Source organism: Notamacropus eugenii, chromosome 7 (assembly GCF_028372415.1).
Source record: "Notamacropus eugenii isolate mMacEug1 chromosome 7, mMacEug1.pri_v2, whole genome shotgun sequence".
Lineage (NCBI taxonomy): Eukaryota > Metazoa > Chordata > Mammalia > Diprotodontia > Macropodidae > Notamacropus > Notamacropus eugenii.
Window position 1 is genome coordinate 16,533,836 of NC_092878.1, and position 144,179 is coordinate 16,678,014.

Below are 144,179 nucleotides of genomic sequence, written 5' to 3' on the forward strand. Positions count from 1 at the left end.
ATTCCTGATTTACTGTACACTGTTGGCACTCTATCAAAGAAATGAATATCCAATTAAGTTACCCTTTTATCCGGGAGTCAAAGGAGCGATCATCCTTAGTGAGATTGGTATTACTGATATATTCTCAATCTCTATGATAGCAAAGATACCCAGTTAACAATAAGGGTGGTTTATATCAAAATAATACTTTGCCCATTCACAAAGTACTTTCCTCACAATCCATTAAGGTAAATTATAATATTATCAATATTTTACTGATGTGAAAATTGAATCCCCATTGGTAAATAGTTCACCTAAGGTCATAGAGCCTGAACTACAGTAGGCTATCTCACAAACTGAAGAAGATTCCAAATATCTTCTCCTCCTAAAAGATTTCTTGATTTCTCATATTGTCTACTTTTACTCATTCTTTATCTCCCCTTCTCTTACCCTGTCTCCCAAATCTTAGTCTAGGAGGCTTGTGTTTCACAATTTGCAAGCATCCCATCTTGACTACCTCACTGTCATTAAAAGAAAAAATCTCCATCACTCTCTTTATGGTTCTGAAGATATTCTCTTATCCAGATATTAATTTCCACCATCAAAAATTCAGAAGAACAATTTTAAAACAAAAAAAGTAAAAGTTATTGTTCCCAAGATTTGGTTGGAATTCTTTTTTGCTCTCCCTTTACAAAAAAAAACAGAAAGAATCAGTCCTCATTACATAGTCTGTTTATGGTCTAAAGTATGGTAGAAATAACCGAGAGTCAGACTTTGTAATTTGACCTCCAGAAGAAAATTATATAAATATAGATAGACAATATACATATGTATATTTCACATGTAAATATTCATCATAAAGGAGGCTGACTACCCATAAGATCTATGTTAACTTTAATCAAATCATATCTAAGTTAAGTGTTAATTCTTAAAGCCACATTTTAGAAGGAACAGTGAAAAGCCAGAACATCTCCAGTTGAAAGAAATCAGTGTAGCGAGGTAATTAGAAATTATTCCTAATGGAGATGGTTTGAAGAAATTTAATGCTTATGTTGGGAAGGAGAAGGCATAACAGTCATCAATTATGCAAAGGGATATCTTGAGGAAAAGGAATTAGGATTGGTTCTACTTGACTACAGAAAGATATATTGGAATTAACAGACAAATGCTAGATACGAAGATTTCAGTTCAACATGAGGAAAATATTCCTAATTATTAGAATGGCCCCACAATTGGATAAGTTACTTTTCGGGGGAGAGAGGGAGTTGCCCTTATCACTAGAGATCATTAATTAAGATTGAATGACCATTTTGTGGTGATACCACAGAGCAGGGAAATAAAATATTGTTGGAGTTGGGGAGGTGGGAAACAGAAAAGGAAATTGTCAACTGAGTGCAAAAAGAGAGATAGGATGGGGAGATGAGAGGGGAGAAAAATTGTGTGAAAGGGATGTAATAGAATTTAAATTCTCTTACCTATCACTTCTATCACAGGATAGAAGGAAGACTCACTGGGGTTGAAAAAAGCTCAAGGATATTAATTGTCCCCCACCCCACCTCCTTTGTAATTGTTTCTAAAGAAAAAATAACTGTAAGTTTGTTCTGTACTAAAAATGAAAACACTTAGCTGACCCAAAATCTAGTGACCATTTGTTGTTGGTGATACCTCTAATACACAACACATAATTGTGTTCCACTGGTAATTTTGTCTTGAAATCACACTGGTTTTCCCTATGGAAAAATCAATGGAAGGGTTGCTTGGCAATGAAACAGAAGGGAAGTGAGATTGCACAGAGAAGTTATTCTTATGCTTTAGGGAAAATAATATCCTTCTTGATGTGAAATAATGACCTTCAGAGAGGAGTCCAGAGTTTTTGCAATAAGGAAGAATGTTTCTACAGATTGGTTTGATATTTACTCCTTTGAGAGAGAAAGAAAAATGTGAAAATAAAGTTATATCAGAATTATGGTGTGACCTTAATTAAGAAAGTTAGGCAGTTGATCTGTAAAAGGAGGAAGACGACAGTGGCTTTCATAGCACAGTCTCTTCTCTCACTCTGATGCAGCTTTAAAAGAATGGAGTGCCAGGACCAGTGAACTAAGGTGATCCAATATACTCCTGACTTCAGAATGATGATCAATAGTAACTGTTACTCTTTCCCTCCCAGATCCATTCACTTATTTTTGTTTTCTTTCTCTTGCTCCTTGAAGGAGTCATTCCCTGTTTACTTGTTAAAGAGGTCTATTCACCAAATGGGCATTACTCTAAGTGAGTACCTGAATAGGTCAAGGTCTTCCAGTGCATCCTGGACCATCTCCAGTCATCCTGATGAGTATCTGATCATTGGATCCAGATGACTCAGGAGGAGAAAGGGAGGCTGGTGACCTTGCACAGCCCTCCCTCACTCAAAACAAAGTCAAGTGCAAGTCATGTCATCATTTCTCTGATGTCATGGACCTCTTCGAAAATGAAGGATGAACACAGATTGTGAAAAAGATAGAGAGATGAGGACTTAGTGTGGCAAAGACTCAGGGCTTTGTTTATACTTTGATAGGCTTACCCATTTATCTGGTTGTTTCTCTGTGATATGTGTTCCCCAAAAATGTTATGTGTACCAGGCTGTGCTGGAAGTTGCACTTGGCCTTTGACACAGAACCAACCAAAGGACTGAGGTGTGATTTTTCTGTTTCATTAAATCAACAATAAATGAATCTTTAGAATCTTTACATGTTGGTTACAGACTAGTATAGCCAGTACTAACTCAGGACAGTCAGATAGTTAAAGTTCAAGATTGGAAGGAGACTTCATTAGACCATCTAAAAGTAAACATAAGTGAGTTTACTTGGCCATAGCATGGAATGGATATTCAAAAAGGATGGTGATATAGTTGAATGCAGAGGGGAAGATTTGGTGAAGAGGAGGAGGTAATGGGAGTCTGGTGGGGGTTGGGGAGGGGAGCTGAATAACTCCAGTTTTGAAAATATTTTGCTTAAGATATCTCTGTTATGTCCAATTTAAGATTTCCAATAGGCAGTTAGAGGTGCAAGACTGGATTACACACAAAAAATAGAGCTGGATAAATTTATAGCTCCTTGAGGGCAGGATTCCCATTACTTGTTTCCCTTCTAATCTTAACTGCATTGAGTGTTTGTGCAAAAGCTATTTAAATTTTATATCCATTTTCTCCATTGTCTATTATGTCCATTTTGTCTTCTGTGATTCTAATGCTTGTTTGGTCATGAGTCAGACTATGGGATTTTTTTATTTAGTTATCTTAAAAACAAGATCTCTTTCTCCTTTTCAGACTTTCTCCTTCAGGACACAGCAAGATTTTCATCATACTGCAAGGATTCCTGGCTGCTGATTTGGACATCCAGGAGGAAAACCTTAAAGTTGAACAGAATTTAGAACAGATAGTCTGAAAATTTTTAATATTACTTCAAGAAATTCACCAAAGTACTGGATTTCAGGATATTCCAAAGAAATATCTGAAAGCTTGAAAATATTTTCAACCAGTAAAAAAGGGAAACAATATTGACCAGTGGAGCAGTTACAGAAATACTTGGTATTGAAATAGATAAAAAGATTTCATTTGCATGTTAAAGATTATTTCTCAGGAGTGCTAACTCTTGCTAGTGAATTGGTGAGTTAACAGTGTGACTGCAAGGCCCATCTGCTTCACAGCTCTAAATATCTTTGAATTCTAACTAAATTGGTTTTTCTTGGACAAAAGGTTATCAATTTTATGATATCAAAATTGTCTATATTATTTTCTACGATTTCCTGATCTCTTGTTAGTTAGGAATTCTCCCACTCATAATAATTATGTGACCTAAATGCTAAAAGTAGAAGTGATCCAGGTAAGATACATTTCACGGCTACAGCTAAAAGAGTGTCTTAACTAAACAAGGAATTCAAGTAATCACAAAAGATAAAATGAATCTCTTCAATTATTAAGTTGAAAAGATTTTGAATGAACAGAAATTAAATCAAGTTAATAGATATACAGTTTTCAAAATTCTGTAAAAGTGAGACATTGGCTCTTCTTCAGTATTTTCATACATTTCTCATTTTCTATGATCTTTCAAACATCACTGACAAGGACTCAGGATCATGTTTAACAGTTTTCTTTTTCAAAATAAATTTTTATAAACATTTAGTTTTTTCATTGCCTAATTTTCTCCCTCTATCCCTCTCTCCATCTTCCCTCCCTGAGAGCCATCCAACATATGAAGGAAACTTTTTTAAGAAAAATCAGGAAAATCTATCAAATTTTCAAAAATCTGAAAATGTATGCAATATTCCATACCTCTTTAAAGGAAAACAATGGAAATTTTCATCTCTCTTCTTTAAACTTTATTCTTTTTAATTTTCCAAAATTCATTTAAATTTTTTTATGTTCTTTCCATTTACTTTTCTATAATGATTAAACATATTACTTTCTTCTGTTTGCTTAATTAATTTTCATCAGTTCATGCAAACCTTTCCAAAATTCATCATGGATATATTTTTTATTTCTCAAAGCACAATAATATTCCTTTGGATTTGTCAAGAGAATTTATTTAGTCATTCCATCTTTCATGATTAGTTGCAAGGTTTTTCAATAACCAACAATGTGGTGACTTAATATTCATTCCCAGTTCTATCATTCTTATTCTGTCATTTCTAGTACAAAGATCATTCCCCTTAACAGCAACCATGAAAGCAAAATATCTACCATTTGTGTCATGTCACTTATCATCCCATCCAAACCAAGTAGTGATCCTGTCACTTCTTTGATCCTGTATTTAAAAAATAAATTTTATTCTCTTTAGCTTTCTGTCAGACTCTGCTGATAACTTTTAACATTTCCTGACACTTTTTTATACATTTAACCCATGCCTTTAGATTCATCATCTGTTCCTTTCCCCTACCTCCACTTTCTATATAAATATATATATATATTTTATACTTAATTTTATTGTTGAATTCTCTATGCATCAGCATTAATCTCTTCAGGTAATTCTGGTTTGTGTTTGTTAGTGGAATCACTTCTCTTTCTGTCTTCAGAATTTTAACCTTGAGAGTTTGCCATCCTTCCTGAGCACATTTGCCTATAGAATTTTAGTCTTTGGGATCCTAGCTGGGAGTGTATAGGGTGTTCAAGGAGAACTGGGACCTCTTGTGTGGGGGCTTCCCATGAGCTTTTCAAATCTGCTCATTCTTCTTTGGTGTTTACCCATCACTCAGTTCTCACCTATGGCTCAAAGAAATTGAAGAATGTACAGTGGCTACATCCCAATAATAAACTTGGCAGATGGCCTTAAATCAGGTTGAGCGTAACTGACAGGCCTCAAATACATAGGTGAGTTAGGGAAGTGTCTACCCCAACATAGGAGGACTGTGTCCACTGGAATGGGCTAATGAGAATAATTTGTTCCAATGACCATTAAGGAAGCTTAAGTAGAAGCTGTGTAGTGCTTAGAGCATGGACAAATATAGAAGACACCAAAGTCATTCCCTGCATCTTGAGGCATCACCAGTCATCCTGACTTTTGTCTCTCTGCACTGGACTTTGATGACTCTGGAAGACAGAGTAAGGTTGATAGTGTTGTGCAATTCTGCCTCACTTAAATCCAATTCACACACAGGTCAAGGGATCACCCATGATGTCAGTGGTCCTCTTTGAAAATGAAGAATCACAATCCTTCCTCTGAACTCCTGGAAATCTATTTTCCCAACATCTAGGGTTTATGTAAAACATTACCTATTCCTTTGTATCACAAACTCTGAGAGAATGGTCACTCACTCTGAAGAGTTCCAACATTTTAACCCCAACAATGAGAGCTATATAAGTGAGAATCAGATATAGTATAAAACTCCCCTTTTTTGGTTCTTCTACCTTTTGAAGAAAAGATTTTGGAATTTTTATTTTGAGAAAACACAGACCTAGACAGCAAACAGAGTGGCAGAGAAAAATCCAGAGATTTCTGGAGAGATACAGTTGAAGTCTGCAGTAATTATAGTTACTTTGCCTTACTTGTGATGCTTCCCAAAGTTTTCATCAATTTCTCCTTTCCTTCCAGATGGAATATCCTCCAATGACAAAATCTCATCTATTTCTTCATCCATTAATCATCACTGAAATGCTCTTCAACATACTTCTTTCTCTACCTCCCCATATCCTGTTTTTTTCATTTAAATGTTTTTTTTTTTTATTGTAAAATGCTCCCACTTACCTATCCTGATTCTTGTTGGTAAGTATAATTTGATCATCCAAAGCCATATTACAGTAAAGTTATCCCACCATGATTCAGTGATAGCTTTGAAATCAGTTTTGTCTTCTTGCACTATAGCATGTGCTGCTGGTAAAGTACTCCTGCTTGCACAATATTTATTGTTTCCACTATGTGTGATACCTTATGTTACAAATTAAGGATAATTGAAGAGATGATGAAGCATGTTCTTTGCCCTTTAGAATCTTTCAAATGGCTGTGCCTGAGGATTGTCTTTTCTATCACTCTTCTTCATTTTCACCCTATATCAGAAAGCGCTCCAGTTTCTGATAAGAGACCATTTATTTCATCTTCATTAATATATGCTCCTCAAAGGAAATACATGGCCTAGGAACTTGCACATGACCATTTGAAGTAAATATGGATTTTCCATGAAAAATATTTATTCCATGGAAAATATTTCTTAAAGTATCTATTACCAAGTTCTGTGCTGTCCAAACATAATCCTATGCAAATAAGGGGCCAATTTATGGCACTGGATACACTAAAAAAAACATGGATGTCATCAATGCCAGAGCAGCTCAGGGTTAGAATTCTCATCTCTGCAGAATTAAGGAGGAGGTGATTTTCTGATTAAATTTCTACTGATCTAGCATATCATCTAATGGTTAAAGGGCTGGTCAAGAAGATCCTGAAGCATCTTTTGATTTTGATCAATAACATCCATCATGAAAATTCCACAGAAGCAACAATCGTCTTGGTTAGTCTTTTAACTGCCATCTTCATGTCCTTATTCCTAAACGTATATATGATAGGATTCAAGAAGGGGGTTATGAGAAAGATAAAAATAAGCAAAAATTTATCCAAAGACAATGTGGGAACTTGCCACACGTAGACAAAGAAACAAGGAGCAAAAAACAAGAACACCACAGAGAGGTGAGCTGAGAGTGTGGAGAAAGCCTTAGACAAACCAGCTGAAGAGTGGTGTCTGACAGTGACCAGAATAATGATATAAGACATGAGTAGGAGGAAGAAGGTGCCCATGGTGACTATCCCACTATTTACATTGACTACATATACTACCCTGGAAGTATCTCTGCAGGCAAGTTTTGCAACCTGGGGAAAGTCACAATAAAAGCTTTCAAGTTTGTTAGGACCACAGAAAGGCAAATTTATAACAAAAACAAACTGAGACACAGAGTGGAGTAACCCAATCATCCAGGCAACAGTGGCAAAACAAATACATGCTTTGCGGTTCATAATAATCAGGTAATGGAGAGGCTTACAGATGGCTACATATCTGTCATAGGCCATGGCTATCAACAGCACCAGCTCAGTTCCTCCTATGAAATGGATAAAAAACATCTGCATCATGCATCCTGAGAAAGAAATGACCTTACGTTCACTGAAAATGTCAAGGATCATCCTTGGGACTGTCGTAGAGGATAGACCAAAGTCAGTAAGAGAAAGGTTGGCCAGCAAGAAGTACATAGGGGAATGAAGGTGAGAGTCAAAAATCACAGTTATCACAATGAAGAGGTTTCCCAGCACGATTCCTACGTAGAATGAAAAGAAAAATAAGAAGAGGAAAATTTTCATTTCCCAAGAATTTGACAACTCCAGCATCACAAATTCAGTTACCACAGAGTTGTTTATACCATCCATTTTGAGAAGTGGTACCACAGATGCTGAAATGACCTAAGGGTAGAGAAAAAACAAGAATTAGAAGTGTAGGGAATGAAAATGTTTATCCTATTTGTTCCACCAATGATTTTGGAAGGCCCTAGATAGGAAACAGGAGTTGCAAGAAATTTTAAAGGCCACACAATTAAGAAAGAAAGGTAGAGGAAATAGAATAAATTAAGTACTCAGGATCAGTAAGGAATTGAGGACGAGAGGCTGCATCAGTAAGCCCCCTGACATAGTGTCGGGAGGGTGCAGGAGTGAGGGGCGTGCTATCACAGGTTCTTCGATCTACATTTATAAAAGAAAATTCAACAATCACTTTAATTAGTTCAATTAAATGCTTCCAGACATGTCTTTTTATATTTTAAATTTCCAATGCTACCTTCTATCTATCCAACAGAGAAAATACAGAGAAATAAAAATGAAAAGGCAGGTTCCCATGCCTGACCATTACATACATACATACTTACCAGAGAAGGAAGCACCAATATCTAGGCTTTCAAAGGGGGATGAAGGGAGATGGGAGGGAGCAAGGGAGGAGAGATGGAAGGGGGAAGGGGGCTGCTTAGTGTCTTCCCAGGGTCTCATTTGGCAAACAAACCATCTTCCAAAAGTAAGCCCCAAAGATATATATAGAGAGAGAGACATAGACATAGACATAGATATAGATATATATATACACACAAGTGTATATATGTACATGTGTATATATATGTGTATGCATATGTATGTGTGTATGTGTGTATGTGTGTATACGTACATACATAGTATTCAATAGCACAACAATATTCCATCACAATCATATGCCATGTGCATAGACATTCATCAACTGATGGGCATCCCTTCAATTTCGAATTCTTTGCCACCACAAAAAGAGCTGCTATAAATGTTTGCGTGGATATAGGTCGTTTTCCCTTTTTTTAATCTCTTTGGGATATGGATTTAGTACTGGTATTGCTGGGTCAAAGGGTATGCACAATTTAATAACCTTTTGGGCATAGTTTCAAATTATTCTTCAGAATGGTTGGACAACCCCAGAAGTGCATTAATGTATCTATTTTTTCACGTGCCCTCTAGCATTTATCAAATTTTCCTTCTCTAGCATGTAAGCCAATCTGATAGGCATGAAATGATGTCTCAGAGTTGTTTCACTTGCATTTCTTTAATCAATGATGATTTAGAGTATTTTTAATGTTATTACTCACAGTTTTGATTTCTTCTGAAAACTGAACAGGCAATTTTCAAAAGAAATACAACCTATCAATAGAAATTGATATAATACAGATATATATGCTACAGATAGCTAGTAATTAGAAAAATTGAAATTAAGGCAATTCTAAAGTTTCACTTCACACCTATCAGACTGGAAAAGTTGACAAAAAAGGTAGAGTGAAAAATATTGGAAGGGAATTACTATCCCATTGGTAAAGCTGTGAATTAATGTAGCCATTCTGGAAAGGAATTTGGGACTATGATCATAAAGTTACTAAACTGTCATATGCTTTGACCTAAAGCTACCACTACTAAACTTATTTTTTTCAAAACTTAAATCCCCAGAGAGAGCAGAGAAAGAGAAGGAACTCATATATACAAAAACATTTATGAATTTCTTTTTATAGTAGCAAAGAACTGTAAGGGATTGTCAGTCAACTGGTCTATAACCATTTATTTAGCATCTCCTACATGCCAGACACTGTGCTAATTAAGGAATTAAGTAAGGAATGGCTGAATAAATATGATATGTAAATGGGATACTATTGTGCCATAAGAAAGGATAAAAAGGATGGCTTAAGAGAAACCTGGGCGGACTTGTGTGAACTGAGAGTGAAATAAACAAAAACTAAACTATTTATATGACAATTCTGGAAAGACAAACTTTTTTGAATAAATCAAGAACTCTGTTCAATGCAACGATCAATCATTAATCCAGGGGATTGATAATGAACAATATTAACCATCTTCTAATGCAGAAGTGATGACCTCAAAGTGCAAAGGAAAGAAATATTTTTTTGGCAATCAACAATAAAGTAATTTCTTTTGCTTGACCAAGAATATGTGTTATAAGGTTTTTTTCTTGTTTTTCTTGGGTGTTTTTTTAAGAGGGAGAGATAAAAGGGAATGATGTCTTTTTGTATATATAAAAGTACACGTCTATACTTTTAAAGTATAAAAAGTAATAATTCTAAGGTCTAACTTCCACCCCTTAGTTGTATATATACATATTATGTATATATACATATATAGTACATATATGTACATATATGTACATATACATATATAGTGTATGTGTATATAGAGAGTGTGTGTATGTGTATATATAGTGTGTGTGTATATACACTGTGTATGTATATGTGTGTGTATATGCATATATATTATATATCTATATATAATATACATATATATGATATATACATTATATATGTATATATACATACATATATATTATAATATTATAATATAATATACACACACACACATATGTACTTCTTTCCTCCTAGTCTCATGGTACTGAAGGTACCATCCAGGACAACCACCTCATTCTAGAAATGTGGAAACTGAGGCCAGAAGAAATTAAGTGACTTGATCTAATTAAGTGACTTGATCTTGAGCTAATAGGTAGTAATAAAATCACAATTTAAATCTAAGACAAGACTCCAGATTTATTGCTCTTTCTACTACAGCATAATACTTCACGTGGTATGATTTTTCATCTTAAATAAAATGGAAACTCTATGTTCATACAGAGAATCTAGAGGGTTCTGGGAAGATGGGTTTTCCTGCCCTTAGTAAAGATGGCGCGCCAGGTCTTCGCGCAGTGGCTGACGGGAGCACGCTGATTGGCCGGCTGCAGGGGAAGGGGCGGGACGGGCAGAGGGAGGGCGCAGCGGCTTCCGGGCGATGGCGGCGGCCGGGGACGGACGGACCGCGGCGGCCTCCGGGCCCGAGGCCCTGCTGTCCTTGAGCAGGCAGGTCGATGCGAGCCTCGTGCAGCTGTTTCTGGAGCTGGAGCAGCTGGAAGGGAAGCGGGTGGCCCTGAACGCCCGAGTGGAGGAGGGCTGGTTCTCCCTTTCCAAGACTCGCTACGCTATGGGCGCCAAGTCTGTGGGCCCCCTGCAGTACAGCTCCTCCATGGCTCCCTGCTTCCGGGTCCGCACGAGTGAGCCCGAGCCTGGGCGGCCGGAGTTCGAGGTGGTTTTCAGCGAACCTGGGTCCCCGCAGGAGGCGCCAGCCGCCGATGCCCACGGTGTGAGTGACTCCGGGGAGCCCGAGCCCGCGTCCCCGGTGCTCCGGAGGCGGCCGCAGCCCGGGGCCTCTCCGCCGCAGCCCGGGGCCTCTCCGCCGCAGCCCGCCCCGCCCCCCGCTGCCGTCGCGCCCGCCCCGGAGCGGGACCCCCTGACGTGGTTCGGGATCCTGGTGCCCCAGAGCCTGCGCCAGGCCCAGGGCAGCTTCCGGGCGGCCCTGCTGTTGGCCGGGGAGATAGCCGCGCTGCAGAGCCGCATCGAGTGGGGCAGAGCCCGGGTGCAGGGCCTGCTCCGGGAGAAGCGGAAGCTGCTGGAGCAGCTCCAGGCGGCCTGAGCGCCTTCTCCGGAATAACCAACGGGCTCGGATCTTACTGGATAACTGAAAAAAAATGTAAAAAAAAAATAAACTTTTTTTTCCTTTTCTGGAGAAAATGATCCATTTCCTCTGCCTTCCAAGGTTCTTGCTGTCACGTGAAAGCATCAGATATGAAAACGTGAAATAGATGTTTTCCATTGTCACAGAAGACTGAAGCGTCAGGAAGGAAGCTAATCAGGGGAACCCGGCAGAGAAATAGCGTCGTTTTTTGCCAAAGACTGTCTTCACCTAGAATGTTATTGGAAAACTCTAGTAACGCTTGATTTTTAAATATTATATATGTGTGTATAATGTATTTAAATACTCTATAAATGTTGTATAAATTTATAAGTATAAATGTTTATAAATATGAATGGTGGGGACTGGGAAGAACTGGGATCAGATGGAAATTAAAGACTGAAAAGGGAAATCCCGTAGGATACACGTACTATTACCAAAAACAAATGGAAGAGAAAGAAAAGACAAAATTGAGCTCTGTTAGGATTGTAATGACCAAGTTTGGATTGGAGAAAATGATGAAAAATGTACCTCTTTGCCTAATTGGGAGGGTGGGGAGGGGTTATATGAGCTTGGATCATCACGTACCCTGTCAGATTCAGTGGCTGTGTTTAGTTTTCCTGATCTACCTTTTTTCTTTCATTTTTGCTCTGTTATAAGGGAGGAGAGAGGATCTATTCAGAAACAAAGATGATATAAAAATAAAAGATTTTTTTTAAAAGCAAAAGTATCATGAAAAAAAACCATGAAGCCTTCATGAGGTTTTTTCCATCCTGTACTTAAAAGAATTCATTACCACTGCCCTCTAGAGCCCCAAATTTTTAGTTGCTTTGAAAAATCAAAATACGTATAAGAAAAATGGTGTTTTCTTAAAGATGAAATAATTTCTTTTGCTCAGTTAAAACTCACAAGCATGAAAAATGAAGATGAATGTGGAATAGTGGCAAAGGCCCTACATCACATTGTTAGAGGTTATCTTACACTAAAATTCATTATTAGTAAAAAATTCTAGTAGTGCTTAGTATACCAATATTGTGTGTTTGCGTGTAAATGGTGGCAGGGAGAAATGGAGATCAGAGGGAAGTTTACCAAACAGTTCTAGAATAGAAAATCAAATATTATGTTTCACTACCAGTCCCAGAGCCTGAAAATTGTTACCACCAATAATGTGAATGTAATCCATTCATGATCACTGATGGTAATTTAATTTTTAAACCATCCCAGACCAAAATACAGTCTTTGAGGAGAGTTTAACAGGCTTAAACCACTGAAATGTCTAAGGACTAAGCAGAGCTCAAAGGACAAAAGTCAAGGGGAAGGTAAAGAAGAGGGAGCAAAAAAAGATGTTTTTAAAAACCGTCAGAAACAGAAAAAGATGAGCTTTTTTTTTTTTTTTTTGGTGGGAATGTTTATAAGTTGAAAGTGCCAAACATGCTCCAGGGCTTAGCTGATGGCACAAGGGTCATAGAGTCACCCACCCAGTCTGAACCAAGCTTTTTTTCAAACAATTCACACTAACTCTTTTGTGTATCACAAGTATGTCCTCTGTGCCTGATGATACCCTTCATCTTTTATGAAGTTTAAGTCTTGAAGAGGAAGAATGAAAAGTTCCTATGAAATAGTGCTCACTCTCTGGTGTAAGGAAGGGTGGGTGTTGGATGGCTGAATGGGAATTAATGTAAGTCCTTGTGTATTCCAGAAATTTGACAAGTTAAGGAATAACTGAAAATATTAATAAATAATTAATTTAAATGAAAAGGTATGATTCAGCTTTCATGAAAGATTTGTCTTCACCCATCACACTATATATTGCATTTCTCAAGATGAATTCCAACCAATTGTATCTTAGGAAAAACACAGAAAAGGCATTATGAGCAGGAAAATTATGCCATCTATTAATATGTGTTAAACACAACCTTCTGTTGGGACAATCAGGTTTAAAAAAATAAAACTAGAGAAATTGTTCTGTTGTTACGGAGAATAATCTGAGAGCATGACCCTGAGTGAATTAAAAAAAAAAAATTTCGGGACCTCATCTAAAGGAAGTAAAAAGGGCATATTAGACTCCTTGGTTTACTCAGAAAATGTCATCTTTTGTAGCTTGTCTCTGATATAAATATTCGCCTGTATCAAGATGGGGAACCTGCAGCCTAACTGCGGACTGAATCCAAACTTCACAGAACAAATCCCCTTAATAAAAGGATTTGTTCTGTAAAACTTGCACTCAGTCAAAAGACTGCACCCAAGGACCTAGAAGGCCACATGTGACCTCTAGGCCCAGCTGCAGGTTCCCCACCCCTGAATATTGGGTTGGGAAAGCAACTTCTACAAACAAGAAATAAGAGATATACACTTTAATAGAATAAAAGGGAAGAAATCTGAAACACAGATTTTGGTTGATATGAAGGAATCTGATAATATTATTTAGGCTAATCTCTTTAATAAATGAAAAAACTGAAGTAATTTTCTGAGATCACCCTTCAAGCCATTCACAACACACAATTAGAACCTGGGTCTATCTTCCACCACAACTAAAATCCTAGTCTCTTAATTTTCAGTCTAGTCTTTCACAACAATATACTGTCATTTTCTATGAAAAGGGGAATATCTAATGAAGTTGCCATTTCCACAAGGGCCAAGAAAAATCAGACATGCTAAAGTTGTCTCTAGTCTAGTCTTACCAAATTAGTTAACCTCTTTGCACCACATTTCCCACACTTGTAAAAAGAGAGCTGTACTATATATTGTCCAGGATCTATTTCAACTCTATATCTATGACCCTATTAATATAAATCTGGTGTGCACCCTGGATCCTAGGATGACAGCAATCTAAAAAAAATAATAGTAGGGTTTTTGTACTTACCTATCATATTGCAATTTATGAAACACTTTTCCAAAATCCCTTGAGGTATGCAGTATTATTATCAGTTTTATTTCTAAGTAACTTGCTCAAGATCAGACATTCAAAACACAAAATCAGATTTTCCAAATGGAAGGCAAGTGAACTTTATAAACTGGCCATCCTCCCTTCAGGAAAGATCTAATATCTATAGAACTGGATTCTTTTGTCTGTCCTTTCCTTTCACTCACCCCTTCTTTCCTCTTTCTGCCAAGTTCACTTTAAGAAATTGCCCCTTCAGAATTGATCAATATTCCTTCCTGATTATCATCATTGATCCTTAAAAGCTATGGATTACTTTTCTTCTAGCACCGGAGACATACCAACAAGCAGACAGTGGATGCCACCATCAGTCATGCAGATAACCAAGGTTATAGCTGAGGAGATAAACATTATAGGTCCTCAGGATAAAAGAAATAAGAACCAGGAGGGAAGAAGACAATACAGAAATAATAAGAAAAACGAAGCTTAGCCTTATATAATTACACTGACCCAGCTGGAGATTCTCTTAATCCCTGCCCAAGCAGAGCAAACCTGCTTCTCATAAGATTTTCCAAGAACTAATTAAGGTAGAAATGGCCAAAACACTCTTAACCATTCAGTTCCCAATATGAGAAACTTCGAGTACAAAAATAACTGAAAGATATAAAGAATAAAATACCAGTCCACCAAAGGTCTGAATATTCAAAATAAGCAAAGAGACCTAGGCCATACCTGGGTTTGCCATAGTTAAATCTCACCTCAAGTAATGTGTGCTGTTCTCATTGACTCATTTCAGAAGAGACATTAATGAGATGGACCACCTCCTATGGATGGCAACCAGGATGATAAGTGGATTGATTGAGGGACCCAGAGATTTTTAGCTCAGCAAAGAGAAGACAATGGTCTTCAGATATTTTGAGGGTTGTCATGTGAGACAGGGATTATACCAGCTTAACTGAAGAAGGTAGGACTAGGATTTTTGGATATGAAACAGGTGACTTCTAAATCAGTTAATATTGATTACTTTGATTTATCTTAGTTTGAAGGATTAAGAAGAGCTCAGCCAGTATAAATATTCTATTAAGCCTAAATTGTAGATTTAGCATATGAATATTTTAACAAGTTTTAGTATACTTTTAAAAATATCGTTGGCAGAACTGTAAACTGCTTCAGCCATTTAGGAGAGCAATCTGAAATTGTTCCCAAAGAGTTATTAAACTGCCTACTAGGGGTGAGGAACCGACAGCCTTGAGGCCAGATGTGACTCTCTAGATCCTCAAGTGCAGCCCTTTGACTGAATCTGAACTTCACAGAACAAATCCCCTTAATAAAAGGATTTGTTCTGTAAAACTTGGATTCAGACCAAAGGTCTGAAGGTATGGGGAGGAAAGGACAGAGGAAGAATAAAAAATGGTGCTGACCCAAGGACTTAAAAGGCCACATGTAGCCTGGAAGTTGCAGGATCCCCATCCCTAGTACTACCCTTTGACTCATCAATATCACTACTAGGTCTATTTCCAAAGATGATTAGGGGAAAAGGAAAAGAACCTATATGTTCTAAACTATAGTGGCTCTCTTTGTGGTAGCAAAGAACTGGAAACTGCAGAAATACCCAACAATTGGGGAGTGGCTGAATAGGTTGTGGTACTGATGGAATGCTACTGTGCTATAAGAAATGATTAACTCAGTGATTTTAGAAAAACATGAGTGGACTTGCATGAAATAATGAAGGATGAAATGAGCAGGACCAAGAGATTGTTGTAACAGCCATATTGTTTGAAGAACAACTTTGAGTGGCTAAATCATTTTGACCATGATAAATACCCAAATTAACTACAAAGGATCTATGAAGGGAGATGCAATTCACCTCCAGAGAATGAACTGATAAATAGAAGTGTGTATTGAATGAGTTTACATATATATATATACATATTGGTCTCTCATGATAGCCATCTCTAGGGGAAGGGGGAGGGAGGGGAGGAGGAGAAAAATAATAGGAAAAAAAAAGAAAGTTACCTGCTAATTGTATTATATATTTAAAAGGAATAGCAAGCTGTACCTAATAGATTTGAAATTTTATGTGCAATCATCTTTTCTTCTACTATATTATGGCAATGCTTGTTTTATTTCATAAATTAAAAATAAACTGTTTTTAAAAAATCAATAGTAGATAAGTCAGAATAGGAAATATATCTTTATAGAAATAATATAATCATAGAATTAAGCTGAGATATCACAGGACTCTTTACTAGAGGTCAGACTACCCTTTTCAAGCTCTTGGAGAGTGGGAAGTTGACTCAGCTCACCAGAAGTTCCTCTTTTAGTAAGTTAATTCTTTTTCACTGAGCATCTTAGACCCATAGCAGAAATCCTTAAAGAACTACTGAAGGAGACTTCTCAGAATAATTCACAGAATGATAAACATGAGTTCTCAACCAATGAAATATTGAGTCTAATGGTTATCCCATCCTAAAAACATGTTGTTTTACCCCCTGACAGGTCCAGCAGTCAAATACTGGAATATCTACTTCTCTGTAAATCCTATGAATCAGTCTCATGAATATATTTCCTTTTTTTATTGTTATAAAGATGAACTTTGTAAACCTGTGAAACTGTCACTAATCACTGAGGGATTAGTTGATCTGATTCAATGATTACTTTCTGGCCTTTCTTTTAAATCATTTTTTCCAGAAGTAACAAGTCTCAGAAATTTTCTCTTTTAGGTATAAATTCAACAAATATAGCAGAGAGGCATGAATTTGTTCAACATAAAGAAAATCTTCATTGGGATTAATACTGATGATCCTTGAACCAATCCTTCTATCCCTAATTCCTCTTCTGAATTCCATTCTTATATTCCAAACTGCTTGATAGATATCATGTCCTAGATTTCCTGTAGGCATGTCAAATTAAACATACCCAAAATAGAATTTAACTATATTGTCCAAAAAATCTACCTCCTTCAAACTTCCTAATGTCTGTGGAGAGCACCACCAGGCTAGCAGACACCCAGGTTCACAACCTCAGCACCATTTTTTATTCTTCCTCTGTCCTTTCCTCCCCATACCCAGTCAGTGGCCAATTTGCTTGCTCCTACCTGCATATAACATCGCATCCATCTATTCCTTTTTCTCTATTCCCATAGCCTCTGCTCTGATTCAGTTCCTAATTATTTCTCACTCTTGCAATAAGTTCCTAGTTGGGCTCTCTGCATCCAGTCTCTTTCCCCTTCAATCTATCTTCTACATTGTTACCAAATTAATATTCCTAAAACACAGAATTGATTGTATTACACCGCTGTTCAGATATCTTCAGTGCCTACCTATTGCTCCATAATAGTCTTTGCGTCCCGAGTGCTAGCACAATACCCTTACCCATAGTTGGTATTTAATAAATGTTAGTGAAATGAATTGAGTTGCCTGCAGGGGACCTGAGTTCCCTGGCACTGAAAGTGGAAAAACTGAGACTATATGAATATTTGTGGGTGATGCTTTGGAGATGTGGACATGTAATCTAAGATTTGACTAGGTTTATGGTCTAAAGAGTGTATACATTCATTACTAGGAGTCAGATGTAGTTTAATGGTAGTAGACCTCTAATGAAATAAATACAGAAACATACCAAAAAAAGATGAAGAAGGAGAGGCATAAATCAAAATGCATCTGTAAGAACATCTATGAAATGATATGATAGAATTTAAAATAATCTCACATACCAGTTCTGACTCAGGATATGAGGCAGAGTCAGGCATCAGATAAAGTCAAGGTATATAATTGTCCCTCCTATAATCACTTTTCAAGATGATGAATTATATAAAGTTCTTCCCAACCAAGGAAAATAATTAATTTCCTGAATGTTTGTGCTGTATTGATGCCCCTGAGATCCAGCTCATCATTGGCTTTCCCCTGCTAGTTGTATTTTAGAGGTACACTGGATTTCCCTAAGGACAAAGCCTTGAAACATTTATCCGGCAATGAAACAGAGAAGGTAGGAGTGATGCAGAGAACTGCTTCTTATTCACTAGAGAAAATAATTTCCTAGTAAATGTGAAATAATGCCACAGAAATATAAACTTTTTTGGAATGAGAGAGATGGTAAAGAAAAAAAGGAGTATCCACACAAACGACAGATATCTGTACTGCCTTGGGGTAAAAAGGAAGACTTGAAATAAAAGCCAGTGCCATAAGGTAACCAACATCTAAGTAAGGAAGTAACCACCATGTAAGTAAATATCAAGTTAGGGAGGCAAAGTGATTGACTTGTGTGCAGCAGCAATATCCTTTTTAAGAGAGTCAATTCTGATGCAGCATAGAAGAATAGGAAGAATAAGTCACTGAGTTGGTATTTTGCTATAGGTCAGACTGATTGTCAATGGTTTCAAAACTATTTGGAATTTAAAAAGAGACGAAAATGTATGTGAAACCACTGACTTCAGGAATCTTGTTCCTACCTACATTTCCCAATGTGCCTCTATTCCCCTTTTACATGTCATGTGTATCCTTGGTGATATTCTGTGTTCCAGACTCTGCTAAAAGCTGCCCAGGTCTTTTGTACATACCAAAAGTTTGTGGGGTGATGCCTCTGTGTCACAAAATCAGCAAGAATTACTTAATAAAACTTTCTGAGAAAACCTGGGAAGAGCTTGATGAACAGATGCAAAGTTAAGTTAGAGCAGAATGAGGAGAACAATCTACGTAATAACAGAAATATGGTAAAGGTAATTTTGAAAGACTTAGTTGAATACAATGGCCCACCACAATTCCAAAGGACTTGTGATGAAACATGCTCTCTACCTCTAGATACAGAACTGATGGACTCAGATTGCAAATTGAAGCATATTTTTTCTCTTTCTTTTTTCTTGCTTTTTTTCCCAAACACAGGTGATGCAGAAATGAGTTTTGCATAATTATCTATATTTGTAATAGGTTCTTTTCCTTACTTTCTCATTCAGAGATGGAGGGAAGAGGATAAAGAATTTAGAACTTAAAAAAGGAATAAAAGAAGTCTCTCTGCTTTATATAAAAAACCTAAGTATGTATGGATGTGTATATTATATATGTATAGGTATACTTATTTTATAAAAAAAAAGACTCATATCAAACATGACACTCTAAAGGTGGCTTGCCCCAACCTCTCAGCTGTTATTGTCTCCTCCTCTGAGCTTAGAACTGCCATCTACTTTGTATGTATCCTGTCTGTACCTATTCTCATACATGTTGTCTGCCCATTCAGCTGTAAGCTCCTTGGAAGTAGGAACTGTTTTTACTTTTTCTTTTCTTCCCAGCCCTTATCATAGTGTTCAATGCATAGTAAGCATGTATAGTAAATACTTATTATTCTCATCCCCCTCAAATAAGAACATTGGACTCTGCCACTTGAATGACCCTGAGCTCCTTTAGGTAGGTTTTTGCCTTGTCTTGCTTAGAACCAGCCTTCCATATCACTTCCCAGCTACTATTTCCAAACCATGCTGCTAGGTGTCACTCCCCTTTATGTACTGTCATTGTCCATTAGAATGTGAACTACTTGAGGTCAAGGACCATCTTTCTTCTATTTATAGCACTAGTGCTTAACACAGTATCTGACAAATAATAAATCCTTAATAAATGTTTTATCATTCATCACTCATCCCTTGTTGATTGACTGATTCGTTGATTGATTGAGAGTTGGGTTGCTGGATCCATGATTAAACAGGCTGTATAGTAATGTCTCTCCTTTTGTTACTGGCATATAATGTCCTCCTGGAAGTTATTCTTGAATTAGAGTTGAATTAACAAGTCATACAAGCAATGATATAAGAATAAGAAGTGAGAGGAGTCAGGGGGATGGAGAATATGAACTATTTATCTGAATGGATTATCTACCCCAAACCTTGGACTACTGAGAGGAAAGCATCACCACCAAGGAAGGGACAAAGCCAAAATATATACATCAGGTACCTTTCCTATAGTCAGAGCAAAGCATAGGGATATTGCTGGTTATGTCAGAGTACCTTCAGGTATTGGGTGGTGCACATAACAAATGCAGGTGAGTTCCATATCAAAAGTACATGCTCTGGTGCAGAACAGGAAAAAAAAAAAAAGCAAGAATTTGTCATGATGACCAATGGTGTCACACTCGTTTAAAAAAGAATTCCAACCAGTCCTTGTTTTGTATATGTCATTCCACAGTCTTGCTGACCTTTCCATGCCTTGCCATTGCCTTATTGAATAAGGCAATATTCAAATGACTCTTACAGATGTCATTCCTGAGCCCACCTGTTTCAACAATGGAATAATGATCTGGTTAAAAAAAATAACCAGAAATCTGAATATAAATGAACTTCCAAGTTCCTGATGATCTTCCATTAGTTCTTCCATTACCTGGCCAAAATGACCATAAAACATCTTTTGATCTTCAACAAAGTCCATCATCTGATTTTCCTAGTTCTCACAATCTTTTTTGCCAGCCTTTTCATGGCCAACTTCATATCCTTGTTCCTCAATGTATATATGGCAGGATTCAAGAGTGGAGTGACAAGAAAGACTAGGATGAGCAAAAATTTATCCAGTGACAGCATGGGAACTTGCCACACATAGACAAAGAAGCAGGGAACAAAGAACAAGAACACCACAGTAACATGAGCTGAGAGTGTGGAAAAAGCCTTGGACAAACCAGCTGAAGAGTGATGTCTGACAGTGACCAAAATGAAAATGTAGGATATGATTAAGAGAAAGAAAGTGCCCATGGAGATAAGCCCACTGTTGGCAATGACCACATAGACCAACCAGGAGGTATCTGTGCAGGCAAGTATTGCAACCTTAGGGATGTCACAATAAAAGCCATCAACCTTATTAGGGCCACAGAAGGGCAAATTTACAACAAAAACAAATTGAGACACAGCATGGATCACCCCAATCACCCAGGCAATTGCTACAAAACAAATGCATGTTTTGTGGTTCATAACAGTCAGGTAGTGAAGAGGCTTACAGATAGCCGTGTATCTGTCATAGGCCATGGCTATGAGCAGAACCATCTCAGTTCCTCCCATGACATGGATAAAGAATATCTGTATCATGCAACCTGGGAAGGAGATAACTTTGTGTTCACTAAAAATGTCAGTGATCATCCTTGGGACGGTAGTAGAAGAGAGACCAAGGTCAATGAGGGAGAGATTAGCTAACAGAAAGTACATAGGGGAGTGCAGATAAGAATCAAAAATCACAGTAAACACAATGAAGAAGTTTCCCAGCATAATTCCCACATAAAATGAAAAGAAAAAGAAAAAGAGGAGAATCTTCATCTCCCAAGAAGTAGACAGTTCCAGCAACACAAACTCAGATACCACAGAGTTGTTTGCTCCATCCATTGACTCAGCTGGCATCACAGACATTGAAAAGACCTGAGGACGAAGAATAAGGAAAAAATCAGAAGCATGGAGACAAAAAATATATGTATGCACTACTGGCCTCAGGAATGACTTAAAAAGGGCCCTGTTTTGAAGTCTTGGTGATGCAAAAGGCTAGAAGGGGGGAAATTAACATATAAGAAGCAATGGTCACATGTTCAAAGTATAGATTTAGAATCAGAAGAATCCTTAAAAACCCTCTAGAGCAGGAGTCAGCAAGCAAAAACCATCAAAATAAATCTCTCTCCCTATTTTTGTACTGCCCAGGAGCTAAGAATGGGATTTACAGAAAAAATAAAATTTTATTTAAAAACTTAAAATAGAGTTTTATTGTATTTTAAAATGTAAAAAGAAATTTTTCTTAGTTCATGGGGTAGGCAATGGGAAGGATTTGGCCCACTGACCACAGTTTGCCAACCTCTGATCTAGACTAACCCTCTAATTTTATAAATGAAGAAATTTAATTTCCTTAAGGTTGAGTGATTTGCTCAAGGTCATGTAGCTAGTAAGTCCCAGAGACAGAATTTAAATCCAGACCATCTTGACTCCAACTCCAGCATTCTAAACAAACTGCCTCTGCTGTCAAGGAGGTTGAAGAGATGAAGAACACAGAAGTAGTTAGAGAGAAAAAAATAGCTAGCATGAAAGATAAATGAGAATACGGCAGACGCAGAAACAAAGAACAGGACATGATCAGTAGTATAAGAGGCTTCTTTATATGGAATAAAATGAAATGTACTAAAAAAAAAAAATCCAGAGATATGAGTTCTTCAGGTGAAACTATGCACCAGAGTTATCAATTATCTCTTATTTGCCAAATCTAATGGCTTTTTCTCAATCCTTATCATCTTTGAGCCCTCAATAGCCTTTGACACTGTTCTCCTAGATCCCCTCTCCTCTCTAGGTTTTTGCAGCACTGCTCTCTCCTCATTCTTCTCTTATCTGCACTGTTCTCCTTTACTGGATCTTTATCTAGGTCATCCCCACTAATCATTAGTCCTCTTTTCTCCTCTCTCGTTATACAGTTTTGGTGATCACTTCATGATCTTATCAACCTAATGAGCTCAGATCTATTTATCCAGTCCACACCACTCTGCTGAGCTCTAGATTTTCATCACCAAATGTCTCTTGGAGATCTGTGGGTCCTATAAAATCTCAAACTAAATATATGTAAAACAGAATTCATTATCTTTCCCCAAAAACCCTTCACTCTTCCCAACTTCCTTAAGCTTATTGAGAACGCCACCATTCTCCCAATCATTCAGACTTTCATCAGTGTCACCCCTGACTTCTCACTCTCATTTACTCTGCAAATCTAATCTGTTGCCAAGTCTTATTTTTCCTACTTTGATAACATTGCTAAGTATACATTCTCTTCTTTCCATTTACACAGCCACGGTTCTGTCACAAGCTCTCATGCTTTTTTTTCCTAAAATGCAGATCTAACCATGTCACCTCCCTACTGTCTGAACTCTAGTGGCTTCTTAATACTTTTAAGATCAAAGATAAAATGATCTTTTGGGCTTTGAAATCTTTTTCAAAATCTGTCCTCTTTTTATTTTTTTAGGTCCATTTGCTCTTCACCAATCTCCCCACCCGAGTATTATATGATGTAGCAACACTCACCTATTTTCTGTTCCTAGCCTATTATACTCTTACACCATGCCTTCTCACTGGCTGTTTCCCATGCCTGAAATTCTTTCCCTCCTTCCTTCCACCTATGTGCTTCCTTGACTTCTTTCATGTCTTAGTTCAAGTATCACCTTCTCCCCGAAACCTTGCTAAGTCTCTTTCTCCTTTCCTCCTCAGCTATATAGATAGATGGATACATAGATAAGTATATATTGTTAATTCATTGTTCCCCTTCATACTCAAAGAGGACCAAAATGGAATCACAATGTTGGAGTAAAGAACAGTGTGTCCAAATGTGGCTAATCAGACCAATATGACCTTTTAAGGCTCTACCACAGGTTGGTGTAATGAGAGTTAAAGATCTTCCCTGCCCATTAATAGGCCTCACATGGAGCCCATTAAGGGAAGCTTGATTAGGGAAGGTTTGTTTTGTAAGAAGGCCCATACCTTTTGTTAATTTCTAATGAGGCACTGTGTCATGAGGGTCGTGATGCCCTCTGGCTCTGAAGAGTGTATATATAATCTGAAGTGAGGTATTACTTTGGGGCTTACTCTTTGGAAGAAGGTTTGTATGTGAAATGAGACTCTGGGTGGCCATTAAGGAGCCCCTCCTCTCCCCCCAGCTTTGAAAACTCAAATGTTGGAGCTTCTCTCTCTAGTAACTATGTCTGTATGTATGGAATGGTCAGACAGTTGGATCTGACTTTTGATCTGTGGAGTATGTATTGCTTATGGTCAGACAGTTAGAAGCCCTGTCTGGTGGTCTTTATTTCCCTGCTTGTATTTTCTCTGTTGGTATATGTAATTAAAGTAGAGAGTTGATCCCTTTTAAGTTGATTTCCTTTTAGAAAAGCAGATCCAAAAACCTGTGCTACTAGGTCATCCTGGGTATGTCAAGGTGCCTGCTGTTACAGTTGGGCACAAATAGTCCATGTGAATACTTAGGGTGGAGAAGTCCCTGAATTTGCACATATTCATCCACGCTGACATTTTTATCCTTTCCAAGTAGAGTTGGAAAGGACCTAATTAGAAGAATCATCTAATCCAGCCCACTCAAATTTTATAAATGAACACACTGAATGAAAGAGAGATTAAGAGACATGTCTGAGTTCATACATGTAGTTAATTTCTCTCCAGGGTGCACTTCTGACTCTTCCAAATTTATCTATCATGCTGCTAAAAAAAATAAATAAAACTCCTCTTCACTCTGGAAGCTCACTCTACCCCTGGACTTCACACACTGGAAGTACCCTCAACCCTTAAGCTGTTCCCTCTGATTTGGTAGTTCCTCCCAGAACCTATATTTTAAGAAGGACACCAGAGTCAAACATTCCTTTCTAGGGTATACTCTCTGTGTTCTGGACTTTACTTTCCTTCTCCACCCTTTCAACCAATATGGAGTAGGCACAGGACACAGTTTCCCCTGAGACAATATTGGTCTCAGTTTCCTTGATACAGCTTTCCGTTTATCTAGGGGCACAAAAAGTCCCAGATACATCACATCTGGTCTTCTCAAACTTTGTAGGTTATCTAAAACCACATGAGTTGCCTTACCCAATTAACATGTTGACCAGACCTATTTCCAAATGGAGTTTGAATCTAAAGAACCTAAGAGCCACAGCAATATCCTTATTACATGTTCTTGTGGTATTAAGAAAGGAGAAAAAGGGGAAGCATTTTAGGGCCAGGCATTGCGCTAAGAATGTTATAAATATTATTTCATTTGATAGGCAAAGTGAACCTACTTATGTTCAATTTCTTGTGAATAATTGAGTAAATAGAGGCAGCTCATGATGTAATGGTTAGACCATTGACTGGAGCTAAAAGATTTTAGTTCCAGTTTAGCCTCAAACACTAGTTTAGTCACTTAATCTCTTTGCCTCAGTTTCCTCAGCTACAAAATGAGGATAATAATAGCACCTACCTCTCATAGTTACTTAGCACAGTGTTTTGATGATGGTGGGCACTATTATAAATGTTCTTTCCCTTCACTTGTAAGTATAGTTATCCTAAAATTGAACCTGAATACCAGAATTAAAGGTAGAATATCTCTGACACTGTTGTTATGTTGGAGGAAGAGCCCTCCAAATATGAAGACTCTGAGGTGAATGGATCATGATGCAATACAGGACTCCCTGGCTCATGAACTCCCCTGATCATGTATGGTGAGCCCCCTCTCTGGGACAGGGAGTGAGATCCAGCTCAGAAAAAGGAATTAACTCTGAGTGTTCGGAAGACTGCCAGTAAGTGTAAAGAAAACACCAAGGCCAGCATTCCCTGAATGTTGCTTACTGTTCTGCATAAGTTGGACCACTAGCATAATAACACTAAAAGTAAACGGGCATATTCAGCAGCTAGAGACTGAGCTCTCAGCTTTTTTTTTTCTTTTTTTTTTTTTACATCGCAGTATTTTTTATTCAGGAATCTAAATCATCTTGTTTTCAATCAAAGTCTACTATTAGTTACTGAAATGTATTAGTATCTATGATCTCATCAATCACTCAATTAAACAGTCAACAAGCATTTATTAAGTGCTAACCCTATCCAAACACTGCATACCAATGGTACAAATCACACATCCACATCTTCCCATTCTGTGTGATTGTTTTGCCCTGGTCCTTCTTAAATCCTCCATAGAGGAGAATCTGTACAATACACTGGAGATCTTCTTCCAGGTCTTTCTACATTTCATTGCCAGTGCGGCAACATCCAGGCTGGTTATCATCCTGCTAAGTGACATGACTGCATTGCATCAGTCCTTTATCTCATTCTCCCTTTTATATCCAAGATGATGTTACCCTTTGCAGCATAATAGAGCAGAATAATTGCCTCACTTTCCTCTAACCATTTGTGTTTTAGTTGCACCAGAAAATGATTTCACAACCATCAACAGATCTGTCAAACTGTATTTTATTCTTAAAATGTTTACATTATGAGTTACGAAACTTCCAAAAATGTTATAGCAAAGGGGAAGCAAAAGCAGATTCTGGAGTGGTTGGATTAGAGAGAATCATTTGTCTAAAGTTGTAATTAATGGCAACTTATTTTACCAGAAAGTCTATAACAGGAAGAGGAAAAAGTTACCGAAGGAGAAAACTTTGTAACCCATGAAAATGAAAAGGGATAAAATGCCAGCATTTTTGTTCTCATCTCAGCAATTTCACAAAGATTTGTTATTGCTGTTTAGTCTTCACATAGCACTCTGTTTACATTATGCTTTGTGAACCATATCCTCAGGAGTGCATTGGCAAATAGATCAATATTCCTTGATCCATTTTTTTAACCTCATTTATTTTTTCCTCTTCATTTTCTCTCACCCCACATATCAAATCAGTTGCCAAATTTTGCTCTGTGTGTGTGTGTGTTTACTTCTGAAGTATGTCTTCCATCTGACTCTTTCTGCTCACACGGTCATCAATTTTATTAAGGCTCTCATTGTCTATCACTCTATGACAATTTTCTATTTAGTCTCCCTGACTCAAGTCTCTTCCCACTCAAATCTATCTTCTCTGCACAACTGCCAAAGTTACTTTTATAAATTGTAACTTTTACCATGTTACTCCCCCACTCAGTCAACTAGTGGATGTAGCCTCTACAATAAAACAAAAATCCTTCTGTTTGGTTATTAATGTCCTTCACAGTCTGGCTGTAACCTACCTTTCCAGTCACATTATATGTTACTCACCTTCCCACATCCTACATTCTAGGCAAACTGACCTTTTCATTGTCTCTCACACTGGCATGCCATCTCCCACCTCAATGTCTTTGCCCTGGCCATTATATCTACCTTATAGAAACCCTATGTTGCTTCAAGATGTAGTTCAAGTACCATACTCTATATGAAGTCTTTCATGTTCTCCCAGCTACTAATGTCCTCCTTTCCTTCTCTCCTCTGACACTGGTACCACTCTAGTAAAGAACCTAATCACTTTGTGCCTTGATTATTGAAATAATCTATTTCTGGGACTACCCCATTCTGATCTATCCTTTATTCAGTCACTGAAGTGATTTTTCTAAAGCGCAAGTTTAGCTATGTCACTCCCTACTCAGTAAACTCCACTAACTCCCTCTTGCCTCTAACATCAAGTACAAAATCTTTTATTTGGCTTTCAAAGCCCTTTATAACCTAACCCCCCTCCTACCTTACACTCTTTGTAAAACTTTACTTCCTGACACATACTCTTTGGTCCAGTAACATTAACCTTCTGGCTGTTCCACAAACAAGACGTGCCATCCCATCCACTCTGTGAATTTTCTCTGATTATGTCCCATGCTTGAAATGATCTTCTTCTGCTTGACCTCCTTGGCTTCCTTTAAGTCTCAATTAAAATCCCACCTTTTTTTTTTTTTTTTCAGTTTTCAACCGTCACTTTTAGAGATTTTGAGTTCTATATTTTCCTCCTTCCTTTTTCCTTCCCCCTCCCCAAGACATCATGCAATCTGACACAGGCTACACTAGCACAATCACTTTAAACATATTTCTACATTAGTCAAGTTGTTAAATAAGGATGAGAACAAAAGGGAAAAATCATAAGAAACCAAAAACAAAAAAAAAAAAGAGAGAGAGAATAGTATGCTTAGATCTGCATTCAGACTCCATAGTTCTTTCTCTGGATGTGGATAGTATTTTCCATCATTGTCATTTGGAATTGTTTTAGCTCACTGAATTGCTGAGAAGAGCTAGGTCGAACAAAATCAGTCATCACACGATGTTGCTGTTACTGTGTACAGTGTTCTCCAGGTTCTGCTCACTTCACTCAGTATTAGTTCATGCAAGTCTTCCCAGGTTTTTCTGAAATCCTCCTGCTTATCATTTTTTATGGAACAATATTCCATTACATTCATATACCACAACATGTTCAGCCATTCCCAATTGATAGGCATCCTCTCAATTTCCAATTTTTTGCCACCACAAAAAAAGTGAGCTCTCAACTTTCAGGGATTGTGCAATGAATGCTGAGGTGGTTAATGCGACTGGTGACTGGCCCAACTAAAAGAATCTCTCATCCCCAGTCTTTGATCAAGAGATTCTGGGTCCTGCTGAAATAGAGTCATGAGACCAAAGAAAGAGAACAGACTTTGGGAAGATATTGGGGAACTCGCATTGCAGACAGTAAATCTTCAGGCTATATAGTGCTCCCAGGAGGAGGGTGTCTCTCGACCTTGACGGGGCAGGGCTAAGGTGGAGCCTCACCACCAAGTAGCTGGAGCATTTAGAGGAGGTGTTCATATAGGAATCTGAGTAGTCACAGGAGCAAAGGGTAATGGGACCAACAGCTCAATGGTCTCACGAAGCCAATGATAGAAAGCTCTCTGCTATGAACTTGCACACCTGGGAGAACTTTCTAAGGACCTACTTTTATATAGTCAGCTGCATCTACGAGGGAGGGAAAGAACTTCTTAAAGGAAATGGATTTGATCATTTGGATTCATACACACACACACACACACACACACACACACACACACGTTACTCAGGCTACATCCAAGACAATGAGATCCCACTGTCTGAGTGAAGCCCCCTCAAATGACTTCAGATTTTAGCTATTGATTGCCCACACATACACATTACATAACCACACAGATGTGAGCCAATCAATTGATAAAATTCTAGCAGAAAAATGGGACAGTTTTGGCTTGGACAAACACTGCTGTCAGTTCACATTGGCACTCTGGGAATGGAGGGAGGAGTTGCAGAGCCCTCCATCCTTCTAGGTGGGCAGAGAATGATGATACCATTCCAGGGAGCTTTGGCTTTTGAAACATGGGATTTGTAGGAAAGCACTAGATGGTCTGCCTATGGGGGTGGGGGGGGGAGATCTAGTAAAACTGTACAGAGAAACTCAGCAGCTAAGCATTAGAGGGCTTTCAACCCCACCCAAGCCTGGGATATCATCTAAATCCCCTTCCTTATTTGTATTATTCAGAACAAACTGCATAGAACAGTCTATGGAGGAAGGAGTATTATGGGCTCAGTATTTGTATGGGTTTTTTTTAGCAACTTCTACTCATGTTACTGTGGGTAGGATCAAATGGAAAACCTTAGTTATCCAAAACATCTGGTGTAATTAACACCTACAATTTCAGATCACAAAGAGGGTGAAAGATATTTCTTCTCTAGTGATGCAGTGATGAAGATGAAGGAAGCTGCAACAAGGAAATGCTGTTCCTATCATATAATTTTTCCCTAACACATCAAAGGCATACAAGAAGGGTAGAATGGAAATTAGCTTCTTTGGATGCAGGCCCCCTCATCTCCATATGGAGATACCTCTGGGCAGCATGGCAATGGAACATGGCAACTTCCATGGTATTAGGCACCACTAAGTTGGAAAGTCCCAGATTCCATGTTGCTGAGGCTTTTTATAGCCCAGATGACCAGAAAGGGAAGCTGGACCAATCAGGTCCTGGTGAAGCTTTGTCCTACACCTATTCCATGTTGGTTAAAGAGGCAGGGAAGAAAGTTGTCAGTGAAATAGTGCTTCTATAATGGAGTGCTTACCCATTCTGAACCATAGGTTTTCAAACATGGTACAGAATCTAGATCACAGAGCAAATTATTAACAAACCACGACTAAAATCTAAGTCTCCTAAATTCCAGTCCAGGTCTCTTTCACTCTAAAAAAATATCATTTTTCTATTTAAGAAAAGGGCATCTAATGAAGTTGCCCCTCCCATGGGAGCCAGGAGCAATATAGCCTTGATAAAGCTAGCTCCAGTTCTCTTTACTTACCCTCTGCCCAGATAAGTCATTTACTCTCTCTAGGTCTCATTTTCCACATCTATGAAATGAGGGAATTGGACTGAAGTTGTCTAAGATCTATTTCAATGCTAGATCCCATGAATTTTCATCTGCTGTGTGCCCTGGCTCCTATGATGTCAGCAAGCGAAGATAGCATTAAGAGTGTCTTGCATTTATCTATCTTGCAGTTTACAAAGCATTTTTCCAAAAATCTTTTGAGATTTTACTGAAGAAGAGATTCAGTCTCATTTAAGTAAATTCAGAAAGGTCATACAACCAGGACACAAAATTGAATCTTCTGAATGGAAGACAAATAAACTTTCTACAAAGCCAGTTCCTCCCTCAGAAAGTATCTGATGTCTGAAGGACTGAATTCTTGTATCTGTCCCTTCCTTTCACTCACTCCTCCTATTCCCTTTCTCCCAAACCCACCTTGAGAAGTTTCCTATTCAGAACGAAACTATTGTTATTACCTATTGTCATTAATCCAAAACAAAAGGTATCGATCACTTTTCTTCTGGCTCTAGAGATATACCAGCAACCATAAGTTGAAAGCTACCATCAACCTTGCAGACAAGCAAGATTGTAGCTGAAGAAGTGAAAAATATAAGATTAAAGATATAAGATTAAAATATAAGATTAAAGAAAGAAGAGTCAGAAAAATAATACAATGGCTGCAATAATGTAAATGGGAAGAAGAAGGAAAAGAAAACTCAGCCTTTTATAATTACAGTGACCAAACTGGACATTCTCTTAGCCCTACCCAAAGCAGAGCAACTCTATTTCTCCTCAGACAGTGTAAGGACTGCTGGAAGTAGGAATGGCCAAGACATTCTTAGTTGTTTGCTCCCATACGTGAGAAACACAAATTTATAGAATACAAAAAAGGGCAGAGAAACATAAAGAATAAGTTTAAAATATCAATCCACCAAATATTCAAAGTGAGTGAAGTGATTCAGGCTGTATCTGGATTTGCCGTAGTTAAATCTTACCTCGAATATTGTGTGTGGTTTTCATTGACTCTTTTCACAAGAGACATTAATGAGATTAACTACCTCTAAAGGATAGTAATCAGGGTGACAAAGGGATCAGTTGAAGAATTGGGGATATTTAGCCTGAAAAAAAGAAGAGTTAGTGGACTTAAAATATTTATAGGGTTATGTGAAGTGAGAATTATGCTCAGTTCAGCTTAACTACAGAAGGTAGGACTATGACTTTCGAACAGATGTTACTGAGAGATGACTATTGGCTCAACACAAGAAAAATCTTCTATAATATTAAGACTATCCAAAACTGAATAGATGACCCTCAGAAAAATATATCTACCCTCTGCCCTGAACTTCAGTCCCATATTACCAACTTCTAAGCATCTCAAACTCAACATGCCCAAAACAATGTCATGTTACCCCCCAAATCTCTCTCCTCCTTCCCTACCTCTGTTGAGGACACTACTATGCCACCAGGCACTCAGATTTACAACCTCAGAATAATCTTTTACTCTTACCCTTTTCCTCACTCCCCACACCCAAGCAGTTGCCGAGTTTTCTTGCTCCTTCATTAGTAACATTTCTTGCATCTGTTCCCTTTTCTTCACTTTTATAGACTCTATCCTTTTTCAGGTCCTCATCACTTCCCACTCTAGAAAATAAATTCTTAGTTGGTCTCTCTGCTTCCAGTACCTTTCCTCTTCAATCCATCCTCCACACTATGGCCAAATAGACACTCCTAAAACATTGATATGACTGTGTTACACACCTCTGTTCAAACATCTTCAGTGCTACCTATAATAGTCTATCTCCAGAATGCTAGCACAGGACCTTACTCATACTTGTAATTTAATAAATGTTGATGGAATTAATGGAGTTGCCTCCAAGAGTGTTGAGTTGACCTAGCACTGGAAGTTGTCAAGCAGAGGCTAGACGAACATTTTTTAATGACGTAATAGGAAGAATTAATTATTAAATAAGGTATAAAAATGAAATCTGAGCTTCAATTAAGTTTGTTATGTAAAGATTCTATACATTCATTTGGAAGAGTTTGATTTTCCAAGTAATGAGGCAACTTAATTATAATATATCACATAAAGAAAAAAGAAATATTGAAACATACCAAGGAAAGATGGGGGAGAATAAGAGGTATAAATAGAAATGAAGCTGTAAAGATAAAAAGAGCAACTGTGAAATGGCATGACAGAATTTAAAATAATCTCTCTTACTTACTAGCTTTGATACAGAATATGAGGCAGTATCGGGAATCAGAGAAAACCAGAGTGTTTAACTACTTCCTTATAATCACTAGTCAAGAAAATGAACTATATAGTTCTTCCCTGCAAAGGAAGATAATTCATTTCCCTGAATGTTATTGATCCATTGATGCTACTGAGATCCAGCTCACAAATGGCTTCCCCTGATAGTTGTGTCTTAGAGGACCATTTTTTGCCCTAAGGGAAAAGCCATGAAACGTTTAGCTGGAAACAAAACAGAGAATGTAGAGGAATTGCAGAAAAGTATTTCTAATGCATGAGGGAAAATAATGTTCTGGTTGATGTGAAATAATGTCCTATGAGAATGAACCTGTCTGGAATGATAGATGATAGAATAAGTATCCACAGATTTGACAGGTAGACATTCTCTTCGGGATAAGAAAGTTGAAATAAAAGCTATACCCCAGCAGTATGGTGTAACCACAGTCAGAGAGTCAAGGCAGTTGACTTAGTCTTTGCAAGGCCATAAGCCTCTTGTTCTGCTCCAAGACAGCACATAAAAAGCAGAGCAAGTGAACTACTTGGGATGCATTTTGCCATAGGCAAGTCTAACATTCTGTTATTGCAAATTTATCTGAGGTGAAAAGTTAAAAAATGAAAAAAAAAAAAAGGAGGGAAATCATTGGCTTTGAGAATCTTATTCCTGCTTACACTTGCCAATGTGCCTCATGTTCCCATGTTACATGTCATGTGTGTCCTTGATGATATTCTGTGTGCCAGACTGTGCTGAAAGCTGTCCAGGTCTTCAGTACATCAGAGACCAGAAGCTTGAGTGATAGTACCTCTGTGTCAAAAGGTCAGCAAGAATTGCTTAATTGAACCTTCTGATTCATTTCCTAGTGTCTTATCCACATCTTTGTCAAAGGCAATGGAATCCTAACAGATCACTTAACTACCCTGGTATTATCAAAAAATTAAGGCAACACAACTTCTACAAGTGAAGGACTAAAAATTCCCCGTTTAGAGAAGAGCAAAGCATGACCTCTCCCTAACAGCTTAAGAGTTGTGTTTTTCTTATAGTAATTGGTAAATATGATTTGACATTTTGGGTTCTTTTTTAAAAGCCACTTAGAAAAAAGTCAGATGAATGTGAAAAGAAAGTAATAGGTCTTAGGATGGAAAGAATGATCTAACTAGTAGACTAAACTCCTTGAGGATAGAGATAATATCTTACGTAAACTTTTTATTCGCTTCAATATCTAATATAGTATTATGTCTAGAGTAGGGGCTAAATAGTTTGTTTTGTTTTGTTTGTTAATTTGAAGATTCGCAATTATACTTAGCTGGGGCTGTCCTCTGATTGGAGAGCCTGTGACTGACTGGCAGAAAGAGGGCCATTGTATATATTTTTTACACTTGAAGCAGCCCCCAAAAATGTTCCATTTCTATTTGGGATCCAAAGAAAGAGGGAATGTCATTTTTTAGTATGGGAAAAGGTATATGGTATTCATGTTCCAGGGAACTAGAGTTTGTGCTTCTTGAGCATGGATCCAACTGCCCATCTGCATGTCTTCTTCATGCCTTTTCCTTGACTTCTCTTTTATTTCTTATCTAATAACAGGTTCCCTTCTCATTTCCCTACAGCTCCTAGATAGTTGGGATCCTGCTTACGTATCAAAAAAGAAATACTATTATTTAACCTCTTTTAATTAGCTACCAGGATACAGTTAAAACAGAAAGACTTGTAAACAAGTCTGTGGCAATCCCAGAAGAGGAAAAAAGATACCTATACCTAGGTAAAAAGGAAATTTATGTTTAGGATAAGTGAAGTTTATAATAATGTATCACCTTCAATATTCTAAATTGCTACCACATAGTCTCACTTTTTCCTCACAACAACTTCCAAGTGGACAAAACAGATACTATTTTCTTGATGCACTGGATATGACCAAGGATAAAAGACCATAGGACTTGATTTCCCATTATTTTTAGGGATGGGAAACCATTGTTCATTGGGTGAAATTATCTTTACTACGTTTTCAAAAAGGTGTATATCTAGCCATGAAGCCCTAACATCACCAAGCTAAGAATCTCTCTGGCAGTGTTCCAAAGATCAAATTTTTAAAAAGGAGCAAATGATGCTAGTCCACTAGAGATGACAAGGGAAGTTTCCACAGACGTGTGGAAACAAATGAAAGGACAATATTGACGTCTACCTAAGATCCTAAAATCGTTTTGGTTTGGGGGAGAAGGTGACTATGTTCAAAATGAACTTTGACCAACTTCTCAAGGATGACAGATTTTCTTTTTTAAACAATGAGAAGAGTACACTGGAGACTGGTCATATTTGGCTTGATGCAATTCTCCACAGAAACTTCAGAGAAAATACAGAATTTCTATAATCGTGTGGTCTACTTCATCAATTGGCTATTGAGCCAAAACTGAGCATACCAACCCCCCTTTATTTGTTGTCTTTCCCCATTAGAATGTGATCTCCTTGAAAGTGGAAACCATCTTTATTTACTTAGCACAGTGCCTGATACATAATAAATGCTTAATAAATGTTTTATCATTGATCATTCATTCTATATTAATTGATTGATTGATTGGGATTACCTGGGTCTAGGGACTGAATAGATTATACAGTAATGCTTCTGCTTCTGTTAGTGTTGTATAATACCTTTGTATAATTTGTCCTTGAATTAGAGATGATAAGTATGGCACACAATCAATGATGCAAAAGGTGAGAGGAGCCAAGAGAATGGGGAGTATGAACTATTGATCTGAATGGATTATCTATATCAAACACCCTGGACTATTGAAAGAAAAGCACCACCACCAAGAAGGGAACAGAGCCAAGATTATGCATAAGGTACCTTTCTTAGAGTCAGAACAAGGCTTCGGGACCTAGGAGTTATGTTGGAGTGACCTTAGGAGTTGGGTGGTTCACATAACATATGAAACTGGGCTCTTCTTCAAAATTACATGCTCTGGTGCTGAACAGTCATAGTGACCCACAGTGTCACACTTATTCAAAAAAGAATTTCAATCAATGCTTGTTTCATATGTGCCGTTATACAACTTTGTAGACCTTTCTAATGCTTCCTACTCTGCCTTTCCTCTATCAGGCAATATTCAAATGACTTGTAAATGTCATTCCTGGGTCTTCCTACTTCTGGAATAAAGATCTGGCTAAATGTATTTGTTGTTTTACCGAGGGGGCGGGGTCCGGTGGGCCGGAATGCTCTGCATTTAGAGTCCTTTACATTTGTTAAATATATAAATGGGGGGAAGGGTAGGTATGTGTGTGTGTATTCATAAATGAAAAAATGTTACACATTTTCACATATATTAAATATACTGGAAAATACATATTTCCATGTTTAAAATATTTTAAGTATATTCCATATTTTCATATATTAAAATATACTTGGAAATATACTTATATTAAACGTGTTGTACACTCAATTACATAATATACATTAATTCACCTGATTCTGACAGACGCTGAGATAGAAATTTCCATCCTTTTTTTCACAAATGAGGAAACCAAGTCTCAGGGTCACAAAATAATAGGGACAATGAGTCCAAGTCCAACATCTGGGCCTCTCAGAAGCCAGCTTGCCTCTCAGTACTCTAGGCAATAGCAACTTCAGGGATTCAGAGAACCTAAGAGAGTTGAGCCTTCTCCCATTTGCATAATTAATCAACACCACAAAAAGTTATACAAAATTCTGGCACAGAAGCAAAGTCAGCTAATTAGCAGCACTAGAGGACAGTGACCAAGTGGCGCTGCAATAACTTGGGAGTTGCCAGTGGGAGAGTTGTCTGTGGTGGGAATTGTCTCACAAAGTCTTGTTGGTTTTCCCTGGGTAACCAAGAGGAGACAAAGTTAATAGGTCACCAGGGAGGGAAGGGTGGCATCTTCTCTTGTAAAATACTCTTTGCCATTTTCTTAGCCTGTTTAGAAAACTTTACTTGATCTTTGAGGCTGAAAAGAAAGCCTGAATATTAAGGGAAAGGGAAGGTAGAGTAAAAACCCATTTTAAAGGTCTTAATAGGAAATCATCTTGTCACTGTCTAAAGATGTCATTCCAATTCTAGGTGAATAAGGGTCAGTGGATAAAGAAATTGCATAGAAATTAAAGATCCAAATATTGCACATTGTTGAACCTACAACATGTCTCTAAAGGCCACCACAAATATCTTAATACATGGAATTCACAACAATTAATTGCTTTGTCTGACACTAGTCTTATCAATGTAGCTTTGATAGGAAAAAGAAAAGAAAGAAAAGAGGGAGATGGCACTCAAATCCTCATGGGAGAACCAAAGAGAAGGTTTTTTTGGTACATTTACTCATGAAAAAATAATTTTAGAGAGAAAAGGTCATTTTTAAGATTAATACTAGGCTTATATTCCTAGCAATGTGAGCTTGAGTTAGAACAGCATTATTCAAAGGAAAATGTTCCGAAATTACAATGTTATCAATGAAAGTTGTGGTTTTAGAGACCCCAAATGATCTATGGCATCAGGCAGGATGACACAATGGAAAGATCACTGACTTTGAAATCAGTGAAACCTGGGTCCAGATCCTGCCTCTGATGAGTACTACCTATGAGACCTTGGGCAAGTCACTTAAAATCACTGGGCCATAATTTGCATATCCACAGAATTCAGACCAGCTGGCATTCAAGGCCTTCTACCTCTAGATTTCTGAACCTGTGATTTGTAAATGACTTATTCTCTCTCAGCCTCAGTTTCTTTCTCTATAAAATAAGAAAGTTGAAAAAGATGGCCTCAGAGGTCCTTACTCTATAATCCTATAATCATAAGAAGAAGAAAAAAATTAAAAATAATTAACCAAATCATACTCAAAGTAGGCAACTGACAATCAATTGTGCTTAGGCCTAAGATTACAGATTTGTGTTATAGTTATAAGGTTATAGTTTTTGTAACTTCTTGTATATTAACTCTTCTGGGAAATAATTGTTGAAATGATTCACCAAAAATCTTAAATCAAGTTCTAGAAACACTGATAGAAAAATAGTGCCCAGGCATTCACCTTCAGAGTATTGGCACTGCCAGTCTATAATGCATATGTTGTTATAATATAGCTTTCCTGGACATACTTAAAGACTGCTTTTATGAAGCCTGTTGAGACTTCTTTAGATCAGGGAATCTTAACCTACAATCCATGGATTTTCAATGGGTCTGTGAATAGATTTTAGGAGGTGTGTGAATTTGGTACTTGTAATATTTTAGCAACTGTATTTAAATGTAATAAATGTCCTTCATATTTTATTTTATGCATTGAAAAATCATTATTCTGAGAAAGAGTTAACAGCTTTCTCCAGACTGCCATTGGGATCCATGGTGCAAAAAAGATTAAAAAGCCCTACTTCATATCAATAAGAAAAGAGACTGAAATTTTCCAGCTCCACATGAATCTTAGCATTTCAGTATTTCAGTATTACATTATGCTAGATTCTGCAGTTCAATAATAGTCACATGGTTCTCTCTGTTCATATTTATTTTAAATCTGGCTCCAGTGAGATAACAGTGAACTCAATACTTCAAGAATCAATGGATCTGTGATCTCTTTGGCTTATATTTTGTCTCCAATAGGGCAGATCATTTCCCCTCTACACCATCTTAGACTGTGAAGTTTTTGTCCTTATTTTCCCATAAACTCTCCAGAAAGTATCTACTCAACAATCTAGAGGTCTTTTTTCTAAGCTAAGTTTTGTTTTCACATGTAAGGGCTACCAGGGCAGAACTCCAACTGCTCACTTAGATGGTTCCATCTCTAGACTGTGATCTTACAATCTTATGATTTCCAATTCTTGCTCCATGACTCGACCATACGTTTCATGCTTGGTATCCTTTAGGCCAGTATTCTTTCTTGACATCATAGGTCTATAAATCCTAGAATGCCACATTCTTCAAAGAATCAAAATGGAAGATATTTGGGTAAAAGAATGCAGAAGCATATCTTCACAGATCACTTGCCTACAAGCAGAAGAAAATATCACCCAAAATTCTTCAGATTAAAGAAATTATGAATCATGTAGTTCAACCATTCTTGGGGCCAAGAGGTTGCTATTTCCTAAAGGTCACACAAGGAATCGAGGATTCAAACTCAGGTCTTCTACTGCCAAATATATACGTATTTATTCTCACTGTGGCATGATGCCTCTCAGAGCACCATGCCGATGATTTGAGATGCTAATCTCACACCAATTCCAGTATTAAACAGAAGCCAAAGGAAACTCTCATCTCCAATCTAATTGCCCAACAAAAGACAACCATTTCCTGTTCTCTTATTCTACCAAGTTAGTCACACACACACACACACACACACACACACACACACACACACACACACACACACACACAAACTATATTTTTATAAAATTCAGTGGAAGAGATATCTCTCCTTTTTATGGTTTCATAAGTCCAAACCCATTCCTCGACACAACCACAGAAGCAAAACTGTGGTCTTTTTAAGGCTAAGGCCTATCTATAGCCTTTTGGCTTTTTTTTTTTAAAAAAAATCCTGGAAAATGAGATGTTTTCTCACTTTATAATACTATATGTATTTCCTTTCATAAGGAAATATCCCCATCTAGTGGACATTACAAATATTGCCACAAGTGATTTTTATTAACATTTTCACAGTTAAAGGCTTGAGTCCGGGGTTATTGAACGGAATTTGTGAAAAAATGATTATTAGTAAGCAATATCTTAGCGATTCAGAGCTTCTCCCTACCCTCACTCCTGCTCTTCCAAAGTCCTGACTTTAAGTTTGGCTTTTCTTCAGAAGGACATTACTGATAAAGAGATTGCATTGACTTTCCCCATCCAAGCTTGCAAGGAATTTAATCTAAAGTAGGGAAGGCTATTGTGTCCTACTCAAATTTAGGTGGAGGCGGATTCTTTCATCTTAGATAGCTGAAGACTGGGAGTGGTGTGGTAGTGAAAGTCTAGTGTTGAAATGATGATAGGATAACATGAGCCCCTGTTGAAAGGGTATATAAATTGTGCACCCTAACCCCAAAGTGAGCTCAGGTCCAAACTGGCTCCCTTGCATGGATGCATGCATACTTTGAGAGAAATAACGCAGATACAAGCTAACATTGAAGGTTTGTCTTTCTTAGACCGAACTCTGACAGTTGACAAATTGAATTGAAATATGCTCCTAGATGCTCTGATTGTCAGGGTAAAGTCATGTAACTATCCATTAAAGCTAAAGCATTAATAAAAATGGGTATGCTGTTTCTGAACCTCATTTAGAAGGAACTCCAAACATTTGTCAAAACTGATTAAAAAATATGTAGATAAAAAATGTCATGTACTATAATTACTAAAGATACCATACAGTACTATTTTAATGAAGGAAAAGCAAGATTGTTTCAGACTCTCATAACAAGAATAATAGCTAGCTTTTACATAAAGTCTTAGAGGTTTGCAAAGTACTTTACAAATATCCTCTCATTTTAGCTTTGCAATAATTCTAGGACATAGGTTTTGTTATTTTCCTTACTTTACAGATGTGGAAACTGAAGCAAACAGAAGTTAAGTGAGTTGCCCAGAGTCACAGACTAGTATTTCGTCCTATTATTAAATATTTCAGAATACATAGAATGTAAACGTGAAAATTTCTTCTGTGAAAATCTTTCTAGACTTGTTAAATTGTTTCTTATGTTCATAGGAATCCTTAAGGTTTTCACATTCATTACTTTACAGAGTTTAAAAAAAACAAAGACATGGTTGAATGGACCAACTTTAAAAAAGAAATCTGGAGCCAGATTTGATTCTAGGTCTAGTGCTCTATCCACTATGCCACCTAGCTGCAAGGCATGTTGACCTCTTCCTTAGAAGCATGCTGCTCTCCAAATTAATGAAGTACTTTCTCCTCATTCTTGAATTCGATTAACTTTACTCAGTCTTCATCCTTCATGATTTCTCTGTATCTTTTGACATTATTTATATTCTCTTTTTCTACGTAGTCTCTGGATTTTTATAACTCTAGTTTCATTCTCCCCCTGCGTGACTAACCAATCTTCATATAGTTCATTATTCACATCACATCCCCTAAGTACGAGTGTACCCCTAGACTCTGCCTTAAGCCCTCTTCTACACTTCACCAGCTCCCATAGATTATACTGCTTTATGTTGATGATATATAGATATATATACATATATACACACACAAGCCTGAATATGTATGCACCTATGTACATATGAACACATATATACATATGGATTATATACATATGTATGTGAATATTCACATGCATAGATTATATGTATTTATAAATGAGTATTTGAATGTTAATTGTAATATATATAAAATATTTACATATGCACAATAATATACATATACGGGGCAGAGCCAAGATGGTAGACTAGAAAAGCACACTTATGCAGGGTCTCCCCCCATAGCCCATAAAATACCTGTAGAGAGGGGCTCTCAACAAATTTTGGAGCATCAGAAGTAGAGAACAACAGAGTGGAGGAGACTTCCAGCCCATGGCAGCCTGAAAGGCCCACAGAAACATTGGGTGCTCCAGACACAGAACTGAGCGTAGAACCCAGCTCAGCCTTGGCCAAGCAGTGTGGCGCAACAAGACTCTGGGAGGAGGACACCTCAGGGGCAGAATCTCCAGTCCCAACAGTGGGTCCTCAGATCCCTCAACCCACAGGTGCCAAAGTCCATGATGGGGTTTTATCAGCTGGCCAGGAAGGGAGAAAGGCCTGAAGAGCTGAGTCTTACCTCAGTCCTGGGTGGAGGCCCTGACCAAGCTGGTCTTTGTCTCACACTGAAAGGTGGCCCTGCCCATGCAGCTTATCTGAAAATCAGCCCCCAGTGCTGACTTGGCAGAACTGAAGGACAGGAGGCTGAAAGGAGTCAACAGCAGTATGTTAATGGTCCATAAGTATAACAAGGTCTAATTCCAGTCAAGGTAGAGTATAAACTCATGGTTCCTGGTGGTTTCAGGGGGAGAAGATAAAGAAGATGGAGAGAGTGTAGGTGGCATGGACTGGAAATGGGCAGGAAGCAACTGCTCTAAATGCTGGAGAGCATATTAAGTTTGGATAAGAATCAATCTTTACCCTTTTTCAGATCTTAAGATCTATTCCATAGAGGAATATACACAACTATAACAAAAATTTTATGTAGTAAGTGGATTCGAGAGTCACTAGATAATGTAACATGCAAGCCCCAAGGAATAATTTTGATATTTAGGGAACTTTTCTTTAACCTCTCTCCCCTGTGTCCCTTTCCTCCTCACTCCTCCTCCTGTGGATTGTCCAGTGAGACAGGGAAAATCTGGCCTTGGACACTGACTAGCTTGATGACCCTGGACAAGTAGCTTAAATCTGTCTCATTTTTCTCACCTACAAAATAGGGATAATAATAGAATCTTCCTCCCAGGACTGTTATGAGAATAAAATAAGATAATATTTTTATGGCTTTTTGCACACCTTAAAGCACCATATAAATATTAAGAGTCATTATTAGTGATTCATCAGATGGGCTAACCCAGGTTATGGGTAACTGACAGGCCACAAATCCATAGGTAAGTTAGGGAATTGTCTATGCTATGTAAGTGAAGACTTCCCCCATGGAATGGGTGGATGAGAACAATTTGTTCCAATGGCCATGAAGGCAGATGAAGCAGGCACTGTGGATGGCTTAGAGCTTGGTCAAACACTGAAGATGCCAAGGTCATCTACTATATTCTGAGCCGTTAACAATCCTCTTGACTTCTATCTTGTGGGTAGACCTCCATTACTCCAGAAGTGAGAGTGAGGCCAAAGACTTTGTGTAACACTGCCTCATTTAAATCTGATTCATTCCTGAATTAATATATTATTACCTAGTCGTATCATTGGTCCTCTTTGAAAACAAAAGACAAACAGCACCATTAGTAATAGCAATGATAACTTTCCTCAGTATCTCAACCTTCTTACCTCAACTTTGACCCAAACATGAGAATTCCTAGTTAGTTACTTATTGCCTGTAGACTAAACTGCAAATTCTTCTGCTTGATATATAAAGCCTTTCACAATCTATCCTCAGCCAAACTTTATAGCTTATTTCATAATACCTTCCTTTATACATTCTTCATTTCAGCCAAACTGGTCTCTTTGCTTTTCCCTGAACTGTGTGTTCTACCACCATGCTTTTGTTGGTCGCCAATGCCTTCGATGGATTCATGCTTCACCTCTGAAGCCTATAACCCCTATCTTCCTTCAAAAACTCAGGCTATGTGCCATCTCCTACAAGAAATCTGTCCTGATATCCCTATTTGTTAATACTCCTATCCCCCTCAAATTATCTTGTAATATATTTATCTGTTTATATGATATATTCCCTCTTTCCTAGTAGAAAGTGAGCTCCCTGAGAGTAGAAACTATATTTTATTTTGTCTTTGTGAGACTATACCTATTATAGGATCTTGTACATAGTAGATGCTTAATAAAGTATTGCTGGGTTGGATTCTATCCTGAAGAGTTTTGATAAGAGAGTGGCAGGGTCAGACCTGTCTAAGAATGATTAACTTGACAACAGCCAGAGTGAGAAGAAAGTGGCTACAGGAAGACAAATTGAGAGGCTATAGCAACAGTTTGGGAAAATGATGGGACCACTCGTGGAATTCTCACATAGGATCAGAGATTTAGTGTTGGAAAGGACCTCACAGACCATCAGGACCATCTCTCTCATTTTACAGATGAAGAAACTGAGACCCTGAAAGGTAAAACAGCTTACCCAATGTCACACAAGTAGTTAGTATCAAAGATGGGATTTGAACGTAGATCCTCTGATTCCCAGAGCCAGGGCAGGTCTATCCATTGTACTCCCTTTTCACTTCTACTTGATAGAATCCCTAACCTTGTTCAGCCTTATATATGAAGCCAAGTCTAATCCTTCCAGTTCCAGTGACGTCTCGCACTCCAATCCCAGAAATTACCTTATATTAACCGAGTATATGTTTTATATTTGGTTATCAGTGTTTATACTATTTCCCTCTTGATAGAATTAAAGCTCCTCAAGGGAAAAGATTGCTTCATTTTTGTCTTTGGATTCCAGCTGTGATCACAGTGAGTAGTTCACAAGAGGTGCTTAATTAATGCTTGCTAAATAGGTGGGGGAGGGGAGACAAAGATAATAACAGGAGCTTGTATTAAGGAGGTGAGAATGGAAAGGTAGACAAGGGAACAGATTAAGATATGGTGGAGAGATAAAATCCACAAGAATTTCTATTTGAGTTTGTCTTAACCACCAGAGGGAGGGAAGTTCCCACATAATAAAAATAATAACAACACTAATAAAATAGCTAGCATAATAGCATTTATATAGCACTTTAAGGTTTGGAAAGCACTTTACAAATATCTCATCTGACCCTCACTACAGCTCTAGGAGGGTTATTATACCCATTTTATAGATTAGGAAACTGAGGTAGACAGTATTTAAATAGTTTGCCCAGTGTTATAGTGCTCTCCAACATGAGGAATTTCCTTCCACCTAAGTAGGTCAGCACCTTTTCTGGAACCTAAAAGCAGCATATATCATGAACGAACACTGGATTTGGAGACAGGGGAGCTGGTTATGAATCCCAGCTTTGCCACTTACTACCAGTGTGCTCCTCAACAAGTCCTTTATCTCTTCGTAACTCAGTTTCTTCATAGGTAAAATGAGGGGGTTGGACTAGATGTCTTTCAAGGTCCCATTTTTCTTTAAATCTATGACCAGTGAGCCTATGAATCCTACGAGTAAGATTTTTTCCAAAGCTCTACACCAAGACCATCTAAAACACATTGGCAGCTGGGTGGCACAGTAGATAGAGCTCTGGACCTGGACTTAGGAAGAGAAGAAAAGAGTAAGGCAGTAAGCATTTATATGGTGCCTATTATGTGGAAGGCACTGTGCTAAGTGTTTAACAGATGTTGTCCCATTTATCCTTAAAACAACACTGAAATTGCCTGTTCAGTCCTTGTCCTTCTGCTATTAAATTGTTTATCCACTTGGTAAATGACCTTATCTTTTATGCCGTCTTCAGAGAAGCCATCTGAACTTAATCACTCAGAAAACCTTGAGATCAGATCATTTTAATTCCTGGATATTATTCTCTCTCAATTCCCTTCAAATACCCTAATTTTGAGGTTAATGACTTGCAGCTTTCTATACAAGTCTATCAACTCTTGGCTTTGTTTTGTTTAAGACCCTCTTTCCCAGCCCCTTCCCCTCAAATCTTTTCCTTGCCTAAGCAAGGCAAGTGTATCCTGTTGTGGATAATCTAGACTCTAACCTTTTCCTGTCTCATTCCTCTCAATAATCCCTGCCTCCACTCTCCAAATATAAAAAAAATATAGATTTTTTTTTTTTACTAGTGTTATTTCATCAAATAGCTATGAAGGGCCATAACGCTCCCTATAAATTAATTTCTGTTGCTTTAACCTAGTTTTCAATGTATGAAGTTAAAACCTGCAATCTCAGTTTCCTTCGTCCTTCTTTTTGCCCCCTTTCTATGCAACCAAGAAATATTTTTTTCCACCTTAAAAGAAAATACTTTCAAATCTGTTTCTTTCAAGTAGCTTTTTATATTAAAAGATTGTTCTGTTTTATGTACTCTACCCTACAATTACCCACCAGACATGAATAATTCATTCTAGGGATAAGGTAGAGAGTAATTATGATAATAAAGTCAACGAATGGGATTGAGACAACGTTCTAAAGTATTTTCCATGGCATTTTCTCACTTGAGCCTCATAATAATCCTATGAGTTAGGTATTGCTGGTATTATTGTCCCTATTTTATAGATGAAAAAAATGAGGGTCAGGAATCATAGGACCATAGATTGAAAACTAGGAGGAGCCTGATTTTACATAGGATGAAACTAAGACTTAAAAACTTTTATTGTTGTACCCAAGGTCAAGGTAATAAGTAGCAGCATAATTTAATCCAGGGGGTTCTCTGACTACAAATTCAACATTTGTCCACAGTAGTATATTGCCTCAAGTCCTAGTGATATAATAAGTGACTCGTCTAGAGCCACAGAGATGGTGTCATCCTGAAGCACGGTCAAACAAGCCCACAAGAACTGATTGTTAAATGTTCAGTGTGAGCATTTACACCTTGGAAATTGTTTGATTAATTGTTTTGTTAATTATATATACTTAGTATGTGATAGAGAAAATGTTAATAATGTATATTAAATTTAAAAGTATGTTGTGGATAAATTGTTTTCTCAAAGGGCTGGTTGTTAAACACTACTGCACACAGGTAATATCAGAGGTAATATTTGAACACAAGTCCTCCTGCCTCCAAGTTCATCACTCTACACAGCTATACTGTATGTATGTGTGTGTACATGTATATGTATATGTATAAAATAATAAATATATGTAATATTACAAAATATAAAATATAATATTTGTAAATATAAACTAAATATAAAAATAAAATATATATGTATATAAATACAAAAATACACTGAGAAGTTTTATAAGTGAAAAAAATAAAATCTGTTACAAAGAGGATTGGTTGATATGAAGGAAGCAATTCAGACTAAAGGATATGAGGCATCTGTGTACTTAGAATAGCACTAAATTGAGGAAAATGCGTTCAAATCTTCCTTCAGACACTTACTATCTATGTGACCCTGAGCAAATCTCTTATCTTCTCTAAGCATCAGTCTCCTTATCTGTAAAATGGACTCAATGACTTCTAAGTACCTTCTAGTTCTAAATCCATGATACTACGAATATGAATTAAATCCATCAGACTAGAAGCATCCTCTTCGTGTGCATAGGATGGCATATTATACGCATCAGAATTCATTCATGGAGTGAACAACACAGACACATACAATGTCAAATAGAAATCTATTATGGCACTATACACAAGAGGTAAAAGGCTGGTAAGAGCACATCAGCTCTGTGAGCCCCTTTACAGAAAGTGAATCCATCTACTTTTCAAACATTAGCAAAAACAGACATAACACAAGAAGGTTAGGGAAAGACATAGGGAGGACACATCAGAGGTCTTTTGTATATTGCACATTTATATATTGCTTCGAGGTTTACAAAACATTTTGCAAATATTATCTTATTTTATCCTTAAAACAATCCTGAGAAGTAGGTGCTCTTAGTGTTCTTATTTTACAGATGAGGAAAATGAGACAAGTAGAAGTTAAGTGACTTGCCCAGGGTCACACAGCTAGTGAGCGTCTGAAGTCAGATTTGAACTCCATTCTTCCTGATTCCAGGTCCAACACTCTCTCAACTGAGCCACTTAGCTGCCCAAGTCTTATGGTGTTTGCTGCACAAATTACTGACTATATATTTATATATCTTTATCTTCTAATACTGCTGTGAATCAGCTCACATGTCAAATATAGTCTCTGTAAGCCTGCAAGCTTCATTTACTTTAGATGCTTTGAGTTCAACCATCCAAATCTTTTAAGAGAAAGTCTGGAACTTCATGAGCTGACTCCACAATCTTTTCATTGCCACTTTCATCTCCTTGTTTCTGAATGTGTAGATGGTTGGATTCAGAAAAGGAGTGATCACTGAGTCAAATATGGCAAGAAATTTGTCCAATGACAATGTGGGGAATGGCCACACATAGACAAAGATGCATGGACCAAAGAACAAGATCACTACAGTAATATGAGCTGACAGTGTTGAGAGAGCCTTAGATGACCCACCAGAAGAATGCCGTTGGACAGTGGCTAAAATGATGATATAGGAGATGATCAAAATGAAGAAAGCACCTAGAGAGATGAACCCACTGTTGGCAGTGACTAAGAACTGTAGCTTATAGGTATCTGTGCAGGCAAGTTTTATGAACCGAGGAAGGTCACAATAAAAACTATCTACTTTATTGGGACCACAGAAGGGCAACTTTATAACAAAGGCTAATTGAATCAATGAATGGATGAGGCCAATGATCCAACCAGATATCAGAATACCAATGCAAATTCTCAGGTTCATAATGGTCAAGTAATGAAGAGGCTTACATATTGCAATATAGCGGTCAAAGGCCATAGCTATGAGGAGCACCATCTCTACACCACCTATGCAATGAATAAAGAAGATCTGAGAAACACAGCCTCCAAAGGAGATGAATTTGTGCTTCTTAAAAAGGTCACAAATCATTTTGGGGGTCACAATGCAGGAATCAATCATGTCAATGAAAGAGAGATTGGCCAACAGGAAGTACATGGGAGAGTGTAGATGAGGCTCAGAGATCACTGTGAGCACAATAAGGAAGTTACCCAGCATGCTTGCCATATAGAATACAGAAGAGAACAGAAAGAGAAAAAGTTGAAGTCCCCAAGAATTGGTGAGTCCCATTAACACAAACTCATAAACCACAGAGTGATTGGTTCCATCCATTGACTCACTCAGCAGAGCCAATTCTGAAGTCACCTAAAGGAAAGAGAATGAAAGAGAATCAGAAATGTGGACACTAAGTGGGGATTCTAAATGGAGGAGATATTGCAAAACAAGCATTGTTTAATAACGTTGGACTAGTCACTATTTGTCAATGCTATAGTCAGAGCAGATTTATTTTGCAATTAATGGTTTACAAAACATTTTTACATGACTGTCTCATTTGATCCTTGTAACAACTCTAACATACTACAATCCCCATTTTACAGATGAGAAAAATGAGGCTCAGAGAGGTTACTTGATTTTCTCAAAGTCACACAGTTCTTCAGTGTTGCAGGGAGGATTTGAAATGAGATAATATCCTGATATTAGTACCCTTCACACCAAACTGCCTCTCAATAAATAAAACTCAACTCACTGGTCCCAAGTATCTCTCCTTACTATACCCACTACCACCTTATCATATTCCTCAACTGCTCCATGCCACTTAACAATAGAAACTTACCTCTCTGTTTGTGATCAAGTTACTGCATGACAATTACAATGAATGCCATCATTAAAATTCATGGATGACATCCACAGAGCAAAGCATAAAAGCTACGTGGATTCATCCATTTATGAACTATTAGAACTAGAAACGACCTTCCAATTCATTTAATCCAACCTATTCAGTTTACAGATAAGGAGACTGATATTCAGAGAGTTTATCAGCAAAAACTTGTTATAATGTACTTATATCTTTATGTATCTTTTAATATGATACAAAGGGATCCCATTATGTTTATTAATTAAATTTGCTTTTTTTGCAAGTAATTGTCCAGATGTTCTTTCTGTCTGTCCATCTCAGTATTTTTGTGCCATATTTATTTGACTTAAGTTGAATAAATAGTATCTGAAACTATATTAGGGAGAGTACTCCTTTTAAATTTGAAATCCTCTCTGTTTAATCCATTGGCATTAAAACTGAGTATTCATATTTATAGACAAGCATGTTCCCATGACTTCAACACTTGGTTTTCACCAAGTAAAACCTCTCAGTGGAAGCTGTCTGTACATGCAGGGTACTGACTCTCTGTAACGCATTGAGTGATTGCCAGAGGTCCCCAGGTCTATCTTCTCAGAGCTTTCTGAAGCATGGATGAAGTAGGAATAGTCAGTATCTAGTCAAGAGGAAACAAAGTGGCTATAATACTAAATCTGTAGTCAGGAAGACATAGTTTTGAATCTTACCTATGAATCTTAATATCTATGTGACCACGAATAAGCAAGATATGATCCCTGAGTCTCAGATTCCTTATCTGAAAAATGGGCATAATAGCATTTACATCACAGAGTTCTTCAGAGACTGAAATAAGACAGCATAGAAACCACCGGAAACAGAAGAGACTAGACCTATAATTGGTATTGGAGTTCTTCACAAAGAAACTCCCTCTACCAATGAAGTAAGCACTAACTCCATAACTGAAAGTTTTAGAAAGTCGCCTAGAACACTAGGAATTTAAATGATTTGCTGAAGCTCACACCAGCAGTATGTGTCAGAGGAGAGACAAGAACCCACATCTTCTTGGCTCTGAACCATTATATCTCTAACCATTAAATCATGCTGCATCAACTACATCCTTTCTACTTCTACCCCAGTACTGCTCAAGTGTCATATAAATATCAGCTATTTTTATGGTATGTTGTGTTATATCATTGTAGAGCGTGTCCTCCAGATTGGAGACCTGTTTGGCAGCTATCATACCTTTATTACATGCTAACTTTTTACCCCACCACCATTCAAGCGCTGGACAAATGTCAGCTACTCTCAGAGTAACTAGGGGTGTGCTCTCTAGGCTGGAGACCTGAAGGAATCCTGAGTAATCATGAAAAATAGTGCATCAAACCAGAGGTGTCAAACTTGTATCTCACAGGCCCCCCAAATTCCACCATTCAAAACCAAATTAAAATGTAATTAGGAAATATTTAACAATAAGTAAAATACAATATAGATTAATTTGTGATTTTCTGAGTCAATATGCAGTTGACCGAGAGTGTTTCTATTTGATGCCCCTGGACCCCAAAATTTGAGATACAAAGAAAGGAAAAATGTTAAGTCTCATCTGGGAATTTAAAACAGATAAAAAGAAGAGATACTAATGGACCAAGGAAATTGGAAGTAGAGACTGAAAGATGGCTTGTGTGAGTGGCAAAGAAAGAGAGCCAAAGTAAGTAAAAGGGAAGAGAGAAAATGTGAGTGAAAGTAGTAGGAGAAAGAGAAGAAAGGATTAAGTGAAGTCAGAAGGGAAATATGGCAGAAATTAATACTACACTTTCCATGTTTTGATACACAGCAGGAACTTAAGAAAATCTTTTTCATTCACTCAGGAGTATGAAGATCTGAATTTCAACTTCACAAATAAAGCCTGAAACAATTTTGTTGTGGTTGTTCAATCATGGCTGACTCTTTATGACCCTACTTGGGGTTTTTTTCAGCAAAGATATTGGAATAATTTGCCATTTCCTTCTCCAGTTCATTTTGCGGTGAAAAAATTGAAGCAAACAGTGTTGAGAGTTGCCCAGGATCACAAAGCTTGTAAATGTCTGAGGCCAGATTTGAACTCAGGAAAATGAATCTTCCTGACTCCAGTCCTGACACACTATCCACTGCACCACCTAGCTGCCCTATAAAAGCCTAAAAGCAAGCAGGTTTTAAAACAGAAAGAAAAATTCTCTGAAATCTGAAATTCTCTAGCACAGTCTCTTCTTTGGCCAATCACTAACAATTACTTTACACCACAGCAATAACCTTTTATGCCATGTTGTGTTCTTATGTCTTATCACCCCAGTCAGATTGCTCACAGATCCTTGAGGGTTGGGACTGTATTCTTGTGCCCCCTCCAACACTAGCATGGAATTGTCCAATTTAGTACAAAGTGAATATCATATGAATGATCAGATGAATGAAAATAAAAAAGAGTCAAAGATGAGGAAGGAAGAAGAAGCACAGTCAGAATCAGAGAGAGGAGGGAAATGTATAGATGGAAAAGGATGATATATATTCAAATGTCATCTCTCTCACCTGTTCTGTCACAACACAAAAGGTAGCAGCATATTAAAGTGTGGAGAAGTTCAGAAAATTTAATCTCTTTCCTTATAGTATTTTTACCACCACCGTAAGTTGCAGATTTTCAGAGGGCAGATCCAATTTCAAATATTCTGCCCTATTCACAAATTTAAAACCAAATATTTATCACATATGTGTTCTAATTTGGGGATTAGAAAAATATTGTCCTCATAACTATAATACTCTACTCTCAAGGAGAAAACATCATTTGTAGCTTTTCTACCGTAGAAAAAGTTACCAATTAATAGCATTAGTTTAGTGAAAGCTATAGAGATATAATAATAGCCATCTTATGATCAGTATAGCCTAGAATTCGTGTCATAACATTATATTAGTTTTCCCAAAGGTCAAAATGTTATAGAAGTTGCTAGGCAATGAACAGAAAAGGAGAAAGGATGAAGAGAAATGGCCCCTGTAGGCTGAGTGATTTCATGTCCTGGTTGAAGGGAAAAGCTCATTTGAAGTTAAATTAACCCTCCAAAATGGATGACCTGGGGGATTTGCTGAACTAATTGAGACACAGATTGAAGAAAGCGGCCAGAGACTTTTAATGGAAACGAGGCAGCTAAGAAATGGTACAAGGGGAGATTTTCCAGGGCCCTACTGGCTACCAGTTCTTAGTGACTAATAAAGATTAAGTAAAGCCTTCAGACCTCCACATGCAAGGGACCAAAGCTCTCACTGAATGCATGAAACTCAAGGATATTACCCCCTTCGAAGTAAACCAACCCTCAGGTACACAGGTAGCACTTTTAGAACAGTGAAGCATCCTTCACTGAAAATAAGCATTCAAACCTCCAACCACACAACTTATCCAACATAATCTCTGTTTCAAACGTTGGGAAGGGAGATAATGCATCCATGGGGAATCAAAGTTCCTGACCCTGTAAAGAAAATGAGGAATGAATGCTTTGAATTGATAATTGAAGTTTGTAAACTTTCTCATATTCAAAAGAAAGAAAGAGAGAGAGACAGAGACAGAGAAAGAGAGAGAGAAAGAAAGAGAAAAAAGAAGAAAGAGAGAAAGAGAGAGAAGGGAGGGAGAAGGAAGGAAGGAAAGAAGGAGGGAGGGAGGAGGGAAGGAAGGAAGGAAGGAAGGAAGGAAGGAAGGAAGGAAGGAAGGAAGGAAGGAAGGAAGGAAGGAAGGAAGGAAGGAAGAGAGAGAGAGTAGGAGGAAAGAAGGGAAGAAAGGAGAAAGGAAAAAATGAAGGGAGAGAGGGAGGGAAGAAGACAGGGAGAAAGGGAAGTAAAGGCAGGTGAAAAGGAGGAGGAAGGGAAGGAAAGGAGAGAGGGAAGAGAAGAGGGAGGGAGGATGTAAGGAAGGAAGAGGGAGGAGAATGGGAGGGATTGAAAGAAGGGGAGAGAATTATAAAGTAATAGAGAAGAGTGAAAATTTCTGTAGGGAACTAGATGAAGGGAGAGTGAATAATTAAAATTGTCCTTTTCTCTCAAAGCCTCCAAATTTAAAGTCCTTTTCTGGTGGGTTTTCCCCCATTCATTCCCATGAACATGATACAGTGTGAAGAGTACCAAATTTGAAGTCAGAGGACCTGAGTTCAAATCTCAGCCCTACCACTACATATCTGTGTAACTTTAGAAGTCACTTACATTCCCCTAGTTTCAGATTGTAAAAGGAATTGGAGTAGGTGGTTCCCAAGGTCCTTGAAGCTTCAAATCATGACCCAGTCAAACTCTACCTCTATCCCATAAATCACTGTAAAAAGAAAAAAAAAACTCATGTAGACATTGCCTGTGGGCACATTGATCAGATTATAATCTCTCTTTAATCTGGCACATATATCCAGTTAGGTTGTCAGCAGTTCTCAGGTGTCTGGAAGACTTGTCCTAGCATCAAGCCAGATGGCAAGGTGTCAAGTCCTCCATGTTATTGGAAGGATTATAGCTAGTGACCCTCTACTCATCCAAATCATGTGAATAGTCATATCAACTCAACAGGGAAGGGAACCTCCAAAGTCACTGGGAAGAAAAAAGTAGGCCCTTTTTACAGTGGGGGGGAGGGTTTAGTGCTCATCTAGAAAAGGAGAAGGGAAGAAGACATTGGCAGGAAAATTAAGAAGAGTGTCTCTTATGGTACACAATCCTTCCATCCATCTGGTACCAAGATGAATTCTGAGAATGTAGAATGGGGGAAGGGGCAAAAGGGATCCTCCACTGGTGGGCCCCATGTGACCAGCACTTCTATGAAGTGTGAGAGCCTTGGAGAACAGGGGGAACAGTGCTAGATTTGGAGTCAAGAAAACCTGAGTTCATATTCATCCTCTGATCAGTGTGATGGTAAATGTTTAACAACCAGCTTCCCAGAAAAAATTAATAAATAAAAATTTCATATATACACGTGTGTAGATAGCACTTTTAAGTTTAATTTGCCTTATATAAGGATTAAGTGATTGGCCGAAGGTCACACAACTAGTGTCAAGTGTCTAAGGTCAAACATGAACTGAGTTCCTCTTTACTCCAGTCATTGTTCTATGTTCTTCATCATCTTGCTGACCCTCCCTATCACTTTCTTAAGTTTAGAGAATCAACAAACAATAAATCAAGCCCTAATTGGTAGTTTTTGTTGATTTCTGAGGTATAAATGTCCACAATGAAAATTTGACAACTGGCTCTCACAAGCCAAGCTGGTCCCAGCATACCCCTGCCTGTGACCCTTATTAGCAATGTAAACCATGAGCAAATCGCTGAACTTCTCTGAACCTCAAGAATTCCTCTAGATTTATCTAGTTATTAACAAATGGATTTTGATCAGCTATGAGGGAGTTCCTGCAAGGAGAAAATCATGATCCTTGGCATATGAATGTATTTATTACATGGGCTGTAGAAATAGACACTAAGTCAACTAAGTCATCCTTAAGACCCAGTCAAGAATCCAATCAACAAATTCAGTAGGGACAGGATTTATTTGGGGCATATTTTTTTAAGTGAAGTAATTTCAACAAAGCTATTTCTCAGATGGAGAAGCTATCAATAGCTTAAGAGTGTGGTCTTGGCAGTTTCAGGGAATCTCTATCACAAAGAATAGTTTTTACTACAATATCACAACTGTGATGGAGGCAGTGGGGGGACGTCATTCATAATTAATCTATGTCAATGAGTTTTCCAACTGAGAGCCATATTAGACTTGTAATAAATTGATGCATTTCATAAAGTCCTAAATGAATATTTAAAGGACTGCTTATGACTGGAAACATACAGAGCCAAAACTAAGATGAAGTGTTTAGGGCTTCTCAGGGAATCAAAATTCAGGAGGCATTGATAGAACTTAAAGAAAAAACTAAGCTTAGCACCAGTTAGCAATAAGTTAAATCAAGAGTTCACCAGATGGCATATTTGCTGCCCGTTCCCATAGCAAAACCCCAGGCAATCTCTTTCCTGGTTCAACTCTGCTCTGCTTCCTTTATACCCAAAACATCAACTTCCCAAACAGTTGTATGGCATCCTGAATGCTCTATTTCCCCTCCTATAAGGTAGTTTCCTAGAATCTCTTCTCTGATGAGATCTTGTCTTTCCTCCAAATTTAATATACCTTCAAGTGAATTTGTCTTGCTTCTTGCCTTGGGTGGATTTTATGATGCTCTTTCCAGGTGTCAGAATTACTAGTTACAGCCCTAAAGATTTGGAATCTTGAATTAATGTGACAATGCCATTTCTGTCTGCATAAGATTTAGCAGGAATGTGTTATTTGATAGTCAAAGAAACCAGAAAAGACAGTGTCTAAAAATCATGAGAAAGGAGTCAACATGACTTCATTAGGAACAAATCATACCAGATTAAATTCATTGCCTTTTTAAGTAGAAAGACTAGAGTAATGGATTGGAGAAATGATATGGATATCATTTAACTAAACTCTAATTTGATGTGATAAAGCATTTTAAGAAGTGTGTCTTGCTATGATTATGGACAAAAATGAATAAATGTTGGCTAAACAATCGTAACAAATCATTGATTCAGAACTGGTTAAATAGTTGGACAAAAAAGAATAGCAATTGGTAGTTTTAAGGTGCCCCATTATGATTGGCCCTGTATTTTTTAAGAATGCTTACCATATTTCCACATCCAGGAAGAATTATTAACGTGATAATTGATTGGGGATCCAAAAAGCTCACATCAGGATAGACTATTGGATTGAATCTAACAAGATGAAATTTAATAGGGAAGTCTTGTACTTAAGTTTGGAAAATCAACCCTACAAATAGGATAGGAGACAGAAGTGCATCTGAGAAATACCAGGAATTATTTTTTTGTGGATTTTAAGCCCAGAATGATTCAATGGTGTGATAGGACAGCCAAAGAAACTAATGTCATTTTAGTCTAGAAGTTCTTAACTTTCTTAGATGTCTTTGACTATCTGATAAAGCCTTTGGACTTCTTCTCCAAATAATATTTTAAAATGCATAAAATAAAGTACATAAGCTAACACAAGAAATGCAATTAAAATGCAGTTACCAAAAAAAAATTTTTTTTTGTAATTATATTCATGGGCCCTAAATTAAAAACCCTTGCTTTAAGAAGTCAGGTTCCATGGATAGCTACATTTTCTCGTGGGACTTTCAAATACAGTCAGGAACAAGAAAGGGACAGTTTCCATATTTAATCTCTCTCTCCTGTCCAGGCAGGGACCTTCTTCATATCAAGGAAACTCTAGAAGACCCTTTGTCAGGTGTCATCCTCAAAATAAGCTGGAGAAGGAAATGGCAAAGCCCTCTGGAATTATGCCTCTCCAATCACTAAACTTTGCAAGGTCTTTCACCCATTGAAACCTCTTCTAGGTTTTTATCTCAATAAAATCAAACAAAGAGGAAAGGGGTCTATATTACAAAAACACCTTTAGTATTTCTTTTTTGTGGTGGAAAAGAACTGGAAGCTTTAAAAGTGCCTATCAACAGGAGAATAGACAAATAAATTATGGTATTAAATGCAATGAAATATTATTGTGCCATAAGAAGTGCTGAAAGAGACAAACTTGGGAAAATTTAAATGAACTGATACAGAATGAAGTGATCCGAACCAGAATTTTATATATATATATATATATACATTTACAACAATGTCAAGAAAACTAACTTTGAAACACTTAAGAACTCTACTTAATGAAATGACAATCCACAATTCAGTGATGAAGAATGACAGAAATGCAATGGACTCATGATCCTGAATGAGACATAACTTTTTAGTATTATCAATATGGGAATTTGTTTGCTTGACTAAGCCCCTTTGTTACAGCAAGGAAAGAAAACTTGGTGTCAGACAAGATGACAATAAAAATAATATATGGTTACAACAGACACAGTTGGAAAGTGCATCATGCCTAAAGGCACCATAAATAATAAAATAAATTCAGTATTAAATATGTATTGACTGAATAGCATAACATCTAAGTACATACAAATAGCTGAGCACATTCTAAGACCCAAGTAGTAAATCAAGGGAGGTTTCAATATGCCTCTCTCAGACTCCAATACATTCAACAGAAAAATAAACAAAAAATTAAAATCTGGGTAGAATATTAAGAGAAATTTAATATGCTAGATTTGATTATTACTAAATGAGCACACGAAGTGGTATTACAATTTTATGAAATTGCATAGAACCTTTACAAAAATTAACTACATCATAAGGAAAAAAGAACTCAAGTATAAATTCAGAAAGGCAGTAACAATAGGGAAACTTCTACCATAGCAGATCACCACTAGCTCTGCAAAATTAAAGTCTTTGTGAGTTTCCTGGGACACTGATGGGTTAGGCAACTTGTCAAGAGTTACATAACCAGTAGATATCAGAGGTAAGTTTCAAACATAGGTCCTCCTGACTCCAAGACCAGCTCTCTATTCGTCAATAGACACTCTGCCATATCTCAACACACCTTAACACAATAAAAATTAAGATAAATAAGGAAAGCATAAATAAAGGAATCAGATTTAAATATAGACTAAATAATGCCATTTTAAAAATTGAACGAGTCAAAGAACAAAGCATAGAAACGAATATACTAAATAATGTCACAAAAGTAAGAAAACATTCCAAAATGGATGGGATGCCATCTTGACAGAAATGAAGGAAGAGGTATTTAATTATATCTGTGTGTGTGTGTGTGTGTGTGTGTGTGTGTGTGTGTGTGCAATTAGAAGGGTATTCATTGTCCGTGTCAAGGCAGTGACAATATATAATAAAATTATAATAAAATTACAAAAATTACAATACAATCTAAATGAATATATAGTCAGATATATTCTGATAAAAGCTTGGTCTCCAAAAAATATAGAAAATAGATACAAGCATGTGACATAATTTCATTTCCCAATAAATTTGTGGACAAAGAATATTAATAATTAGTACACCCTAAAATGATCAAAGACAGTAGAAAAGTTTCCATATATGCCAAAATATTCATAACACTACTTTTGTTGAGACAAATCACTATTGGCAAAGTTGTAGCACATTAGATCATAGGGCTATAAATTTAGACCTGAAAGGGATCTTAATCATCAATTCCAGCTATTCATCATATACACTAGGAAACTGAGACCCAATGAGATGAAATGACTTAAGTGCACAGGGTCATCATACATGAAGTATAAAATGTCTGAAGTAAATACCTGACTCAAATTCAGGTATTCCTTACTCTGAGTTTCAAATGATCCACTTTCACATTTGATTAAGGAGCATATGAATAAATTATTGTATGTGAATATGTTGGAATATAACTGTTCTGTCAGAAACAATGACTATGAAAAACTGAAAGAAACATAGGAAAATATATGAATTATTGCAGAGTGAAAAAAGCAGAAGCAAAAATACAATATTCATAATAAGTATTAGAATATAGATGAAAAAACAATAGAAAGGCAGTAAATCTCAAATAAAATTTAACTGCCAATATTGATTCTAGAGGTCAAGTCAATAAGCCAATAAGCAAGCATGTATTAAGTATGTATTAAGCAAACAGATAGATGGCTCAGTGGAGAGTGCTGGGCCTGGAATCAGGAAAGATCTGAGTTTATCTGGCCTCAGACACCCACAAGCTGTGTGAGCACAGGCAAGTCGCTTAACTAACCTTTGTTCACTTTAATTTCCTGGGGAAAGAAATGGCAAACCACTCCTGTATCTTTCCCAAGAAAACCGCATTTCATAAAGAGTAAGACACAGCTGAACAGTAACAATAGCACTGTTTAAATACTGGAAATAAAAGATAAAACAGTCCCTGTCCTCAAGGAACTTAATTCTACTGGGGTAAAGAATTTATAGATAAGTTTATAAATATAATACACAGGTAAGTTTATAAATATAATACACAGATAAGTTTATAAAAATAGATACGAAGTAGATGAAAGGGAGGAGACATTATCAGCTAGGGGATAAGAAAAGGATTAATAGAGAAAACAGTACCTGAGTCGTCTTGAAAAAAATCAGGATTACAAGGAGTCAGAGGGGAGAAGAAGGAGCATACACTAAGAACTGACTAGTCTGTGAAAAGGTACAGAGGTGGGAAATGGAGTGTTGTGTGTAAGGAATGGTAAGAAGGCAAGACTGGATGGACCACAGGGCACATGAGTGAGAAGATTAGAAAGGTAGACTTGAGGCAGGTTATGAAGGGCCTTACATGACAACAAAGGATCCCCATCCCCATGACAGGACTACCCCTCTCTTTTTACTATGAGACAGTCTGTTTTCCAGAGCTAAGGCCCACCAAGCAAGCTGTGCCCTGAACTTGGCATAACAACAATCCCTTGCCCTCACTCCCTGCATGAATTCAGCCACAGAAAAATCCAAGAATTGTTTCACACCAGCACAAGGTCATCCTTGAGCTCAGATAAGTACCTGCAGAAACCATGTTCTGATCATGAAGCCTTGCTACAAATCAAACTTGTCTTAAAGTTGCCATTACCCTACATCGTCAGGGCCATACTTCACTGCATTGGTATATGTACTGAAATTTGCTCACGCTAAAGTAGGTCTCCTCTGCATCAGAGGAGGTCCAACACGTGTCTAGTTTCCCTCCTGCAAAGGAATAAAGTTTTTTGCTTATGACTAATAAGTTCTGTAGGTGCAGCTGGCTACTGTATCAGAAAGGGAGATAACGGTTGTTGCTGAGTCAGGCTGTGAGCTTAGGGTAGGGAGAAACTGCCTGAGATAGTATTTTGAGGCTAGAGAGAAATGTGATTTTTAAAGAAAAATGTGATTTTAAAATTAGAGCTCAAGCACATGCACCAAAGCACCCCATCAGGAGCAGTTGCATAACCTCTATCACTCTTTGGTCATTTACTTTCAGAGCTGACTATCTTAGACGTAATAGCAAGATATTAAAATTTATTAAGGGGAGGTGTGACATGTTCAAATCTGAACTTTTGGAAAATTGTGTTGGCAGTTGTGTGAAGAATGGATTACAAAGGGTATACACTCAAATGAAGCAAGAAGACCAATTAGAAGACTATTTCAGTAATCTAGGTAAGAGTTGATAAGACTGAAATAGAGTTGTAGCTCTGTAAGTGGTGAGAAAGGGATGGATATGATCAATATCTTGAAGGTAGAAAATACAAGATTTACAACTAATTCTATACATAAGGTAAAATATGACAAGAAATTAAGGATGATAACAATAATGAAAATCTGAATGCCTAGAAAGATGATAGCCTCTAGAGAAATGTGGAACTTAAGAAGACACATGGTTTTTGGAGTGAAACTAATGAGTTCGATTTTAGACATATTGATTTTAGCAAGTCTATGGGCATCGTTTGAGAAGTCCAATAAGTAGTTAGCAATGTGGGACTGGAGCTTAGGAGAGAGACTAGGAATGGATTTATAGAACTGGAATAATCTATTAGAGATGAAAATTAAACCCATGGGAAGTGATCAGTTCATTGAAAGAATGTATAGAGAAAAGAGAAGACTCAAAACAAAGTATTTGGGTATACCAATAGTTGATCACAATTTGGTGGTGGTGGTAGTAGTAGTGATGGGTTGCTTGGGTGCATGTGTTTGGACTCCAATTCTAAAATCACATTTCTTTCTAGAAATCACATTTCTCCCTAGCCTTAAAACACTGTGCCAGGCAGTTTCTCCCCAGCCCAAGAATGCCTGCCCTGGCAAAAACCATTATCTCCCTTCCTGCTACAGTAGTCAGATGCACCTATACAATTTATTAGTTTGAACCAGCTGTGTACTGGCTGAACGGGCTGTGTACTGGGTCATAACGACATTTGCTAGTCACTGACCAATCATATGTATCCTAGACTCAAACATACCTATATTCCCTTACATTTATCTTGTCTAACAAGACATTGATGAGACCAACTTAGTATTACTTAGTCAGTTCTGACCATTAGTTGACTCAGTGACATTTCAGGTCTAAAACCACACGTACATGTATCCCCACCTTGGGCTATTTCCTGATGAACTCTGGGTAAAATACCTGCACAGTAGATACTAAAAGTGCATGTTTCTTGAAGTACTAACTATTCCTTAACCACTCCCTAATCCTGCCCTGAATCATATAGTCAGCAAACTTAGCACGTTATACTATAAAATATACTATATAAACTTTACCTGTACCCTTCCAAAGTTGCAGGTTTCCCAAGAATTCTTGTCTGCTTGAAAGTGAAATAGATCTTTACCACCTTGACCTCAAGAATGCTTGAGTCCATGAATTCTTTTCCAGTTGGCCCATGAAGGGAACTCCAGTCTTGAGGTTCCTCTATCTCTCCAGCCCTTCATCAGTAGCACCATCAGCAATAGTAGTAATAGAAGTAGCAGCAGTAGTAGAAGTAGTAGTAAAAACATTTAGCTAATCCTTTAAGATTTGCAAATTACTTTTAAATTATTTTATTTCATCCTCTCTCATGAGATAAAAATCTCATTTGATCCTCACAACTCTGCCTAGTTACCTTAATCTGTCAGATGTGCTTGGTGATCCAGCACAGGAAACTAAAAAGGAGCGGTCAGACAAGTAGGAGGAGAAGCAAGAAAGACTATCATCTCAAAAGCCCAGAAAGGAGAGAGTAACCAGAAGGGGAAGGTGATGACAATGTTTCTTAGAAGCAATTTACCCCTCAGGACATGAAGTAGTAGCATCTTGAGGGAGTCAGAGAACTTCAGAGAGCTCAGTCTTCTCCCAAGCAACACAATTACCTAGAAGTTTAAAAAATAACTTACAGGAAAAGCTTCCATAGTAGCAAAAGCAGCTAATGAGCAGCACTGGAGAGTGGTGACCAAAGTGATGCTACCAAGGACAGCATTTGCCAATGGGATATTGGTATTTGGTGGGAATTGTCTTGGAGAGTCATGTTGAATCTCACAGGGTAACCAAGGGATAAAATGTTAACAGGTCACTTGGGGAATGACATGTTTGGTAAATTACCCTTTTCGCATTCTCTTTACCTTCTTGGAATTAGCTATTCAGGCCTTAAAGCAATGTGGGGGGCAGCAAGGGGCAGAGAGAATACCACCATGCTCACAACAAATTAAAGGAAAATCATAGACACTGCCTTGAAATTCTTTTGTAATGCTAATTAACAATGGCCAATCCAAGTAGAAAAAATAAGGAAGTTTCAGATTTTTAAAAAGTGTTTATTGCAGAACTGCAAAGTGATTTCAAAGGCTACCAAAGACATCCAAGTAAGTAGAGTCCACCAAGACAGTTGATGGCTTTGTCTGTCACTACCATCATCAATACAGAAGAGGAAAAGAAAAAGATAGAAACAGGCACCTGAGAGAGATGGCCCCAAAATTCCCAGGAGAGAAGCAAAGAAAAATTTTCTTAGCCCATTTGCCCTTTAAAGAAGCATTTGAAGATGAGGCAAATGTACACCACTTACAAAATAAGAGTAGGCTTATATTAATAGAAATATGAACCTAAATCAAAACAACATTGCTGAAAGATTAATTTGCAATTGAAACAATGTTATCAATAGGAATTCTTATTTTAGAGATCTCCAAATGGCCTCTTCAACCCTAAATGGAAGGATAATTTTGAAATAGTGTATAATAGCTCACTTTGATTGAGACAAGAGTCTGGGCCTCTAAGCTCATATGGAACTCCCAGAGAGAAAACTCTACATTTATGGAGTACTTTTTGTTATATATTATACAGCACTTATAAGGTTTTCAAAGTACTTTATAACTCACGAGATTTTTCTAACACAGTGAGGAAGGTGTTTTTATTCCCTTTTTACAGATAAGGAAACTGGTCAAATATTAACTGAAGTCTTCCTGACCCCAAATCTATCACTCTTCTTTATTAAAAAAAAAAAAAATAGTGTTCAAAACTAGGCAATGCCAGAGAAACAAAATAATAGGATTCATAGCAGGTAGTATAATAGAATCAGAAATCACAGACTAGAAGGTAGAAGGGATATTAAAGGTCATTTAATTGAGTCATCTCATTTTACAGATGAGAAAACTGAGGCCCAACATGGCTCAGATGCTTTGCTTAAGAAAGCATAGGTATTAAGTGACAGAATATTATTTGAACTGAGGTCTTCTAACTTCAGATCTGGTGGTCTTTCACTACACCTCAAGAAATATTCAAATAATCCTTAGTTGGACCTTTTAATAAAGCTAGAGGGCAACTAGGTAGTACAGTGGTTAGAGTGTTTGTCTTGGAGTCAAGAAAAAGTGAGTTCAAATCCAGTTTCCAAAACTTATTAGTTACATAGACCAGAACAAATTACTTAAACTTTTCCTCATTTGTAAAATGGGAATAACAATAGCATCTGCCTCCCAGGGTTATAGTGAGGATAAAATGAGATAACATTTATAAAGTGCTTAGGACAGACATTGACTGGCATGTCCTAGACTCTATAAAAATGTTAGCTATTATTATTCATTTTACAGGAGGGACATGGCACCCAAATGGCAACATGAATCACTGGTTTCTTCCATGCCCTTCCCAAGTTGGTTTTATGGTAAAAATTGCCCTTCTGTAGTCTGATGTTGTCATCACTTAATGGTTTGACTTTGAAAGCCAGCCACAATGAAGTTGATTGTTCCTTCCAGAGAACTAGAATGGCATTTCCTATAATTAATATTAGAGGACAAGGGGTACCTCATAATAGACATAAATAAAAGTATAGAGTGACTAAAGGAATTACAGAGAGATGTTGGAGAGTAGCCTAGCTTCATTCCTAAAGGCATAGAGTCTGTGGCAATAATTCTGTACTCTGTACTAGGTGGTACAATGGAGAGAGAACTAGGCCTGAAGGCAAGAAGACTCATCTTACTGAGTTCAAACCTGGCCTCAGTCACCCTGGGCAAGTCACTTAGCCTTGTTTGCCTCAATTTTCTTATCTGCAGCATAAGCTGGAGAAGGAAATGACAAATCACTTTAGTATCTTTGCAAAGAAAATGCCAAATGTGGTCACAAAAAGTCAAATAATATGACTGAAACAACTGAACAAAACTCTGTGTTGACCAGACCACATCCATAATGGCATCTTCATGTTTGCACCCCACATCTCAGAAAGGAAGGATCTAGGCAAGCTGCAGCCAGTGTAAAAGAGGGAGGAAAAGACAGTGTGGTGTTTAATTTAAAGGAAAAAATAAATAAAGAGAGATAATAGTCTTCAAGTATTTGAAGAGCTGCAATGGCTTGTACTTTCCCCAAGAAGTATGACTAGAAGCAATGAGTGGAAGCTGGTGAATACAAGATTTAATCTCAATGTAAAAAAGTACATTTTCACATGAGTCTGAAAGTAAAATAGGGTTGCCTCAGGAGCCAGTGGGTTTCCAATCACTAGATGTTTTTAAGTCAAGGTCAGATGACAGCTTGTCAGAGATGTTTCCAAGGAGATATTTGCATCTGTATGGATTAGATAGAAGACAGTGCAGTACAAAGAGTGACAGATTTGGAGTCAGAAACTGCACCCTGGCTCTGTGCCTTATCACCATTATAACCTTGAGCAAGTCATCTCACTTCTCTGGGCCTCAGTTTCATCATCTTAAAATGATATGGTTCAACTAGATGATCTTGTGGGTACCTTTCCAGTTCTATGATCCTCTGATCCCCTGTGATCATTGTAAGGTGCACATTCTGTTACACAACCCCAATCTCAATCAGTCAAATATATTATCTAGGTTACATATTTATAGGTGCATATTTTACAACAGATTAACTACTTTCACCTTAATCAGAGTACTAAATCGTGCAGGTCTCAAGGGTCACATTTCTCCATCCTGTCTCCTTTTCCTTTCATTACCTAGCAACCCTGAACATTTTTACCTCTGGGAAAATTGCCATTACTCTATAACACAATTACCAGGTCAAACTAATCCCATACTGGCTATTTCCAAATCTCAGCAAGATCATTTGATCACTAAAATTATTTTACTCATTTTCTGCCTCTCCTAATAGAGAAAAACCACACAGAAGTCCTTCTACTGCCTTGAGTATTATAGTATATGACAGAAGGTTCAGATTTTCTGACTTACTCAGACTCATGAATATTTCTCTGATTTAAACTTTATCAAGAACAGGTGAGATAGATATCATTATTACCTCTATGAACCCTTTCTAAATGCATGGCTATTTCTTCCTCTCTATAATTTCTACTGGGTTTAAAATTCTATATAATTTTCCCCTTTTCTTTACGTCTGTCTCCATTTCTATTCAGTCATTTAAGCCATCAATTAGCAAATATCATTTGAGTATCCTTAATAAACAAAACAGCTATACTTGCCACTGTGGGTGATTAAAAATATGCATAAAACTGAGTCCAAGTCCTCAAATAACTTGCATACTGCTTGTGATAACAAGGAGTATGCATCTAGTATCTGCAAAAAGAACTGAAAAAAATGAGGAAATGTGCTAAGTATCAAATGCTTAAGTGATACAGATAGTGTGTTCTACAGAAATTCAGAAGATTTCATTATCTTTCTCTTGCTCTTCTTGGTTGCAATTTAATTGTTCATGGAATAGTGAAAAACTGGTTATAAGATACCTAAATCTAACTGAAATATATTCTGAAAATTGTCTTGCCCTTAGACTAGGTTTTTAGCTTCAGAATCAGTTCCTCAAATGCTTCCACTGAAACAGCAGGATTGTCTTCATTTCCATCTTCTTGAGTTTTGGGATATGGTGAAAAGGGCCCTGGATTTGGTCTGAATTTAAATCTTAATTCTAGCACTTACTACCCCTGGAGACTTCAAACAAATCGTTTTGTCTCTCTGCGTCACAATTTTTTCATCTACAAAATGTGGAATTGAAATATACATTTCTTAAGCACTTACTGCATGATATACACTTCTTGGCACAATTCCTGGCACATAATAGAAGTTTAATAAATGCTTATTGATTGATTTTAATGTCTCTTCCAATCCTTAATCTTGTGATACTCTGCTTTCTAGGTCACTAGAACCTTTTTCTCCATGTTCCCTCAACATGCCCTCCTCCTTTAACTCCTTTTCATTTTTTTCTCATTCTGACTCTTCCTCTCAGTTTTCATATTTCCCCTTTCCTTACTTTGTTTCCCTTTCCTCCCACATTTAAGGTTTCTCTCTGGTCTTCCATCCATGATCTGTGTTTCTTGTATTGATTCCGTTCGAATTTCCAAACTTCTAACTTTTGCCTTTCTTGAACTGGTCCATTATTTCTTGTGATTGCACCTAATTCCATACTGAGAGTGCACATTGAATGATGGTGTATTCACAACTCCCACCCCATCAAATTACACAAAGGTTTTGGAAAGATAAGGACACAGGGAACAATGGCATTCACTCCTTAGCTTGGAAATTGACTCTCATAAATAATTGACACCAAAAGAAAGTGCCCAGGAGCGGGGGCGATTGTCAAAGATAGAAGTTTTAATTATTTTATTTCATCAACAGCAAATTAGACAGGCAATATGCAGATTGGGGAAAAACTTTCCTAATAGGCTTGAAAGCCCTTAATGTGTTCTGAGTTCAGTTGGACATGGGTGCACAGCTGAGCTGACCATTTAAATATGAGTATGTTTTATTGTTTCATCGTGCTGAGTTTTAGGGTTTTCTATTTTTATATTCTATCATTCTGATTTCAAACAAAAAGAAATCGTGGCATATAAGTAATGACTTGCTGAGGTCAGAGGACAAATAAATGGTAATAGAAGGATTTGAACCCCAGATGTTAAACTCCAAATCTGATTTCTTTCCCCTACTGTAACTGCCTTAGCAAATGCTAATCATGATCATAAATTTTTTAAAATATTTTATTTTTTCCAATCACATGTAAAGACAATTTTTAACATTCATTTTTAAAAAGTTTTAGTTCTAAATTTTCTCCCTCCTTCCCTCAGCTTCCCCCTCCCTAAGATAGTAAGCAATTTTCAGAGGCTATATATATGCAATCATGTAAAATATATTTCTATATTAGTTGTGTTATGAAAGAAGAAACAGACAAAATTTTTAAAAAGATGAAAAAATACTGAAAGTGAAAGATTGGATACTTTGATCTGCATTCAGACTCCAGTGAACACAAATTTAAATAGAAAATATGTTGGAACTCCTTTGCAATATACACTTAAGAGCATGACTAAATATACTATAGGCTCAGTAAATTATATAAAGGTTTTGTGTGGTAACTTCTGTGAATCTCAGTTTTTTCAACTGTAAATTGAGGGAATTGGACTAGATCTTGTCTCAAAGATCTCTTTCAACTCTAAAATTCTATCAACATATGGAAATATATTTGGCAACATTAAAAGGGGAAGCAGGAAAGGAAATAACCATTTATTAAGTGCCTACTCTGTGCCAGGTTCTATGCCAAGCACTTTACAAATATCACATTTGATCATTACAATGACCTTGTGACATAGATACTATTATAATCCCCATTGTCAATTGAGAAAACAAAGGCATAGAAGTGGTTAAGTGACTTGTCCAAGCTCATGCAGCTAAGAAATATCAAAAATCAGATTGGATCTCAGATCTCCGTGAATTAAGATACATCCATATAGCTAAGTCTTTGAATTAATAAGTTATATTATGAAAATGCATTTCTACATAAATTGCCAAAGTAACAGAAACAAACTGGGATGTTTCTCTGGTCAGGTGGTACTGAGTTTGATGAGGAGCATGGTCAGATGGTGGTAGGTATTATAATATGGGCTACTGGGTCATTGCCATTACTGATCTCTGATGCACACTGTGTTGACAAATACTTGGCAATCTCCAAATGTAAATAAATAAATGCTTTCCAAAGTATAAGAAGCTGACATTCAGAATTCCCACTCACTGCCTATCTTTTTCTGATTGCCTTAGGCAGCTTCAGGGCTGGCTATGTTGATCCAATGGATGAAACAAATCAATCTGTAGTCACTAAGTTTGTGTTTAAGGGACTCACCAATTCTTGGGTGATGCAAATTTTTCTCTTTGTATTTGCCTCTGTGTTCTGTTTGGCGAGTCTCCTAGGGAACACCCTGATTGTGCTCACAGTGGCCTCTAACTCTCAATTACAATCCCCCATGTACTTCCTGCTGGTCCACCTCTCCTTCATTGATATGATTGATTCCTGCATGGTGAACCCCAAGATGATTAGTGACCTTTTCAAGAAGCATAAATTAATTTCCTTTGAAGGCTGTGTTTCTCAGATCTTCTTTATTCATGCTGTTGGAGCTACTGAAATGGTACTTCTCATAGCCATGGCATTTGACCTCTATATAGCTATATGTAAGCCTCTCCACTACCTGACTATTATGAACCTAAGAGTGTGCATTTCTATTGTGGTAATTTCCTGGACAATTGGAATTTCTCACTCCTTCTTCCAATTGGCCTTTGTGATAAAGTTGCCTTTCTGTGGCCCTAACAAATTGGACAGCTTTTACTGTGACCTTCCTTGGTTCATTCGACTTGCCTGCACAGACACTTACAGACTGCAGTTCCTGATCACTGCCAATAGTGGGTTCATCTCTCTGGGAGCCTTCTTCATTTTGATCATTTCCTACATTGTCATCCTGATCACTGTTCGGCAGCACTCTTCTGGGGGTTCATCCAAGGCCCTCTCTACACTGTCAGCTCACATCTCTGTAGTGATCTTGTTCTTTGGCCCATGTATCTTTGTCTATGTGTGGCCATTTCCCACATTTCCAGTGGACAAATATCTTGCCCTTTTTGACTCAGTTATCACTCCCTTTCTGAACCCTACCATCTACACATTAAGAAACAAAGAGATGAAACAATCAGTGAAGAGACTATGGGGTCAGCTCATGAGATCCCCAACTATGTCTTAAATTCTTTGGAAGAAAAGAATGAAGATTTTAGCCTTGGATTGGCAACAATTAAGATCCTTTACCGCAGTGTTAAAATCTAATTATATAGAACCCATCAAGCTTTTTAAGGCTATGAAAGTCATGTACCAAAACAGCATTAGACAATCTTTAATCTCTCTCTGGTGTTTCTTTTATGACAGTGTCTGGTTAGCAGACAGAATATTGGGTTTGTTTTTTCTGTAATGTCTGTATACAAGGGGCTTGCAAAAGTGATGTCCCATCTATCCCTCACCCTTTCTTGTGCCAAATAGAGGCTTCTGATTAACTCTGGATATGGTCATGTTGCTTACACTCCACTGAACATGATAAACCCTAATGTAAAAGCTGCACTTGAGACAGAAAGATCTTACACTTTGTGGTTTAACACAGGATATCTGTTTATTCAGGTGATGCTGAAATAGAGAATGGGAAAAAGTCAATTTTTTAAAGAAATACTGGTCAGAAACTGTTGAGAGAAGATGGAAAACTGCAGGATGTTTTTATTCAGTCATTTCTGATTCTTCATGACCCCATTTTGGGGTTTTCTTGGTAAAGATAATGGAGTGGTTTGCCATTTCCTTCTCCAGCTCATTTTAAAGATGAGGAAGTACAACAGACAGGGTTAAGTGACTTGTCTAGGGTCACATAACTTGTAAATGTCTGAGGCCAGATTTGAACTCATGAAGATGTGTCAAAGCTCAGTTATCCACTGTGCCACCTAGCTACCTTAACTACAGAACAATGCTGTCACAATTTAGGTATTGTATAGTAACTGAGTTAACAATAGGCAGTAGGAAAATAATCAACTCTTGGGTAGTTCAGTTCCAAGGACTTCTCTAAAACAGAGGAAAAAAAAAACAAGGTCATTTGTCAAGTGAATAAGTAGTTTTGTGGTGGATGTCAAGGAAAAAATAGAATTCAGTACCTGGAAGAAAAGGTTAAAGAAATCAATTATAAATTCAGTCTTTATTGTCAGTGAAGCTAAATAATACCCTTCACTTTAGGCAGTTTAAAGCAACCCTGTGGAATAGATAAGTGAAAGTCAACACAATATGAAGACCAACTCAGGCTGAAAAGGTGATTCAAAAATTCATTTCCTAAAACTCCAATGTCCCATAAAATAGTTCTGGTTTTTTTTTTTTTTTTACCTCTTTACTTTTGCTTACATCGTTTCTTTTCTTGGACTGCCTTCTCTTCCATCTCTACCAGAATCCAGCTCATCTTCCAGAGTTAAATTGAAAACCTATTTACTTTGTGAAATCCCTCCTGAATAGAACAGATTTATACATGATCCCAAATTGTCTGAGGTAGGATTTGAACCCAAGACTCCAAGTTCAGAACTCTATCCACTACTCTACACTGTCTCTGGTTTTTAACTGTATGATCTCTAAGATCTTTTATATCTATAATTGTTCCCATAGCTTGGCAGGGAGTACGTCTAAATTACTGAGGCAGATAGCTGTTCCAGTCAGAATACACCAACCTGTGTACCGTATTACAGCCTATAAATGTAATGGAATGCTTCTGGAATGCCATAATCTGTAATACTTTTATCCATGGTTAAAACAGTTCTCTTTTGTGGGAAGAGGGTATTGGTACTAACATCTTAGAGGACAAAAGTAGGGAACAACAGACATGAAGCATGACATAGGCCATCCAACTTATTTGATTTATTACTTTGTTCAAACGCTTTTTTTCTCTGTGTTCCTTATTATCGGGCAATTTGCTGGAGTAATAATATTTAATGATAATAAAAGCCATCATATATTTTAAAGTGTATAAATCATTTTGCATGTGCCATTTCATTATATCTTCATAAAATTTATGGAAAGCAGGTGCTATCACAATTTTTTTTCACAGTTTGTAAATGAGGCAACTGAGGCTGAGATAGGTTAAGTAATGCCCAAAATCACACAGCCAGAAAATATCTAAGACAGTATTTTAACTCAGGTCTTCCTGAATTCAAGTCTAATGCTGTATCCATTATGCCACCTAGGGGAGGGGGAAGGCATACCTTCAGAAATGAAGGTAATGTCAAAACAAAAGATATCAATAAAAATGGAAACAAAACAAAGAAAGAACAGTAAATAATACAAGTCCTCCATCATTCAAAACAACCACAAAAGAGAAGGCAACTCACAGAAAACCAATAAATAGACCCTCAAAGACAGAGGATCAAGTAGCATGATCAATCAATCACATAGTACTCAGAATCGGGGACAGCTAGGTGGCTCAGTGGATAGAGCACCAGTGCAGAAGTCACCTCAGACACTTGACACTCACTAGCTGCGTGACCTTGGGCAAGTCACTTAACCTCAATTCCCTCATCCTGGGTCATCTCCAGTCATCCTGATGAATATCTTGTCACTGGATTCAGATGGCTCTGGAGGAGAAATGAGGCTGGTGATCTGCACAGCCCTCCCTCACTCAAAACAAAGTCAAGTGCAAGTCGTGTCATTATTTCTCTGATGACATGGTCTTCTTCAGCAATGAAGGATACATACACATACATACACTCAGCATAGGAGAATCAATCAACTAGCACTTATTAAGCACTTACTATGTGAAGTGCTAGGGATACAAAGAGAAAACCAAAAGAGTCCCTGCCCTCAAGGAGCTTACATGCCATCAAGAAAACAATCTGTATACATACAAATATGCAGCACCTGTGTTGTGATCACAAAACATTTGAGTAGGGCAGAGTTCACCACATAATGACATGTTTGGAGGCTCCTGGGAAAAAGAAACTTGAAGACAGAATGAGCACTATTCCCATTACCCACAACATGAGAGAATGGCAGGTGATACTCTATCCATGGGTATCCCAGGGATACTCTATCCCAGTTCACCTGCCCTTTACTCCATGACCCAATTAACATCAGAAGCTGCATAGTAAAGGTCACTTCCCTCTGCCCCATTGATAAGAACTGATGATGGAACTGATGAGATCATAGAACAGTCAGAGGCAGATTTCTTTTCATTTCATTTCATTTCTTAACAAGAAATTAACTCACAGTGCTCTCTATTAAGCTGGTGGGTGATTTCTTTTTTTTCCCTTTGGGAATAGGCTGAATTTAAAAGAAGTTAATTCTTCTATGACTCCATCTGGGTATCCAGCTTCTTTCTATGCAAATGAAGTATCCTTCCCATTGATCTTTGTCCTTTCATTGATTCCATTTTATATGAAAGAAATTCTGGTAGCCTCAATTCTTTGCTTGTCTGACTAATATTGGCATATTAGATATATGGTAGAAGGTTTTGAATCAAGAGTTCATAATTTCTCTATCCTTTTCTTCCCAATACTGAATTTCATTTCTCCTTTTCCTCTACCATCATACTTTTCAAGCTCTTAATTCTTTCAGGTTTTTTTTCAAACACCTTAAATTGAATTATCTCAGAAACCCTGAATTATTTTTTTAATTCCTGCACATTGTTGCTTCCAAATCTCTGTTCAGAGCTTGAATTACAAGATTATCATCCTAGAGTTCTCCATTATATCGCAATAATTCTAGACATTCTATTTTTAATGTTTTATTTTTCCCAACTATTATTATGAACTCTTCTTCATTTGAATAAAACAAGAAAAACCCTTATATTGGTTCTTCCAACTGGCACCCTCTAGTGTCTCATGCTCTATCATGTTTTACTTCTGTTTTCCAAACACTATTAACATCCAATCTTTCTTTTTAAGTTAAAGTTATTCCCTCACATCTTACATTAATTGATTTCTGTTACATTCTCTGATTTTTTCAGTATACAGTTTAGGCAATGAGACTTTCATGAATTAAATTCCTTACAGCCCTTTAAAAAATCTCCCCTGCCTTGCAAAGAAGCTTTTTCCACTGTTTTTTCTAAGAAAGAAAATACTTTAATCTTTTCTTTCAAGTAGTTATTTTCCAAAAGAACAACTTCCAGGCTCAGATTCAATCTATCTTACATTTAATCTAACTCAGATTGTATCTGACCCACTTGATAATACAAGCATCACTAATGTCAAAGCTTTTTAAGGATCAATCAAATATGGAGAATCTTTAATAGAAACTTGGCTTTTCTTTGACTGAAAGAAGACTTGAGTCGAATTCATTCAAGCAGGACCTGGTGTATTAGCATTTTGTGATACCAAGCACCTCGAACCCCAACATGTTGGTTCCCTGACTGGGAACAATAACTAATCTCAAATTTGCCTCCTGCCAAAACTGGAAGATGCCTGAGGCTAATGTGTACTTCCCAATAGAGAGGTGATGGACTGAAGATTGAGAACAGGAGGATTAGTGACAACAATGCAAAAAAAAAGCACACTCAGAAACATCAGACTGCAGACTGGGTTCCTCCAATGGGCAGAGCAGAGAAACATGGCTCAGCCAGAATACCCTTTTGGGATACTGTTTAGAGGGTACCATCACTCTGCATGAGCCAGCAGACTTTCCCCAGGATTCTCTCACTGTCTTCTCTTTCCTCTGGGGCATCTGCTCAACACAAATCAATGAAAGTGGGGTACATACATAGAAACTTTTACAGATGGAGCCAAAACCTTGATTCTCCACACACTCAGTCTCTAACCAAAGTCTCTTACTCTCCTCATCCTTCCCTCCTCGCCACAGTCATCTGAGATAGATCCAGTGTTTTGCTGGAATGTGTTTTAAAACTGTGGGACAGGGGCAAAGGAGAGAATAGAATAAATGGTGGGGGAATAAGATGGAGGGAAATATAGTTAGTCTTTAATAACATGACTATTATGGAAGTGTTCTACATGACTACACATGCATAACTTACATCAAATTGCTTGCCTTCTCATTGAGGGTGGGTGTGTAGGGAGGAAAGGAGAGAATGTAGAACTTAAAGTTTTGAAAACAAATGTTAGAAATTGTTTTTACATGTAAGTGAGAAATCAGATATACAGGCAATAGGGTATCGATATCTATCTTGCCCTACAGGAAAATAGAAGGGAAGGGGATAGGAGAACAAGGAGGGAGAGGAGAGAAGGGAGGACACATTGGAGGAAGGGGTAATCAGAATACATATTACCTTGGGGTGGGGGGAGGGAAGAGATGGGGAGAAAATTTGGAAATCAAAATTTTGTGGAAATGAATGTTCAAAATTAAAAATTAATTAATTAACTAAAACAAAAACATGCCACAAAAAAAGAATAACTTCTATTCAGAGATAAACAGATTATGCTAGGTATAAGAAAGGAAGAAAAAGTGACACAGGAATGGAGAAGATCCAAGTATTCTCACTAAGGATTCAAAAATCCTCATTGAACAGAGAGATTGAGTAACAAGGAGAAATTGTTTATTAAAATACAAATGAGTGGGAAAGATGCTTGAGCATTATAGAGTTAATGAGAAAAAAGAAAACAAATACTTGCCCAGTCCAGATTTCCAAGGATTAATGGAAAGAATGTTTGTATCCAAAGACTTACTATTTTAGAAGAATGTTGACCCACAGGGGCAGACACTCTTAGGAAAGTACAACTAGCAAAGCATAACGCTGGATTTGGAGTTACAGGATCTGAATTCAATCCTGGCTCTGTTACTCAATTCTTATGTGACTTTAGGCAAGTGTTTTAACCTCTCTAGGCTATGATTTCCTCATCTGTAGATTGAAGGCATCAGACTAATTAACCTAAGATCCCTTCTAGCTTTAAATCTAAGATTCTGTGATCTTATAAAATGATTGTGATAAATATAATGAGAAATATTGCTTAATCTCTCAGATCAGAAGAATCATCTTCAAGTGTAGCTTATTACACTAAGACTTAATTATAAATTCTTCACAATGAGCATATCCAATGTCAATCAGAAGTCTCTATTTGGCACTATAGATGGGAGGTCAAGGAATTTTATTAGTCATTTATCTTGGCGTTACAGAAAGGGATTCGATCTGGTGCTCAGATGTTGGCAAAGTAGAGAGCTGAGTGCCAGTGCTAATCACACCATAAAGAAATTAAGAAATGTCTTATGTTGTCTTGGTGTACACAATTCATAGTCTCAAAAAGGGTGGTGTGTTCTATGCATTAAAGTTAAATACTGTAGGCAGGATTTCACATCTCAGTTACAGTTAGCCCAAGGCAAAACAAAAAACAAACAAACAAAAAACTGTAATACCCTTTGTAATTCAAGCAAAGTGTTTAGGAGATTCTTTGGAACTTAAAGAGTATGATGAGCCTTGATCTGATGAGATTCCATAGTTTTTTTATTGCCATCTTCATCTCTTTGTTTCTTAATGTGTAGATGGTAGGGTTCAGAAAGGGAGTGATAATTGAGTCAAAAAGGGCAAGATACTTGTCCACTGGAAATGTGGGAAATGGCCACACATAGACAAAAATACATGGGCCAAAGAACAAGATTACTACAGAGATGTGAGCTGACAGTGTAGAGAGGGCCTTGGATGAACCCCCAGAAGAGTGCTGCCGAACAGTGATCAGGATGACAATGTAGGAAATGACCAAAATGAAGAAGGCTCCCAGAGAGATGAACCCACTATTGGCAGTGATCAGGAACTGCAGTCTGTAAGTGTCTGTGCAGGCAAGTCGAATGAACCAAGGAAGGTCACAGTAAAAGCTGTCCAATTTGTTAGGGCCACAGAAGGGCAACTTTATCACAAAGGCCAACTGGAGGAAGGAATGAGTGATTCCAATTGTCCAAGAAGTTACTAGAATAAAAATGCACACTCTTAGGTTCATAATAGTCAGGTAGTGGAGAGGCTTACATATTGCTATGTAGCGGTCAAAGGCCATGGCTATGAGAAGCACCATTTCAGTAGCTCCAACAGCATGAATAAAGAAGATCTGAGAAACACAGCCTTCAAAAGATATGAGTTTCTCCTTCTTAAAAAGGTCATTAATCATCCTAGGAGTTGCAATGCAGGAATCAATTATGTCAATGAAGGAGAGATGGGCCAGCAGGAAGTACATGGGGGATTGTAAGTGAGAGTCAGAGGCCACTGTGAGCACAATCAGGGTGTTCCCCAGTATACTCGCCAAACAGAACACAGAAGAAAATACAAAGAGAATAAGTTGCATCATCCAAGAATTGGTGAGTCCCATCAATACAAACTCAGAAACCATAGATTGATTTCCTACACCCATTGTTTAAATCAGTGTAACTAATTCTAATGTAACCTAAAAAGGAAAAGAATGAAAAAAGGATCAGAAAAAGAGAGGTTATTGGGAGAGTCTAAGAGAAGTGCATGTGCATTCATAATTATTGCCTCACAATACGACTGTGAACAACAACTGTTTCTCTTTCCTTCTCAGCTTGATTTAGTCATTTTTTTTCTTTTTCTCACTGAAGGGGCCAACCCTTGACTACTTCTTAAAGAGGCCTATTCTCTGAATGGATGTTGCCTCCCTCTAAGTGAATACCTCAAAAGGCCTTAGCCTAAAAAAGCCAAGATCTCCCATTGCATCCCGGGCCATCTCCAGTCATACTGATGAATATCTGGTCACTGGATCCAGATGACTCAGGAGGAGAAAGTGAGGTTGGTGACCTTGCATAGTCCTCTCCCACTCAAATCAAAGTCAAAGTCAAGTCATGTCATCATTTCTCTGATGGCATGGTCTTCTTTGAAAATAAAGAATCAACACAACAACAACAACAACCCAACTTTCATTAAGCATCACCATTGGTACTCAATTAGCTTTTTCCTGGCACTAGGCATTGCTACATCTGTCATCTCCTGCCAGTACTTCTCAACAAACTCATTTCCATAGAAAGTATAAATTTATCTTTATATTCATGTATGCTACTCTGATAATTATTTTACAATGACTAATTCATGAACTTAGATATACATGACCTAAATTTAGTTTCATATATTTATAGAACTCATGAGATTTTAGAGTTGAAAGAAAACTTGGAAACTAGACATCATCTTAAATCTATGAAAACAGGTTCATAGAGGTTACTAATCAAAACCTAACAATGTATTTAGCTTATGATATGGACTAGTTCTACTCTTAAATGGACATTAAAAGGCTTTTCACTATGTTTACTTTTTAAATGTGAGTTCTTTTACAATGCATATTAGTGTAGCTGTGGTGCAGGGGGGAATATGGTAGACCTGGTGTCAGAATAACAATGTTTAAATCTTAATTCAGTCATTATGTGACCCTATGTAAGTAATTATGTGACCTTAGCTGGGAAGCCTTAAGCAAGTAAATTAACTCCTCTTTCCCTCTATTTTTTTTTATCTACAAAATTAAGAAAGGAATCACTGCTCTACCCATTAAGAGCTTTTTTATGATAAATGTTTTATAAATTACATAAAATTTTATTAAAATTTTTATTCTTGTAGATATAATTGCTGGCATCTGTATAGTACTTAAGCCTTTATAAGTGCCTTCCTTACAATGCCCCTGGGAGGAAAGAAGTACAAGTATTTTTGTCCCATTTTACAAAGAAGAAAAACTTAGGTGACTTACCCATGATGACACAAGTATGTTTCAGCGTCAGGTCCTTTGAATGTAAGTTAAGCCTTGGCCTCTCTATCTGCTTATTTTATGTATTTCAGAATTTATATATATATATGTCCACATACACATGTATAGATGTGTGTATAATGTATTATATACAGATTTATATTTATGTAAAATTATATAATATTTATACAATCTAAGTTTTATGTTTAATATAGTATATTATACTTATGGTTTATATAAATTTATATTTTTTATAAATTTACATATTCTGTAATCTGCTATATTAATTTTTCAGTTTTATGTATAAGATCCAATACTATATGATAGAAACTATACCCTTTTAACATACTTGACACAGAAAGGCATTTAGTATGTCCTTGTTTGCTACAATGATGCTAAGACTTAGAGATGTTGAAGGAAGTTTAAATAAGTATTTACTCCATGTATCTGCCACATACTAGGATAATATTAAATTCAGTGCGTATAAATGATTCCTCAACTCCTGTAATTTTTTTCTTTCCATTTGAACTATCCCTCTCTAATCTGCTGTTGCTGAAACAATCCTGTTTTTCCCATTTGGAAAGATAGTCAAATTTTATAGATACGTGTTTGGCATAAAATGTGTGTTGGATTAATTTCCAAGGTGAGCAGGTAAATGCAAGTATTTACTCTCTACACCTTTGCAAAAGTTGGATGGAGCAGAAATGGCCAATACTAGCCCCAGGATGGAGTCAGGTACAATCACCAGGGGAAAAAGTGGCCCAGACGAGGTAAAACAGGAGAACTCAAAAAAAAGTAAACCTGGAAGTCTGATTTAGGAGTTCAAAAAGAATGATGACTACAGAATAGAAGCTATGGGACTGAGGCATTTGAATACAGAGATCAAGAGAAACAAGGAACATTGAGTAGGAGATGAAGTCCCAAGGTAGGGAATAAGAAGAGATGAAAATTAGGAGGAAAAGGTAGAAGGAGAAAAAGAAAAAAGAAAAGAAATGGTATCAGAAGGAGATGAGGGGAAAAGTGCATATGGTGGGGACAAAAAAATAGTATACCATGGGAAAACATCATACAATTTAGGTATGGAAGGGATTTTTTAGATCATTTAATGCAACTCCCTCATTTTACAGATGAGGAACTTGAGATGCAAAGAAGTTAATGACTTGAAGGTCACACAGTTAAAACAGGGTTAAGATTTGAACTCTACAGTAGTAGATATTTGAATACAGGTCCTATGTCTTCAGATATAAGGTCCTATTCATTTATATCCCCAAACTCAGGAAGATAGAAAATTAAGCTTAACATTGACTCACCATATACCTTGTGACTATAACCGTGAGGTTTGAGACAATGTTTTAGTCCTCTCTTTATCTCCCCTAAAGTCTAGCAGACAACTTCAATAAATATGTGTTACTTGATGGACTGAATGAATGAATGGAAGTAGAAACTGAGGAGAAAAGAAAAGGTCAATAGAATTATAAATAAAGTGCAGATTATGGAGAAGAATAAAGAGTCGTATGAGGGGGAAAGGCTCACAGAAATGGTAACGGTAGCTTTCTCACCTGTTCTGTGAAAGAGTAAATCAATAATATATTCAGAGGTCTAAGGATCTCAGAGAGTTTAAAGTTGTCTCTTACAGTAAAGTATCTTCCAAAACAAAAGACTCTGTGTAACTTTTTCCTGATGGTAATAATCAGTCAATGTTAGTGATCAAGTGATGTTACTGAGATTGGGGAATAGCCAGTCTGGGATTTACTTGACCTGGGAATCATGCCATAGAATAATGGTGGTTTTCCCAAAGGAAAAAATACTAGAAGGGTTCCTAAGTAATGAAAGGAAAAGGAGAGAAAGTGAACAGAGGTGGCTCCTGGGAGCTGGGCAATTTAGTGCCCTGGTCAAAATGAGAGGAAATTCATCTGGTGTGAAATGAGCTTCAATAAGTAGGTGTCTAGCAAGATAGACATGACTAATTGAGATAAGCAGTGGTGAAAATATCACAAAATCACAGAATATAAGATTTGAAAGGAACTTAAGAGGCCATCTAGTGCAACCTATCATATATGATGAAATGTGTCTTTTAAAAACATCTGAACAAGTGCTATTCTCAAAGACCCCAAATATTTCAATTTCCTCCCATGTAATGTCATTTCCCACCATATAAAAGTTCACTGTATTAAGAAAGGCAGCTAATTAGTAGTTTTGAACGGCAGTGACCAAATGATGCTACAGAAATTTGAGACTGCCACCCTGAACACATGTGGCAAATAAATGATCTCCTAGAATTGTTAGTTTTCCCAGAGTAACCAAAAAAGAGGACATTAATAAAGAGAAGAGAACGTTTTTTTAGAAGCCTTTTATGATTTTCTTCATCAATTTAGTGATTTTTATTCATTGATATGAATATGGAATAATCTGTAGAAAACATTTTTTTAAAATGCAATTTCAGAAATGTATTGACAATTACACAATTTCCAGAAATCTGGTGTGTGTCCTACACAATTTAATCAGAAAAATGGGAAAAGAAACTACATGGATGTTTTAGCTTAAAAAAAAACAGGTTCAGAATGTGGAGTCCACATAAATCCCAATTTACTCTTAAGATAATCCACCCTAAATAAATTGGAAGCAAAACAGTTGATTTGTTGATGCTGAAAGATGAGTAAGATGATTTTGGTCAAGTCAGGGGAATGATCTCCAGTGCATTACAGCCAGTCCCCAACTTAAAAATGGGTTGAATTCTAAAAGTTAGCTTCCAAGTTGCTTCAAATGAGAAAATCATGTACATTTAACATTGTGCAAATTAGAAAGCACTGCAAAACTTTCAACCATTACTATTGTTGGGATGGGGCTGCATCTGTGATTTCATTGGCATAGAGAATTCCCAATGAGAAAACTTCCAATGCAGATTGGCACCTTGTCCTTAACTTAAAGTCTTAGAAAATTTCAAGCTTCCCTGAGAGGTTAAAGGACTTGTCTTAGGGTCAGAGTACGTGTTGGAATGTTTCAGAAGCAGGGTCTGAAGCCTAATTTTTCTCACTTTGAGGCCACAAGTCTACACTATATCTTAATGGTACCAGAGATGGTGCCATAGTGCCATAGTGGTGTTTATGTTTGTGGCAAGGGTCATCTCTAGTTATCCTCATCTTTATCTTACCACTGGACCCAGATGGTTCTGGAAGAGACAGTAAGGCTGACAACTTTATGCAGCCCTGCCTCCCTTAAATCCAATTCACTTGCCAGTCATGACACCATCCTCCTGATGCCCAATGTCATGATCTTCTGAGAACAAAGGGCAAACAACAACAGCAAGAGCAATGTTTGTGGTATTGGTTGTGCTGCTTCTGGCCATGTTGGTAATACTGATATTGGTGGTGTTGGCAACACTGACTGTTATTGTATTTTTATTTGGCATTATTGTATTGTTATTGGTAGTACTGATGCTAGAGGTAGTGGTACCGATACTGGTAGTATTGGGGTTGGCAGTATTATTATACGGAAAATGAGTAAATAAATCAAAATATGGAAAAAATTAGTTGGTAATAGCAAATACTGAGTGACACTTCATGTTCATTTAAAATTCATGTAGAATAAAACATATCCAATAATTGGATATCAAATAACCACAGGACTCAAAAAGCCAGATTTTGTTTCCTTGCACTCTACTTGTGTGAGAAAGAAAGGCACAAGAATAAAAACCTGATGATAGGCAATTAGTCTAAAAAGCAAAGTCGTAAACCAGTACACATTTAGTCCAGTAACAACGAGTCAAGTAAATAGATTCAGGATCACCAATTCTTGAAATTAAATCTGATCCTATGATGGGTTTATGAGGATTAATCTCTCTTCTGCAGGCTAAAAGAAAGGCATGAGAGGCAACACAAAACTTTGACATAAATCTTCAGCCAGGGAAACCAGCAGCATTCCTCCCTTTTAACCTAGATCATTAGTTAGCTTGTAGTTGGGTGATCAGTATCATCCACATAGTTGAAAAATATGTGCAATATCATGGGCCAGCAGGAACAGGGAAATTTCAGCAAAACAGTATTTTAACAGCTTGTACATATTGAGATTTGCTTATAGTGGTGTGGTGGTTGATGAAATCATATTATCACACACATGATCATAATGGTTTTAATTCAAAAAATTAATTTAATAATTCAGTAAATTAATTCAAAAAATTCAACAAGATAGCAATCTATCAACCAACAAATATTTACCTAGTGTGCACCATATATGAGATACCATTTTGTGTGCTGGATTACAAAGACAAAGTAAAATGAAGCTTTCCTCCAAGGAGCTTACATTCTATCAAAAGAATGGCTATACTATGCATATGTATACTCTACTTGAGTTGTACATTAAATGTATGGAATTTTGTGCTGGTTATACATAGTAAAGGAGAATAGACAAGGTAATCAACTTCAAAAAGATTCCATTTAGAACTCTTCTGTTCTCCAATTAAAGACTAAAAACTAAGAGAAATAGCTGGATAAATAGCAGTTAAAAGGGGGCTAGGAATACAGGGACCATCAAGAAATACTCATATTTAAACAAAAATTGAAGAAAATAAAAAGGAGTCCTTATTAATTTAAGGGAAGACCTGAGATGTCAAAGGACACCAAGACTTCAGCTATAATTCTTATCCCCTTAAAGCTCAGTTCTGGTGCCTACTCCTCTACACTACCACCATTCCATTGTTAATACCCTCCTCTGTCCCACCCCCACCCCCCCACTCCCAAGTTTGAAATTACTTTGGCTTTTCTTTATATTTACTTTATATGTAAACACTGAATATTCACTTATCTATGTAAATGCTCTATTCTGCTCCTTAGAATGTAAATTCCTTGAGGGCATGGATTATTTGTATTGTTTTGAGATTGGGTTTGGGGTTTTTTTGGCTGTAACCTCAGTGCCAAGCACAGTGCCTTAAACATATTGGAGCTTAATAAATGCTTGTTGAATTAAATTAAATTTGATCAACCAACAAATATTTTTGAAGTGTCTACTGCATGCCAGACTCTGCTAGACAATGCAAATGCAAACACAAAAGTGAACTGATCTATCAGGGATACTGGATTGCATTAAATCAAATCAAGCTGAAATAAACTGAATTAAACTTAACTGAATTTCTATCAGAAGAGAGAGGAAATTCACTGACATCTGTAAAAAATGAGAGAAGATGTAATTTTGAAGGAATCTTTATTACAGTTTAAGGAAGAAGATGTAGCATTGCAAGTGAGGAAAACATAATAATAGGGTAGAATTTTCACTGAAAAAGAAAATACTACAGAGTCAGTGGGTATAGGTAAATGCTGCCACATAGTAGTATTGTAATGATAGGGGTATGCAAGAGAGTGATAGAAGTGGTTTCCATCTATATAACCCTTTACATTTAAAGTACTTTCATATACATTATTTTATTTTATTCGCACAATAGTCTTGTGAAGTAAATAATGCCGGCATTATGAGGAGGACACTAAGGTCTTTTGTGAAGTCAGCACTCAAACCTAATTTGAAAATTCATTACACTATATCATTTAGCCTCCAAATTTATCAAAAAATAAAAATGCAGGAAAATATTTTAAAATGAGGAAACTATAATACTAGATTGGTAGTAATACTTTATTTAAAAAATAAATTATAGGATTCTTTATTGAAAAAGGAGTAGAAAGGGATTATTTGGTTTGTTTGGGTGTTTTTTTTTCCCCATATGACAAAATGACTTTCTGTAAGAAAGAATCTGTAAGAAAGAAATTTGTAGCACAGTTGGTACTTAACAGTTAACTTCAATCTGAAAGCTTTTTTAATTTTCATTCTATGGCATTGTATCTGTCAACCATTCTTTTCTTTAATGAAACTCTGCCCTAGACTTCTCTGCTCATGATTTTCCTTTTCTCTTTCTGACCACTACAATAGTGTTTCCATGAATTTTTGCTCTCCTTTCACTCCTTAAGTATAGGCATTTCTCAAATCCCCTTCTCAAAACTTTATCTGCATTCCCTCCTAATGATTTCATCTAGTTTCATGGTTCCAACTATCTTAATTATGATGATAAGTATCAAATTCATATCTCTCATATTTTCTCCAGCTCTAGAACCAGGTTTCCAGCTGCCTATTGCTCATTTCCACCTGAATTACAGAATTCAAAATTTTCAGAATTATAAGAAACCTCAGGGGTAATCTACTCAAATTCCTCTTTAATCCATATTTTGCATCTTAAATATTTCCTGGAAGTGTTCAACTTGTTCCTACTAGAAATTCTCTAGTGCTGAAGAAAGTATGGTGCATCAAGGAAATGGAATACAACTTTATATAAGAAGTGATGAAACAGTTAGTCTCAGATAAACTTAGAAGACTTGTATGAACTAATGCAGATTTAAGTGAGGGAAAAAGAGAACAATTTCTACTATAATAACCACTTTGTTGAAATGAGCAAATTTTAATTACTTAAGAACTGTGTCAATATATTGACTAATTATGATTCCAAAGGGCTAATGAGGAAAAATTACTAGCTACTTCCTGGCAGACATATGATAAACGAAGCACATGGAATTAGTCACATATTTTTGGATATAGTCAATGTGGAAATTTGTTTGACTTGGCTATGCACTTCTTCCAAGAGTTTGGTTCTGTTGGGTTTGGTTTTTTTTTTTCCAATGTGATGGATCAGGGAAGAAGGAGAGGTATTACAAATAAATAATTGTTCATGAAGATAAAATAAAATCAAATTTAATGCAAAAAAAAGCCTCCAGTGATGAAAAACAATCCACTACTCGCAAGGCAGTCATCCCATATTTGTACATTATTAAGAATTTCTTCCATACATAAAGTTTAAATCTATTTCTCTGATTCTACAGAAAAGCAGTACAGTGGAAAAAGTACTGGTCCTGAAGAGAGGAAGATATGAGTTTGTATCCTGCCTCAGATCCTTATTAACTGTGTGATCTTGGGCAAGTCGCTTAATCCCTGTTTGTCTTGGTTCCTCACCTGTAAAATGGGGACATACTTGAGAAGAAAATAGCAAACTATTTCAGTAACTTTGCCAAGAAAAAACTCCATGGTGTCAATAGAGTCAAGCATGACTGAGCAAGTAAACAGCAACACCTTCTACAGAGACCCCCTGGGTCCAAGCAGAATGCCTCTAATCCCCCTTCTATATGACAATCCTTCAAATACTTGACCCTAGCTATCATGACCTTGCTAAAGTCTTCTCTTCAGCAAGCTAATTAATCTTAAGCATTTCAACCAATCTTCATGTTCCAAAGCCTTTAATTTCTTTACCTTTCCATTCATCGCCCTCTGGATGTGCTCCAGTTTAGCAATGTCCTTCCCAAAACATAGCATTCCAGAAGGGACTACAGCACTGAAAATATGAGGCAACTAGAAGGACTAAAACCTTCCTCGTCCTGGACACTTTATCTCTATTAATGCAGGAGTCACATTTTTGAATACCATGTAATACTGCTGACTCAAATTGAATTCACAGGCCACTAAAACTCCCAGGGCATCCTGTACATAAACTCATATCTAGCCATGCATCCTTACCCTGTATTTATGAAGCTAATTTTTTTTAACTCAATTAGAAATTTAATAATACTAATAGTAGAATTTTCATAGAACTTTAAGTTTTACAAAACACTTTGCAAATACCATCTCATTTTATCCTTATGACAACCTGGAGAGTAGGTACTATTACTATTCCTATTTTACAGATGAAGAAAGTGAGACTGAGAGAAGTTAAGTCACTTGCCGTTATTAGATATGGATGGTCTTCAGTAGACAGACCAAACTGTATTGTCCTTTGTACCTCTGCTATCTACTATATCTAAGCACGTTATCATCCAATCCACATCTGTCTTCACCAAAAAGAAATCATCAACAAATCATCAAATCCTTTTCTGAAATTCAAGTATATATGCTATGTTAACATAATCAATACAATAACCCTTTCACAAAAAGAGATATGATTATTCTCACATGATCAGTTTAGAATCATAAATTAAAAGCTGGAAGGATTTTAAAAATCATTCAGTGTACACTTCCACATTAAGGCTCAGAAAGCTAAATTCTAGAACTAACAAATGATTTTACCCAAAATTCACTACTTCTTTTGATAGTCATGCTGGCCCAGAATGATCATAACTTCCTTTTCCAAACCATAAGCCAATCCATTAACAATATAGTCTAGAATTTTGCTAGAACCAGTTAAGCTAACTATAATTATAAAGTTCCAGTATCTTTTTTTTTTAAATCCAGACATTTCCCCATTGACCATGTCCAAAGATACATGACTCATTCTGTATATTTAGTTCATCACTTCTCTGCCAAGAGGTGGATAGTGATTCTTCATCATTGATCCTCTGAAATCATGAATCGTTGCATTGGTACAGCTCAAGTAATTCAAATTTGCTCATTTTCATGAGTCACATCCATCAGTTTCTTCAGGACTATGGTGTAGACCTGATGTCTTGAATTAGACCTGGTGACTTGAATCACTGAGGGCAGCTTTCTTACTATCTGCACTTGTCTTCACTTTATATCCCTAGTAACTATGACTGCTTTGTTTCCCAGTCCAAAGATCCTTGGTAGTAGGAAAATAAGGACTGAGTAGTCCTGCCTTCTTTCAATCCCATTTTGAGAATTTTCATCTTGCCCCAATATAGCTTCTTTTTTTGTATTACTCAGAACATTCACTCCCAATCACAAGGTATTCTGAGCTTAAGCATTCTTGGAGTCATTCCTGTAGGACCATGACCCTTATATATCTTTGGTACATGCCCTTGATTTCAGCTTCTATAAACTATACCTCCAATTGAGGGTTTTCAAAGTCTTAACTCTTATCTTCTCCTGTAAATAAGTTCTTCCTCCAGTCTTCACTAATTCTTCTAACAGGTAGTTCTCACATCTTCATCAAATCACTTAAGAGATTTTTCTGAAACTCAGACACTGGCTGCACACTCTCCTCATTGCTACCTTCATCTCTTTGTTCCTTAAGGTGTAGATGACTGGATTTAAAGAGGGAGTAAGAACTATATCAAAGAAAGCAAGGAAGTTATCAAGATGTAATGTAGTATGTGGCCTTGTATAAACAAAGATCAGTGGGCCAAAGAATAAAACCACAACAGTGATATGAGCTGACAGAGTGGAGAGGGCCTTAGAGACACCACCTGATGAATGCTTCTGAACAGTGACTAGGATGAAAATGTAGGATACAATCAAGATGAAAAACACACACAGGGACATGAAGCCACTGTTAGCAGTGACTATGAATTGCAGTCTGTATGTGTCTCTGCAAGCAAGTTTGATAAATCGAGGAAAATCACAATAAAAACTATCCAGTTCATTAGGGCCACAGAAAGGCAAATGGAGTACAAAAGCCAACTGGGCCACTGAATGGATGAAGCCAACGATCCAGGCAGCAACCAAAAGCAAAATGCATATTCTTGGACACATAACAATTAGGTAGTGAAGAGGCTTACATATGGCTACATATCTGTCAAAGGCCATGGCTATGAGTAACACCATCTCAACACCACCAATCAGATGAATGAAGAACATTTGAGTGATGCAACCATAAAATGAGATGACTTTGTGCTTTCGGAAAAGATCACTTATCATCTTAGGGGAAATAACACAGGACATCCCCAGGTCAATAAAGGAGAGATTGGCTAGCAAGAAATACATGGGGGAGTGCAAGTGGGGATCACAGGTCACTGATAGAACAATAAGTGTGTTTCCCAGCATGCTTGCCAAATAGAACACAGAGGAGAACACAAAGAGAAAAAGCTGAATATCCCAAGAATTGGAAAGTCCCAGGAATACAAATTCAGACACCACAGAATAATTCTCTTTGTCCATCGACTCAGCAGGATCATCTCTTATGTTACCTGTAAAAGAAAAAAGATGAGATTCCAAATTACTAGAAATAAGTTAGCAACAGTGATGTCTGAAAAAAATACTATTAAAGCATTTTTAAATTCACAAAAGAGAACAGAAAGAAATTCAGAAAGAAGTCCAAGCAGGACAGTCTCAAAAATAGCAAATGTGTATGTATATATTTATATATGACACACACATGCATATGTACATATATTATTAATGAGTGGAATGGAATGGAGATTCAATTTCATGTCAAATTTTTTTTTTCTATTCTGCTGTGGTTACGTAACTACTCTTTTTTGGTGTTTAAGTTCAGAACAAAAAATAAGACACAATACTGGGAATGATGTTGTTGAAGTATATTTCTAAAACTTCTATTTTAGTTTCTCTACAACTATTAACAAATACTGTTTCTCCAGCTTGCAACTCTTTCCTGACTTTTCCCTTTAGGAAAATAGTAAAAATGAGAGTTAGAGTCTTCCTTGGAAATGAAGTAATGGTGATAACGAAATTTAACTCCTGGCTAGATGAGATGACTGACTCCTCATCACCTGAAATGATTAGTGCTATGATTTACCTGAGGATAGGACAGGATAGGATAGATAGATAGATAGATAGATAGATAGATAGATAGATAGATAGATAGATAGATAGATAGATAGACAGAAACAGACATATAGATAAGTATAGATTTATAAAATGTATCCATTTCTTTGCCTCTTTGTCTATTTTTGTGTCTCTCTCTGTCTCTCTGTAACTCTGTGTCTCTGTCTGTTTCTGTGTTTGTCTGTGTCTGTCTGTCTCTCTCTCAGCAAGATCAAGTTCAGATTGTGGTAGTTATTTTCTCCAACACCTTAGCCAAGTCATCTAATTTCTCTGAGCCTTAGTATTCCCAATATAGATTAGGAACTGTATACTCTCCCCTACCTACCTCACAAGACTCTAGTGATAACTGAATGATAGAAGAGGTGCTTGGTATCTAACCAGAGCTTTGAAAAAATGAGCTACTATTATTATTCTTATCAGTACCATATTGTGTAATACTCTCATACCATCAGATAACACAGAGGATAACGTGATGTACTTGGAATCAGGAAGACCTGAATTCAAGTCATCCCTCAACTATATGACCTTGGGCAAGTCAACCTCTTTCAATCTCAGGTGCCTCATCTGTAAAATAGAAATAATAAGAGTACCTACTTCAAAGAGTTGTTAGGAGGAGCAAATTAAATAAGATACGAAAAGTGCTTTGCAAACCTTGAAGTGTTACATGAATTCCAGCTAAGATACGGTTACCATCATAGTGAATTCAAAACAGACAGGAAAAACACCTAGTTGCATTTAGCACTTGAAGTCTGTGCTAGGAGGTGGTAGTGAAGTCGGAGCAGGAAGTTGAAGTTATCTTCCCCAGTGACTGAAGATTGAGAGTGTCAGAAATTATATGTGGTTCTGAAGCTTAGTCAGTCCCAGACTACTGAATATCACCAGGGAAATATACATTTCAAGTATATTTCTGGTTGGCAGCCCGTACTAGAGGTATACCTGTCAGAACCACAGCGACTAGCATCAGGTAACAAAGGATGGGTAAACCCCAAACAACTACAGCCATGTTACTGAACTCCTCTTGGAGAATCCCAGGGAAAGAAACTTGCCAACCGAACCATTCTCTTCCTAAATCTTCCACATATCACAGTCACTCATGTAGTTAGTCAGGTCTGACAGCAGTACATCAGAATGGAATCCAGGATAAATTATTTTCTGGAACAAGTCCTCCCCTACTGGATAGGGGTGAATCATCTGATGATAGTCATATCTCTTGCATGACCTCAGCTAAACTCCTTCATGCCCATGTTTATTCCAAACAACCCCATACCAAGTCTTTTGTCCTTCTCAACCTGTTAATACTGTGTCACCCTATTCTTTTGTTCCTCTTTCCAGCTGCTTAGCACTGTTGATTTCACCTACAAAAAGTTTCTGCTACATAACCATACCTTTCTTGCTGCTCCACAATAATCATATTTGCATAATACACACTTTCTGTCTCATTCCCCACAGAAACACTTTCAAATGTTTTTTGTTCCCTACACTCTGTCCCCATCCTTCTCCCTAACCCCTACACTTAGAACAGATAACTTTATCTCCCACCACACTGAGAAGATTGAGTCTACTGTGAGGAATCCTCAACTCCAAAGTTGCAGTCCTCAAAAACTTCTGCTAACTTCACTACCCTCCTTCCTATTTGTCTCAGAGAATGAGGCATCCCAACTCCTTCCCAAGGTTAATCCTTCCAATTGCACCTCCAATCCTATCCACTCAAATACCTCAAGGACCTTGCTCCAACAATAATCTCCCCTCTCATCTTTAATCTTTTTCTTTACTGGCTCCTTCTCATTCACCTATAAATATTTTCTGGTTTCCTCAATTCTGAAAAGGATTTCTCTCCTTCCCTTTCTCTCCATCCACCTATTTTCACATTTCTCTCTTCCTCTTCAATGACAAACTTCTTGAAAAAGCTGTTTGCACTAAATGTTTCCCCTTCCTCACCATGCAATGGGTGAGTGCTCAGCACCTTGCAATCCAGCTTAAACTCCCATATTTCTAAATCTGTTCTCCTACAATTCACTTGCGACATTGTCAAATCCAAGGCATTTTCTCTTTGAATCCTCTTTTTCCTCTCTGGAGTTTTAACACTCTTCACTTCCAACTCCTTATGAATTCACTCTGACTTCCAAGACACTTTACTGTCCTGGTTCTCCTCCTACTTTATCAATTGTTCCTTTTCAATCTACTTCCTTGGTTCCCTCTTTTCTTCTGAATGTAGTAAGGCTGGTGTTCCCTATGATTCTGATCCCAATCTTTTCTCTGATAACTCTATCTATTTTCATTTAGCTATTTGACTCATTGACATAGTTTCTTCTATCATCTCTCTACAGATAAATACCAAATCTTTAGGTTTTTTTATCCAAATATTCCATATCTGGAATTCATAAGGTACATCTCCAAGTAGATGTGTACCACAAGTAGCTCGAATTCAACCAATAACAAAATGAACTAATTATCTCTGTCCCCACACCCACTTATATTGGTGGCAACATTTTTCACTGAGTCACTTGTGTTCAAAATCATGTTGTTAATCTATCTGATTTTTCTCTCTCTCTCCCCACCCCCATAAATTAGATACAAGTTTTTATCCAACAAATTCTAAATGTATTGCCTTCCCTCTATCTTCATAGCCACTGCCTTAGTGGAGACTCATAACTGTTTTACAGATTGCTACAACAGTGCCCTGACCTGTGTTCCTGTCTATCTCCACAATTTCACTCCAATCCATCCTTCACACCTTTTCCATATTAATCTTCTTAATGAAAAGATCTAGTCATGTCAGTCTCTGACCAAAATTCTTTATCAGCTCCCTCATAAACAAATCCTAGCCAAGTTCAGTATCTTTGCCTGGCATTTAATCCAGGTTATTCATAGTCTGGAGTTACTTGACATTGACTACTTTATTCTCACTCTTTTGTCTTCTAGATGTACTACCTATTATCAAATTAGATCTCTCACCTTCTCTGTATGTATGGTGGGCTATCTCACATGGCCCATAATAACTGGTCCCTGCTCCTTGAATGCCACATCCAAAATTTATCTACTAAAATGATCATTTCTTTATGGTATCTTCCCAACCACCTACTAATAAAATGGCCATAACCCTCTAAGAAAACAGGAGTGGAATGATTGACCTTGGAAAGGAATTATCTCCAAATCTCTTCCTCTAAAAACAAAAGGAAGAAAAAGAGGAAAGAAGATAATAGATAATAAAGATGGGGAGGAGATATGGTGAAAATTAGGGTGCTCTCAGTAGGCCATCTCAACTTTTTCATTAACATAAGAGACAAGATCACCTAATGAGAGTGAGGGAAGGTAGGTGGGATAAAAATAAAACTATTTTGCCTGTTGCGGGTAAATATGTAATGTTGTTATGGAGTTATTTCAGTTTCAAAGGACTCTCTGTGAATCCATTTGAAAGTTTTATTTTGGGAAAGATACTGAAGTAGGTTGTTATTTTCTTCTCCACCTCATTTTACAGATAAGGAAACTGAGGCAAGCAAGGTTAAGTGACTTACCTATGGTCCAGACTTAGTAAGTGTCCAAGTCAGATGTTTAATTCAGGTCCTCCTCACTCCATGACCTGCATTCTATACACTACACCAGCTAGATGCCCTTAATAGATAAGATTAGCAAGAGACAAAGAAAAGTCTTACTACATAGCAAAAAGGGTCCAGTTGAGCTTGAATAAGATAAATTTTCAACGAACTCAATTGGCAGGAGTTTGTGGTTTTCTTCCATTAGAACTTGTTTTCAATGATTTTTAAAGATTATTGAGCTACTATAATAAAGGCATTAAGCTACACTCTTCAGATAAAGACAAAAATTAGGTAATGCAAACAAAAAAAACTTACTTCTATAGGGACAATAGAGCATGTACACAGATAAATAAACAAAGGTGATTTGAAGATAGTGAGAGCATTGGTCTCTTCTAGGTCCAGGAACAGCTTCATTCAGGCGATGATATTTCCGTCAAGGCTTGAAGAAAGCTAGAGATTACCAGAGGCACAAGAAAAGCCTATGTGGAAGGAGGTGATGGAATTCTAAGTTTCAGGAAACACTAACTTAACTTGAACAGAAATGCATGATTTGAAGTAATAAGAAATGGAAATGTAGGTTGCGTTCAGAAGATAGAGGTCTTAAGATTGTCAGCCCGAGGAGTTTGAGTCTGATCCTAGAGGCAAGAGGGAGACACAAGATTTTTGAGCAAGGCAGTACCATATTCAGATTCTTGCCTTAGATTATGAAGAATGAACTAACAACATATGGTAGCATATGATAAGTGAACCCCAAAGTCTTAGAAGCAAAAGGAGCCATCCAGTCCAACTCTTTCATTTTATAGATTAAGAAGTGGAGACCTGGAGAAATCTCATAAGCTTACCTTATGTAAACTTTCCAGTGAAAAATCTGGAACCCAAACCTTAGTAACTTGATTTCAAGGTTAGTATACTTTGTATTATATCACATTGTTTCAGTGGAAATTAGGAAGACATGAAGGCTACTGTGGGCTCAGTGAGAGGGAAGCCACATAGCAAAAAGAATAGGGAGACCATTGCCTGGCATAATGAAAAGAGTAAAAGAACCTATTTTCCAATTGTAATTCTCTTTAATTAGGAATCTAACCTTTCTGGGGTTTGATTTCCTCATAAAATAATAAGGGAGTTGGACTAGGGGATTTTTAAGGTTCTATGCAGGTACTAGGACAAAGTTATTACATCAATATTAGGAACTTATTTGAAAATCATCTCCAGATAAAGAAATAGACTAGTCAGATTCAATTCAGATCTTCAGGACTCCATGACTGAGCTCACCATGTTACCCATCTTGATATACACCAATGACTGGGGCTTGATAAGGATTTGCAGGTGAAACTGAAATTTAGTACAGAGGTCTGGTAATTAAAGGAAAGAAAAACTGTCACAAGTCAAAATTGCATGAGAATTGAGAGCACGGTTTTTTTTTTAATATGAGGGAAAAGAGAAGACAAAGGAATCAGAAGAGAGACAAAAATGAAGATGTAGGAAGAGGGCTGACTGAGCAATCAAGGAAGGCAAAAGGTAAAGGATGGTCTCAAAAGCACAGAGGGGAAGATTAACATTGAAAACAAAGTTTTTCCAAATCTCTTCCTCTGAAACAAAAGAGAATAAATGGAGAATAAGAGAAGAGAAAGGAGAAAGGTGGTGAGGAAGAGTTGTAATAGGTGAAAGGAAGGCAGATTAGGGAGCTCTCAGCAAGTAGGTAGTATCTCCTTTGTCACTAAAATAGGAGACAAGGCTACCTGCTGAGAGTGAGACGTGAGTAGGCTAGGAGAATAATGTAGGAAAAGGTTTAGTATCACTACTGTTGCCAAATAGATAAGGTTAAGAGGAAACAAAGAAAAGCCTTGGTATAAAATGGGGGTCTAGGTGAGGTTGAACAGCTCAAATTCGTAGTGAATCCCACCAGCTGGGGTTTGCAACTTTCTCTAGGAATGTTAGGCACAATGGATGGACATGAAAGAAGACAGAATGCAGATAATGAGGCATTTTCAGTGCTGAGGATTTTCATGGCAAGCCAAGGAAATTTAGGAAGCAATAGAATCTAATATTGGAGAGAGTTGACTATGGAAAAGGTCAACCATGAAGTCTTGACAGCATAGGGAGCCAAGCAAAACTGAAGAGATGAGATATTTAGAGAGTAGGGAGAAGGGAAGAGATTTTCACCAGACACAGGAGTTCAATAAGTACAGTAGAATGAGATAAAATAGATTCTTTTACTATTGAATTTTGATCTTTCCCATGGTCTCTGACCCTTCTCTCTGATGAAATTAAATTCACTTTCTAGCTGTATATGCCCATTTCCATAAACTTAAACTCTTCAAACTGATTCTCCTTTGCTGTGTTTAGCTTCTTCTTCCCTCCCACTTTTTGGATTCTATCCTAGGAAGAAGCAGCTCTTTATGGTCCTAGGCAATGGCTAATCCTGCCTTACTATTGCCTGATCACCCCTGGAATGTGGAGACTTGGACTGTCTTCTTCCTATTGGAGAATTTATTCCTATGTCTGCCACCTCCCTCTTCTCTCACAGGACCTGACATTGCAGCATTGACAAGAAGTCTGAAGGCTTCTCAGTTCTCAGCCTGCTCCTGCTTTTGGTGACCAGCAGCACTAAGATAATATAAACTGCTACCATAGGTGGAAAGGCAACTCATCAGCAACACTGAAGGGGAGCAGCTAAGTGATGCTGCAGAAACTGTGGTTGCCAGGTTGAGATCATTTCACCAGAGGAATTGTCTCCTAGGATTCTGTTGGTTTTCCCATGATAACTAAAGGGAGATGCAGTTGATAAAAGAGGATTAGGAAGAGGTGTGAATGTCCCTTTTGGTTCTTTTCTGGACCACCTTTCAAGCCATTATTTCATGAAGTGGCAACTGAGGAATAATTATGGAATATTTTTAAAATATACAATTTCACACTCTCAAATTAAAATATTTCCTTTACTTCCCCATATTCTAGCCCAGGGGTAGGGAACCTGCAGCCTTGAGGTCACATGTGGCCCTCTAGGTCCTCAAGTGTGACCCTTTGAATGAATCCAAACTTCATAGAAAAAACCTTTAATAAAAGGATTTTCTGTAAAACTTGGACTCTGTCAAAAGGCCACACCCAAGGACCTAGAAGGACACATGTGGCCTCAAGGACACAGTTTCTCCCCTTCTCACCCCCCATATCTAGCCTACTTCCTATACCAGTGACTCTAGGCAAACAAAGAAGAAAGTACATAGAAATATCGTACAAAAAATTATATATAGCATCTACAGCTTAAACTACGCAGAGGATTCATTCATTTAGCATGATGGGGAACTTACGACTTACTCAATAAATCCTAGATAGTTGTCTAGTGCCCAAAGGGATAAAGTGTCTAGTTCAGGGTCACATAGCTAATGACATTTTTGACCCATTATTGTCCTGACTCTGAGCTCGTGGCCTATCCTCTATACCACATTGTCTCTACATGTTTGAACCACAATCTCAGTAAAAGAAAACACACTCCAACAGGAAAGTTCCAGACAGCTAATCACTATATCTATTAATTCTTCCCTTAAAGTAGGTATAATGCAGATGCATAAAAAGCTGAAGTCGTTCAAAACTATTCATTCAGAAATGAAGTTCTCATTGGACATGTGAAAGTATCCAGACAAGTCCAGCTCTTCCAAGGAGCAGTTACTAAAGATGAAGAAGAAATAAAGTAACCAAAGACAAAAATCACAAGACTGTTCCATCTCATGAGGGATTGGACAAGGAGTGAGGCTTGAAGCGATGGCTACTCCAAGGCATCCAGATGCAAGGAAAGCAGGACAAGATCAGCATGCCTGACTGATAAGAGACCTTGGAGATACACTAAAAGCCTGACCTAAAGCCAGAATAATCTTGGCTTGATCTACTCCAAGATTTCAGGGTTAAAGGCATGGATGTACAAGCAGAGGGCAGTGGAAGAAAACAAAGTTAGTATGACCAGCATGGAGCAGTGCTTCAGGAGACAGAAGAAAGCTACAAGTTGTGGCAATGGGCAGGACATGCACTGAAACACTGAGTACAGTTTCCAGTTTTAGGCCAGGACTGTTGTACCAGGCCAGGTTTAAGAAAGCAAAGCCTTCTTTCCCTAGATAAATAGACAGACAGATAGATGATACATGCATGATATAAACATATCTATATACCAGTATGTGTCTGTGAATAACTTGGGTGGCCCATGAAGCATTTGGTCAGACTCTGCCTAAGTATGACTTGGGAATGGTGGACAGAAAGCATTCCCTGCGGGTCTGTGTGAGGGGGAGTCCATAATGGGAGAGAATAAACTTTGAGAAGAGAACTTGTAGGGAAAAGTCAGTTCTTCATCATGTCTCTGAATTTCAAGTTGTATAATTTCTCCACAGATCTTGCCCTAAAGGAAGTCTGGACTCCTGTGCATGCTGTTAATAAATAAGAATTTCTCTCCTTTCTAAAGTTCTTATGCTAGCCTCAACCCTGATGCAGTCATACAGCAAGGAATCATTTCTCTATAATCATATCTAAGCAAAAATATGCTAAGAAAAATGTCTTTGAGCAGGTAATATAAATAAATTAGAGACTTCCAGGGACCAGTCTATCCACTCATTATAGGAAACAAAGATACGACCAAAATCCAACCACCTCATTCAGGAATGAGGTAAAGCAGTGTCTTCCAGACTGTAGTGGGTACAGAACCTGGCTTAGGTATATTCCCCACCCACTTTGAGATTTTAGCAGGATTTATAGCAATATATCAGGAAGCAAACCAGAACCCTGGCACAGTCATAGGGAAGAATATTAGCAAATATAAAACTCTTAACAAGATTAATAAATACTATGCAAAGTCAGTTACCCGTGCAAAACCAGTCCCAGGGACTGGATTTTAAAATTGTTTAAACTTTGGGTGCATGGACAGCCAAGCTGCAGGACATGAGGGTCAGAATGCACACTCATTCCACCTCCCTACGATATTGTAATGAAGTGGCACTAATCCCATCTCCTCATTGCTGCCATACCAATCAACATACTTTTACTTTTGTACAGAAGTTGTTTATTCCTGTCTATAAAAAGCAGCAGAGTCACCCACTCCAACTGCTTGCTGCCTTGATGTGCTAATAAACTTCTTTGGCTTATTTTCCCAAGTTTGCCTAATTGATCAGGACAAGGCTGAACCAAGAATTTCTCTTAACAATATGATGGCAAGATAAAGTACCAGAAGAAAAAATTACTCCCAAATAATTGCAAATAAAATCTTAACCAATTTGAGCCTCATAATAAGTTATTTCAACAACATTCTACCTACAAGCCTTAAAATCACTCATCACCATGACCTTCCTGACCTTTCTACTTTGCTCTTCTCAACCCTAGAAAACTATATTCTCACTTTTTTCATCTATCTCCCAATGAAATCTTCCTTCTCCCAGAATTTGATCTTCATTCTACCCTTCCACTTTCTGAAATTTCTTATTATTTGCCCCCAGGATCAAAGCAGTCACAGAGTTCTGTAGATTTTAACTCTACAGCATTTCTTATATCCTTCCCCTCTTCTTATTCCCACCATCAAACTAGTTAAAACTTTCAATACTTCTCACTGGACTGTTACAATAACTCCTAATTGTTATTTCTACATCCTGTTTCTCTCCCTATAATCCACCCTGCTCTCCAATTAATCTTCCTGAAACACAATTCTGATGTCTCTTTTCTCATCAATAAACTTCAGTGGCTCTCTATCGTTAACCAAATGAAGTCCAGATTTCTTTGTACGACATTCAAAAGCACCATAATTTCACTACAACCTACCTTTCCAGTTTTATCACTTGCTATTCCCCTATACACACACACACACACACACACACACACACACACACACTTCACAAAAAAACTACTATTCTTCCAATTTCCAAAAACTTGCTTCATATTTTTCCACCTTTTTGCTTCTTTGAATACTATTTCTCATGCCTGGAATGTTCTGCCTTAAACCTTAGCTCTGTTCATACATATTCTTTCTATCCATGCTTCAATTGCCATTTTAGGTACCACCTCTTCCATGAAGTTTTCTCTGACCACTCCAACTCATAATGACTTTTCCATCCTCTAAACTAATAACATTCATTGACTACAACTTGTGCATGTATCCTGAAGTCTGTTCTTCTCTTTTGCCATTTAATCATACAGTGCCTTTTGTTAGCTCTTGCATTGCTATCACAAATTGTCATTTAACACCTCTAGTGTCATTTGATTTTTTGTAGTTGCTTACTTGCTCTCTACAATTAGGTTATAAAGCCTTTGAGGGTCTGACAAAATATCATCCTTCTCTGCAAATACCACAGTTTCTATTAACGCATACAGCAATGGTTTAAACCCAGTAGATTTTTGAGGAATGAATGAAGTGGTGGAATTTCATAGCACCGTGTTTGAATGAATGAATAATGGATAGGTGGATGAAGAGAAAATGCTGCATCATCTCTGTGGAGACAAATAGTATTCCTGACTTCCTTTAAAGCACACCTTAAGCTAATTGCTAGCTGATTGTTCCAGGTACTGGCACGCTAAAAATAATTTGTATTACTTTTTATATTCTTTATATTTACTTAATCTTCCTATCATTTATCCCTCTCCCCAACAACCAAGTCCAGCCCCAGCAGAATGTAAATGGCTTGAAGGCAGGAACTATGTTGCTTTGGATTTGCATTCCTAGAAAATAATGCAAATGCCTTGTACATAGTAAGCATTTCATAAATATTTGGCCATTTGAATTTGTAGTTACGTGGCACGATGGATAGAATGCTGAGCCTGGAATCAGGAAGATCCAAATTCAAATACAGCCTCAGAAAATGAATACAGTGTGATTTTTAAGTAAATTCTTTAACCACTATATGCCTCAGTTTCCTCAAAAGGAAAATGGAGATAGCAGTATCTATTTCATAGGGTTACTGTGATGATCAAATGAGATATCTGTAAAGTGCTTAGCATAGTGACTAACACATAGCAGGCATTTAGTAAATGCATGTTGCTTTGTATTCCTCTTTTAAACATAATAGAAACAAACTATGAACCACCAAATTGGGATAATTAAAATTATTTGGAAATGATACATGAAGAAAGCACTATAAAAGACTGTTAATAATCAGAGATTTTAATTATACCAAAATAGTATCACAGAACTCATCTGAACAGAAATCGAAGGGGATTTAGGGCAGGAAACAGAGGACAGAAGACATCGTTCTAGTACACCATCCCAAAAAACAAGAAAGGGCAAAACACTTTGCCTTGGTCTGTTTTAGTTAACAGGAAGGGCAGTGCAAGAGATTAATGTGAATAGGTACCAATATAATAATAATCACAACAAAATCATTTCCAAGAGAATCAATTGACCAATAAAGAGTTATTAAGAACCTATTAAGTTCAAGATGCTGCATTACTACTCAAATTGAAAACACAATAATGAAACTGTCTCCAAGAGCATAAATTCTAGTGAGGGAAGAAATAGGAAAGAAGAAATAAACAAACATTTTGATAGAAATGGAAAACCAAAGGAATCTCTTGTGCAATCATGTCATTTTAGGGGAAAATATTTAAATGCAAGTTTAAGCTTGGGAAATATTGAGAGGAAAAATTAAAATTCAAAGACCCACAGGAAGGCTGGAGACTATTTTACAAAATATTATTGTAAACCCAGAATAAATACATGTAATAGGGCAAGAGTAATAGTCACAAGGAGCACTAAATGGGAAACAACACAGAATACAAAGTTCCACATTGCTTTAAAAGTTGATAAATTCTCATGGGAAATAAGTCATCTTCAAAAAAAAAATTGAGGAGACCCTAACCAAGCAGAATTGGGGAATATTCTTTTGGGGAATGTTCTTTGTTAAGTACAAAATAAATGTTAGGCATATCAAACTTAATAAATCAAGCAACTTCACAAAGGGACTTTAACAAAATAAGAATAACATGTTTTAAAATATCACAATATGAATAGTATTAATACCTTAAATATCCAAAAATAGATCTAAAAGCGTCTTCATAGAAATAGACGAGGACAGGGAGTTTGATTATTTTGTACTGGACAAATGGCTGTTTCCTAGGATAAATAATTTTAGAATTCACAAGAACAAAAGAAGACCTAAGCTGCTAATAAGGAATTAAGCCTTAGCCCTTTCCTCATCTTGAAGGATGTGAAACTGTTAAACATTGTCTCTTTCTTGAAACTCTTTACACTGAATTTGTGGAAACACTAAATTCTTTGTATTCCCTTTCACCTTTCTGAGCACTGTTCTTCTGTTTCCTTCTTTTGAATGTGTTCCTCCTGTAAATTAAATAAAGCTGTTCTCCAAATTTTATCATCAAATTTTTTTCTGCCCTGTCTATCCTTTCTCCTGATAACCTAATGCAAATTCATTTTTGGCTATTTTTTTTATGTACATAGTTGCCAAATAAACAGCCTCAACCATTCTCTGACTTCTAGACCCCTGTTTCCAATTGTGTGCAATTCAATTTTAGCATTCTTCCAGGAATTCAAACAGTATGTCCCAAATCATAGTCTTTTCTTCAGATGAGTTCTTCTTCTAAGCTGCCATCAATAATCATTAGAGATTTGTGTGTCCTCACCAAGTCATTTAGGAGATGTTACTGAAACTCACAAGCTGACTGCAGACTCTCCTCATTGCCAGCTTCATATCTTTGTTTCTGAGTGTGTAGATCACTGAATTTAAAAAGCGATTTACAACTAAATCAAAGATAGCAAGATGTTTGTCTAGGTATCATGGGTTGAATGGCCATGTATAGAAAGATAAGCATGGAACAAAGAACAAAATCACCACAATGATGTGAGATGAAAGAGTAGAGAGTGCTTTAGGCGAACCACCTGATGAATTCTTTGCACAGTGACGAGGATGAAAATGTAAGATATGATCAAGATGAGGAAAACACCTATAGACATGAAGCCGCTATTGACAGTGATCATGAGATCTAGTCTATATGTGTCAGTACAGGCAAGTTTCATGAACTGAGGGAGATCACAATAAAAACTGTCCAGCTCATTGGGACCACAAAAGGGCAAGTTAATTACAAAAGGTATTTGGATCCCTAAGTGGATGAGGCCAATAATCCAAGCAGCAACCAGAAGTAAAGTGCACATTCTTGGGCACATGATAATCAGATAATGGAGAGGCTTACATATGGCTACATATCTGTCAAAGGCCATGGCTATAAGCAGCACCATCTTAACACCACCAATCAACTGAATAAAAAACATCTGTGTGATGCAGCAAGAGAATGAAATGACTTTGCGCTTTCTGAAAAAGTCACACATCGTCTTAGGGGAGGTGGCGGAAGAAATCCCCAAGTCAATAAAGGAGAGGTTGGCCAGCAGGAAATACATGGGAGAGTGTAAATGAGGGTCAGAAGCCACCGTGAATATAATGTGTGTGTTTCCCAGCATGCTTGCCAAGTAGAAAACTGAGGAAATCACAAAATAGTAGAAGTTGAATATTCCAAGAATTGGTAAGTCCAAGGAATACAAACTCAGATACTGCAGCGTGATTGACTCTGTCCATTGACTCAGTCAGCAGAATCATCTCTGAAAAGCTACCTTAAAAAAAGAAAGAAGAAAGAATCCACATTACTAGGTATGTAAATAATACCCCAGAATCCAAGTCAATTCAACAGATACGTCTTAAGGGTCTACTACAATAAGCCAATTTATATCACTAAAATTTACCTGGAAAGTCATTGACATAGAGCACTGCTCCAAGCTAACACCATGACCTTTTATGGCACTTCTCCAGCTCTTTCCTAGAAAGGCTTTCCCAAAAGAAAAGGCATGACAGCTGTATAGTAAATGGTTGAGAGGAGGAGACAGTGCAAGAGAACCAAGCAGAATCTGAAAATAAACAGAAAGAATTAATGAATTCATTTATTTCACCTTATAATTGGTGATTTTGTTGATGAATGTTTCCATAGTAAATTTAATGCTCTTTTGTTTCATCTTGTCTCAGACTCCACCTATTTTATCAAGAACATTCAGAGCCTCTGATTCACACTCTCTCCCTCTGCTAACAGAGCACCCATAGGACTTGGATCACTCAGTCAGTCAACAAACATTTATTAAGCACCTATTATATGTGTGTCAGGCTTTGTGCTAAGCACCAAGAAAGGAAGAAGGCTTGCATCAGTGTCAAATTCTGCTGTTTGCATCAGTTAGCCATGTATATGTGTTCCAAAAAATGATATTGTTGTGATTTTCATATCTCTTTAATGACATTCTACTCTAAGGTTCCTGGACATCTGTTTCCAAAATATTTCTTACGTTCATCCCCTCCTGTTTCTCTCCATCATCATGATTCTTAGTGATCAGCTATGCAAATTGTTGAAGTAACCTCTGATTGCATTTGTCTTTTCTTCTGCACTTTCTCCCCTTTCCAATCCCTCTTTCACATCTCTTCCAGATTATGCTTCTTGAATTATGGATCAGATGATGCCAGTTAAATACCCAAAAGAGTTCAACAGATCTACATTAAACCCATTCAAATTTAAGATCCGTAGACTAGAATTCAAAATTATCTACAATCTGCCACTACCCTCCATTTCCTGGCTTATTTTATACCAGTCCCCTCTTGATGGCATACCCTTCTACAATATTGAGCCTCTTACCCTCCCTAAACATGTTCTGTGCTTTGCAACATTCATAATTTGGGAAAGCCCCTAATCAAATGAAAGTTACTGCATCAAGTGTTCCCAACCCTTGAAACTGGAAGAAAATAATGGCACTCTAAAACATAGTCTGATATTTTACTTGCATTTTCTTTCATCAATTCAATTTAGCACATATTTATGCATCCGTAAGAATTTGTCAGGTACCTACAATATTGCAGCTAGGTTAGGAACTGGAGACAAAGAAAATATGAAACAACATCTCCAACAGAAGAAGTTTATAATCTACTAGGGCACTAGGTCTGTGCATAATTAAGTTAATAGAAGATAATTTAAAGAGGGAGAAACAACTGGCAGTTGGGGTGAAGACAAGTTTGTGAAGGATATGGCATTTGAGCTTATATTTGAAGAAAACTGAAGACCTCAAGAGGCAGAGATACAGAAGTCAGCATGTACAAAGGTGGGAGATGGAAAGACAAAAACCTAGAGTAGCTAGATTAATGAGTTAATTTTCAATTTAACTGGAAAGGAGATTTAGTGAAGGGCAATAACGAGGAATAAGTCTAAAAAAGGAAAATTAGAGGCAGAAAGTTGACTGAGAAATTTGAATTTGATCCTAGAAGCAAGTCAAAGCCTCTGAAGATTTTTGAAAAAGGAAATAACATAGTCAGACTTTTGCCCTTAAAAGATTATTGGAAATGAACTAATAAAATAAGTAAAGGAAGATAAGTGAAGCCTAGAGTTTTAGGGCTGGAAAGGACCAGTCAAACTCTCTCGTGAATCATCAACTGCCCATTGGATTTTTCTCACTATATATCTGAAGGACTTCTAAATTTTAACAGGCTCATGAAAGAACTCATCTTTCTCCACAAAAACTAGTCCTATTTCAAGCTTCTCATTTTCTTTTTCAAAAGTACCAATATTCTTCCACTCTTTCAACTTCATAACTTTGGGATTACCCTCAACTCATCACTCACCCTCACCTCACATATCTCATTAATTGCTAAATCTTGCCATTCTACATCTACAGCACATCTCTCCTCTTGCCCTTTCTCTCCACTCACACAGCCAGCACCCTACTTCAGGACCTCATTACCTGTACCCTGGAATGTTATAAGTGCCTCCATACTCAATCCAGTCAATTCCACACACAGCTGTCAGTGGTTTTTTCTTAAATTCAAGTCTCAATCTATCACTCTCCTACTTACAAAACTTACTTCTATGATAAAATATAAACTCCTAAATTTCATTTGCAAATGGTATGCAAGATGGTCTTCTTTTTAATCATCAGAAAAGCCATTCTACCAGCTTTCTCTGTTCCTTGACACTGGCCATCTTGATGCTGAGAAACCAACTTTTCCTTCAAGATGCAACTCAAGGTTCACTATCAACTCTGTCTTTTCTGATCTTTAAAAGTGCTGTGCCCTCCCTCCCTAATTATCTTAAATTTGTTTTGTGTTCTTTCTATATGTATATGTACATGTTGTCTCTCCAGATGAAATGGAAATTCCCTGAAAGTAGGGAGTATTTGTATCACCAGTGCCTAGAGTATTTTGTCATTGTTAAGACGTTTTTAGTCATTTTCAACTCTTCATTACCCCATTCTTGGAATGGTTTGCCAGCTCATTTGACAGATGAGGAAAATTTGTCAAATAGGGTTAAGTAAGTTATGCAGGATCACACGCAGATAGTAAGTGTCTGAGGCCAGTTTTGTTCTCATGAAGATGAATCTTTCTGACTGCAAGCCAAGTGCTCTAACCACTGTACCTAACTGCCAAGTTTGGAATATAGCAGGTACTTAATAAATAATTGCTGATTGATTTATTGACTGATTATTATAGTTTATGGATGGGAAGATAGAGATAAATAATAATGATGATGATGACAGCATTACATAATTATTTAAGATTTGCAAAGCAATGTATATTTATATTAGCTCTTTTGATCCTCACAACAATCCTATGAGGTAAGTATGTGCTATATTCCCCATTTTACCTACAGGAAACTTAGGCAAAAAGAAGTTAAGTGACTTGCCCAGGGTGCACAGCTACTAAGTGTCTGGGGTAGAATGCAAATTCAGGTCTTCCTGACTCCAAGTCAGGCAGACTGCTCCACATTACTGCCTCAGGAAGAACACTTCATACTGTGAAGGGAAAAAAAGAAATAACTTACAATTCTGGCTAAGTGACTTGTTGCCTGTATGCTCCTAAAAATTTCTGGGATTTCATTTATCTATAAAATAAGAGGATAATACTAAATGACAGAATAGTAATAGTTAACATTTCCATGTCAATTTCTATGTTCTAGGCACTGTGCTAACCATTTTACAGTTATTGCATCATTTGATATGAACAACAACCCTGCAATGTCGATACTATTATTTTTCTATTCACTCATTTTACAGGTGAGGAAATTGGGATTGAATATCTTGCCCAGGGTCACATTGCTAGTAAGCATCAAGTGTTCTATCCATCGTACCATCTTACTTCCTAATACCTAAAATCTCTGGCTCTTCTGTCGCTGTGATAGACTGACCTCTTTTAGGTAGGGACTTTTGGTTCAGAAGCTCCCTCAGGATCTGTCACAGATAAGTCTTGAATTCAGATCTTCATGACTCTCAGGCCAGAGTTCTATCCATCCTGCTATGCTCCTTCCTGACTTCAACATAGCAGGAACTTAATGAACGCTTGTTTGATTGAATTGAAATTTAGTATTACAAGCTTTTGTTAGAAGTTTGGTAATGGAAAGAGAGAGAGAGACTAGTAAGTTACAGCTCTGCCTGTAGCTTGCCTCCCAATATCAATGAAGCAATGAATTTATCACCTAATGAAGACTGTACAGACAAAGGAAAAAATCAGTGGAGAGAGAGTAAAAAATGAAGATACTAGAGGGGAGCTAATTAAGCACTTAAAACAATCAACGAAGCAAAAGAACATGGTCTTACAAGTACAGGAGGAAAGACTAACCTTGGAGAGAAACTGTCTTGATACCACCTTCTCTGACCACACAGAAGAGAATGAGTGAAAATAGGGACAAATTTTGAAGTGGTAAGGAGGCAAAGAGACAAGGTAAAGGGGGAATATTAGGATGCTCTCAGTAAAGGCTCTCAATCTTTTCACTGGAATAGGAAACAACGTCACCCCATAAGAAGGAAAGAACGTGCTCACTTGAACAAACTACTCTGTAAAAATAGAATAGCAAGAGATTCAGTATGGTCTTTTGGGCTTTTTCAGTAATATTAAGTTAAATGGATGGACAGCAAAGAGCACAGATAATGGAGTGTTCCCAGGATGGGGAGCTTTCAACTGGTTGGGGTGTGGATGGAGTTCTAAGGACCAGTGAACTTACCATGGATATGGTCACTCATGAGATCCAGACTCCAAAGGGAAACAAATTCTGTTGTACAGAGGAAATATACTGAGAAAATCGGACAGATATTTCCATTTAAAAAAAAGTCACCATCAAGTAAATTAAGAGACAGGAGATAATCTTAATTCCTCTTTGACTCTTGTTTTTGATCCTTAACCTTGGGTTTCTGATAGCCCTCTGATCTTATAAGGAGATAAAACTAAGTTCACTTTCTTTTTTTTTACTTTATTTTATTATTATTATTTTTTAATGTTTTACAATCACTGCCATGAAATTAAGATTTTATCCCCCCCACACCTACCCCCCACTACCTCCCTCCCTCCCCACAACAGCATACAATTCTGTATAGGTTCTACATATACTTTCCTATTGAGTACATTTTCACTCTAGTCATGCTATGTAGTCGAACTAAAATAAATGGAAGAAACCATATAACAAATCAAAACATGATACACAAACACACACACACACACAAACATGATCTGCTACATTCTGTGAATGACTTCCACATTTCTTTCTCTGAGTGTGGAAGGCATTTTGCCTTAGAAAACCACCATTGGGATTTTAGAGAATCCCAGAGATTCAAGTAAAAAACTGCTTAAAATAATAAACAACTTTGGCAAAGTTGCAGGTTACAAAATAAACCCAAACAAATCTTCTGCATTTCTATATATTACTAACAGCAAGAGATAGAAAGAGAAATCCTATTTAAAGATAAGGGTAGACACTATAAAATATTTGGAAATCTACCTGCCAAAACAAATCCAGGGACTATATGAACACAATTACAAGACATTTTTTGCACAAATGAAGTCAGATTAAATAAGTGGAAAAACATCAGTTGCTCATGGGTAGGCTCAGCCAATATAATAAAAATGGTAATTCTACCTAAATTAATTTATTTATTTAGTGCCATACCAATCAAACTATCAGATAATTATTTTCTAGAGCTGGAAAAAATAATATCAGAATTCACCTGGCAAACCAATAGGTCCAGAATATCAAGGGAACTAATGAAAAGAAATGCTAGGGAAGGTGGCCTAGCTCCACCAGATCTCAAATTGCATTATAAAGCAACAATTATCAAAACGACTTGGTACTGGCTAAAAGACAGAAGGGTAGACAAGTGGGATAATCTAGGTACTCAAGACACAGTACGCTCCAACCAGCGCCGTCCTGCAGGTGGTTACAGGGCTCACAGAGCGAGGTTGAAAAGACAGGCAGGACACAGCAGTCTGAACAAGCTGAGTTTATTCTAGACATACTGAGTCAATAAATCAGGGAGTCAGGGTGCTTAAATAGTCAAAAACCATAGGGATAGCAACTGAGGCATGAAACAGAACAGATCATGATAAGTAACAAGGGAGGCCTCAAGACCTCTTTATCGGAATGTTTTCCTGTATAGTAGGGGCTCTGATTCCTGGAAATTCAACATCCGAATTCAAGGACATACACCTGAGAACAATATATCACTTAACTTCTCAAGTCAGCTATTATTCTCCCTTGGAGGAGGGGAAATCTTGATCAGGGCCTCTTTCAAACCCCTCAAGGTTCTCTACATCTCCCCCTTTTTGTTTTACAGCAACTCCTATTCATCTGAATGTTGAATGCCAGATTATGTATAGTATTGAGGACCAAGGACAGCAGGGTAGGAGCACAAATACAAATACAAAATACTTCTACAAAGCCTATGACCAACAGCCCAAGGTCTTGTGCAAGGTCACTTAAAAAGCCAAATGCTCCATTTATCACATCTGCAATCTGTAGTGCAGCCTCGGGTGGATCCAAGTCACTACGACTTCTGGCATTGTCAATAATCTGAACAATTTGCTCCAAATCAACCATATCCATAGTTACATTATTAACATTCCATAATGCTCTTAAGTGATTGGCAGTTTTGGTAAAATTATAACCAGTATCATAAAATTCACATTTAACAAACAAAAATGGGTATACCTATAATCACATTTTAATCTACTATATAAGGTGAGTATCTCAACTTGTTCATTAATTTCTATTACATCCCATCACAATTCATCAATGGCTTGGTAGAAATCCTTATTAATTTTTTCTTGTACTTGAAATGCCCTTGTAATGTTTCTGGACAATTGATCTAAATATTTGGCTTGTTTAACTTCTGTTTGTACACTCATAATACCTTCTGTTAAAGCTACACTACTAGCAATAATGGCTACTAAAGCAATAATTCCAAAAATAATACAGGAAATACACCTTTTTTTATGAGAAAGCAATTTTCTGAGAAGCAAATCGATAGTGTGATCTCCTGGAGCTTGATACCATTGAGTCTCCTCGGCCAAAAGGAGAGCGAATGGACTCTGTCTTTTGGCCTCCTACTTTCTCATTTATGCAAGCATTCACAGAGCAATTCAAACAAGTGACATTAAAAGTGTTGCTCCCTTGTGCTGTCACAGTCCCCTAACCAAGTTAAGGGAATTTAGTAAAAAGAGGAGCCCAATGAGAGTCTGTTTGGTATCTCCTTTAACCTATCCTCTTCTTCTGTGCCCCAGCAGGACTTTTTGTGCAGGCACAGCTTCTGTATCACTTGGACAGGTCTCGTATCTCTTTCTCGGACCCACACGACCCTGCCATCTGTGGAGAGAGAAAGAAATCCTCTCCCTCTAGTTAACACCCTATCAGGTTCTCTCCACACCTCATTGACATCCTTTCACACCTGTTGTTGCTGTGGTGCAATGTGCTTTTTACTAATAATTCTGATATCATTACAGCCGAAAAATGAAAAGAATTTTTGTGAAGGAGTAAGGTTGTCATAATCTAAGATTAAGTTGTTAATAGTATATACTGGCCCCTGCCAATTGCTCCCTAGAGGACCTACCAAGCATTCCCCTTTTTTGTTTTTGAAGGAATAGGTTGAGAGTTTTATTCTTCCTTTTAAACTATTGCCTAACCCATAGGGTTATATGGCATTCCTGAAATATGAATGATTTGTAAAGAGAAATGTAATATTAGAACTGGGGCCCAAGTACATGCACTCAGGCACCCCACCCTGTCCCCCTTTAAACAGATGGAACTCAACATATTTTGGGATAAGGGATGAAGGTCTCAGCTTCTGAAACTGCTTCCTGCTGAGACTGGACGTAGACCTGACCCTGGCTCACAGGGTCCCAACATTGGAGAGCTTGGGTCTTTAACCAGTGTGAGGAACTTGATGACTCAAAGGTGATGGTCTTGGACAAAGAAACCTAGAAGACACAAATCTGGCTCAGAGATTAAACAAACAAGGACCAAAAAGGAGTAAGAATAAAATAAGTAGAAGTGAGGTGGGTGTGAGAATACTGTCAGACTTCCTCACACTCTCTTGACATACTTAGTAACTATCTAGGGATAGGAGGGGCTTGGATGATTCCCATTCGTCCCCAGCCTCCTTATCTGCTTTCTATATTTTTTGATCAAGATTGTATTTAGCTTTCCAGATCTCTAGAACTGATCATTCAGACTGCTTCATATTCCTTTATATTTCTACCATAGACAAGATAGTGCATAAGTTATTACTGTTCACTAGCATAGCTGTATTGTCTTAAACAAAAGAGATTTCTAAGTTGAATCTCACAACTGAATAGGTGTTCATCATTGTTTCACCAACTTGTTTATCTTTTTCTGATTATATTCACTCTGGAAGAGAAAACTTTAGAAATTAATTTATTTATAAGTTCACATGTTAATTTTAACTTTTGCTTATTAAAGCAGCAAGAACTTTTCTGCTTTATAGAACATTACATATTAAGTGGCTATACATTATCTTGAAAATGAAAATTTTACTAGGCTTTAGCCTTATTTTGAAAAACAATTGTTCTAAAAATATTTTTTGTTCTTTTTTTTTAAACAGTTGACATTTTATCATGATGTTAAGAGAGTTACTAAACTTTTATAAAGAAGAGTGGGTGAAAACTTTTTAAATGATAGTTGTCTTTTCACTTTGAAACAAAAATAAACCTTTTAAAATTCAAATTTATTAAAACTTAGTTGGTATAAAAATGTCCTTAAGTAATATGAGTTCCCAAAGTATTATAACAAACCAAATTAGGTATTACAGAATTCCTAGATATCACAAAATGCTTTAGTAGGAGTGCATAATAGAATCTCACATTAGTAACAGTAAGAGACTGATAACCAAAAAAAAATTATTGCTTTTAAAATCCTTTAAACAATAGGGACATCTTAAGGTGAGTCTTAAGTCATTTACATAAATTTCTGAACATGTTCCAATTTCAGATAAAAATAATGTTAAGGTTTCCAGTAAGATTGCACAAAAGGGCTCACCTGCTGTACTGACTACTTGCAACTGATTATAGAAGTCTGCTATAGAAGGAAAATGTAGGGACATGTGATATAGCACATATGACAGAATAAAACATCTTTGACTCTGTTTGAATTCAGATAGGAGTGAAATTTTGTAATCATGCAGTATCTGTATTATAGCCAGATTCAGGAATAGTCAGGTGGGAAACATTCCTTTATGAAAGGACACAATGGGGAAACTGACCAGGAGGATCCCATCCTAGATTGAGTCTAGAATTGTTCCCTTGGTGTTTCCTCTCCAGATACAAATTTCACCTCATCACAGTCCCTCTGAGTAACTTGTGGCATATTCTCTCAGACACTGATTTAATGCAGACAACTATACCCAAATTCAAACTTTAACAAAAATATTTATGGTTCCAAATGCTTTTACCTTAAACAACAAATTTCATTAATCACAACTTAAAGTCAAATACAGTTATTTGTATTCCCATGGAGTTGCAATAAGCAATGAAGACTAACAGGACTCACATACATAAGAGATTCCATTTAAGATCCTTCCTTCTCAAATTTAAAACTTGTCCTGATATAAAAGCCAATTGTTAAAAATCTTTTCTATCAATTACAACTTTTGAGCAAGTCACATTCATTGTTTATGAATTATGTAAGCCAAACAAATTTCTTTCTTAGGACTGATGACCTTGTCCACATGAAAAGGGCCCTGGCAGTTTTACAAAACAAAAGGAATTGGCACGGATCCCATGCCTGCCAACCCCAAAACATACAGGAGGACTGTTCTGAATGGGCAGAACTAGTCTAAATAAAATTTTTACTCCATTCATTTCTTTCCACACACAGTAATCAACTGACAATTTTAGGTTTAACATTAAAACAGCAACTTCAAAAACTTAGTTAACAATCTTACAACTTTTATGAATGATAACCAAATTATTTTAGCTGTAACTTCTTTAACAGGCAAAGGTGAAAATACCTGGTTTTCTAAATGGCAATTGCAAAACATTATAAGATAAGGTTAGTAGGACTGATAAAAATTTAAATAACATAACTGGCTTTATACAATTTTCCCAACATCTTTTAGTTTCAACAAAATTCAGATTGCAAATTGCTTTCTCTAACACCATTTCTGGATTTTAGAGTAAAATAAAAATCTTAATGGTTCTCATTTTTACTCAAAAAAAGTTCACATCTGTGTCCACTCCTTAAAAATATTTTTGAAAGAAAAAGTTGTGAAACTGCAAGTGGAAGTGAGGGAGACTCTGGAACAAAGTCCAGTGGTGCCTAGTCCCCTCCTTTCCACTTGGGAGTTCAAAGCTTTATCTCTGAGGTGTCTTTTTTTCATTTTCAGATTTATGCATTTTCTCAATTTGCTTTAGTGCCAAATAATACAACAAATTCTGACCTCTCTTAAACATCCAATTAGAAATTACATGTTTCACTTAAAATATGACCAGAGTAACTACCTTTTGGTTGTATCCCATATACAAAAACTTTTCTCTTTTTTTGGTAAGGCATGAGATAATTAAAATGCTAGTCAATCTGCCTCTCTGATATGAGGGGGGGGAATTTCTCCGATTTCTTCTTGTCTTTCTCTCCACCTTCACAACCTGGCCAGGGTTAGAAGGTAGAAAGAGAGAGTGAATTTTACCAACAACTTTCCAATAATTTCCAAAACTTTTATGCTTTCCTTAAACTTCATACCCATGTTGTTCTCCTAGTGGACTTTGATTAAAGCACCTTTAAAACTACACATACATTATTTCCTTGTATTTCTTATCTAAAACTGCATTTAACAATCATATAAACTAAAATATATAAGATTAGCTTCTCTCTTTCTCTCTCCCATTCTCCTCCCCGATGCTGCAGCCATCAGAGAAAAGGGAGGAAGGGGAGGGAAAGAGATAACATTCCAAATCCAGCTACAATGAAGCTGGCCATAATAACTCACAAACACTCACACAGAGAACATGTAAAGACAGAACACATACAAAGACAATCAAAAAAAAAAGAATCCAAAAATGGAGAAAAAATTGTCAGAAATTCTCTGCACAAATCATAACTTTGGCTTACTTTTTATCACTGTGTTCCAAACATCTTTCATACAATTCAGATTTCCAACTAAGTAATCTCGTCCTTCAAGAGCGGTTTAGCTATATTGCACCAGTCAGTGGGGTATGAGACTGTCTGAGAAATGCTGCCTAGAAGAGAGTGAATGCAAAGACTATCTGGTCCATAATAGATTAATTTCTTTGAGAATTTAAAATCCAGAGGGGTATGTTCTCTTATAGCCACTCCTGGGTTATAGGGATGTGAGATTTCTATTAATACCAATGTTAGCCTCATTTCCAAAAGTATTCCTTCTCCTCTTACCGTGGCTTGCCAAAGTACTTTTTGTACAATCCTTTCAGGCTCTTGGATTCTTTCACAAACTTGTGATCTAGACTTGTATAATGGAGGAGCAGTGGGAGGAGAGGACTCTATTTTAAATTTCTGTGTGACACACTCCATCAGGTCTTCCTTCTCTTTTGTACTAAAGGATGCATCTACCTTTATTGTTTTTGTGGCTAACAGTACTTGTTTGGGTTGCTTAAGACATGTTTTAAGTACATTCCAAATTGAAAATATTGTAACAGGAGAAGCACTTGGTCTGACCTCTCTATAATACACACTGATTTGATTGCCTACTGTTTCCCACTTTTCAAGATTCATAGTCCCTTCCTCTGGTTCCTCCATGACTTTCACCACATGAATTACTTCATGACCCCATGATTACTTCACCTATCTCTTTAAAATGCCTGGGCTCTAGCCTATTGCTAAAGTGAAACTAATTTCACCAAGCTCAAAGCGAAAGTGACCGTGCTGAAGAAGCAGCCCCTTCCAGACCTTCCCCTCACCTTTTTCCTGCCTGCTCTTTTCACCTTCAGCTCCACGGTCCTCCTCTGGTCTTGGAACACCAACCAGCGTCTGCTGTCTAGAATGGAAGGGGCCCCACGTTGGGTGCCAGATGCTGTGGCCAGCACAGTCCAGCAGGTCCAGGGCAGTTACAAGGCTCACAGAGCAAGGATGAAAAGACAGGCTGGACACAGCAGTCTGAACAAGCTGAGTTTATTCTGGACGTACTGAGCCAAGAAATCAGGGGATCGGGGTGCTTAAATAGTAAAAAAAAACCATAGGGGTAGTGACTGAGGCATGAAACAGAACAGATCATGATAAGTAGAAAGGGAGGCCTCAAGGCCTCTTTATCAGAATATTATCCTGTATAGCAGGGGCTCTGATTCCTGGAACTTCAACACCTGAATTCAAGGATGTGCACCTGAGAACAATATATCACTTAACTTCTCATATTAGCTATTATTCTCTCTTGGAGGAGGGGAACTCTTGATAAGGGGCTCTTTCAAACCCCTCAAGGTTCTCTACATACAACAATGTCAAGAAAATTAAATTTCAAACACTTAAGACTCTACTTAATTAAATGATGATTCACAATTCTGGAGGATCAATGATGAAGAAGGACAGAAATGCAATGGATGCATGATGCTGAAAGACACATAAATTTTTAATATTATTAATATGGGAATTTGTTTGCTTGACTAAGCACCTTTGTTACAACAAGAGAAGAAAACTTGGTGTCAGACAAGATGGCAATAAAAATAATATATTGTTACAACAGGCAAAGTTGGAAAATGCATCATGCCTAAAGGCACCATAAATATTAAAATAAAGTCAGTATTAAATATGTATTGACTGAATAGTATACCATCTAAGTACATACAAAAAACTAAGCACATTATAAGACCCAAATAGTAAATCATGGGAGGTTTCAATATGCCTCTCTCAGACTCCAATAAATTCAACAGAAAAATAAACAAAAAATAAAAATCTGAATAGAATATTAAGAGAAATTAAAGATGTTAGACTTGATTATTTCTAAATGAACACATGAAGTACTATTACAATTTTATAAAATTGTATAGAGCCCTTATAAAAATTAGCTACATCATAAGGAAATAAAACTCAAGTATAAATTCAAAAAGGCAGTAACAATAATGAAATTTCAAAAAAGGAACTCCCTCTACCATAGCACATCACCACTAGCTCTGTAAATTATAGTCTTTGTGAGTTTCCTGAGACACTGATGGGTTAGGCAACTTGTCAAGAGTTACATAGGCAGTACATATCAGAGGTAAGATTCAAACACAGGTCCTTCTGATTCCAAGGCAAGCTCTCTATAGGTTGATAGACACTCTACCATCTCTAACAAATCTTAACACAATAAAAATTAAAACAAACAAGGGATACATAAATAAAGGAATGAGATTTAAATGTAGACTAAATAATGTCATTTTTAAAATTCAGTGGGTCAAAGAACAAAGCATAGAAATAAAACATACTAAATGATATTACAAAAATAAGAAAATATTCCAAAATGGATGGGATGCTGTCTTGACAGAAATGAAAGAAGAGGCATGTAATTATACCTACGTGTGTGTGTGTGTGTGTGTGTGTGTGTGTATGTGTGAGTGAGTATGTGTGTAAACAGAAGGGCATTCATTGTCCATGTCAAGTCAGTGACAATATATATTAAAATTAGCATAAAATTACAAAAATTACAATACAACCTAAATGAATATATAGTCAGATATATTCTGATGAAATCTTGGTCTCTAAAAAATATAGAAAATAGAAACAAGTATGTGACATAATTTCATTTCCCAATAAATTTGTGAACAAAAGATATCAACAATTAGTGTACCTTAAAATGATCAAAGACATTAGGAAAGTTTCCATATATGCCAAAATATTCATAACATTACTTTTGTTGTAATAAATCACTATTGGCAAAGTTATAGCACATTGGATCATAGGACTATAAATTTAGACCTGAAAGGGACCTTAATTATCAATTCCAACTATTCATCTTACAGAGTAGGAAAATATAGAGTGGCTAATGGTGAATTAAAGGGAGATGTTGGATAGTAGCCTAGCTACATTCCTAAAGGCATAGAGTCTGTGGCAATAATTCTGTACTCTGTACTAGGTGGTACAATGGAGAGAGGGCTAGGCCTGAAGGCAAGAAGACTCATGTTACTGAGTTCAAACCCAGCCTCAGTCACTCTGGGCAAGTCACTTAGCCTTGTTTGCCTCAATTTTATTATCTGCAAAATGAGCTGGAGAAGGAAAGGACAAATCATTTTAGTATCTTTGCAAAGAAAATGCCAAATATGGTCACAAAAAGTCAAATAATATGACTGAAACAACTGAACAAAACTCTTGTGTTGACCAGATCACATCCATAATGGCATCTTCATGTTTGAGCCCCACATCTCAGAAAGGAAGGATCTAGGGAAGCTGCAGCCAGGGTAAAAGAGGGAGGAAAAGACAGTGTGGTGTTTAATTTAAAGGAAAAAATAAATAAAGAGAGATAATAGTCTTCAAGTATTTGAAGAGCTGCAATGGCTTGTACTTTCCCCAAGAAGTATGTTTAGAAGCAATGAGTGGAAGTTGGTGAATACAACATTTAATCTCAATGTAAAAAAGCACATTTTCACATCAGTCTGAAAGTGAGATAGGGTTGCCTCAGGAGCCAGTGGGTTTCCAATCACTAGATGCTTTAAGTCAAGGTCAGATGACAGCTTGTCAGAGATGTTGCCAAGGAGATATTTGGATCTGTGTGGATTAGATAGAAGACAGTGCAGTACAAAGAGTGACAGATTTGGAGTCAGGAACTGCACCCTGGCTCTGTGCCTTATCACCATTATAACCTTGAGCAAGTCATTTCACTTCTCTGGGCCTCAGTTTCCTCATCTTAAAATGATATGGTTCAACTAGATGATCTTGTGGGTACCTTTCCAGTTCTATGATCCTCTGATCCCCTATGGTCATTTTAAGGTGCACATTCTGTTACACAACCCCAATCTCAATCAGTCAAATATATTATCTAGGTTACGTATTTATAGGTGCATATTTTACAACAGATTAACTACTTTCACCTTAATCAGAGTACTAAATCGTGCAGGTCTCAAGGGTCACATTTCTACATCCTGTCTCCTTTTCCTTTCATTACCTAGCAACCCTGGACATTTTTACCTCTGGGAAAATTGCCATTACTCTATAACACAATTACCAGGTCAAACTAATCCCATACTGGCTATTTCCAAATCTCAGCAAGATCATTTGATCACTAAAATTATTTTACTCATTTTCTGCCTCTCCTAATGGAGAAAAACCACACAGAAGTCCTTCTACTGCCTTGAGTATTATAGTATATGACAGAAGGTTCAAATTTTCTGACTTACTCAGACTCATGAATATTTCTCTGATTTAAACTTTATCAAGAACAGGTGAGATAGATATCATTATTACCTCTATGAACCCTTTCTAAATGCATGGCTATTTCTTCCTCTCTATAATTTCTACTGGGTTTAAAATTCTATATAATTTTCCCCTTTTCTTTACGTCTGTCTCCATTTCCATTCAGTCATTTAAGCCATCAATTAGCAAATATCATTTGAGTATCCTTAATAAACAAAACAGCTATACTTGCCACTGTGGGTGATTGAAAATATGCATAAAACTGAGTCCAAGTCCTCAAATAACTTGCATACTGCTTGTGATAACAAGGAGTATGCATCTAGTATCTGCAAAAAGAACTGAAAGAAATGAGGAAATGTGCTAAGTATCAAATGCTTAAGTGATACAGATAGTACAGAAATTCAGAAGATGTCATTGTCTTTCTCTTGCTCTTGTTGGTTGTAATTTAATTGTTCATGGAATAGTGAAAAACTGGTTATAAGATACCTAAATCTAACTGAAATATTGTCTGAAAATTGTCTTGCCCTTAGACAAGGTTTTTAGCCTCAGAATCAGTCCTTCAAATGCTTCCACTGAAACAGCAGGATTGTCTTCATTTCCATCTTCTTGAGTTTTGGGATATGGTGAAAAGGGCCCTGGATTTGGTCTGAATTTAAATCTTAATTCTAGCACTTACTACCCATGGAGACTTCAGGCAAATCATTTTATCTCTCTGCATCTCAGTTTTTTCATCTACAAAACATGGAATTGAAATATACATTTCTTAAGCACTTACTGCATGATATACACTTCTTAGCACAATTCCTGGCACATAATAGGAGTTTAATAAATGCTTACTGATTGATTTTAATGTCTCTTCCAATCCTTAATCTTGTGATACTGTGCTTTCTATGTCACTGAGAACCTTTATCTCCATCTTCCCTCAACCTGCCCTCCTTTAACTTCTTTTCATTTTTTTCTCTTTCTGACTCTTCCTCTCAGTTTTCATATTTCCCCTTTCCTTACTTTGTTTCCCTTTCCTCCCTCATTTAAGATTTCTCTCAGGTCTTCCATCTATGATCTGTGTTACTTGTATTGATTCCGTTTGAGTTTCCAAAGTTCTAACTTTTGCCTTTGTTGAACTGGTCCATTATTTCTTGTGATTACACCTAATTCCATATTGAGAGTGTACATTGAGTGATGGTGTATTCACAACTCCCACCCCATCAACTGACACAAAGGTTTTGGAAAAATAAGGAAACAGGGAAGACTGGCATTCACTCCTTAGCTGGGAAATTGACTCTCATAAATAATCGACACCAAAAGAAAGTGCCCAGGAGAGGGGGCGATTGTCAAAGATAGAAGTTTTAATTATTTTATTTCATCAACAACAACTTAGACAGGCAATATGCAGATTGGAGAAAAACTTTCCTAATAGGCTTGAAAGCCCTTAATGTGGTCTGAGTTGAGTTGGACATGGGTGCACAGCTGAGCTGACCATTTCAGTATGAGCATGTTTGATTGTTTTACTGTGCTGATTTTTAGGGTTTTCTATTTTTCTATCCTATCATTCTGATTTCAAAGAAAAAGAAATCGTGGCATATAAGTAATGACTTGTCTGAGGTCAGAGGACAAATAAATGGTAATAGAAGGATTTGAACCCCAGATGTTAAACTCCAAATCTGATTTCTTTCCCCTACTGTAACTGCCTTAGCAAATGATAATCATGATCATAAATTTTTAATAATATTTTATTTTTTCCAATCACATGTAAAGACAATTTTTAACATTCATTTTTAAAAACTTTTAGTTCTCAATTTTCTCCCTCCTTCCCTCAGCTTCCTCCTCCCTACAATGGTAAGCAATTTTACATAGGCTATATATATGCAATCATGTAAAATATATTTCCACAGTAGTTGTGCTGTGAAAGAAGAAATAGACAAAATTTTTAAAAACATGAAAAATACTGAAAGTGAAAGATTGGATACTTTGATCTGCATTCAGACTCCAGTGAACACAAATTTAAATAGAAAATATGTTGGAACTCCTTTGCAATATACACTTAAGAGCATGACTAAATATACTATAGGCTCAGTAAATTATATAAAGGTTTTGTGTGGTAACTTCTGTGAATCTCAGTTTTTTCAACTGTAAATTGAGGGAATTGGACTAGATCTTGTCTCAAAGATCTCTTTCAACTCTAAAATTCTATCAACATATGGAAGTATATTTGGCAATATTAAAAGGGGAAGCAGGAAAGGAAATAACCATTTATTAAGTGCCTACTCTGTGCCAGGTGCTATGCCAAGCACTTTACAAATATCACATTTGATCATTACAATAACCTTGTGACATAGATACTATTATAATCCCCATTTTCAATTGAGAAAACAAAGGCATAGAGGAGGTTAAGTGACTTGTCTAGGCTCACACAGCTAAGAAATATCTGAAATTAGATTGGATCTCAGATCTCCTTGAATTAAGATACATCCATATAGCTAAGTCTTTGAATTAATAAGTTATATTATGAAAACGCATTTCTACATGAATTGTCAAAGTAACAGAAACAAACAGGGATGTTTCTCTGCTCGGGGGGTACTCAGTTTGATGAGGAGCATGGTCAGATGGTGGTAGGTATTGTAATATGGGCTACTGGGTCATTGCCATTACTGATCTCTGATACACACTGTGTTGACAAATACTTGGCAATATCCAAATGTAAATAAATAAATGCTTTCCAAAGTATAAGAAGCTGACATTCAGAATTCCCACTTACTGCCTATCTTTTTCTGATTGCCTTAGGCAGCTTCAGGGCTGGCTATGTTGATCCAATGGATGAAACAAATCAATCTGTAGTCACTGAGTTTGTGTTTATGGGACTCACCAATTCTTGGGTGATGCAAATTTTTCTCTTTGTATTCACCTCTGTGTTCTGTTTGGCGAGTCTCCTAGGGAATACCCTGATTGTGCTCACAGTGGCCTGTGACTCTCACTTACAATCCCCCATGTACTTCCTGCTGGCCCATCTCTCCTTCATTGACATAATTGATTCCTGCATGGTCAACCCCAAGATGATTAGTGACCTTTTTAAGAAGGAGAAACTCATTTCTTTTGAAGGCTGTGTTTCTCAGATCTTCTTTATTCATGCTGTTGGAGCTACTGAAATGGTGCTTCTCATAACCATGGCCTTTGACCGCTACATAGCAATATGTAAGCCTCTCCACTACCTCACTATTATGAACCTAAGAGTGTGCATTTCTATTGTGGTAATTTCCTGGACAATTGGAATTTCTCACTCCTTCTTCCAACTGGCCTTTGTGATAAAGTTGCCCTTCTGTGGCCCTAACAAATTGGACAGCTTTTACTGTGACCTTCCTCGGTTCATTAGACTTGCCTGCACAGACACTTACAGACTGCACTTCCTGATCACTGCCAATAGTGGGTTCATCTCTCTGGGAGCCTTCTTCATTTTGATCATTTCCTACATTGTCATCCTGATCACTGTTCGGCAGCACTCCTCTGGGGGTTCATCCAAGGCCCTCTCTACACTGTCAGCTCACATCTCTGTAGTGATCTTGTTCTTTGGCCCATGTATCTTTTTCTATGTGTGGCCATTTCCCACATTTCCAGTGGACAAATATCTTGCCCTTTTTGACTCAGTTATCACTCCTTTTCTGAACCCTACCATCTACACATTAAGAAACAAAGAGATGAAAAAATCAATGAAGAGACTATGGGGTCAGCTCATGAGATCCCCAACTATGTCTTAATTTTTTTGGAAGAAAAGAATGAAGATTTTGCCTTGGATTGGCAACAATTAAGATCTTTTACTGCAGTGTTAAAATCTAATTGTATAGAACACATCAAGCTTTTTAAGGCTATGACAGTCATGTACCAAAACAGCATTAGAAAGTCTTTAATCTCTCTCTGGTGTTTCTTTTATGACAGTGTCTGGTTAGCAGACAGAATATTGGGTTTGCTTTTTCTGTAATGTCAGTATACAAGGGGCTTACAAAAGTGATGTCCCATCTATCCCTCACCCTTTCTTGTGCCAAATAGAGGCTTCTGATTAACTCTGGATATGGTCGTGTTGCTTATATTCCACTGTACATGATAAACCCTAATGTAAAAGCTGCACTTGAGACAGAAAGATCTTACTTCTGACCTGAGATATTAGACAATAATCCTCATTCAAGTTTGTTTCCAAAATATCACTCAACCTACTTAATTAGAAGGGCTGGGTTTTTTTCCAAATTAATTAAAACTCTCAATCTCCTGACCCAATTCTCTCCCTGTACCTTATCACTAGAATGACTTCTTTTTATTTAAACCAAATAATCATTCTTTTATGAAATCATTTTTGGAAAGAAAAAGATAGTTTAAAATATTTTCTTCTTGAGTAGATATAGAGTAAAGAAGCTGACCCATTTTGAGAAATGTGGCTGTAAAGAAAAGGAAACTACAAGGAATATTTTATGTGTCATGTTATACATGTCATACAATATATAGGCCATATTAACATGTCATATTATACTGTCCTAAGGGCTAAACCCCCAAGTGAAGACTCAGTTAAAGCAGTAGAAGTGGACTAACATGGTTTGTTCTAGTTAGTTATATCTAGAAGACCCTAGTCATACTTGGCTCCCAAGCCATCATCTTGTCAGTCTTGGTGGATAATCACTTTTCTCATTATACTAGAGACCATGCCCTGAAAGATATAACCCTTTCAGCTCCACAACTCCTTTTCTGGGTTTCCTTTTATCCTGGCATGCTTCCCCAAATCTAGAAGCCCCCAGCCATGCTTCAGTACTCCTTAGACATCTTCTCACCAGCTGCCTTGCCAATTGGACCAAAAACCATTGTTTGGAAGTTTTAACCTTTCAGTTCCAGAACTCTTGCACTGGGTCCCCCATCATCCTGATGGCCCCATGTGCCTCACTATGACTAGCCATGTCCAACCATGCTTCACTGTATGTCCCACTCATCTTTTTATCGGATCACTCTGCACATGTGTTCTTCACCTTCTTCCTGTTCCTCAGTGAAGTTCTGGAACCACGATCAAAGCAATACCACTATCGCCACAGGAAAGATAAAGTCACTATACTTTTTATGGCTCTACTAACCATCTTTGGAATTTTCTAAATCAAAATACCCCTCCCTGTCTATCACCTCATATACATATTGCCTCCTCTTATTAAAATGTCAACTTTTAGAGGGTAGAGAATGTCTTTCCTTTTATGTCTATATCTCTAGTGCTTAGCACAGTTCCTGGCACCTTGCAGGCATTCACTAATTTTTTTTCACTCTTCATTCATTCATATGAGAATACATCAACTAAGAAAGTGTTGAGAAATTTGGAAAGCAAGAGTTAAGAAAAGCGAAACAAAGAGAAAAGAAGAGAGCGCCAACTTTGTGGTTTAACATAGGATATCTGTTTATTCAGGTGATGCTGAAATAGAGAGTGGGTAAAAGTCAATTTTTTAAAGAAATGCTGGTCAGAAACTATTTAGAGAAGATGGAAAACTGCAGGATGTTTTTATTCAGTCATTTCTGATTCTTCATGACCCCATTTTGGGGTTTTCTTGGTAAAGATAATGGAGTGGTTTGCCATTTCCTTCTCCAGCTCATTTTAAAGATGAGGAAGCACAACAGACAGGCTTAAGTGACTTGTCTAGGGTCACATAACTTGTAAATGTCTGAGGCTAGATTTGAACTCATGAAGATGAATCAAAGCTCAGTTATCCACTGTGCCACCTAGCTACCTTAACTACAGAATAATGATGTCACAATTTAGGTATTGTATAGTAATCGAGTTAACAATAGGCAGTAGGAAATTAATCAATTCTTGGGTAGTTCAGTTCCAAAGAATTCTCTGAAATAGAAGGAAAAAAAAAAACAGGGTTATTTGTCAAGCGAATAAGTACTTTTGTGGTGGAGGCCAAGGAAAAACTAGAATTTGATACCTGAGAAAAGGTTAAAAAAATCAATTACAAATTGAGTCTTTAATATCAATGAAGCTAGATAATATCCTTCACTTTAGGCAGTTTAAAGCAACCCTATGGAATGGATAAATGAAAGTCAACACAATATGAAGATCAACTCAGGTTGAAAATATGATTTAAAAATTCATTTCCTAAAACCCCAATGTCCCATAAAATGGTTCTGGTTTTTTTTTTACCTCTTTTCTTTTGCTCACATCATTTCCTTACTTGGACTGCCTTCTCTTCCCACTCTACCAGAATCCTGTTCATCTTCCAGAGTTAAATTGAAAACCTATCTACTTTGTGAAATCCCTCCTGAATAGAACAGATTTATACATGATCCCAAATTGTCTGAGGTAGGATTTGAACCCAAGACTCCAAGTTCAGAACTCTGTCCACTACTCTACACTGTCTCTGGTTTTTAACTGCATGATCTCTAAGATCTTTTATATCTATAATTGTTCCCATAGCTTGGAAGGGAGTACAGCTAAATTACTGAGGCAGATAGCTGTTCCAGGCAGAATACACCAACCTGTGTACCATATTACAGCCTATGCATGTAATAGAATGCTTCTGGAATGCCATAATCTGTAATACTTTCATCCATGGTTAAAACAGTACTCTTTTTTGGGAAGAGGGTATTGATACTAACATCTTGGAGGACAGAGGTAGGGAACTACAGACAAGAAGTATCACACAGGCCATCCAACTTATTTGATCTATTACTTTGTTGAAATGCTTTTGTTTCTCTGTGTTCCTTGTTATAGGGTAATTTGCTGGAGTAATAATATTTAATAATAATAAAAGTCATCACATATTTTTAAAGTGTATAAATCATTTTATATGTGTCGTTTCATTATATCTTCATGAAATTTGTTGAAGGCAGGTGCTATCACAATTTTTTTTTCACAATTTACAAATGAGGCAACTGAGGCTGAGACAGGTAAAGTAATGCACAAAATCACACAGCTAGAAAATATCTAAGACAGTATTTTGACTCAAGTCTTCCTGAATTCAAGTCTAATGGTGTATCCATTATGCCACCTAGGGGAGGGGGAAGGCATACCTTCAGAAATGAAGGTAATGTCAAAACAAAAGATATCAATAAAAATAGAAACAAAACAAAGAAAGAACAGTAAATAATACAAGCCCTCCATCATTCAAAACAAACACAAAAGAGAAGTCAATTCACAGAAAACAAATTAGGATAAATAGACCCTTAAAGATTGAGGATCAAGTAGCATGATGGATCAATCACATTGTATTTGGAATAGGGGACAGCTAGATGGTGCAGTGGATAGAGCACCAGTGCAGAAGTCAGGAAGACTTGACTTCAAATCTCACTTCAGACACTTGACATTCACTAGCTATGTGACCTTGGACAAGTCACTTAACCTCAATTCCCTCATCCTGGGTCATCTCTAGTCATCCTGATGAATATATGATCACTGGATTCAGATGACTGCAGGAGAAGTCAGGCTGGTGACCTGCACAGCCCTCCCTCACTCAAAACAAAGTCAAGTGCAAGTCATGTCATCATTTCTCTGATGGCATGGTCTTCTTCAGCAACGAAGAATACATACACATACACTCGGAAGAGGAGAATCAATCAACTAACACTTATTAAGCACCTACTATGTGAAGTGCTAGGGATACCAAGAGAAAACGAAAACAGTCCCTGCCCTCAAGGAGCTTACATGCCATCAAGGAAACAATCTGTATACATACAAATATGCAGCACCTGTGTTGTGATCACAAAACATTTGAGTAGGTACTATCCCAGAGTTTACCACATAATGACATGTTTGGAGGCTCCTGGGAAAAAGAAGCTTGAAGACAGAATGAGCACTATTCCCATTACCCACAACATGAGAGAATGGCAGGTGTTACTCTATCCCTGGGTAGCCCAGGGATACTCTATCCCAGTTCCCCTGCCCCTTCCTCCATGACCCAATTGGTACCAGAAGCTGCACAGTAAAGGTCACTTCCCTCTGCCCCATTGATAAGAACTGATGATGGAACTGATGAGATCATAGGACAGTCAGAGGTAGATTTCTTTTCATCTCTTAACAAGGAATTAACTCAGTGCTCTCTATTAAGATGGTGGGTGATGTCTTTTTTCCCTTTGGGAATAGGTTGAATTTAAAAGAAGTTAATTCTTCTATGACTGCATCTGGGTATCCAGCTTCTTTCTATGCAAATGAACTATCCTTCCCATTGATCTTTGTCCTTTCATTGATTCCATTTTATATGAAAGAAATTTTGGTAGCCGCAATTCCTTGCTTGTCTGATTAATATTAGCATATTAGATACATGGTGGAAGGTTTTGAATTAAGATAGTTCATAATTTCTCTATCCTTTTCTTCCTGATACTGAATTTCATTTCTCCTTTCCCTCTACCATCATACTTTTCAGGCTCTTAACTCTTTCAGGTGTTTTTTTCTATTACCTTAAATTGAATTCCCTAGGAAACCCTGAATTATTTTTTTTTAATTCCTGTACATTATTGTTTCTCAATCTCTGTTCAGAGTTTGAATTACAAAATTATCATCCTAGAGTTCTCCACTATATCTCAATAATTCTAGACTTGTTCTTTTTTCAATGTTTTATTATTCCCATCTATTATTATGAACTCTTTTTCACTTGAATAAAACAAGAAAAACCCTTATATTGGTACTTCCAACTGGAGCCCTCTAGTGTCTCATGCTCTATGATTTTTTACTTCTGCTTTCTAAACAGTATTAACATCCAATCTTTCTTTTAAAGTTGAAGTTACTCCCTCACGTCTTACATTAATTTATTTCTGTTATCTTCTCTGATTTTTCAGTATACAGTTTAGCCAATGAGACTTTCATGTATTAAATTCCTTACAGCTCTTTAAAAAATCTCCCCAGCCTTCCAAAGAAGATTTTTCTTTCCACTGCTTTTGCTAAGAAGGAAAATACTTTAATCTTTTCTTTCAAGTAGTTATTTTCTAAAAGAACAACTTCTAGGCTCAGATTCAATCTAGCTTAGATTTAATCTAACTTAGATTGTATCTGGCCCGCTTGTTAATACAATGTCGCTCATGGCAAGGCTTCTTAGGGATCAATCCAATATGGAGAATCTTTAATAAAAACTTGGTTTTTCTTTGGCTGAAAGAAGACTTCAGTCGAATTTATTCGAGCAGGACATGGTATGTCAGTATTTTGTGACACCAAGCACATCGAACCACAACATATTGGTTTCCTGACTGGAAACAACCACTAATCTCAAATTCTTCTCCTGCCAAGACTGGAAGTTGCCTGAGACTAATGTGTGCTTCCCCATATAAAGGTGATGGAGTGAAGGTTGAGAACAGGAGCATTAGTGACAACAATGCAAAAAAAAAAAACATGAGACTGTAGACTGTATTCCTCCAGTGGGCAGAGCAGACAAACATGGCTCAGCCAGAATACCTTCTTGGAATACTGTTTACAAGGTACCATCACTCTGCATGAGCCAGCAGATTATCCCAGGACTCTCTCACTGCCTTCTTTTTCTTCTGGGGCAACTGCTCAACACAAATCAATGAAAGTGGGGTACATACAAAGACACTTTTACAGATGGAGCCAAAACCTTGATTCTCTACACACTCAATCTCTAACCAAAGTCTCTTACTCTCCTCATCCTTCCCTCCTCACCACAGTCCTCTGAGGTAGACACAGTGTTATACTGGAATGTATTTAAAAACTGTGGAACAGGGTCAAAGGAGAGAATGGAATAAATGGGGGCGGGGAATAAGATGGAGGGAAATATAGTTAGTCTTTAATGGCATGACTATTATGGAAGTGTTTTACATGACTACACATGTATAACTTACATTAAATTGCTTGCCTTCTCATTGAGGGAGGGTGTATAGGGAGGAAAGAAGAGAATGTGGAACTCAAAGTTTTGAAAACAAATGTTAAAAATTGTTTTTACATGCAAGTGAGAAATCAGATATACCGGCAATAGGGTATAGTGATCTATCATGCCTTACAGGAAAATAGAAGGGAAGGAGATAGGAGAACAGGGAGGGAGATGACAGAAGGGAGGACACATTGGAGGAAGGGGTAATCAGAATGCATATCACCTTGGGGTGGGGAGAGGGAAGAGATAGGGAGAAAATTTGGAACTCAAAATTTTGTTGGAAATGAATGATGAAAATTAAAAATTAATTAATTAACTAAAACATAAACATGCCACAAAAAAAAGAATAACTTCTATTCAGACATAAACAGATTATGTTAGGCATAAGAAAGGAAGAAAATGTGACACAGAAATGGAGAAGATTCAAGTATTCTCACTAAGGATTCAAAAATCCTCATTGAACAGAGAGATTGAGTAACAAGGAGAAATTGTTCATTAAAGTACAAATGAGTGGGAAAGAAGCTTGAGCATTATAGAGATAATGAGAAAAAGAAAACAAATACCTGTCCAGTCCAGATTTCAAAGGATTAATGGAGAGAATGGTTTGTATTCAAAGACTTACTATTTTAGAAGAATGTTGACCCAAAGGGGCAGACACTCTTAGGAACGCACAACCAGGAAAGCATAACGCTGAATTTGGAGTTAGAGGATTTGAATTCAATCTTGGCTCTGTTACTCAATTTTTATGTGACCTTGGGCAAGTGTTTTAACCTCTCTAGGTTATGATTTCCTCATCTGCAGATTGAAGGCATCAGACTAATAAACCTAAGATCCCTTCTAGCTTTAAATCTAAGATTCTGTGATCTTATAAAATGATTGTGATAAAATATAATGAGAAATATTGCTTAATCTCTCAGATCATCTTCAAGTGTGGCTTATTACACTAAGGTTTAATTATAAATTCTTCACAATGAGCATATCCAATGTCAATCAGAAGTCTCTATTTGGCACTGTAGATGGGAGGTCAAGGAATTTTATTAGCCATTTATCTTGGCTTTACAGAAAGGGATGCGATCTGGTGCTCAGATGTTGGCAAAGTAGAGAGTTGAGTGCCAATGCTAATCACACCACAAAGAAATTAAGAAATGTCTTATGTTGTCTTGGAGTACACAATTCATAGTCTCAAAAAGGGTGGTGTGTTCTATGCATTAAAATTACATACTGTAGCCAGGATTTCACATCTCAGTTACAGTTTGCCCAAGGCAAAACAAAAAACAAACAAACAAAAAACTCTAATACCCTTTCTAATTCAAGCAAAGTGTTTAGGAGATTCTTTGAAACTTAAAGAGTATGATGAACCTTGATCTCATGAGATTCCATAGTTTTTTTATTGCCATCTTCATCTCTTTGTTTCTTAATGTGTAGATGGTAGGGTTCAGAAAGGGAGTGATAATTGAGTCAAAAAGGGCAAGATATTTGTCCACTGGAAATGTGGGAAATGGCCACACATAGACAAAGATACATGGGCCAAAGAACAAGATCACTACAGAGATGTGAGCTGACAGTGTAGAGAGGGCCTTGGATGAACCCCCAGAAGAGTGCTGCCGAACAGTGATCAGGATGACAATGTAGGAAATGATCAAAATGAAGAAGGCTCCCAGAGAGATGAACCCACTATTGGCAGTGATCAGGAAGTGCAGTCTGTAAGTGTCTGTGCAGGCAAGTCTGATGAACCGAGGAAGGTCACAGTAAAAGCTGTCCAATTTGTTAGGGCCACAGAAGGGCAACTTTATCACAAAGGCCAATTGGAAGAAAGAGTGAGAAATTCCAATTGTCCAGGAAATTACCACAACAGAAATGCACACTCTTAGGTTCATAATAGTCAGGTAGTAGAGAGGCTTACATATTGCTATGTAGCGGTCAAAGGCCATGGCTATGAGAAGTACTATCTCAGTAGCTCCAACAGCATGAATAAAGAAGATCTGAGAAACACAGCCTTCAAAAGAAATGAGTTTCTCCTTCTTAAAAAGGTCATTAATCATCCTAGGAGTTGCAATGCAGGAATCAATTATGTCAATGAAGGAGAGATGGGCCAGCAGGAAGTACATGGGGTATTGTAAGTGAGAGTCACAGGCCACTGTGAGCACAATCAGGGTGTTCCCCAGTATACTCACCAAAAAGAACACAGAGGCGAATACAAAGAGAAAAATTTGCATCACCCAAGAATTGGTCAGTCCCATCAATACAAACTCAGAAATCATAGATTGATTTACTACATCCATTATTTAAATCGGTGTGACTAGTTCTAAAGTAACCTAAAAAGGAAAAGAATGAAAAAAAGGATCAGAAAAAGAGAGGTTATTGGGAGAGTCTAAGAGAAGTGCATGTGCTTTCATAATTATTGCCTCACAGTAAGACTGTGAACAACTGTTTTTCTTTCCCTCTCAGCTTGATTTAGTCATTTTTTTCTTTTTATCATTGAAGGGGCCATTCCCTGACTACTTCTTAAAGAGGACTATTCACTGAATGGATGTTACTTCTCTCTAAGTAAATACCTGAAAAGGCCTTAGCCTAAAAAGATCATGATCTCCCATTGCATCCCGGGCCATCTCCAGTCATCCTGATGAATATCTGGTCACTGGATCCAGATGGCTCAGGAGGAGAACGTGAGGTTGTTGACCTTGCACAGCCGTCTCTCACTCAATTCAAATTCAAAGTCAAGTCATGTCATCATTTCTCTGATGTCATGGTCTTCTTTGAAAACAAAGGATGAACACTACCTTTGAGTAGACCAAGCTGCCTGAATGGGAATCCCCCTAGCTGGATAACGCAGCTCATCTTGTCCCACTCTGTCTCCCTCTCCCCTTGCTTCTCCTCTCCAAAGGAAGGCAAATTTGAATGAACAAAGGCTGCCCAGTTAACTTCGAGTTTACTGGCTAGATTTCTTTCTTTCTGTCTTTCCTTCTGTCTTTCTTGTCTTTTCTAAAACCTTAAACCCAGTGCTCATAGATCGGACAATAGGTCCCTGTCCAAGCTCCACTTAATGGCTGCTTTCTGGTCCCTCCTGGCTTAGAGTGATTATCAATAGTAACTGTTTCTCTTTCTCTCGCAGCTTGATTTAGTTATTTTTTTCTTTTTCTCATTAAATGGGCCATTCTAGTCACTGAATCTGGGCCATATCTGGTCACTGAATCCAGACAGCTCAGCAAGAGAAAATGAGGTTGGTGAATTGCACAGCTCTCCCTCACTCAAAACAAGGTCAAGTGCAAGTCATGTCATCATTTCTCTGATGACAGGGTCTTCTTCAAAAATAAAGCACGAACACAACAACAACTCAACCCAGCCTTCATTAAGCATCACCATTGGTACTCTATTAGCTTTTTCTTGGCACTAGGCATTCCTATATCTATCATCTCCTGCCAGTACTTCTCACCAAACTCACTGCCATAGAAAATATAAATTTATCTTTATATTCATGTATGCTACTCTGATAATTATTTTACAATGACTAATTCATGAACTTAGATATACATGACCTAAATTTAGTTTCATATAGTCATAGAATTCATGAGATTTTAGAGTTGAAAGAAAACTTGGAAACTAGATATCATCTTAAATTTACAAAGACAGGTTCATAGAGGTTGCTAATCAAAACCTAACTTAATGTATTTAGCTTATGATATGTGCTAGTTGTACTCTTAAATGGACATTAAAATGCTTTTCACTATGTTTAATTTTTAAATGTGAGTTCTTTTACAATGCATATTAGTGTAGCTGTGGTGCAGGGGGGAATATGGTAGACCTGGTGTCAGAATACCAATGTTCAAATCTTAATTCAGTCATTATGTGACCCTATATAAGTAATTATGTGACCTTAGCTGGGAAGCCTTAAGCAAGTAAATTAACTCCTCTTTCCTTCTATTTTTTTATCTACAAAATCAAGAAAGTAATCACTGCTCTACCCATTAACAGCTGTTTCATAATAAATGTTTTATAAATTACATAAAATTTTATTAAAAATTTTTATACTTGTAGACATACTTGCTGACATTTGTATAGCACTTTAAGGCTTTATAAGTGCCTTCCTTACAATGCCCCTGGGAGGAAAGAAGTACAAGTGTTTTTGTCCCATTTTACAAAGAAGAAAAACTTAGGTGACTTACCAATGATGACACAAGTATGTTTCAGCGTCAGGTCCTTTGAATGTAAGTTAAGCCTTGGCCTTTCTATCTGGTTAATTTATATATGTATATATACATACATAAATATGTATATATCCACATACACATGTATATATGTGTGTATAATATATACAAATTTATATTTATGTAAAATTATTTATACTTCTATAATCTAAGTTTTATGTTTAATATAGTATATTATACTTATGTTTTATATAAATTTATATTTTTATAAATTTACATATTCTATAATCTGCTATATTAATTTTTTAATTTTATGTATAAGATCCAATACTATATGATAGAAAGTATACCCTTTTAACATACTTGACACAGAAAGGCATTTAGTATGTCCTTGTTTGCTACAATGATGCTAAGATTTAGAGATGTTGAAGAAAGTTTAAATAAGTATTTACTCCATGTATCTGCCACATACTAGGATAATATTAAATTCAGTGAGTATAAATGATTCCTCAACTCCTGTAATTTTTTTCTTTCCATTTGAACTATCCCTCTTTAATCTGCTGTTGCTGAAACAATCCTGTTTTTCCCATTTGGAAAGATAGTCAAATTTTATAGATACGTGTTTGGCATAAAATGTGTGTTGGATTAATTTCCAAGGTGAGCAGGTAAATGCAAGTATTTACTTTCCACACCTTTTCAAAACTTGGATGGAGCAGAAATGGCCAATACTAGCCCCGGGATGGAGTCAGGTACAATCACCAGGGGAAAAAGTGGCCCAGACAAGGTAAAACAGGAGAACTCAAAAAAAAACAAACCTGGAAGTCTGATTTAGGAGTTCAAAAAGAATGATGACTACAGAATAGAAGCTATGGGACTGAGGCATTTGAATACAGAGATCAAGAGAAACAAGGAACATTGAGTAGGAGATGAAGTCCCAAGGTAGGGAATAAGAAGAAATGAAAATTAGGAGGAAAAGGTAGAAGGAGAAAAAGAAAAAAGAAAAGAAATGGTATCAGAAGGAGATGAGGGGAAAAGTGCATATGGTGGGGACAAAAAAATAGTATACCATGGGAAAACATCATACAATTTAGGTATGGAAGGGATTTTTTAGATCATTTAATGCAACTCCCTCATTTTACAGATGAGGAACTTGAGATGCAAAGAAGTTAAAGACTTGAAGGTCACACAGTTAAAACAGGGTTAAGATTTGAACTGTATACTAGTAGATATTTGAATACAGGTCCTGTGTCTTCAGATATAAGGTCCTATTCATTTATACCCCCAAACTCAGGAAGATAGAAAATTAAGCTTAACATTGACCCACCATATACCTTGTGACCATAACCATGAGGTCTGAGACAATGTTTTAGTCCTCTCTTTATCTGCCCACAAAGTCCAGCAGACACCTTCAATAAATATGTGTTACTTGATGGATTGAATGAATGAATGGAAGTAGAAACTGAGGAGAAAAGAAAAGGTTAATAGAATTATAAATAAAGTGCAGATTATGGAGAAGAATAAAGAGTCATATGAGGGGGAAAGGCTCACAGAAATGGTAACGGTAGCTTTCTCACCTGTTCTGTGAAAGAGTAAATCAGTAATATATTCAGAGGTCTAAGGATATCAGAGAGTTTAAAGTTGTCTCTTACAGTAAAGTATCTTCCAAAACAAAAGGCTCTGTGGAACTTTTTCCTGATGGTAATAATTAGTCAATGTTAGCGATCAAGTGATGTTACTGAGATTGGGGAATAGCCAGTCTGGGATTTACTTGACCTGGGAATCATGCCATAGAATAATGGTGGTTTTCCCAAAGGTAAAAATACTAGAAGGGTTCCTAAGTAATGAAAGCAAAAGGAGAGAAAGTGAAGAGAGGTGGCTCCTGGGAGCTGGGCAATTTACTGGCCTGGTCGAAATGAGAGGAAATTCATTTGGTGTGAAATGAGCTTCAATAAGTAAGTGACTAGCAAGATAGACATGACCAATTGAGATAAGCAGTGGTGAGACTATCACAAAATCACACAATACAACATGTGAAAGGAATTTAAGAGGTCATCTAGTGCAACCTATCATATATGATGAAATGTGTCTTTTAAAAACATCTCCAACAAGTGGTATTCTCAAAGACCCCAAATATTTCGATTTCCTCCCATGTAATGTCATTTTCCACCATATAAAAGTTCACTGTATTAAGAAAGGCAGTTAATTTGTAGCTTTGAACGGCAGTGACCAAATGATGCTACAGAAATTTGAGACTGCCACACTGAACTCATGTGGCAAATAAATGATCTCCTAGAATTGTTAGTTTTCCCAGAGTAACCAAGAAAAGAGGACATTAATAAAGAGAAGAGAACGTTTTTTTAGAAGCCATTTATGATTTTCTTCATCAGTTTAGTGATTTTAATTCATTGATATGAATGTGGAATAATCCTTTGAGAACATTTTTTTAAAATGCAGTTTCAGAAATGTAATGACAATTACACAATTTCCAGAATTCTGGTGTGTGTCCTATACAATTTAATCAAAAAATGGGAAAAGAAACTATATGGATGTTTTAGCTTAAAAAAAAAACAGGTCCAGAATGTGGAGTCCACATAAATCCCAATTTACTCTAAAGATAATCCACCCTAAATAAATTGGAAGTAAAATGATTGATTTGTTGATGCTGAAAGATGAATAAGATGATTTTGGTTGTCAGGGGAATGAGCCCCAATGCATTACAAGCAGCCCCCAACTTAAAAATGAGTTGAATTCTAAAAATTAGCTTCCAAGTTGCTTCAAATGAGAAAATCATGTACATTTAACATTGTGCAAATTAGAAAGCACTGCAAAACTTTCAACCATTACTATTGTTGGGATGGGGCTGCATCTGTGATTTCACTGGCATAGAGAACTCCCAATGAGAAAGCTACCAATGCAAATTGGCACCTTGTCCTCAACTTAAAGTCTTACAAAATTTCAAGCTTCCCTGAGAGGTTAAAGGACTTGTCTTAGGGTCAGAGTACATGTTGGAATGTTTCAGAGGCAGGGTCTGAAGCCTGGTTTTTCTGACTTTGAGGCCACAAGACTACACTATATCTTAATGGTACCAGAGATGGTGCCATAGTGCCATAGTGGTGTTTACGTTTGTGGCAAGGGCCATCTCTAGTTATCCTCATCTTTATCTTACCACTGGACCCAAATGGTTCTGGAGGAGACAGTGAGGCTGGTAACTTTATGCAGCCCTGCCTCCCTTAAATCCAATTCACTTGCCAATCATGACACCATCCTCCTGATGCCCAATGTCATGATCTTCTGAGAACAAAGGGCAAACAACAACAGGAAGAGCAATGTTTGTGGTATTGGTTGTGCTGCTTCTGGCCATGTTGGTAATACTGATATTGGTGGTGTTGGCAGCATTGACTGTTATTGCATTTTTATTTGGTATTATTGTATTGTCATTGGTAGTACTGATGCTAGAGGTAGTGGTACCAATACTGGTAGTATTGGGGCTGGCAGTATTATTATATGGAAAATGAGTAAATAAATCAAAATATGGAAAAAATTAGTTCGTAATAGCAAATATTGAGTGACACTTCATGTTCATTTAAAATTCATGTAGAATAAAACATATCCAATAATTGGATATCAAATAACCACAGGACTCAAAAAGCCAGATTTTGTTTCTTTGCATTCTACTTGTGTGAGAAAGAAAGGCACAAGAATAAAAACCTGATGATAGGCAATTAGTCTAAAAAGCAAATTCCTAAACCAGTACACATTTAGTCCAGTAACAACGAGTCAAGTAAATAGATTCAGGATCACCAATTCTTGAAATTAAATCTGATGCTATGATGGGTTTATGAGGATTAATCTCTCTTCTGCAGGCTAAAAGAAAGGTATGAGAGGCAACACAAAACTTTGACATAAATCTTCAGCCAGGGAAACCAGTAGCATTCCTCCCTTTTAACCTAGATCATTAGCTTGTAGTTGGGTTATCAGTATCATCCACATAGTTGAAAAATATGTGCAATATCATGGTCCAGCAGGAACAGGGAAATTTCAGCAAAACAGTATTTTAACAGCTTGTACATACTGAGATTTGTTTATAGTGGTGCGGTGGTTGATGAGGTCATATTATCACACACATGATCATAATGATTTTAATTCAAAAAATTAACCTAATAATTCAATAAATTAATTCAAAAAATTCAACAAGATAGCAATCTATCAACCAACAAATATTTACCTAGTGTGCACCATATATGAGATACCATTTTGTGTGCTGGATTACAAAGACAAAGTAAAATGAAGCTTTCCTCCAAGGAGCTTACATTCTATCAAAAGAATGGCTATACTATGCATACGTATACTCTACTTGAGTTGTATATTAAATGTATGGAATTTTGTGCTGGTTATACATAGTAAAGGAGAATAGACAAGGTGATCAACTTCAAAAAGATTCCATTTAGAACTCTTCTGTTCTCCAATTAAAGACTAAAAACTAAGAGAAATAGCTGGATAAATAGCTGTTAAAAGGGGGCTAGGAATACAGGGACCATCAAGAAATACTCATATTTAAACAAAAATTTAAGAAGATAAAAAGGAGTCCTTATTAAGTTAAGGGAAGACCTGAGACATCAAAGGACACCAAGACTTCAGCTATAATTCTTATCCCCTTAAAGCTCAGTTATGGTGCCTACTCCTCTACACTACCACCATTCCATGGTTAATACCCTCCTCTGTCCCACCCCCACCCCCCCACTCCCAAGTTTGAAATTACTTTGGTTTCTCTTTATATTTACTTTATATGTAAATACTGGATATTCACTTATCTATGTAAATGCTGTGTTCTGCTCCTACAATAGAATGTAAATTCCTTGAGGGCACTGATTATTTGTATTGTTTTGAGATTGGGTTTGGGGTTTTTTTGGCTGTAACCTCAGTGCCAAGCACAGTGCCTTAAACATATTCGAGCTTAATAAATGCTTGTTGAATTAAATTAAATTTGATCAACCAACAATTATTTTTGAAGTGTCTACTGCATGCCAGACTCTGCTAGACAATGCAAATGCAAACACAAAAGTGAACTGATCTATCAGGGATGCTAGATTGCATTAAATCAAATCAAGCTGAAATAAACTGAATTAAATTGAACTGAATTTCTATCAGAAGAGAGAGGAAATTCACTGACATCTGTAAAAAATGAGAGAAGATGTAATTTTGAGGGAATCTTTACTACAGTTTAAGCAAGAAGATGTAGCATTGCAAGTGAGGAAAACATAATAATAGGGTAGAATTTTCACTGAAAAAGAAAATACTACAGAATCAGTGGGTATAGGTAAATGCTGACACATAGTAGTATTATAATGATAGGGGTATGCAAGAGAGTGATAGAAGTGGTTTCCATCTATATAACCCTTTACATTTAAAGTACTTTCATATACATTATTTTATTTTATTTGCACAATAGTCCTGTGAAGTAAATAGTGCAGGCATTATGAGGAGGACACTAAGGTCTTTTGTGAAGTCAGCACTCAAACCTAATTTGAAAATTCTTTACACTATATCATTTAGCCTCCAAATTTATCAAAAAAAAATGCAGGAAAATATTTTAAAATGAAGAAACTGTAATACTAGATTGGTAGAAATATTTTATTTAAAAAATAAATTATAGGGTTCTTCATTGAAAAAGGAGTAGAAAGGGATTATTCTGGTTTGTTTGGGTGGTTGTGGGTTGGTTTTTTTTTCCCATTTGAGAAAATGACTTTTTAAAAATGAGTAGTTCTAGAATCTGTAAGAAAGAAATTTGTACCACAGTTGGTACTTAACAGTTAACTTCAATCTGAAAGCTTTTCTAACTTTCATTCTATGGCATTGTATCTGTCAACTACTCTTTAATGAAACTCTGCCCTAGACTTCTCTGCTCATGATTTTCCTTTTCTCTTTCTGACCACTACACTATTGTTTCCATGAATTTTTGCCCTCCTTTCACTCCTTAAGTATAGGCATTTCTCAAATCTCCTTCTCAAAACTTTATCTGCATTCCCTCCTAATGATTTCATCTAGTTTCATGGTTCCATCTATCTTAATTATGACGATAAGTATCAAATTCATATCTCTCATATTTTCTCCAGCTCTAGAACCAGGTTTCCAGCTGCCTATTGTTCATTTCCACCTGCATTACAGAATTCAAAATTTTCAGAATTATAAGAAACCTCAGAGGTAATCTACTCAAATCCCTCTTTAATCCATATTTTCTATCTTAAATATTTCCTAGAAGTGTTCAGCTTGTTCCTACTAGAAATTCTCTAGTGCTGAAGAAAGTATGGTGCATCAATGAAATGGAATTTTATGTAAGGAGTGATGAAACAGTTGGTCTCAGAGAAACTTGGAAGACTTGTATGAACTAACGCAGATTTAAGTGAGGGAAAAAAGAGAACAACTTCTACTATAATAACCACTTTGTTAAAATGAGCAAATTTTAATTACTTAAGAACTGTGTCAATATATTGACTAATTATGATTCCAAAGGGCTAATGAGGAAAAATTACTAGCTACTTCCTGGCAGACATATGATAAACGAAGCACATGGAATTAGTCACATATTTTTGGATATAGTCAATGTGGAAATTTGTTTGATTTGGCTATGCATTTATTCCAAGAGTTTGGTTTGGTTGGGTTTGGTTTCTTTTTTCCAATGTGATGGGTCAGGGAAGAAGGAGAAGTATTATAAATAAATAATTGTTCATGAGGATAAAATTTAATGCAAAAAAAAGCCTTCAATGATGAAAAACAATCCACTACTCCCAAGGCAGTCATCCCATATTTGTACATTATTAAGAATTTGTTCCTTACATAAAGTTTAAATCTATTTCTCTGATTCTACAGAAAAGCAGTAGAGTGGATAAAGTACTGGTCCTGAAGAGAGGAAGATATGAGTTTGTATCCTTCCTCAGATCCTTATTAACTGTGTGATCTTGGGCAAGTCACTTAATCCCTGTTTGTCTTGGTTCCTCACCTGTAAAATGGGGACATACTTGAGAAGAAAATACCAAACTATTTCAGTAACTTTGCCAAGAAAAAACTCCATGGTGTCAATAGAGTCAAACATGACTGAGCAAGTGAACAGCAAAACCTTCTACAGAGACCCCCTGGGTCCAAGCAGAATGTCTCTAATCCCCCTTCTATATGACAATCCTTCAAATACTTCACCCTAGCTATCATGACCTTGCTGAAGTCTTCTCTTCAGCAAGCTAATTAATCTTAAGCGCTTCAACCAATCTTCATGTTCCAAAGCCTTTAATTTCTTTACCTTTCCATTCATCCCCCTCTGGATGTGCTCCAGCTTAGCAATGTCCTTCCCAAAATGTAGCATTCCAGAAGGGACTACAGCACTGAAAATATGAGGCAGCTAGAAGGACTAAAACCTTCCTCGTCCTGGACACTTTATCTCTATTAATGCAGGAGTCACATTTTTGAATACCATGTAATACTGCTGACTCAAATTGAATTCACAGGCCACTAAAACTCCCAGGGCATCCTGTACATAAACTCATATCTAGCCATGCATCCTTACCCTGTATTTACAAAGCTGATTTTTTTTAACTCAATTAGAAATTTAATAATAGTAATAGTAGAATTTTCATAGAACTTTAAGTTTTGCAAAACACTTTGCGAATACCATCTCATTTTATCCTTATGACAACCTGGAGAGTAGGTACTATTACTATTTCTATTTTACAAATGAAGAAAGTGAGACTGAGAGAAGTTAAGTCACTTGCCCTTATTATATGTGAATCATCTTCAGTAGATAGACCAAACTGTATTGTCCTTTGTACCTCTGCTATCTACTATATCTAAGCACGTTATCATCCAATCCACATCTGTCTTTGCCAAAAAGAAATCATCAACAAATCATCAAATCCTTTTCTGAAATTCAAGAATATATGCTATGTTAACATAATCAATACAATAACCCTTTCACAAAAAGCGATATGATTATTCTCACATGATCAGTTTAGAATCATAAATTAAAAGCCGGAAGGATTTTAAAAACCATTCACTGTACACTTCCACATTAAGGATCAGAAACCTAAATTCTAGAACTAAAAAATGATTTTACCCAAAAATCACTACTTCTTTTGACAGCCATGCTGGTCCAGAATGATCATAACTTCCTTTTCCAAACCATAAGCCAATCCATTAACAATATAGTCTGGAATTTTGCTAGAACCAGTCAAGCTAACTATAATTATAAGGTTCCAGTATCTTCTTTTTTTTAAATCAGGACATTTCCCCATTGACCATGTCCAAAGATACATGACTCATTCCGTATATTTAGTCCATCACTTCTCTGCCAAGAGGTGGATAGTGATTCTTCATCATTGATCCTCTGAAATCATGAATCTTTGCATTGGTACAGCTCAAGTAATTCAAATTTGTTCATTTTTATGATATTATTGTCACAGTATAAACCATTTTCTTGTTTCTGTTCACTCTGTATTACTTCATACAAGTCTTCCCAGAATTCTCTGAAAGCATCCATTTCATCATTTCTTAAAGGTCATTTCTATTTTCTTCATGATTTTTTAAATATTACTAACAGTGCCTCATGAGTCACATCCATCAGTTTCTTCAGGACTATGAGATGTAGTACATCTGGTGTAGACCTGATGTCTTGAATTAGACCTAGTGACTTGAATCATTGAGGGCAGCTTTCTTACTATCTGCACATGTCTTCACTTCATATCCCTAATAACTTTGACTGCTTTGTTTCCCAGTTCAAAGATCCTTGGTAGTAGAAAAATAAGGATTGAGTAGTCCTGCCTTCTTTCAATCCCATTTTTAGAATTTTCATCTTGCCCCAATATAGCTTCTTTTGTTTTATTACCCAGATGATTCACTCCCAATCACAAGGTATTCTGGGCTTAAGCATTCTTGGAATCATCCCTGTAGGACCATGCCCCTTATGTATCTTTGGCACACACCCTTGGTTTCATATTATACTATAAAGTATACCTTCAATTGAGGGTTTTCAAAGTCTTAACTCTTATCTTCTCCTGTAAATAAGTTCTTCCTCCAGGCTTCACTAATTCTTCTAACAGGTAGTTCTCACATCTTCATCAAATCACTTAAGAGATTTTTCTGAAACTCAGACACTGGCTGCACACTCTCCTCATTGCTACCTTCATCTCTTTGTTCCTTAAGGTGTAGATGACTGGATTCAAAGAGGGAGTAAGAACTATATTAAAGAAAGCAAGGAAGTTATCAAGACGTAATGTAGTATGTGGCCTTGTATAAACAAAGATTAGTGGGCCAAAGAATAAAACCACAACAGTGATATGAGCTGACAGAGTGGAGAGGGCCTTAGAGACACCACCTGATGAATGCTTCTGAACAGTGACTAGGATGAAAATGTAGGATACAATCAAGATGAAAAACACACACAGGGACATGAAGCCACTGTTAGCAGTGACTATGAATTGCAGTCTGTATGTGTCTGCGCAAGCAAGTTTGATAAATCGAGGAAAGTCACAATAAAAGCTATCCAATTCATTAGGGCCACAGAAAGGCAAATGGACTACAAAAGCCAACTGGGCCACTGAATGGATGAAGCCAACGATCCAGGCAGCAACCAAAAGCAAAATGCACGTTCTTGGACACATAATAATTAGGTAGTGAAGAGGCTTACATATGGCTACATATCTGTCAAAGGCCATGGCTATGAGTAACACCATCTCAACACCACCAATCAGATGAATGAAGAACATCTGAGTGATGCAACCATAGAACGAGATGACTTTGTGCTTTCGGAAAAGATCACTCATCATCTTAGGGGAAATAACACAGGACATCCCCAGGTCAATAAAGGAGAGATTGGCTAGCAAGAAATACATGGGGGAGTGCAAGTGGGGATCACAGGTCACTGATAGCACAATAAGTGTGTTTCCCAGCATGCTTGCCAAATAGAACACAGAGGAGAACACAAAGAGAAAAAGTTGAATATCCCAAGAATTGGAAAGTCCCAGGAATACAAATTCAGACACCACAGAATAATTCTCTTTGTCCATCGACTCAGCAGGATCATCTCTTATGTTACCTGTAAAAGAAAAAAGATGAGATTCCAAATTACTAGAAATAAGTTAGCAACAGTGATGTCTGAAAAAAAGACTATTAAAGCATTTTTAAATTCACAAAAGAGAACAGAAAGAAATTCAGAAAGAAGCCCAAGTAGGACAGTCTAAAAAGTAGCATGCGTGTGTATATATGTATATATATATATGTATGTATATATATGTGTGTGTGTATATGACACACACATACATATGTACATATATTATTAATGAGTGGGATGGAATGGAGATTCAATTTCATGTCAAATCTTTTATTCTGCTGTGTTTATGTAAATGCTCTTTTTTGGTGTTTACGTTCAGAACAAAAAATAAGACAGAATGCTGGGAATGATGTTGTAGAAGTATCTTTCTAAAACTTCCTTTTAGTTTCTCCATAAGTATTAAGAAATACTGTTTCTCCAGCTTCCAACTCTTTCCTGAGTTTTCTCTTTAGGAAAGTAGTAAAAATGAGGGTTAGGGTCTTCCTTGGAAATGAAGTAATGGTGATAACCAAATTTAACTCTTGTCTAGATGAGATTGACTCCTCATCGCCTGAAATGATTGGTGCTGTGATTAACCTGAGGATAGGATAGGATAGGATAAAATAGATAGATAGACAGATAGATAGATAGATAGATAGATAGATAGATAGATAGATAGATAGATAGATAGATAGATAGATAGGTAGGTAGGTAGGTAGGTAGGTAGATAGATAGATAGATAGATAGATAGATAGATAGATAGATAGATAGATAGATAGATAGATAGATAGATAGATAGATAGATAGATAGATAGATAACGATAGATAGATAGATAGATGATAGATAGATAGATGATAGATGATAGATAGATAAAGAGACAGAGATTGACACATAGATAAGTAGATATAGATTTATAAAATGTATTCATTTCTTTGCCTTTCTGCCTCTCTGTATCTCTTTGTATCTCTGTCTGTTTCTGTGTCTGTCTGTCTGTCTCTCTCTCAGCAAAATCAAGTTCAGACTGTGGTAATTATTTTCTCCAACACCTTAGCCAAGTCACCTAATTTCTGACAGCAGTACATCAGAATGGAATCCAGGATAAATTATTTTCTGGAACAAGTCCTCCCCTACTAGATAGGGGTGAATCATCTGATGATAGTCATATCTCTTGCATGACCTCAGCTAAACTCCTTCATGCCCATGTTTATTCCAAACAACCCCATACCAAGTCCTTTGTCCTTCTCAAGCTGTTAATACTATGTCACCCTATTCTTTTGTTCCTCTTTCCAGCTGCTTAGCACTGTTGATTTCATCTATAAAAAGTTTCTGCTACATAACCATATCTTTCTTGCTGCTCCACAATAATCATATTTGCATAATACCCACTTTCTGTCTCATTCCCCACAGAAACACTTTCAAATGTTTTTTGTTTCCCTACACTCTGTCCCCATCCCTCTCCCTAACCCCTACACTTAGAGCAGATAACTTTTCCTCTTGACACACTGAGAAGATTGAGTCCATTGTGAGGAATCTTCAACTCCAATGTTTCACTCCTCTAAATCTTCTGGTAACTTCACTACCCTCCTTCCTATTTGTCTCAGAGAATGAGGCATCCCTACTCCTTCCCAAGGTTAATGCTTACAATTGCACCTCCAATCCTATCCACTCAAATACCTCAAGGACCTTGCTCCAGCAATAATCTCCTCTCTCATACATCTTTAATCTTTTTCTTTACTGGCTCCTTCTCATTCACCTATAAATATTTTCTGGTTTCCTCAATTCTGAAAAGGCTTTCTCTCCTTCTCTTTCTCCCCATCCACCTATTATCACATTTCTCTCCTCCTCTTCAGTGACAAACTTCTTGAAAAAGTTGTCTGCACTAAATGTTTCCCCTTCCTCACCGTGAAATGGGTGAGTATTCAACATCTTGCAATTCAGCTTAAACTCCCATATTTCTAAAACTGTTCTCCTGCAATTCACTACTGACATTGTCAAATCCAAGGCATTTTCTCTTTGAATCCTCTTTTTCCTCTCTGGAGTTTTAACACCCTTCACCTCCAACTCCTTATGAATTCACTCTAACTTCTAAGACACTTTGCTGTCCTGATTCTCAGCCTACCTTATCAATTGTTCCCTTTCAGTCTACTTCCTTGGTTCCCTCTTTTCTTCTGAATGTAGTAAGGCCAGTGATCCCCATGATTCTGATCCCAATCTTTTCTATACTAACTCTACCTATTTTCTCTTAGCTATTTGGCTCCTTGGCATAGTTTCTTCTATCATCTCTCTACCGATAAAACCCAAATCTTTAGGTTTCTTTTTTATCCAGATATTCCATATCTGGAATTCATAGGGTACCTCTCCAAGTAGATGTACATAGATGTATATCACCAAGTAGAAGTAGAAGCTACCACAAGTAGCTCAAATTCAAACAATAACAAAATGAACTAATTATCTCTGTGCCTACACCCATTTCTATTCATGGCAACATTTTTGACTGAGTCACTTGTGTTCACAGTCATGGTGTTAAGCTATCTGATTTTTTTCTCTCTCTCCCCACCCCCATAAACTAGATACAAGTTTTTACTCAACAAATTCTAAATCTATTGCCTTCTCTCCATCTTCATAGCCACTGCCTTAGTGGAAACTCATTACTGTTTTACAGATTACTACAACAGTGCCTTGACCTATGTTAATGTCTATATCCACAGTTTCACTCCAATCCAACCTTCATACCTTTTCCAGATTAATCTTCCTAATGAAAAGATCAATATCAATCATATCAGTCCTCTGACCAAAACTCTTCATCAGCTCCCTCATAAACAAATCCTAGTCAAGTTAAGTGTCTTTGCCTGGCATTCAATCAAGTTTATTCATAGTCTGGAGTCACTTCATGTTGCCAACTTTATTCTCACTCTACTGTCTTCCAGATGTACTACTTATTATCAAATTAGATCTCCCACCTTCTCTGAACATATGGTGGGCTATCTCACTTCCATACATGGCCCATATTAACTGGCCCCTACTCCTTGAATGCCACACCCAATATTTATCTATTTAAATGATGGTTTCTTCATGGTATCTTCCCAATCACCTACTAATAAAATGGCCATAACCCTCTAAGAAAACAGGAGTGGAATGATTGACCTTGGAAAGGAATTGTCTCCAAATCTCTTCCTCTAAAAACAAAAGGAAGAAAAAGAGGAAAGAAGATAATAGATAATGAAGATGGGAAGGAGGTGTGGTGATGATTAGGGAGCTCTCAGTAGACCATCTCAACTTTTTCATTAAAATAAGAGACAAGATCACCTACTGAGAGTGAGGGAAGGTAGATGGGATAAAAATAAAACTAATAATTTTGCCTGTTATGGGTAAATATGTAATATTGTTATCAAATAATTTCAGCTTCAAAGGACTCTCTGTGACTCCATTTGAAATTTTTTGGGGAAAAGATACTAAAGTAGGTTGCTATTTCCTTCTCCAGCTCATTTTACAGATGAGGAAACTGAGGCAACCAGGGTTAAGTGACTAGCCCAGGGTCCACAGCTAGTAAGTGTCCAAAGCAGATTTTAAACTCAGGTCTTCCTCACTCCATGACCAGCATTGTATACACTCTACCAGCTAGATGCCCCTAATAGGTAAGATTAGCAAGAAACAAAGAAAAGCCTTGCTACACAGCAAAAAGGGTCCAGTTGAGTTTGAATAAGGTAAATTTTCAATGAACCCAGTTGGTAGGAGTTTGTGGTTTTCTTCAATTAAAACTTCCTTTCAATGATTTTTAAACATTATTGAGCTACTATAATAAAGGCATTGAACTACACACTTCAGATAAAGACAAAAATTAAGTAATGCAGACAACCAAAAAACTTACTTCTACAGGGACAATATAACATGTACACAGATAAATAACAGAAGGTAATTTGAAGATAATGAGAGCATTGGCCTCTTCTAGGTCCAGGAACAGCTTCATGCAGGTGATGATATTTCAGTCGAGGCTTAAAGAAAGCTAAAGATTACAAGAGACACAAGAACACCCTATGTGGAGAGAGGTGATGGAATTCTGACTTTCAGGAGCCATTAGCTTGCCTAGAATAGAAATGCATGATTTGAAGTAAGAAGAAATGGGAACGTGGGTTGGGTTCAAAAGATAGAGGTCTTAAGATTGTCAGACCAAGGAGTTTGAGTTTGATCCTAGAGGGAAAAGGGAGACATAAGGTTTTTGAGCAGGGGAGTAACATACTCAGATTCTTGCCTTAAATTATAAAGAATGAACCAACAACATATGGTTGTATGTGATAAGTGAACCCCAAAGTCTTAGAAGTAAAAGGCATCATCCAGTCCAACTCTTTCATTTCATAGATTAAGAAGCGGAGACCTGGAGAAATCTCACAAGGTAAAAGTGAAAAATCTGTAACCCAAACCTTAGTAACTTGATTTCAAGGTTAATATGCTTTCTATTATACAACATTGTTTTGGTAGAAATTAGGAAGATATGAAGACTGCTGTGGGATCACTGGGAGGGAAGGCAGATAGGGAAAAGAACAGGGAGAGCATTGCCTGGCATAACAAAAAGAGTAAAAGCACCTGTTTTCCAGTTGTAATTCTCTTTATTTAGAAGTCTAACCTTTTTTGTGTTTCATTTCCTCATAAAAAATAAGGGGGTTGAATTAGGTGATTTTTAAGGTACTATGCAGGTACTAGGACAAAGTTATTATATCAATATTGGGAACTTATTTGAAAAATAGAAATAGAAATAGACTAGTTTTGAATGACTTCAGTTTCTATATGCATCTGCATTATACCTACTTTAAGGGAAGAATTAATAGATATAGTGATTAGCTGTCTGGAACTTTCCTGTTGGAGTGTGTTTTCTTTTACTGAGATTGTGGTTCGAACATGTAGAAACAATATGGTATAGAGGATAGACCATGAGCTCAGAGTCAGGACAATAATGGTTCAAAAGTGTCATTAGCTATGTGACTCTGAA

At 37.0% G+C, this 144,179-nt stretch overlaps 10 protein-coding genes and 1 pseudogene across 10 annotated transcripts; 3 read left to right on the plus strand and 8 right to left on the minus strand.

The window, feature by feature from the left end:
• Positions 1-6,885: 6,885 nt before the first annotated feature.
• On the minus strand, positions 6,886-7,874 carry LOC140513961 (olfactory receptor 4F4-like). Its single transcript, XM_072623907.1, has one exon. It carries the CDS (start codon positions 7,857-7,859, stop codon positions 6,921-6,923), a length of 939 nt encoding a protein of 312 aa, XP_072480008.1. The 5' UTR covers positions 7,860-7,874; the 3' UTR covers positions 6,886-6,920.
• Positions 7,875-10,538: 2,664 nt separating this feature from the next.
• Positions 10,539-13,253, plus strand: VMA22 (vacuolar ATPase assembly factor VMA22). Its single transcript, XM_072624625.1, has one exon. The coding sequence runs from the start codon at positions 10,779-10,781 to the stop codon at positions 11,454-11,456; it is 678 nt and encodes a 225-aa protein (XP_072480726.1). The 5' UTR covers positions 10,539-10,778; the 3' UTR covers positions 11,457-13,253.
• Positions 13,254-20,714: 7,461 nt separating this feature from the next.
• LOC140513994 (olfactory receptor 4F15-like) lies at positions 20,715-21,748 on the minus strand. Its single transcript, XM_072623946.1, has one exon. The coding sequence runs from the start codon at positions 21,746-21,748 to the stop codon at positions 20,786-20,788; it is 963 nt and encodes a 320-aa protein (XP_072480047.1). The 3' UTR covers positions 20,715-20,785.
• Positions 21,749-46,813: 25,065 nt separating this feature from the next.
• On the minus strand, positions 46,814-47,761 carry LOC140514926 (olfactory receptor 4F3/4F16/4F29-like). The gene has a single exon (XM_072625431.1). The coding sequence runs from the start codon at positions 47,750-47,752 to the stop codon at positions 46,814-46,816; it is 939 nt and encodes a 312-aa protein (XP_072481532.1). The 5' UTR covers positions 47,753-47,761.
• A 19,371-nt stretch (positions 47,762-67,132) lies between these two features.
• Positions 67,133-68,071, plus strand: LOC140514517 (olfactory receptor 4F3/4F16/4F29-like). Its single transcript, XM_072624968.1, has one exon. The coding sequence runs from the start codon at positions 67,133-67,135 to the stop codon at positions 68,069-68,071; it is 939 nt and encodes a 312-aa protein (XP_072481069.1).
• Positions 68,072-74,219: 6,148 nt separating this feature from the next.
• Positions 74,220-75,179, minus strand: LOC140514625 (olfactory receptor 4F3/4F16/4F29-like). Its single transcript, XM_072625126.1, has one exon. The coding sequence runs from the start codon at positions 75,177-75,179 to the stop codon at positions 74,220-74,222; it is 960 nt and encodes a 319-aa protein (XP_072481227.1).
• Positions 75,180-85,427: 10,248 nt separating this feature from the next.
• On the minus strand, positions 85,428-86,366 carry LOC140513134 (olfactory receptor 4F3/4F16/4F29-like). The gene has a single exon (XM_072622488.1). It carries the CDS (start codon positions 86,364-86,366, stop codon positions 85,428-85,430), a length of 939 nt encoding a protein of 312 aa, XP_072478589.1.
• Positions 86,367-99,135: 12,769 nt separating this feature from the next.
• On the minus strand, positions 99,136-100,074 carry LOC140513750 (olfactory receptor 4F21-like; annotated as a pseudogene).
• Positions 100,075-117,957: 17,883 nt separating this feature from the next.
• Positions 117,958-118,896, plus strand: LOC140513872 (olfactory receptor 4F3/4F16/4F29-like). Its single transcript, XM_072623852.1, has one exon. It carries the CDS (start codon positions 117,958-117,960, stop codon positions 118,894-118,896), a length of 939 nt encoding a protein of 312 aa, XP_072479953.1.
• Positions 118,897-126,299: 7,403 nt separating this feature from the next.
• On the minus strand, positions 126,300-127,259 carry LOC140514626 (olfactory receptor 4F3/4F16/4F29-like). The gene has a single exon (XM_072625127.1). The coding sequence runs from the start codon at positions 127,257-127,259 to the stop codon at positions 126,300-126,302; it is 960 nt and encodes a 319-aa protein (XP_072481228.1).
• Positions 127,260-138,232: 10,973 nt separating this feature from the next.
• LOC140513141 (olfactory receptor 4F3/4F16/4F29-like) lies at positions 138,233-139,171 on the minus strand. Its single transcript, XM_072622499.1, has one exon. It carries the CDS (start codon positions 139,169-139,171, stop codon positions 138,233-138,235), a length of 939 nt encoding a protein of 312 aa, XP_072478600.1.
• Between the last annotated feature and the right edge of the window lie 5,008 nt (positions 139,172-144,179).

Bases quoted from the DNA above. Each gene is read 5' to 3' on its own strand.
- LOC140513961 (XM_072623907.1), bottom strand. From the start codon at position 7,859: ATGGATGGTATAAACAACTCTGTGGTAACTGAATTTGTGATGCTGGAG.
- VMA22 (XM_072624625.1), top strand. From the start codon at position 10,779: ATGGCGGCGGCCGGGGACGGACGGACCGCGGCGGCCTCCGGGCCCGAG.
- LOC140513994 (XM_072623946.1), bottom strand. From the start codon at position 21,748: ATGTCTGTGATGCCAGCTGAGTCAATGGATGGAGCAAACAACTCTGTG.
- LOC140514926 (XM_072625431.1), bottom strand. From the start codon at position 47,752: ATGGATGGAACCAATCACTCTGTGGTTTATGAGTTTGTGTTAATGGGA.
- LOC140514517 (XM_072624968.1), top strand. From the start codon at position 67,133: ATGGATGAAACAAATCAATCTGTAGTCACTAAGTTTGTGTTTAAGGGA.
- LOC140514625 (XM_072625126.1), bottom strand. From the start codon at position 75,179: ATGGGTGTAGGAAATCAATCTATGGTTTCTGAGTTTGTATTGATGGGA.
- LOC140513134 (XM_072622488.1), bottom strand. From the start codon at position 86,366: ATGGACAAAGAGAATTATTCTGTGGTGTCTGAATTTGTATTCCTGGGA.
- LOC140513872 (XM_072623852.1), top strand. From the start codon at position 117,958: ATGGATGAAACAAATCAATCTGTAGTCACTGAGTTTGTGTTTATGGGA.
- LOC140514626 (XM_072625127.1), bottom strand. From the start codon at position 127,259: ATGGATGTAGTAAATCAATCTATGATTTCTGAGTTTGTATTGATGGGA.
- LOC140513141 (XM_072622499.1), bottom strand. From the start codon at position 139,171: ATGGACAAAGAGAATTATTCTGTGGTGTCTGAATTTGTATTCCTGGGA.